Raw genomic sequence first — 144179 nt, forward strand, 5'->3', positions numbered from 1 at the left:
TATATCTAGAACAATCATAAAAAAAAACTGATGAAATATTCATGCCCTCCTCATGCCTTAACATTCACCGGACTACAGAGGTCTAAATGCACAAGCTCTGAGAGTTCTTTGGCTCTAAGACCTTTTCACGTGAAAGATCTTTTGGTCATCTTACCCTCAAGACAAGACTCATACGGTGGTATAGAGTTATCTTCTAACTGATTTAGGAGTCCCCTCTTAACCAATCTTTCAATCCTATTGAGATTTATGTGGCCAAGTCTTAAATGCCAAAGATAGGCATTAGGAGAAATTTTTCATTTTTTATTTCTGCGTTTTAGTTGTTTTAAACATCTCTATATTTAAAATAGTTTTTGCTTCAATTGGTTTTAACACATATAAGTTATTTTCTAATTTTGCAAAACATATTTTAATACCCTTTGAAAAAATGAACACTTCATTCACTTCAAAAGAAACTTTATACTTTTGTTCTAACAAACATGAGATAGATATCAAATTCCTCCTCATGGCAGAAAAATAATAAGCATTTTCAAGAAAACTGAATCTATCTTAAAAAAAATAACTTCATATCTCCCATTGCTTTAGCTGAAATAACCTTTTCTGACCCTACCTTAAAGGTTGTCTCGCCTTATGTAAGCTGCCTCCAGGAACTAGTTTCCTAAGCGAAAGCGCAAATATGATTAGCGGCACCTGCATTCAATATCCAGATTAATTTATCATTTTCCACTAAACATGTTTCAACAACTAGTAAATCATATTTACTTTGTTGTGCTTTCTCGGCTTCCTCATTTATGACATTCTTGTTTATTACTTTCAACATTTCTAGGACATGTTCATTAACAGAGGTTCTATCCTGTATGTAAAAGTTATAAACATTATCGAGAGTATTGTGCTTGACAGATTGTCTAAACAATGTTTGAATCGAATCCATGATTTCTTTGGCAGAAACTATGCTCTCGTATTTCTTAGCTAGTATATTGAATATGCTTGCTAATATATAGATTCGAGCCTTTAGATTTGTCCCAATTCATCTATCATAAGCATTTCAAACTTTTTTGTTTGTAGATGAGCTGGGAGTTAGAGGACATTCCTCTATTAAAACGAATTTTAAATCATCATTTGCTAATATTGTGTTTATTTGATTTCCTTGTTGAATATTTAATACCTTTAAACTTATTGGAAGCGAGTATTTGTTAAAAGGATTCAAGATTCTGAAAATATAAACAAATTTCTAATTAGTAAATTGCTTTTAAAGCCAATCAAATTTTAGCAAAAGTAATAATATACCCAAATTTCATTATTTATTTGTAACGATACTTTAGTGAGTTAGAATAGATTCTACCGAAGGGCAGTCAAATACTCCTTCACTGAAGCAAGACATTCTTGACTAAATACTAACTTTAGAATAACTTTTTATTCCTATAGTCATTTAGTTACCGTTTTTTATCAAGAACTTACTAACACTTAGTAACTCTTGTAAATGTAACCCTCCTCCATTTTCAGACCTCAGAGGCCAGCCCCAATAATGTTATCGAATTGGAGAGTCAAAGTTGGGAATCGACCTAAGAGACCCTATCCTTTTCTAGAGTTTGAGTTATTCTGAATCCCATGTTACAACCCTCCGAGAGGATAGTCATTGAAAAGACGACTAGCTAATGCCACCTAAAAACGATAGCATGTGCAACATAGGAATCTCACAGTCCAACCTAATGGAGGAGACCGTAGGATGTATTGACACACTTCCTTCTCCCACTTACTAGGAACTACTTCCCCTATTCACCTTGTTATTGACCCATGCAAACACCTTCTGAATGGAGCAATCACAGTAAAAGCAACACGAAGCCAAGCATGGATCTCATGGTGTGAACTCTTAGGGACGTCAGAGCTCAAAACAATATATCGTATATATTATTAAACTCCCACTAAAGTGTTATATTTGTTTTGGGTAAATCTTTTACTTAGATATATTCCGACTAATAAATACAACTTAAGTTTAGGTGTTTATCCAAGTATAACGTTTATATTTGGATTTAACCTATGATGTCTAAGTGATAAACCAATTTATTACCTCACGTCGTTCACGCATGCTCATAAAATCGGGTTAACAACGCTCAATAACCGGTTAAAATCTCTAAGTAGCAGGTGTTTCGTAAACCGTCAACTTAAGTACCTCCAGCCTTAGATAGGATTTTAGCCCAAGTGAGTTTGTAACCATAGTTTTACAAGATAACGACCTATTTTAACTATTTAAAAAAAGTTGTTATTTGTTAATCCTAGGTGACCTTGCATCTTATCTTTGTTATAGATTTTAAATGTCTAATTCATTTTATAACACTTTATAAAACTATAGACATGCTAACAATCCATAACATACATCAAACATTTCATAATTTAATATAACTAATTATATTAAACACATGAAACCCTAAATCATGCATACTATATATTATAACAAATTATAACATACTTCCAATGCATGATACATGCTTTTCTATGGTGGGATTTTAAATCTACATGGCATACATTATGCACATACAAGATTTAATTAATTATAACATACATCCAATGCATAAATAATTAAACACACATTGATATGGACCGATTTTGGCATCCTAAGCAAGCAAACAAGCTAATTATTACAAAAATGATTTAAGACAAGTCTTGAATGCTCGAACTGACACGAATCGACTCCAAAACCTCGAACCGGACCTCCAAGGCACCAAATAAGGCTAAACTGGACCTTAGGCAACTGAACCGAACCAGTTGGAGTCGAAGCGGACCAAAACCAAAACCTTCAATCCGCTGGAACCCCCTGCGCCTGTTTCTGGCCTAGCTGAAGAAATACCTTGCAACACTCTATAAGTAGCGTTGCGACGCGGTGAGAGCAGTAGCCAAAAACTGGTTTTTCTGCTGTTGGGCTTGCTTCGAATCTTCTTCAATTACAACCTAATTGCAACTCTATTGACTCTTACAAATTTATAGATATTTAATCACACATTAAGACCCATAAATAAAGAGCCAATTACAACAATTACAACATAATTGAAGAGAAATCATAGCCAAAATTATAATATATCCATATCAGCACTCATTTCATAAAACTTATGAAAAACACTCACCATGCTTAAATTAATGTAAATTGAGTGCTTAATTCATGCTTTGATACCAATTGATGGAGTCAATATTCAACAAGCATGAGCAATCAGGATCTTTAAGTGCTCTAGTTACATTAATTTGAACAAAAAATCATGCATGTACACAAAACTTACTTAGGGTTTCAAAAACTTATACCTTTGAATAATCCCTTCAAATTTCGTCAAATCCAGTTGAAATCTCCACTCCAATGCTTGAAAACCACCACAAGATCTTCTCTACTATTCTTTAGGCCCCTAGATTGGATTGTGGGATCCAAAATGAGTTTAAATTTGAGGGATTTCTAAGGAGTGTTTATTGGTTTTGTGTCTCATGAAGAAAAAACTTTCTTCTTCAGAACTTTTAGCATGCATCCTTACCTCTCAGTAAATTTGATCTTCATTTTAATCAAGTTTTCATACAATCACATACATAAAAGAGTGACACCAAACACTTCTTACGTGGTGGAATATAGGTGTTGAATTAGTGGGAGAAGTGGGAAAATCCCACTTCCCCTTAATTTTCATTTTATTTGATTTTCCATAAAAATAAAATCTAATTTGTAAACTCCAATTTTCAGTTTTTAATTTTACAAAATATTAATTCTACAATTAATATTTAAATAAAATTAATTCTAATTAATTAAATAATTTTAATTAATTAAATTAATTTAATATCAAATATTAAATCAATTAAATACCAATTCTTAACATGAATCCTTATTCATGTTTTAATATTTAATTCATATTTAAATATTTATCAACTCTCTAATTTTATTTAGTTCGATAATTAAATATTTAACTTTATCGTTTACAATTAATAATTCCTTTAAAACAAATTGGAATGTTTCAAATTTTCTCATCACACTATTCTAAGGATTAGTCCATTTATGAGCTAATAAGGTGACCTAATGGACCTACAGATCATGAACTCCAATGATCCGAGATTAATTGGCTAAACTCTTTTAACCGAATTAACCAAAGCTTTACTAACCAAATACCGAATAGAAGCAAACAAATTCCCCCAGTGAGGGACCAGTCGGTCTCACAGTCAGGCAGGCTTATACCATTATGCTCACGAGTCCATTAACTGCCGGGTCACTCTAGTAAAGCCCAATAGCTGCACTCTCCTCACTGTAGATATATTTTTGTCCATTTGATTTAACCATGATCGTATAAATCCAATTTTTCAATTTTTTTGATTTGGGTCAAAATTACCGTTTTACTTTTATAATACATCTTGCTCCTTAAGTCTCCACTGATCCACTAATGACCAATTGGTTTATGGTCTTACCAATAAACCAAGTTTCTCTCAGTCATAGAGAGGGTGGAACCCCTTGTTTAAGACTAGGATTCAGTATTTAAGGGAACAACCTATCTGCTAACCCTGTAATCAGGTAGGAGCGGATTTCATCTTACAGAACTATGTCCCCAACTATCTACCTGGTCTTACCCCTAAAAAGGGAGACTTATTGAGCAAGATGTTGAGCCATTCTTACCCATGCAAATTAAAGGATAATCCTGAATAAACAGGAGTTTATAGTTAGCTCAGGATTAAGATTGAGTTACCATAGGTCATCGATTTGAAATAGTTAGTTTTAACAATAAATGACGTTATAAAGAAAAGTAACTATTTCGTGGTTCGGTCTTATGCAAACATCTTTTGTATTGGATGCCCCCACTCACATGTCTTCATATGAATGATTTTGGGATCACATCATTTGTATCAAATATAAAGTGGGCCACATCCATAATGTCTCCAGGATAAGGTACCCAACCCTATCCTTATACTTATAGACTGTTTTGGCTATATACTTAAACTTGATCCACTTTTATGTCTCTACATAAAGTTTAAGTATTCATGCTATAGCTAGGGGTTCATTAGTTTATTGGATTTAGACTATATAAGTGCAATCTACACATTCAATAACAACTTTATTTCAAATAGAATATGTTTAAAGACTACAAATTGCGAGTTTTAGAACATATAACCCAACAATGCACATGCTATATATACAAGCTAGAACGATTTACATAAGTTATAAAATAACGGTTTCGTCTAGGGTTCTACCCTCGCCCCTAATATGTACATGATGAGTTAACATTTAGACAACAAAAGATAGACCACATAAACTTATTTTCTTCCTTCAAGACTTTAAGTATGTGGTAGACTAGCAGATCAGCTAGGCTACGGGGAGTCAACCGCTACTTGGGAAAAGTGAAAACATTTGAAAAAGGTGAGTTAAACTTCCTAGTGAGTGACTTTCCTTTAATCATACTGGTTTAGTAAACATAGCATGAAAACATAGTTATTTAATAAGGCATAAAACTTTTTATCCCACGGTTAATAAATCATCTAGCAACCAAAGAAAACATAACATTTTTGTAAGTGCTTTCAAAACCTTAGAGACCTCAAATATCATTCGACTATTTTAAAAATCATTATCCTATGGCCTTAGTTGAGGGAGAGCCATTTTGCTCAATCGCTCAACGTCGATAACCTTAGCTAATGTAAAGTAATCTCAATACAATCAGCGTCGATAATATTGTTCCTACATGCATGTGGACAAGCTCCAAAGGCTACTCATATACTCATGCCCTGGATACTGCCATCCCTTAGGTATCAGGAGACCCAGATACCTTCATCCCTTCAGTATTGGGTTTTCTCAGTAAAAACACCATAAAACATAGTTTATGTTAAAACTGGATACTCTAAGCATAAAGCATGCCATTGCAAATTCATCATAGGGCTAGAAATCATAGAACAACAGACTATCTCAAGGAATGATGGCTAAAACATGGTTTCACTCACTTAAAATTCAAGTATGCTTAATAAACCTCTTTTTAAAGTTCATCATGTTGGGGTTGATGCCCTAAATCGCATAGGGTCCTATAGTTTGTAAACACGTATATGAACAAACATTTGTGATGTAATAATATAAGATATATTCTTCATTATTGTCTATGAAATATGAGATATTTCAGTTGTATTAACCACAAACCAATAAACTAATATCTTTGGTTATCGTTGTAACTTAAGCATGTATGTGGAGACATGCAAATAGATCATGCCTTAAGTGATAACCTAAGTGGTCTGTAGTATATGGATAAATGAGAAAAACCTTATCCTTGTGACACTACGGATACGACCCGCTTTGTAGATGTTACAAGTGTTGTAAAGTGCTACAGATGGTTTGATCCTGATCATTCATGTGGAGACATGCGAGTGGGGGTTTCCTATACAAAGGAGTTTGTATAAGACCGGACCACAAAATGTTTAGTCTCGTTATACAACGACGTTCATGACAGAGACTTTCATTTCACTAGGATAACCATAGGTAATATGACCTTAATCCTAAGTGAATTGGGAACTCCTACCTATGAGGGCGATCCTTTGATTTGCATGGGTGTGAGTGGCCAGATCGCCGACTCAAACCTACCACTTTTAGGATTTATCTGATTGGGGAGCTGGGAACTTAGCTACACAAACCGAAATTCACTGCTTCCCCAAAGCATGGGTAAGTAGATAGATTGCTCCCTTAAGGGCTGATTCCAGGGCTTGAACAATGTAGCGCCATACACTTTCTCATGGCCCAAGAAGTGTTCACTCATAATAGAACTATGATGTATTATTCATTAGAGGATTCAGTGGTACTTAAGGAGTTAGATGCTACAGGGGGAAAATGGTAAATTGGCCCAACTGTACTTACGAGCAATTTGTGAAGGGTCATCGTACTGTTGATTGATTATATCCAATGGACACAGAAATATATCTGTAGTGCGAAGAGTGTAGTTGTCGGTCTTTAGTGGAATGCCCAACAGTTAATAGATGGTGGATATCGTGATTAAAGAGTTTAGTCAGTTATTCACGTACAGTTGGAGCTTTAAGCAACAGGTCCATAAGGTCCCCTTGGTAGCTCAATGGATTCAAGTTGAGAATCAGTTTTTGGGTTAGTTTGAAATGTTCAAATTAACAAGAAGGAATTTGATTATATATGATATAATTAAATTCATTCAATTATATGTGATATAATTGATTTGATGTATTAGATACATTGATTGGAGGAATTGATATAAATATGGTTTATATTAAATGTCATAAAAGAGAAAAGAACTATGGTTTAAATATTACATATGATGTGATATTAAAACTATAGGTTATCAATATAATATGATAAATTATTTATTATATTTATTTATAATAAAACAATTATGAGATAACTATTTTGGTTGGCTATTCTCTCCTTTAACCGTTGCAAGTGAGAAGTTACCATCAGTTTTGATAACTGATGGATAAAAGTGAAAAATGTTTTCATTTTTTAATAAGCACAACACATTCGATCGAGTGAAAGAAAAGCTATACGATAGCCTTTGAGAGAGTGAACGACGAGCAAGTTTATTAGACGACTGCCTCTTGTTTACTAGACGATCAAGAATCCAACTCTATATGATAGAGGTTTCTCATTCTCCCACTTACTCGATCGTTTAACTCAATCGTATACTTCCTCCTTCTCTCTACCAAATTCACACAGAGCCCACACCTCTTGGATTCTTACACGAGACTACCAAGGAAACCGAGTGGTAGTGTCGAGTGTTATTGTTCAAGGGCCAAGGATCTGATAGTCATGGAATTACACTGGTTGTTCATTGCATTTGTGCTCGTGATCGAGTTTGCTGGGACGCGTGACTGGTGTAGATCGAGAGAATACTTGAAGAAGAGTTCTTCAAAGGTATGTTACTCGATTCCCTTTATTTTTAATTGAAAAACATGTTGTAATTTACTCGATAATGCATAACTGTGGTTGTATGTTTGTAAATATTTTATTCTTTCTCAATGGGTATGGAATAATCTTGCTTCCGCTCAATGGTTCTCTTATTTAAGAGTTCCTTCACATCATGCTTAGGCTTTAAGACATGCTTTGAAAGCTAGAAAAGCATACTTAGAAATCATAGCATGACATTTATTAAAAGTTGCTTCAATTTACATTTAACTCAACCTTTTTAAAGGAAAGGGACTATGCGCCCACACATCAAACTCTTTTGATTAAGCATACGTTGGAAAATTACTTAGTGAAAATCATTCTTTGGAAATGTAAATACATTGTAAGGAAAACGTCCATGCGTTGAAACCTCATTAAAATATATGCCTTAGCTCATAGAAATCAAATCAAGATAAACTTATTAAAACTAATCACTCATTGTCTTATGCTACTCCCCAAGGGTTATAGGCTTCTCCTACTTGCATTTGCTCTGCGACAAAAATAGGTACCCTTGGTTAATGCCACTAGCTCCCTTTTGGGCTTAACATTAGCATTCAAGCATAACATCTCACTTCGAATAACCCTTACAACTCACCAACGCCTAGCCTATCTCAACACATCACCAACACTTAAGCATTTACCTTGTAACTACGTTGGTTGGTGGCAGCACATGCACATAGGTGTCAAGTGGGCACTAGGACACACTCACCTTGCGTAGGCGTCAGGCACTTGCTATTGCAACACTCAGTGCGTCCCAGTTGTTGGTCCTTTCCACCACGCAGCCTCACACCTCACCTCACGTATACACCTCGGCCAACGCTTACCTACACTCGTGCATGCCCTTGCCAACGCCTATGCCTACCAACACATGCCTTCGTCCGGCCAACTACTTGCTTACCCTTGAGTTGCAACTACCTCCTTGTTCATCCAACCAAAATTCTAAATTCAAATTCTTGCTTTAATAACTCCATTTCTAGACATTATTTCGTAAAATTTCCTTCTAAGAATTTGTTCCTAATCATCTTAACTCACTTACCTTTAAATTTGAGCTTCAAATTCCTTTTGGTGGGCTCGAGATCCCCCAATCTTTTCAGCCTGCCCGAGTAGTCCAAAAACTTGGAACACTCCCCAAATTCTTCAAGTCTCAGCTTCAAATCGTTGAAATTTCCTTTCGGCGGCCCTAGCTTATCTTCAACGCTGATTAAACTTCAGATTGACAGCAACTCTTTCCTTTTTTCATGAGAGAAACGGGAAAACCAAGTTTCTTCTTCACAATTTCCCTTTTATACCACGACGTGCATGATCAAGTGGCTTAATTGAGTGACACCTAGGCCACTAACCACTGCTTAATGCCCTTAATCACGCCACTTCGCCCACTAACCGAGTGATTAAGCTAAGTGCTTCAGATTCACTCTAGCGCAAAGGTTTGGCATCCATCCAAGCCCTTTCTCAGACAATGCCTACTCCAAGCCAATGGCCCACATCACCTTGCCTTAGACGTTCTTCTTCAGCCTTGCCGCTCATCCTCACCCCAATTAACCTCTATGGCACGTGTTAGCGCCCCTCCTAGGTGATTTCGCTCGCCCATGCCAATGCTCAGGCCCTTCGGTCAGCTACACATTCTAACCTCTAATCTTCTCGACCAACGCACACTTTGCAGCCCGCCTAGTCTCTTATTTAGCACCCCTTGTGCGCTCACCTAGGCAAGTTTGGATGCACATATGTCGTCCGCCTTGGCCATCAATAACCTCTTGTGGGGCTATTCCTTGTCAACCACGGCCAACTCCTCACTCGATAGCCAAAACTAACCTTTAACATGGGCCTTCAACACACACCTCATGCCACACTTACCCAAATTTTCCCTTTTTGAGTCCTTAGAAGCATAGTATGGCAAGACCTCACTTCTCAAGCTCTCCTTCTTCTAAGTGCCAAGACTCATCATTGCACTCGAGAGCCTCAAATGCCATACTTGGAGAATTTCTTTCACTCCTTGGCCTAACTCCACCCATAGCTTCCCTTTGCTTACATTGCTCAAAATTTCACTAAATGTGGGATACCTCTTCATACTACCTGAGAGCATCCTTGCCTAACACTTAGAGAAAATTTCTTATCTCAAGCCTTTTATGCCTTTACATCACTCGCAACCTATCATGCAACTAGGTTAACTAATATAAGCATCATATATAAACTTAAACATGATTACATAGTATAATAGATTCTAGGGTTTACAACACAACTTGTCCCCTTAGCAGAGGTGAGAACTGAACCTATGAAGCACAGACATAGATATGTCTACATGATACGGATACTATTAAATACGGTGATTAGTCAATTTCTAAAAAACTAATATACGGATACGTCTAAAGATGCGTCATTTTAATATATATATATATATATACGTTGAAGATACATTTTTTTAAAAAAAAAATCAAGGATATAGAAAATTTTAGCATATAAGTTAATAACAATAGTACAAAATAGAATACAAACATTGAAATACAATACAAAAGAAGTAACATCTAAGATGTTGAAGTACAATAGTTAATAAAATGCAATAGAAAAGTGACTCATATTGCAAAGAAGAAAAAGAAGAATATTAGAGAGAGAAGTATGAAGATAAACGAAGAACTTATTGTTGAAGATATCCAAATGATTTATATTTTTGTGAATTTTGTGGGGACTCAAATGTGAAGATGGAGATTGGATGATTCTAGTCTAGGGTTTGGTCCGTTATTTTTTTTTTTTCTTTTAGTTTTGGACTCGAGTAGTGAGTTTTTTAAATAAGTTGCCTTATTTTAGATTGGGAAAGATTAAATGAGTTATTTGTCTTTTTCTTTAAAAAAAAGTACGAAATAAATACGTCAAATCGCGTGTCAGATACGTATCTAGAAAGTATAGATACGTATCTGAGAAGTATCTAGAAATATCGGTATCTCATACATGTCTGATACTAATTTTTGCTTCACATGAAGTATCTGTGCTTCATAGAACCGAACAAACTAGAAATAAAATTACTAGTTTAATCTTAAACTTTTAAAAGTGTTTAATAAATCTTTAAAATTATAATTTTACAAATGTAATATAAATTTCAATTATATATCGATCCATTATCAATTATTTTTGTTAAAGAAATTGATTATATCACAGAAGAATTGAAAGTTTAGAGAGATGTTTTTTTCTTTCCCCTCTTATTTCATGTTTTCAAATATCGATGAGCGCTTTAGTAAAAGGTAAAATAAAATAAATAATAATAAAAATAAAAAATAGTGAAGATGGCCAAATGTCCATCGTTGGGGTTTACGAAAAACCCTAATCAGAAATCTTAGCGAGCATCGAAATGAAGAAATAAGTTGAGGAGTTCGATCAGTTCGAGCAACATCTAGTTCAATGGCTATGTTTCTGAAACGTTCCTTCTCCTACAGAAATTTCATCATTCTCCGAAATTTTGCAAATTCAAACAGTAAATTTTCGTTCATTGTCAACGATCTCTCTAACTCATCGACCTCCGAGACGCCTGCCGTATTTGCTCTTCCTCCTTCAGATTTCGTCCGAGAAAGTCGTCGGGGTTTTGCTAAAGGCCGAAAATCAAGTATTCGTCCTTCCACCCCTTATCATTCTTAATCTTCTACTCAGTATTCTACTTTTCTCTTAATCTTGTTGTATATGTTAAGCTCCGGTTTTGAATTGCTTTAATTTTTTCTATTGGGAAGATGAATCTTCTACAAGTATGGCTGAGGCATTGCCTGATATTAGACCCACTATTAAAGCAAACGCTAGCTCGCAGATGGAGGCTGCGATAGCTGCATTATCGGGAGAATTAAGCAAACTTCGAACGGGCAGGGCATCTTCTGGTACGTTTACCATTATATTGTGTATCATTTACGCTTCAAGGTTTTATTGTCTTACCCTGCCCTTGTGATTGCTTACACTATCTCATACACTGTATTTACAGGAATGCTTGACCACATTATAGTAGAAACTTCAGGCGTGAAGATGCCGTTGAATCAGATTGCGGTTGTATCGGTCCTGGATCCAAAAACATTGTCAATAAATCCCTATGATCCTAATGTAATCAGCTCACAAAACCCTGCTCTTAAGCTATTTCTTCTTTTTTTTTCTTCATCAAGATATGTGGTTAATTTCTCAGGTTCATGATTATTTGTGATAAGGAGAACGTGGGCCTGCTTGGATTGGCTTTTTAACTGCTTAAAAACATTTCTTTAATTATTTAGAAATTCAATCCAAACATGTCCTATATTGTGAAGTTCACTTAACAGAGCAAATGTTGCTATAGTTTTCAATTTTTCATCTTTTGCAATCCTTGAGATATATTATATTGAGTTAGGCTTTACTAGAGTATTGTCATTATCATAACAATATACAGCAATGACATATCTATTAGAGTTCTCAGATGAAAAGGCGTATCTGAAATGTCATACTTATAATAATTACTATTCTATGCAGACACTAAAGAATTTGGAGAGTGCTATAGTCTCATCTCCTTTAGGTTTAGCACCAAGAGTAGATGGAGAGAGGCTAATTGCAGTCATTCCTCCGTAAGCTTTCATTTTGCTCTTCCCCTGTTTATGTGGTTGTTGTTTAAATGTTAAAGCTTATCATATCTGCAAGCTTGACCTTGACACTTTGACCAATATTAATCTTGATTTTTCTTTTATACTTGCTATACCAGATTGACCAAAGAACATATCCAGGTAATCTCCAAATTATTTTTTCATCTCTCCTTGTTATTCCCTTTTTTTTTTTTCTTTCTATAATGCCTACATTGGTGGATGTTTTTCTAGGCCATATGTAAGCTGGTCACCAAGTGTTGCGAAGATTCCAGACAAAGCATACGACGGGCTCGTCAAAAGGTTAGTTTAGCTATATCTTCAATTTATAACGTTCTTTTTCAGAAATCTTTGTCAGCAATCATCTAGAGCATAAACTCCCAAGATTTCCCTAGTCAGTATTATTTTTGTGGCACTTACCTCATCTATTAAGTATTACTTTGTATCCAAACTCCAAAGCAGTAAGTTTCTTGTTAGCTAACAATATAATCCCAGCTCACTTCACCCGAATGGTCGTGAAGTAATTATGTTAATATTACAAACATGTATTTTTTGTAAAAAGGAAAGAAATGGTTGTCAAACGAAAACTTTCTTTTACCATTTAATTTATATATTTTCTTTCTTCCAAGTTCCAACTGTTTTTAAAATCAATTACCAACTGATATTGCAAATTCCCATGTTCCAAATCAATGCTGTGGTTTCATTTGTGTGTATGACAAGTTGGATTAATGTCGGTTTGGAATGACTTTTTATCTTTTAAGTGCTTGACAAAGTGTTCTTAAGTGCAAAATGAGTGTTTTTAACCAGTTAAAAAGTATTTCCAAATGCACTTTTAGTCTTCAAACAGTCCTGCGTTTTAGCAAGTGTGTCATAAAAGGATTTTATTTGACTATTCACATTATTTTACAGAATTTTGAGTTGATTGGTGGTTGATTCACAGGCCATGGATACAGTTAAAAAAATGAGCTCAAGCTACCCGAAGGATGACATGAAAAGACTGGAAAAGGAAGTGAGTTGGACAAAGTTGAACCTAATCAAATCATATTTCAAACTTGCTTTTTATTAATTAATAAATATTGTTACGTTTCTGCTTCCAGGTAGATGAATTGACTAAGAAGTTTATCAAGTCAGCCGAAGATCTCTGCAAGGCAAAGGAGAAGGAAATCACTGGAGGTTAAAAGATTGAAAAGAATTTATATTTCCCAATTTTGACAGATGAATACTCGAAGAATTTATTGTAGTTTTTTTAATTAAGCCGTCATATTGAGGGATGTAATTGTGAGGCGAGTATAAGTCACACTTCAAGTCATTTGACTCGATCCAAATGGATTCCACAAAAGATGGATGTTGAAATGGGGATTCAATATTATTTTACAACTTTAATTTTTGTAAGGTAGGAAGATATGAACTTGAAGTCTCTGTGAAATGTAATTCTCTGAAGTTGGATCCCATAGTTAACAGAATAACAATGTAATTCGTAGATTTAACAAATGAAAGATTTTACATTTTACTGTAACAAACCGTATATGTGCTTCAGTTCCCTTTGTTACTATAAAAATGGGTTGAACATCTGTTCGTTAACACTTAAAACAGCTCAGAAATCCGAACCAAGTTGTAAAAGTCACAGCTTTTAAGCGTTAAAAAAACATAATTTTTACTCCTTTGTGTGGAGGTGAGTGGAGGATGATTTTCTCTGCTTTGTGATGGTTCGGCTGTGAGGAGAGGAATTTTGAGATGTCGTTTAACTATGTTTAGAGGCCACGCAAGTGTGTTAAGTGTCCACCCCTGTTGAGGGTCCAAGTTGTGGGGTTGTTGCTTCCGTGTCCAAGAGGGTTATTGATGCTCAGGTTGCATTCTTGGATCTAATCTTGTGGTTGATCAGATGGTGACTAGGATATCGGTGTCACCTAAAAGGTATTACAGATTCTTCACTTCCTTTAGTATTATTCTCTTGGGATGATATCTCTCATTTAGTAGTTGATTGTCACTCTATGATTATGGCTAAGGAGTCTAAAATTTTTGGTGAACCTTCAAGACTCACTTGACTCGATAAAAGGACCTAGGGCTTTTTTTTTCTGTGATTTCAATTTCTTTGTTTTGCATTTATTTTGGTTGTGAGCTCTAACTCTTGTACTTTGGTTTTGTTTTGTTTGTACCTTGATCTCATGCTAGGAGATTACATTTTTGTAATATTATACAACCTTTACAAAACAAAACAAAATTTAAAAATTAATTTTGAGCCCAACTTCTTTTCTATCTATTATAATAGACGAGGAAATATTTACAACAATTGCTAACCTTGATTCAAAGAGAGAAGAAAAATATGTACTTCGAGATGAAGTACACCTTAAACAACGGATTATATACATTCACTACAAAATCTCTTTCACTCTTCAAATTTCCTTTCGCTCCCCAATTATGGCCTCTCTTGTCACTAGCCTGATGCCTCTCACCCACAACTCAGCCATTTCACATCCTCCTTCGCATACAAAATGCACTTCCTTGTTCTTCACAGTCATCACCCTGAACAATCCTGGTTCACTACCATCTCCCTTCTTAACTCTGTTCTTCACGAATCTCAAGCTTGACCCGATCTCGACCTCTCGACATACCACATTCCTGCTGCTCGACTTCCCCCACCGTAACATCCCCATGCTCCCAATCATTCTCAACTCTTTCCCATGTGGACTTCCTTTTCCTCCTCTGGTGTGTTTCTTTACATGAGCACCATGTAACACCAGCCCACGCGCTAGCTCATCTAGTATCACTTCCTCTGCTTCACTCTTCTCATTTTTCCTTGCAAGAGAGAGTGCAGTTTCGCCTCTTGTACTTCGTGTATCTGCACGGGCACCAAGAGAGATCAAAAGTTTACACATCGATCCATGGCCACCCCTTGCAGCTAACATGAGTGGAGTGTAGCCATCACTGTCTGTTGCATTAACATCGTAGCCTTTGTTTGTCAAAAACTTCACTGCGTCCAAGTCTCCATGTCTTGCAGCACAATGCAAGGCATAGAAACCGGCTGCGTTGCGGTTTCCCATGTCAAGGGCGAATTCAAGCATCACCTTCTCAAATTGGTCGTGATTTGGGTGAGATTGATACAGGGTGATTGCAGTTTCACCAGATTTATTGCTCAGCCTTACATCAGCACCAGCATAAACTAGCAACCGGAACGCTTCAGCATGACCATTCAAAGCAGCAAACATGACTGCTGTAAAACCCTGATCGTCCTGGTAATCTAGATCACATCCCCCCCAGCCAATCAAAGCTTTCAAGGCTTCAGTATCACCAGTTTGAGCTGCTAATATAAGTGGACAGAAGATAGACATATTGCTGGAAATTGGTCTTTTTCCAGTTTTTATCAAATCAATCACGGTTTCTTGAAAACCGAAGGTCCACTGATTTGAGCCAGCAATTGAACTCACGGACTGACCAGCAACATTAACCAAGCCAAAGTCAGAACCAGCTGCACCCAATACTTTTAGACATTCTTCGTACTTGTGTTTTGCACATATCATAAGTGCTGTATCCCCTGAATCTGTCCTTGAGTTTGGATCACAACCACCATTGATGAGACATTGAAGGACTGCTACATTCCCCAATCGAGCAGCCATGTGCAATGGACGAAATTCTATTTTTCCGGTCGTTTTGACAGGGAATTCAACATCAGCCCCACATTTAGAAAGGACATCAACAGCTCCTGCGTTGCCACAAAGAATAGCATGATGGATGAGAGTTCTTCCATAGTGAAGAACATTGGGAGACGTATGTCGAAGAAGCATGTGCAGGATAGCACCACTGCTTTCAAAATACTCCACTGCACACCAGGTAACATTATAAGGTTCTGCCAGTCCTGCACCTACTCGGAACTCCTCTCCAGTATCCATATCCCAAGACCATGCTCCCAACCTTACGCTAATATCAGTCTGAGCTCCAGCCTGTTTCCCATTGAAAACATCAGAACTTTGTTATGCAATGCAAAAGTGTTAAAATGAAAAAAGAAAAAAGAAAAACTTTTCCTTGCATACACCATCTTCATTTTTTTTTTTTTTTTTTGAAGTTGAGAAAATCACCTGAAGAAGAAAACGAACAATTGAGATCTTCCGACTAACTACTGCAGCGACTAGCGCTGTACAGTTGACATTTGTATGGAGAGAAGGCTTCGAGGACTGGAGTAGCACTCTATCAGTTGCATTTGCATCCACGCCACACTGACCAGAAAAATGAAGTCGAAATTACATCAGAACATAGAGTAAATAAAACCCATTTGAAATTCCATGACCAACCAATGCAGTTGCTCCGACCCACCACCAGTTTAATTTTATCAGTGAAATAAGGTGAACTACCAGCAACACAAAGCCTAGTTATCTAAAGATGGGAAAAGAACCCAATACTCAACACTCTCACAACCAAACGAAGTTGTACTAAAATGAATAATACCTTCAATAGGGTAAATAAAACCCATTTGAAATTCCATGACCAACCAATGCAGTTGCTCCGACCCACCACCAGTTTAATTTTATCAGTGAAATAAGGTGAACTACCAGCAACACAAAGCCTAGTTATCTAAAGATGGGAAAAGAACCCAATACTCAACACTCTCACAACCAAACGAAGTTGTACTAAAATGAATAATACCTTCAATAGGGTGTCCACCACATCAACGAAACCCCTGCAAGATGCAGTCACAAGAGCGTGAACTGCAATATGGGGTCGAATCAGATCTGATCCCATGAGCAGCTCTGCAGACTTTGCATGTCCGTGGCAGCTCGACTCCAAAAGAGCTTCCTCGCAAGCTGGCTGAGATGCCCCAGCCTTGAGCAAAATCTCGAGTATCTCAAGATGGCCCTCCCTCACTGCTGCTGTTGTCGCAAAGCCCCTGAACAGTTTCTGGTTCACATCAGCTCCAACGCTCTGACATTCAAATTAAACTTAGAAGTCTTAGTAGAAATCCAGTGATAAGATTCTCTGACGAGTTTGACACGGGCATTCTACAAACTTAAATGTTGAAACATGTTGTGAACATTTTAGAAACTTCCCATTTTCCCTAAAATTACAGAACACTATTGACTCTTAGCAGAAGAGATAAAAGCAAGAGAATGTGCGACGCGATAGGTTGGCTTAACGACAAGGAACTTTGGTCAAGTAATAGTTATTACATAAAAACCCAAATAAATAGCTGTATGTTAAAAAATAATTGAATGTGGCTTTTACGAACAGGTCACAATGAATATGCTTGAGTATAATACAAGTTACTTATATCAGTTAGATGTCTACTTTTATCACCACAAACGCATAAACAAACCCCTTAAAATCTTCATATTCCATAATTTTTTAGACAACGGAGAATGCAAGTATGCCATATACGGATGGTAATGCAGCAATAGTAAAATTTTAATTATATAAAAAAAAAAATCAGTGAAAAGAACTCGTCACTGTTGCAAATAAAACAGACATATATAGAAATTAGATAAGAAAGCATGAAAACGTAAGGTCAGAGGAAGTGATTGGTTCGCCAATTACTGATTGTAAATCGGCGACCACGCGCAGAGGAAACGAGTAAATATCTCAGTTCAGCGCGTAAAATCGATCTGAACACCGAAGTTCAAAACAGAAATCATCAATGCGATCATACAAAAATACTCTGGACTCGTCTCAAATTTGAAATCTCCGGATTTAAAGTCAACAAGCACTTCTCAATGAAATGCATCGAAGATTCAAATAATTGAAATCATGCCATTGAACAATGATGCAGAGAAAAATTAAACCAACTGAGAAGTACAAACAACTTACGAAAACGTGCACATATTTTTTGAAAAAACAAGTCATTAAATGCTCACGACGAGATGAAAATCCGCAGGAGCCAAAAAATCCAAATCTCATCATCGGTTGCAACAACAACACCGAAAGTAATCAACGACAGAAATACAAATTCTAAAAAAGACTCACCAGCAATTTCTTCACAAGAGCCACATTTCCTGTATGAACAGCGACGAACAAGGCCGTCACGTCAGTTTTGAACTCATCATACTCGACGCGGACTTGCGAGGCGGATTCATCACTGAACACCACCTCAGTCTTCCTGTTCTTGAGATACACAGCACCGACGAAGTTAACGTCGACGCAAGGATTGGCAATGCAGTCGAGAGCCGATTTGAGATCTCCAGAGTGAGAGGCTTCAATGAGCCTCTGAGAGACCTCCGCCTCGAAGTTTAACGGAAACACCTGTTTTCCGGAGAACACCGTCATGGTTCAAGGGACGGAATAAGAGGTCCGGCAGTCCGACAGATTTACCGGAAAGAGAGGTGGTGAGTCGGTTGAGACTGTTTGTGTGAGAGACAGTGAGTTGAGTTTTTGAAATGAAGAGAGAGAGAGAGAGAGAAAGGGAGAAGAGTGAAGAAACTTGAAAGAAGCGAGCGGCAGAGGCAGGAAACTACAGCCAGCGTGCAAATTTATTGGGATGGTTTAAATTTAACCCCATCTCTTTTTTCTTTCTTTCTTTCTTTTTTTTTTTTTTCCTCTTTTGATTAGAAAAATTAAAAATATTGTTTGACTCAGTCGCTAACGCCAATTTTTGAGATTTAAAGATGTGGGGTTGGGTCCACTTTTTACTGTTCAAATTTTGAGCCGCCGAATAGCTGAGCGGCTTGCGGCTTGCGGCTTCGGCACTTGCTTGAATCACGGCGGCCGAGCTTTACTTACTAGGTTGTATTATGCTTTTATGTATTGTGTTCTAAATTCTAATATATATTAATATAATACGCAAAAAATTGCTAGATTCCTAAGCTTGTAGTTAATTTTCAGTTTGGTATTAATTTGGATCAGTTTTTTCTTGTAGCATAATTATTAGCTATTTGTGTATATTATTTATTGAATAGATTAGGAAAGAAAAATCTATAATTATTAGTTATTTGTGTATATGTTTTGTTTTTATTCTTATGCTTAGTCTTTAAATCTACGTTTCATTAATTTTGATGTTAGTTTTAAAAAAAATAAAAAAATTTAAAAAGTCTCACAATACTTGAGATGGGTTAGGACTGGGATCTCGTCTATGTTGGATGATGTTGTGGACATGATCTTTGACTTGCATCTCCTTAAATTTGTCTTAAGTTATTTCGAGCTGAGGTGTGTAATAGATACTCATAATGGAGCGGTATTGAGCTTACTACAATATGATGACTAAGTTAATACAATTGTACTTCAACTAAACACGCAAAAAGATAAGGTCAATACTCTCATTTAGACATTATTTACTCGCTCAAAGTTGCAGAGAGCTAGGTCGGGTGCAATTCAGTTATTTTTTTTATTAGTATATATTTACCAGCTCGACTAGTCGACTCGATCCATGAGACATTTGAAATTTTTCTTTAGAGCATTTGCCTCCCATGCCTCCTCCCAATGACCTATAGGCTTGGACTTTAAACCTTCCTTTACACACCCACAACAAAATGTCATATTTACTTAAATATATACATTAATTCTCCTCAGTTCACAATCAATGTCAGCAATTATTCACCATCACACACAAATCTCTCCTCACTTTTTTAATCATTTGGCTTAGAATAAATATTTATGTTGCACGAATGAGATTAAGACTTTTTAATTAAATATTTAGTTTGATTTCAACAACTTTAGAATTTATGGAGACTAAGGTATATTAGGGAAAAAAAACTTGAATTTATCCATGTCACTAGACACTTGAGTTTATACATTATATTAATCCAATTGAATTTCATGATAAATTGGGTTCTACATGCGATCGATCAATTATGATATTTATGTATATCAATTATCCTAATCTCATATAACAATTGTTTTTTTTATCACCATATATTAGTAGTTTTTTTCTTCAAAATATAAAATCAAACCATCGATTTTTGTTCGAATGAATTAATCGTAAATTAAACTATTTGAAGTTAGATATATAAGAATAATTAGTGTTTTGTTGTGGGATATGTTAAATATTGATAGTGTGAGGAGGGACGTGGATGACAAAGGGGCCGGCGACTGTGTCAATAGGACAAATATTCTTTTGTTTTAGATGAGACATTGTGGGAGGCATATACACAAAATCATTTTCCAAGCTGTTCCTTGCAAATACATTGCATTTTTCCATTTAATCCCATAACTCTCCCCACGCCCATACCATCATAATTATTCATTCTAGACCCCTCCGTACTGGATCAGTTGAAAATTAAAATAAATTTAAGGGGGCTGAGACAAAATATGCCCGTACGAATTATACGATCCCACTGCCGGTGGGGTACGTGTACCCTATAACTTTAGGGCCTAACACTGATACGGGTATAGAGATCCCACGGTCTGTGGGGTACGTGTGTAAGTGTATAACCTTCGGGCTCCAAAACTCTTGTTTCCGATTTCAATTGTATTAACCAAGATTCGAAAGATTGAAACTCTCGATTTTATGAAAATATGAATAGAAATTTCGAAAAAAAAAACTCTGTGAAAATTGATCAAAATAGTTGTAATTAGATAATTAAATTTTGATTGTGACTTAATTGAACTATAATTTACCATTTTTAATTATTATTTATATAAAGTAAGACAATATATTAGATATATATTATAGACTTTCATGTCAATGTCGATGTAAAGCAAAAATTTTAGAAAAGAAATGAAAAAAATAATTACGAAATAATATATACTTTAAAAATCTTTTAAGGTAAAATTGTGCAAAGTGAAAGTTTTAGATGGTAAAAGAAAAAAAAAGAAAACCACATCAATTCAATTTAATTTTGAGTTTGAATAAAGTTAAAAATAAATATAGTTCTTGCACACGTGTCAAACACAATGTTTTATGTAACTGAAAATTTTAATTGTTGCCCAAGCCCAAGCCCACCTATCCAAGACAAGCAATGCAACGAGGCACATGTGGGGAAAGACCCTTTACTCCCACTCTTTCTATTTTTGCAAGTCCTTAGAAGTGGTCTCTTATATATACGCTCTAGTCACTTTTTAATTTCCAATGTGAGACAAGTGAAAAGTGCAACTCCTACATGCTTTTGTGAATTATTCCCAACGGGAAATTCACTTGACCTTCAAGTGCCTTTTGACGGTAAATTAATAATTTCATGGAAGAAGATGGTCTGCAAGACAAAAAAGGAAAACATTGTGGTGCCTACCATAAAACCTTCAATGCTTAAGTCAATGTTTAGCAAATGGGCGGAACAAGCTAGAGAGATGAAGGAGAAATTATTTTAAATGCCTATGACCCCTATTTATTGTAGGGTGGACTAATAGTTTCAAATCCAAGTGGGATGAGGGAATGTGAATTGAGGCCAGCCAAGGGGACTTAGATCGTGGCCTTTGAGAAGCAATTCTTCGAGGATGGAAAACGATTTAATTACCTCGGCCTTGGTCTCTGAGGTCGAGGTGGGCAAATTGGGCCTTTTGGTCCAACGCCTCTCATTTCCCTTGTTTTTTCATCCTTCAGCTTATTAGCTCCTTCATTCGATTGTCATTGTTTTGATTTTGCTCTTAACGACTTGTCTTTTGAACTCGTGATTCTTGATCCAAAAATGATCTATAACACTCTCACTAAACATAGAGAAGATTAATCCACTTAGGTAATTACAATCCCAACAAACAGCTTATGCTCCTGGAGGAGAAAGACTCGACAAAAGGAAAATGATCGCAACTGCACCCAAAAAAAAAATGAACACTTTTGTCCAATTAACTAGACAATTTTATGACTCTAGAAAGATTATCAATTAAGTGAGAGAGTGAAAACTAAAGAATAAAAGAAATAAAAACACACACCTGCACAAAAAAGTGACATATTTAGCATTCCCATGCCTTACAACACCTACACTGAAGGAAAACAAAACAAAATGATAAAGTTAAAACTATAGACTCCACGGACATTAGTGAGTAAAATATTCATCTCAGTAAACTTTAGGTTAAAAAAATTGTGTTATAAGTTTTTTAACTTTTCTTTTCCTTTATGGTATAGCATTCTGAAGTCAAATGCGTACACAACAAGCAAAGGAACCCAAAGAATCCCTCGGTCAAAACGCACCGTATTTTAACATTTATTCTGCTTCCTCTGCCAGTGCCATCCATTCCTCTCTTTCTTTCTCTGTGTAAAGTAAAGAGCCACGACCACGAGAGTGTTTCTGGAGAGAGAAATCAGGACCGCACATCATGGGGGCCCATCATCAGGTGCCTTAGAGCAACACAAGGTGGGGCCAGGCTTATTATTATTTTTTTTTTTAAGGTTTAAATATTAATTTGGTTACCATACTTTTGGTCCTTTCATTTTGTTTAAAATACTCTCAACTTTGATGCATTTTGATCCTTCAATTTTAAAAAAATATATATCATTTTAATCCTTAAAAAATAAAATAAAATGAAAAAAAGAAGAAACTAAGATGATCACATTTTTTAATTACAAGAATCAAAATAAACATTTTAAGAGTACATGAATAAAAATGAACCAAAGTTGGAGACCAAAATGAACCAAAATTCTAAGCACAAGGACCAAAGTAGTATTTAAACATTTTTTTAAGAAAAAAATACATTTTTACAATATAGTTATTATTTCGTTTTTAAAATGTTACATATCTAGACATTAAATTCTGATTTTGATTTCAATTTAGTCTATACATTTTAAAATTCTACAATTTCAAATTTCAGATTTAAGATTATTTTTAATTTGATCTCTAGAGTTTTACATTTTACATTTTTATTTTCATTAAATATTTATTTTTCAATGTCCTATAAATTAACTTAAAATAATTATAAAGTGAAATTTTAAATTTTATTTTAATAATGATAAAAAATAATTAAAAACGTATTTAATTTAATAATTATTATTATTTTAAATTAATCAACCTATATTAATACTAAAAATGAAAAATAAATATCGAATGAAAAAATTATAAAAATGTAAAACTTTAGACTTAAAGAATCAAATTAAAACAAAATTTATTATGAAATTTCGAAACTAAATTGAAATGAATAAAATGGTAACATTTTGATTTTTTTAAAAGAAAAATAATAACTATTTCCCCCTACCTTTTATTTATTTTATTTTGTAGTGAAAATGGAGGTACGGGATTGTGAAGATCCTGGAAAATCACCGGTTGCCCCACGGCCTGACGAGACCTTCCCTCGAAATTTTCTTTGTACGTACAGCGCCAAATCGAGCCGAGCCGATTCACAGCCGACAGTGGAGTCGGCGGCACATGTGAGATCGCACGTGGCGGAACGTGATGGATTTTGATTGACCTTAGTAGATCAATATGGGCCACTTCAGATCTCTGCCGGACTTTTCCCTATATTTTAAAATATAGCGCCGCGCCGGACGCTGCCGGCAGGTACACTCTCCTTCTCCCTTCTTAGGAAGCTTCACAGGATGTACAAGAAGAATTTACTCAGCCAATCCTTAATAGACACGTGTACTCTAGTAGGACACTATAGCGTTTTAATTATAATTAATTATAATTTTAATTTTAATCAACAATTTGACTTCAAAAGGTTTAACATCGGTTACTACTCAATAGACAAATGTTTATGTTTTGTTCTCCTTAGGATTGAAAAGTTTGTTGCATTTAGATTTTAAGCTCAACAATTTTACTTTGAAATTTATTTTTAGTAATACTCTTTAATCACGTATTTATAATTTTTATTTCGAAGTGTCAAAAAAATTAATTATAAATTTTCAATTTTGTATCTTATAGATTATTGAACATTAACCATGACTAAACTATACTTGATGTATACAATATTTTCAAACTTTTTCCCTCTAATGATTATCACGGACACAATCATCATACTTGCAATCTCTCACCAACGATGTTTTTTTCTTTTTCTGTTTTATTTCTTTATTCTTTGCTCGGTTCGATTCTTTCAATTTAAACAAAGAAATGTTGGAAAAACATCATTTGTTGTTTGATATGAAACTGTGGTTCTCCCCCTTCTTAATTTAGAAAAGCAGAGAACGAATGGTATAAAACTCCATTAATTTTTAAAGATGAAACTCATGATTTCATATTTGAAAATGAAAGATATTTTCCCTTCAAGTTCTTTAAAAAAAGCAGACAATGGAGGGGTTTTCCCCTTTCTTCTCTACCGTTTCTTTTTTATTTTTATCTTTTTACTAGATTGAAATTGAATAAATGAAGAAGGAAATAAAATGGGGAAAAATTGATCGTTGTCGGCGGCTAAAGACAATGGTAGCTATGATAGGAAGAAAGTTGAAGGAGAGAGGAAGAAACAAGAAAAAGGAGGAGATAAAAAGATATTTTATTTAATAATTAAAATTAGAAATATTTTTAAAAATAAAAAATAATTGTCGTGTTAACTATCTGTTACAAAACAAATTACCAGAAAAACTAATGGAGGGAGCGAGGGAGATAGAAAACTCAAATTCTACCTAAACCAAATCTCAATAATAAAAAGTATATATATATATATATTTCTTTTTAAAAAATAATAATAACATTACCGAGGTTAACATCAAATCACTTATCACATCATATCTTTATTTAATTACGTAATTCTATTCTCTAAAAAAAATCAAATTCATATTTGATTAATAATTATTAATATATTTCATAAAAAAGTGTCAACAGAGAAGATATTTTGTAACATTTTAATCATTGGAGAAATTTTCAACAATCATTGACGTTACTCAATCATTATAGTGTTATATTTATAAAAGAAAAAAAAAAAAAAGAAAAGAAAAGACAATTAACTTATAAATAAATTCGATAGGAATTAATGTCGCAAGTTATTATTTATTGAGTGCAATAAGCTAACCAATGTTATGAACTAAATTTAGATTATTTCACGTTGTAATATTTATATATATGTGTATATATATAATGCCAAATCTACGCTCTTTTTTTTGCTGCTTTTTTTAAATAAAGATCTTAGCTTAAATTGATCCAAATAATGAGAGTTTGATATAAATAATCATTTGATGAGAGTAAATATTTAAACTAACGAGAAATAAGAATGAAAATGATGTGAAATATTTTTCTAAGAAAAGTGTAGAATACAAAATGGAAAAAACTTGCAACTGAATTACATCCATCTTTTGTGCCGCCCAACTAACACTCAATAAAAACATGCCAAGTAACATTTTTATTTTTTTAAAAAAAGTAATTTCTTTTAATTTTTTATTAAAAGATTTTATTAAAAAAAATGTTAAATTATTTATAGAAATAGCAAAGAAAAACATTCTATGAGCATTTATCACATAATATCAATGATAGACTTTTATCCTTATCTATTATTGGAAAAAAAAACAATTTTTATGGATCTCTATAAAAAAAAAAAAAAGAGTATATTTTGTATAAATAGTTATTATTAATCTATTGTTATTATTTTCTCTTTTTTTTGGAAGATCTTATGGCGTAGGAGAATTGACTCCAATTTGACTTCCGTCGTAAACAATGTTTTGAAAACACATCGTTATTGGCTCGTTTCTTCTCAATCTCAACCATCCAATCATTTTCGCCTACTTTTCAGATTTTAATTCTATGAACGTCGACGTTTTGGCATTCCTAACCATCCAGTTTTGCCTTTTGTCATCAGTTGGCTTCAACCAATTTAAGTCCCAACAAAGCCCCACCAATGTCTTTGACTTTCACAACCGATCCCCAATTCTTTTTTATTTATTTTTAATTTGGGAATTACAATTTCAGTCCATACACATAAAACCTATTTATTTGGTTACTGAAGTTTCAAATTATTTATTTTAATTTGTAAACTCTGAAAAAGAATATCGATTTTAATGTTTTTTCTAAGCCATCTACGGTTCTTTTTGCCCTTAATAGTTTAACAAATGAAATCATGCGACAAGCGGATATTGAGTAAAAAAGAATACAATGACAGGTTAAATTAATTTAAAAATGAAATTAGTTATTTTTAAAATTTTAAATATTACACCATGAGATTTAATTTAAATTTTATTATTATTATTTTTAAATTTCATATGATTTCGTTTCTAAGTGTCAAGCGCGCAATTAGCAAAGAAAGGTATACTGCTGTTTAGAGAATTTTTTCATATACTAAAGTTGGCAATATATATATTCCCTTTATATCTTATTTGTCACATCAATATTTTTTTTTAAATGTGCATTCCATGAACATTAAAAGAATATTTAGGAAGACAAAATTATACTACGAACACAAAGAGTTTATGGTATTCTCATAATCCTAGAAAATTGATCATGACAGTCGTATAACATGCAACCATGTGTTTTTTGGATAACCTAAAATCTACTTGGATAGTAATGTATAAGTCTTTAACGAGAACAAAATTGAGTAGATGATGAATTTGATCGTGAGATATCCAATTGAATAACTAATCAAGATTTGTCATGTAAGTATTATAAGTTTAAGATTCCATTTGTTGTTGTTGTGTTTCAATTGGTTATAGGAAATGTACGTGAGACTGTGAATAGTTAAGACCGGCGATGCCAAACAAATTTAACAAAGTAGGGGATCTCGTTAATCTTTGGGAGTTTAGGTTAAGTGAGACCACTTAGGGCAAGCAATATGTGATGGAACTTTATGGGACTCTGTCAACTGTCGATCAATTTAAGACAAATTCTAGTTGAACTTGGTTGCTTGGATCGGAGGTGGTAAAGGTGCTATATGAGGAGGTCGGTGACCTAATTGAAGTTTTCTTCTTTATTAACGAGACTAACACTACGATACTAGTTTGGAAGATATTTTCTTTTTTATTTTCATCGATCTCACAATGCTTTGGTGCACTCCCTTGATAGAAAGGTATTGAAAGAGAGAGTGTCGTCTCGATTTATCTCTCTATCTTGAATGGTTTTTCTTTACTGGCAGCTGTTAACGTTATTCTTTATATATTTTGATTGTTTATCTTTTAGAAAACATGATGCCAAAATGAAGTGGGGGAAACGGAGGGAGACAAGTGAATTATGAATGAAGAATTTTTTAAAAAAGTTTTAACCCCACATTTTGTCATGCCTATTAGGTAAGTGGTAACCGCCTGTCTTCATTAGAATTCAAATTGCAAGGGGCGCCCCGACCGAAGCCTTTTATTCAACTCAACATCAAGATTGGAGCTTTTCATGTTTCAAAACTTTTGTGGTCCATTCATCATCAAACCCTTTTTTCAATCTACCATATAATTACTTCTCAATTACTTTTTTCCCCTTAATAGATAAAAATATCAAATTAAATTTCTCTCATATGTACTTTTTACACTCACTTTTTAAATATAAAATTTTTACTTATCCTATCGGAGTAAGGTTGTATCTAACCTAATCCTTCCTTTTTTAACACGATAAAAATAAAATAAAAAATCTTTTTTTTGTCATTTAACATATTTTTATTGGTGCATTGAGTTGCTAAAAAATTGGGTGCAGCCTATCAAAATTGTTTGTACTTTTTCTTTTTGCAAACCAATATTTTTAGAATGAAAAATTATGTAAAAATATTGTTTGAATTACTAATTTTAAAACCATTATGAGTATTTAATCTTTAATATAATAGCATTATAATATATTTATTTATCTTAGGTAAAAGTCTAATAGGCCTCCTTAATTTGTATTAAGTCTGTTTTTTTTTTTTTTTCTATTTGTAAGATTGATAAACCCTAATGAAATCTCCACGTTTATTATATTTTTTCTTTAACTCTTTTCAGAGTTTTTCAAAGAGGGTAGGTGAATCTTAATTTAACTAAATTTATTTTAGTCTTTCAATAAGTAATTAATTTAAATTCTATTTTGAGAGTTTGTTTAACACGATTAACCTTGTGAGTTGAATTAGACATTTGTATGGCTAGAATTTGAATCTTTTGCGACACTTCTTTTAATGTAGTTTAAAAAAGTATTAATTTTACACTTTTTTTTTGTGTTAATTTTTAAATTTGAAAGTGGGATGAAATTAAAAGCTAAGTATAACGATAACAATAAAAGTTATGCAATAATAAAATTGATATTTGAAAACTAGAGCGAGGCGACGACATTCAAACAACAAAATAAAAAATTTAAGTTTGGTTAACAGAGTAGGGCCACTCTAATAATGTCCCTATACGATAAGACAAAAGACTCCCAAGTTTTGCTTCTGTTCCAATGTCGTCAACCTCAAGCAAATAATGCCCTTTTTTTCTTTTCCCATCTTTCATCTTTCATAGGCACGTACCAATTTTTCCCCACAAATATTGGGGTAGGTTCGGAAATTAATAGTTGAAATATTGTGATTTTAAAAAGTTAAATAATAACTTTAATGTCTCTTTGATCTCTCAACTTCTTAAAATGTATAATAAATATATAAATTTTTAATTGTATATTGTTACATAATAGTTTTTTTTTTTTTATACAAATTTCTTGGAATCAATTTTGAATAATTGGATCAATTTATAGTCATCAGATCTTTCACATTGACCAAGGGCAATTGGAAGCCGTTGGATTTTTCACATTTATTAATGACAATTTGAAGTCATTAGATTTGATTAATGACAATGTTTCTTTGGGTTATAAATAGGTGGGGACCTATGATTGTTAAACATCCCAAAATCTCCAACATGTGAGTAAAGTGCGTGAGAGAAAAATAGAGAGAGTTTATTCTTATAGAAGAACTTGATATTCCTCTATACAAAATAAAGTTTGTAACTCCTAATATAATAGAATTCTTCTATCCTTATCCATGGTTTTTATCCTAATTTATATAAGAGTTTTTACGTAAAATTACTGTGTTATTCTCTCCCTTTAGTCATGATCCTTTTTTTAACGTATATTTAATGGATCAATGAAAATTTTTATTTTTTTTAAAAAAAATGAATTGATCTATTAAATATAAATTTAAAGTTTATGTATAGTTTGATCCTAAACTTTTAAATTTGTGTATGATATATCTTATACTTTTTAAAATTCAATGTTCAAGTACTAAATTTTTAATGTCTAATTTTTAGGGATGAAATAGATATAAATTATCTTTATAATATACACATTATAGACTTATAGAAAATGGAGACGGCTCACATTTTTATAAGATACTCGAGGATTTAATTAAAACAAATATGATATGTAATTGGTAAATTAAAAAAATGGAACTCCATTTATTGTCTAATAAGATATTTAGAAATATCTTCCCTACTTCTAGATACCGAGCCTAACAAAAGGTGTATTTATAAGACATAATTTATTAATATAAAACAATAATTTTCTTAATTTCTCATATACTTTATCTTTTCGTAATTATCTTCAAAGTGCCCCATTTCTTTTCTGTCTCTAAAATACATTAAGGACAAAATAAATAAATAAATAAAAACCCAACATAGCGTGGGATTGAAGGAGGGGAAGAGGCAAGAGCAAGTAACTAATGACATTCGGAAAATATAAGGTGACGGCAAAACCAAGTGACTGACGATGCTAAATAATGTTCAACAATGTATCCTAGCCAAAAATCATTGTTTCTTGTAGGACAATGAAATCTATATGATTTTCAATTTGGTTGAATGTTTCTTTTAAGTATAATAAGCCATATAGAATAATTGATCACAAGTTTTGTAGTTTGAAGATTCAGATTAGAAATTACTATCAATAATGCTTTTTAAGTCTATGAATGTGTTATAATAAATTAAAATTATTGGTGTAATTTTTTTAAATTAGCCATCGATATTGTTTTTAATATTTTTTTCAAGAGACGACCACGAGTTGTATATGGGTAATAGAATTGTATACATAGTTGATAAATTAAAACACCTAATTAAATAAGGAATTTTCTTAACAAGGTGACAAAACAGAGAAATATGTGATTTAGAAGCAAAGGTTGATTTCAAATTTTATTGATGGTCAATTGACATTACTCGTAAGGTTAATATTTGCAACCTTTTAATTTTCATACCAAACAAATTAAGGAAGAATAATTCAAGCTGATTAGGATGAGTCAAACATATTGGTAAGAAAATAAAATCTTGATTGCTTGAAATTGACTCAAAATCATACCTGGTTAACTTGCAATTATTACGATTTCTCGGGAGTTGTATTCTATGAAAATAGTTTAAGGAATATTTTTGGCAAGAACTATCTTAAGACTATAATAATCACCTTCTTGCTATAGTAAATATTATTTCAAAACTCCAAATTAGTTATGGTCCACATTATTTCACAAAATCTCATTTATTACAGTATTTTCTATTTGTTACATGTTTTACTATTTTACATTCATCAATTTTTTATTTTTTACTACTGTATTTACCATTGTTTTTTTCTCAAACTACAATAGTTTACACTCAAACGCATACTATTATAATCCAAATAAAAACAGTCACACCTCAAACACAAACTATTATAACTCATCTATAACAATCTAGGATTATAATAGTCAATATTTTGCCCCAAACGATCCATTAGGCTTTATTTTCTTTATTTCTTATTATTTTTAAGATAATTTTAATTAAACTTTCATGATTATTATATTTTGGTATTACATTATATATATTTGAATACACCTTATAAATTAATACTTAATATTCATAAATCAAATAATTATGGTGTGAAATTGTTTTAATGGTAAGTTGATATGTATTTATTAGTTTTCTTACAGGTGAAAGTTACATCCTATTTCACATTTATTAAACTATTTATTATTATTATTTAAGCACACTTTTTTTTTATTTTAAAAAAAATGATAAGTAGATGGAAGAATCGATATTAAATTTGATAATACAAGTACTACGTTAGTTGAATTAGGTTCATTTGGGCTATTATTATTATTTAAGCAAAGTTGGTAAAATAAAATAGTAAAATCGAATTATTATGGCAAAGACGAATTACATTAGTTGAATATAGCATACTCACTCTATTATGATGAGCTTAAGTGTAACTGAACTTATTATCAACCACTTGTTACTGTTCAGTTCAACTAACTAAATACTTGGAATCAACAAACACAAAACATTTTCTTTGATTTGATTTTATTAATAAACTATATTTTGTATTTTAATTTCTTAAACTAGATTTCTAAAAATATTTGTTAAATACGTATTTTTATTTTAATTTCTAAACAAATTGAAAATTTATTTGAAAAATAGATTGCCAACAAATTGTTAGTAAATACACCAATTTATTTATACCAAATAGTTTACAGAAACTCTTATTAATTAATATTGCCCATACATATGTTTTGTGTAAAGAGTTTTTTTGGGCTAAGCTTTGTATAAAGTTATATAAATAATATTTTGACATTCCTGAAAAATAATAAATAAATAAGTTTGTTGTAAATTTGAAGACCACAATAGAAACACAGATGTTAATAAAATATAATATAATATAAATATATGGAATAAATAAAAACTAAAATAAATTAAACATAATATATATAAATATATAAAATAAAAGTAAATAAAATAACAAATTATGGATTTTCCCACTTTCTCTAAACTTTTTGGAATTTGCCCAATATGTGTCTTTCAAAACTCACCAAATGTCAATAAGCAATTTGGCAAGTAAGAGATGAATTACATGGACACTAATAATGAGTATTTACAAGACACGTGGACAACACTTTGAAAAAATGGAGACATGATACATGGTCAATGGATACTAAGCATGCCCATCTAATGGGCATATATTTTCTATAATATTTATAATAAAGTTAAAATTATTTAATTGTAGTTAGGACTTGTTTGGATTGCTGAATAATTTTTTTTAATAAAAAAAAGTCATTTTTATTTAAGCTCGTTTGATAAAAGTGGTATAAATTTTATTTTTAAATGATTTATTTTCAAAACTAAACACTTAAAAGCCTATTTAGCAACCATTTCAATGTTTATTGTTGTTTTGAAAAATTAAGTCTATTTTCTCCCTATTTTTACAATGATTTGCACCTTTTTTAAGTACAATTGTTGAATTCTTAACTAAATTTTAAAAATAAAATCAAATTTTTAAAAGCTACTTTTTTTAGTTTTCAAATTTTGGTTTGACTTTTTAAACCATCGGAAAACTAGATAACAAGAGAAGAAATTTTGGAGTGAAAATAATGCTTATAAGCTTAATCTTCAAAAACAAAAAAACAAAAAATGAAATGATTATCAAATGAGACTTAAATAATTAAACAAAACACATCCTTGGAGTCTAAATAGATTAGATAAGTAAATAAAATATTGAAAATTTGTCTAACTAATATTTTTGTTTCTAAGTGACTTGGAGCGTCTAAACATGATTCATATTGGCTCTTTTTTTTTTTCTTGAGTATTGCGAGCTTTTCTCGTGGGGTAATTTTTCCGTCTTTATTTTTTATCTCTGATTGTTCATTCAGCATTGATCTCAATTTGTGAGGTCCTTGTTCATTTTTATGTTTTTTTTTAGTAATATATGGGTAGGAAAATTGAATCTCTAACATAGAGGTTAATAGTACAAACACTATGTTACTTCAACTAGGCTCACTTTGATTATTACAATTCAATACACCAAAAGAAAAAAACTAATTTTAATTATCATTAAATTAATTTAATGTTAAAAACACTTTTGGTCCTTAACATTTCATGAAAATAACAATTATAGTCCCCAAACTTTGATTTGTAACGATTTAGTCCTCGTACTTTCAATCTTGTAACGATTCAGTCCTTGAACTTTAGTATGTAATAATTTAATCATCATGCTTTCAAATTTGTAACAATTTAGTTCTCAAGGTAAAAAAGACAAAACTAGATGTCAATTTTTGTTATTTTACGATGTAGTCTTTGTATTTATGAAAATATTTTGTCTCTTGTTAGTTTATTGATTTATTTATGCAAGAAATTTTATTAAATTTTAACACTAATTTCTACAATAGGGATTAAATTGTTACGAATTTTAAGTACAATGACTAAATTGCTATAAAATAAAATATAGGAATTCAATTTTTATAAAAATAAATTTAAGGACTAAATCGTTACATATCAAAGAGTATGGGCTAAATTGTTATTTTTACAAAAGTTTTAGACTAAAATTGATTTAGATTATATTAGGATGGTGAATTTTTGAAAGGGCCTGAGAATTCGGAGTCTGTATCCATGTGTAGCCGTGTAGGCCCATTAGTATCGACGTCAATGGCCCATTAAATATAACGGCCCATTCAAAAGAAACCGGCGGCATTTCCTGTGTTCTATACAGTTTATCTTTTTCCCAAGTTTTCCATGGAGGATTCTGAAGAACTTTGACAGAGTAATTAGCTTAACCAAGGTCCAAGCTACACAGAAATGGCCTCGCCAGCCAAAGAAGACCAGCGAAGTCTCTCTCTCTCTCTAAACACATTCTCACTTTGATAGCATTGATCATCGAGAAACTAATCAACTTTTTAGTTATCGTCATTCTGTAATTGGATTGTACTATGAAGTCTTCACGATGTAACTATCAGCAACTTTCTTGCTATACGAGTCTGAAGTAGTTTTCCATTGCTCCTCGAATCATCTTTAACAAATTTTGTAAACACATTGTTAGCCGTTTCCGTAGATATGTAGATCATGCTTTTCTTTTCGAGCTAAATTTTGCTTGATATAGCTTAATTATTGGCATCTTCTTCGATTTTGTAGCCTCCAGAAAAAAGGTGGCTATTGTTGGCGCTGGTGTTAGGTATGTTGTTATCTCCCATATCCTAGAGTTTTCTAGCTTCTGCTTATACGGCGGTGTTGTTATTGTAGTGATGAGGCACAGAAATGAAGTCTATGTACTAATTTTTGAGTTGTGGTAATGAAATTCGATAATTTAATTGCATTCATGTTTGTGATGATTTAGTTTAATTTAAGTTATAATGTTGTCTACTTGTCTTTGCTTGGTTTTTTTTGGATTAGTATTTTTCATTCACAATACAGGCTTTGGTTTTTAGTTATGGTTTCAAATTCAAATTTATTCTCCTTTCCCCTGACCAGTACTTTTGTTGGCGAAAAGAAAACTGGTCTACACACGATAAATGATGCATGAATTGAGAGAAGTTATAGCACCATTGGAGACTGAGCGTCCATTAAATGGATTATCCCGCAGGGTGCCAAGTGTTGACTAGGCTACAAAGCTAAAGTCCTTTAGAATTGCGCAACTAGATGGAGAAACCCTTGATAATCTCTTCATTAGTGCTCTTTATTTTTTGCTCTTTTTGCTTGTCTCTTTGCTTACCAAAAAGTATTGATGAGTGGTTGCTTGAAGCTCTCACAGCAGGTGGTTGAAAGACAAAGCTAAGATCCTCTAGAATTGTGCAACTAGAGCTTTCCTATGACACATCTAGATTGAAACAAACCAAAGAACTTTCAGGGATAGAGAGGGCTTCGGAGGAGATAAGGATATCACTTATCAGTACTTCTAAAAACTCCTGAAAGCTCTCACGTGATTTCATTGCTGTGTTCTTTGCTAACAATATTGCCTCTTCTCTTATAAAAATATCCGTAATTTGATCATTTCTTTGACCAGCGTAAACTCAGTATCCTCCAGTGAGGCTGACTTTGCTTTTGTATGTATTATGGTTAAGTGGGCTTGCTGCAGCCTACAAATTGAAATCACATGGTTTCAATGTTACGGTGCTTGAAGCGGATCAAAGAGCTGGAGGAAAGTTAAGAAGTGTGTCATACAATGGACTTATCTGGGATGAAGGAGCCAATACAATGGCAAGCTTCCTTGACAATAATTTGACTCACATTTTTCTTCATTAGGGATTATCTTCAATTTTTTGAACCATCTCAAATATTCTGCCCCTGAATTAGCTGAACTATTTTCTTGAGCCTATGTAGACTGAAAGTGAACCTGAGGTCCAGTGCTTACTTGATGATCTTGGACTTCGAGAGAAACAACAATTTGTAATAGTTATTTCTTTCTTTATGTATGATTAAATTTAATTTTCCAGTTTGTATATGCATGGAAATCACTGAGTGGAGTGTATCTAAGTAGATATATTATTTTCCCTCATCCAGCCAATTTCTCAAAATAAACGATATATAGTGAGGAATGGTGTGCCGGTACTGGTAAGTCTTTGCTTTTGTGCTTCTAATAAATGATTTAGGTATATCATGAATTTTGTTTTACATTATTAGTCTTTCTCTTATGCTGTTTTGTTTTCACGACTGAGATTAGCTGCCTACAAATCCCATTGCATTGATCAAGAGCAACTTTCTCTCTGCAAAATCAAAGGTTTGTTGACTATCTGACATTAGAGACATATTCAGCCAAGTATTCATGTTACAGTTGTTTCTAACGAATTGATGTTTTACAAATGCATGAATACTTACACAAGTTTGGTATTTGATAGACGAGTGCGGACACCTGATTTTGAGTCTTCTGGCGTTTCTTCTTGAAAGCCATTATTCTGTGGTCTCATGGCACCTTGATCCTGTAATATTTGTATCAATTTAGAAGGATATGGGGTTGCCAGTTTGCCCTGTCTTTGTGGAACCATTGTTTGGCGTTTAGATTCTTGCTTCAAGATGGAGGAGGTTCTTTTGAATCCTTCCTTCCAGGACAAGGACATAGTCTTTTGGCATGCTTTTCCCCTTCTCATGTTGTGAGGTCAAGAGGAATAGTGGGATTTTTTGAGGGGGTTATAGATCATGGAGGAGGTTTGAAAAGTTGTTAGATTTAACACCTCTTTGTGGGGGTAAGTTTCTCAGCCCTTTTATAATTTTTGGCTTGGTTTTATTCTTTCGAATTGGAGCCTGTTTATGTAGTTAAGATTAGGACTCTTTTTGTAGGGTTTCTTTACGAGAACAAGAAAAAAGGATGAGTAATCCAGTAAAATCAAAATATTCCTCTGTTTAGTTCTCCATGTGGTCTCTATACGCTAGAAGTCTCTTGCCATTTCATCTCTCTTTCGGTTTCTCCTAAGTTTGTGTGAACTGCAAAGTAAGCATGGAGGGTAGTGATGATAAGCCCATAGAGAGTTTTACTCATGCACAAAGAAAGAAGACTGAAGAATCAGCCTAAAGGAAGTAGCCATAGCTATGGAGAATACTTTAGTACTTTTTATGCATTTAGTATTAATGAAGCGTTATGAACTTACTTGAACAAAATCTGTTCTATAGGTTGTACACCTGTGTCTTGAGTTCTATGTATTTGTAAAATGTTATGAGCTGGCAATAGGTGGGTGGATTGGTGGTTAATTTGATGGTACTGAAATGCATATGAAAGAGTCCTGGCAGGAGAGAGGGAGGCGAAGGGTGTAACTGGTATTTGATTGGCGCAGGCTGCATTGACAGGATACTCGAATTCACTAGAGTTCTCTCTGTAGGGAGTTCTTGTAATTCATAGTACAAATAATATTGCATTGGAACTCAAACACATAATTATCGAGATTTCCTCCATATTAATGATTCACTTGTCATCTGCAGTTTCAGATCATTTTGGAGCCATTTTTGTGGAAAAAGTATAATTCATCTAGAGTGTCAGATGATGGTACTGACGAAAGGTGATGACTTCATTTCTCTAGATTGCAAAACTAACTTCACCAATATTTTCACTTCTTTTGTTCTAACTTCTTGAGGAAGTGATCTTAGCACTGGTTTCTAATGTTTTTATCCACAGTGTGGGCGGGTTTTTTCAGCGCCATTTTGGAAAAGAGGTACTTTTCTGCTTTAGTTGGTTTCTTCATTTTTTTTAATAAGAATTTGGACTTTTTTTTTTCCCGTTTTCTTTTAGAGTGTTCTCATGAATGAACTGATTTTTAGAATAACTGAAGTTATTCTTTCTATGTAAATGACAACTGTCTGAGTAATTATTTCAAAGTGCACAATAACACTAACATGATCGTTAGCATTGAACCTAGTTTGAAAAGGAAATTTAAAAACTTTTTTCTTAGTAAACTGTTTGCCAAATGGGCCCTAATAATTCAATTATTTCTGACGAATATTTGTTATTGATTATTGTATATGGAATGCCTTCTTTACTCTACTTGTCCTGAATTTCAAGGTTGTTGACTATTTAATTGACCCTATTGTTGCTGGTACAAGTGCTGGAGATCCCGACTCTCTTTCTGTGAGTACTAGCATTTGGTTTTCTGTTTCTTGTTTTTAGTTATAAAACAAGGATGCTTGTATTTTTATTTTTTTAAAAAAATTGTTTTTTCTAAAATCATACAAGTCGATAAACTCAAGTTAATGTTCTACTATGTTTGCATATTTGACAAAAGTCATGCTCAGGGTTGAGTTGAGCTTTCAATTATGCGTTTAAAATGCTGCAAATTTGTCATCAATCAACTTATAAGCAGGGGCTTATCTGTTATTATCCTATTGCATCTAAACTGGTTCTGCTTGCTTTTTTCTTTATCTAATAGATGAGTCATTCATTTCCGGAGCTGTGGAATATAGAGAAAAGGTAATATTGGTACAGATCATCTTCACATTGAATTACTTTATTCCTATTATGATTTTAGAAACCTAAATAATAAGTTTAAGATGTTTCTTTATAATCCATTAAATTATTACTGCTCTAATTGAGCTTCAATCAAGCCATTCTGAGAGTTCTTCGGTAAACACGGATATGTGTATTTGCACTTAAAAGGATTGGAAGAGTATCAGGAAAATATATCTTTTTAACTCTATTTCCATATCGATGAAATCTAACATTTCTACTACTATTGTAATCAGTGAGTGTTGATGGATGGTTCCTACACGTTCTGTAATCTGGGTCTAAAGAGTTCATTTGCACTGCACCAAGCAGTTTCGTTATCTAGAAAATGAAAATTGCTAGAATTGGAATTGCTTTAGCCTTTCTAGTTGTATACGATGTCTATCTTTGGTCTGAATATTATACAAGTTTTCAAGATTTGGTTGTTATAAATTTAACTGACTGTAATTAGCAGTAGTCTCTTGCTTTATGACATTGTAATGCATTTTATACAATATGTGTTGATTTGTTTGCGGTAAGCTTTCTCTTTCCTCAGGTTTGGTTCTATTTTAGCTGGATTAGTCCTCTCAAAATTGTCTACCAAAAAGGAGAGTGGTGGAGTGAGAAATGGTACTACAAGAAAAAGGAAACCTCATCGTGGTTCATTTTCCTTCCAGAATGGAATGCAGGTACCTTCTGTGGCATTTTCTTTAATCTTCCTCTTTTATGGGATTGGTTCATTTAGTTTCACTGCTGTTGAGTTCATTTTCTGTTAACTTATCTCTTGACAGATGTCAATAACCCTTGTTTTACATGGATTATTATTGTGTCCTCTGAAACTAAATGTTTGGATTAATCTATCTTGTGGCAGACACTCACTGATACACTAAGCAAAGAGCTTGGTGAAGACGTGCTTAAGTTAAGATCAGAAGTTTTGTCATTATCTTACAATGCTGGGAAGTCCACATCACAAAATTGGTCACTCATTTATTCTAAGGACCAGAAATCAAAGGATTTAATTGCCGACGCTGTTATCATGACGGTTAGTCCCACTGAAGATTTTTGTTTTCTTTTTATCTGTATCTTAGCTTACTAATGTGTTTGATTTGCTCAATTCTCTGTATGTTAGAAGACCTTTACTGAAGGTACTGTGGTAAGTTTCCCTTAATTGAAGAGAAATGAGCAAAACGAATGTCAAATCTCATATCTTTATGACTATATAAGGGCATTTCAAGTTTAAAACTGGGTACCACTTGTTGAAAGGAAATTTAAATTTTGGATCGGGTCGACTGGGATCATCTATGGGGACAACTTTAACTATTAATTATTAATTATATTTATTTTTGTTTCAGTTACCAACTTTATCTTGTGTAGAGGCAAATATTTTAATACTATTATCAATTGATTATCAGTTACCAACTTTATCTTGAGTAGAGGCAAATATTTAAATACTATTATCAATCGATTATTATTTTCTATAGCGTCTTATTTTAAGTTTGTATTTGTTCTGCTGATTAATAATACGTTGAGGCATCTAATGACTCTTTTGGTTAATGAAGCGATAATGTAGCTGACTTGGAGCCTGTCTTATCCCAGGCTCCTGTTTGCAGTGTCAGAGAAATGAAGTTTATGAAAGGAGGAATTACGTTTCCGCTAAATTTTCTTCCCGAGGTAACAAGCACTGATTTACAAAAAGAAGATCAATATGCTATTATTAGTTCTTGGAGAACATAATTTTTCTTTGGGTTACATGGTATGCTTGTTTATAAATGTTTATACAAATAAAAATTATGACCCGCCAGATAGAGATTACAGTCTGAATAATTCTTTTATTTTCGTTTAAGTGGTGAAGCTCTTGTCCAACTTAGACTTGCTCTTCTGTTGTATATAATCTTCAGAATTTATGAAGAACTCTTCAACCACCTCTGTACTTATGTATATACTCTGAACAAATAGTTTGGATGGTTGCTTGTAACATTTAAACCAATGCATGCATAAATTCTTGCCCAAATTCTATTCTCAATGTTTCACTACAGGCAACAGTTAGATGGATGTTTATGACATCATTCTTGCGTTCTTCCTAACTGAATTCCCCCTCATTTGCATCACACTCCCATTCCCACAGAGTTTAAACACCTGAACTTCCCTCACGACTTTTCCCTTTCTTCCTTTGGTACACAAAGTACTGGGGTGTACTAAAACCACAAAGCAGTCTTAGTAAGATTTCGTCTGTCTTAGTTCTTGTACAGATGTTGGATAATCATAAAAATTGGTGAGGAAAATTGTATAATTGACATTCTTTGTTCAAGGGTAGCTGAAGTAGACTTCACTGTTTTTATTACAGGTGGCTTACATGCCTTTATCGGTCATGATAACTACCTTCAGAAAGGAGAGTGTTAAGCGACCACTGGAGGGATTTGGAGTTCTTGTACCTTCCTTAGAACAACAAAATGGTTTAAGAACCCTTGGTAATATTTATTTGTTCTTTTGGATTACTGAAAACTTACATTGTTCCTCGAAACAGATGAGTAATTCTACTCTACAGGCACACTCTTTTCCTCCATGATGTTTCCAAATCGTACATCAAATGATGAGTATCTGTATACTACTTTTATTGGAGGGAGTCGAAACAGGGAGCTTGCAAAGTCATCAACGTTAGGAGAGCTCTTCTTGGTCTTCATTATTATACAAACAAACATACAAACAAAAATTTTCTTGCTGCCATTATTTAATTCAACAGTTTGATTTTTTTGTTTTTTTTTCTTATTATTACTGTTTTATTCTTGCAAATTGCAAATAACCTTTCCTTCTCTTGCTTTCCAGAGACGAGTTGAAGCAAATTGTTACAACGGATCTGAGACAGCTGTTGGGAGTTGAAGGGGAGCCCACTTTTGTCAAGTACACGAACTTTATCAATCAATTTTCATCTTATCACTTCTAATGGTTTTGATAATAAATAGATATGTCAAGAACTTTCACGTGTGTTCACATTTTCTTCTGGCTTATTATATGTATAATGACAGCCATTTCTATTGGAGCAAAGCATTTCCCTTATATGGGCGTAACTATGATTCAGTTGTGAAGGCAATTGAAACAATGGAAAAAAATCTTCCTGGCTTCTTTTATGCAGGTAACTACAGGTCATCCAGAATCTGTAGAATTTTCTTCTTCTTCTTCTTCTTCTTCTTTTGTTTTTTGCGTTTTTAGTGTTCTGAATTAGAATTAGACTTTGAGATTGTTAAGTAACTGTTAATCCTTAAAACTTGTAAGTTAGAGTGAAATTTACTTTTTTTAAAGTTATTTTTTGTGCACCCTCTTATATTTGGATTTGATGATTAGTTTTCCTTATATAGTTTTGATTATTTTGATTTACAATGTTTAACACGGGGTGTAGTACTATTATATAAGGTGAAAATGATAATAATATGAAGATCCAATTTTGTTTCCCTTTCAATAGAAGAAGCATATGAAGATTCAAATTTAGAATCTCCTTTTTGATATTGTTTTAAATAATTACCAGTTTAAAAAATTTAAGCTAATTTTCTCTGATAAAAGCTGGTAAGTTTAAGGTTAATATAATTATTGAACTTTCTTTCTTAAATCATATTAGACCAACTTTTTGTCATTCCCCTTATCAGTTTTTACTTTTTCGTTTTTTTTTTTTTTTTAAATTTTAAAATTTTACTTACATTACAACTAACTTCCTACATATTTGGAACCTAAGCAAAATGTAAAAATCCTATGATGTGATTTGATGTGCGTATGCTTACTGTTTGTTACTTTCAATTTTCCTATCGTTAATAATATGGACGATTTCATTCTGGCAGTTGCCACGTATTTCCCTGCATATTCATTATTAGTATTATATTTTGATTCTCTCCAACAATGGTGGTATCAGTTATTTAGTAGTCCCTCCACGTTTGATAACAATTGGGACATGCACCGTTACATGCATGTGTGCACACATTAAATCTTGCATACTTCTAATGCCTTGTGAGTTATGGATTTTCAGCCTTATGAATCACGTACCTTGTAGGTAACCACAGGGATGGTTTGTCTGTTGGCAAATCTATAGCCTCCGGATGCAAAGCTGCTGATCTTGTAATTTCTTACCTGGAATCTTCTACTGACCACGACCAGTCATGCGCTGAACAACAACAAAAATCGGAAAAGTAGAAGTGCAACCTTATTACACAGTAAATGACTTTACCCTTTTCTCCTGGCACCTTACATTTTCCAAGAATCGAAGGGATGCAATCAGTTTTACTTTCCCACGGTAGCCTGTGGCCCTTTTGGGTGGGCAGGGGTAAAGTTTTAGATTTGATAGTGTCATTAATTTAAACAAATGAAAAGCCAAGGCCTAGTTTTGCTTTGTTTGTTTCTCCTTTTGGTTAAATTACAAGTCTATTCCCTAAACTTTGAGTTTTGTGTTTATTTAGTATCCAAATTTTCAAAAGTATCTAATAGTTTCTTTAACTTTCAGTTTTGTGTTTAAAAAGGCTCTAAACTTTTAATTTTGTACCTAATGGATCTCTGACTAATTCAAAATTATTAAAAATAAATTGATCTATTATATATAAATTTGAATTTTCTGTCTAATAAAATCATTCACTTTCAATTTTGTTTCTAATAGATCTATCAATTTTTAAAAAATTTGCAAGTTTAGAGACTAAATTTATAATTTAACATTTTTATTTGTTTTTAATATCCTTTTCCCCCTATGTTGGCGTGCAGGGACTCCTCTGAAACTGTTGGAAGAATCAGCATCCGTTATCTGCTTTTGCACTTATTAGTTGTATGACTCTTAACATCAACTTCCAAGTTGCAATGAAGATCCATCTATTGGAATGGTATGCTGTATTGTAATTCTTGTATTCTGCAAAGAGAGACAAAATAAATTAGTATATATTTGTCCTCCAATGTACAAATATTGAAGTTTGGAACAATAGTAACAACACGCTCTTCATCTTTTGTCGTATTTGAAGAGCATGTTCTTGAAACTACCGTCACTTGCGTGCTTAAGCAGTAGCACAACCAGCTAGCTGCTACCTTTTAAAAAAAGTACTGTGTTTTACTGTTTCAACTTGGTTTATATCAACGCTGCAGGAAACCACGTTAAAGTCTGGATCCACCCTTCTGTGGTTGGATCTTATTCACCCAACCAATCAAGTAATTGGATATTCCACTTCTGTTGTTAATTATATTGAGCTATCCCAACGCCACTTTGGGAGTGGAAATTGGACTTGCTTTTGCATTGTGCCACTTCAAAGACGTAAGCCTGACTACTTGTACTTGTGTCTACTTTTGGATGTCATGTAGGGCAAGTGTTTAAAGCTTATTGTCACGTGGTTAGTTGTTGTGCTAACCGAATGTGTGCCACTTGAGTGCTCTTGAGCTTTGGTCTATCAAAGACACTAGAGAGCTCGGGAGGTTGAAGAGTGAGTGGGCAAGTAGAACTAAAAATTTGAGTGAATGAGAGCTTTGTTGGATTTGTTCAAGATTGCTTTACAAATAAGCCCTCTTGGGCTATTTATGGGCAAGCCCCATCGACCTTAGGGGCCTTAAACTGACCTTAGAGGGTTGGTTATGACTCCTTTAGAGGCTTTTCAATTCCTCTCAGTACATTCAAGCATTACATGGAACATTCTAGACCTATCTAGACCACCTTAGCCCTCTCTAGTACATTCTAGTACATGATCTGACATAGTAGGGTCTTGGCCTTGTCATGAATAGTCTAGCACGTTCTAGGGCCTTCTAGAGGCTTCCAGAAGCGCGTGGGGCATTCCAGACGTGTCTAGGCCTTTTCCCACACACTCTAGCACTATCTAGTGCCTTCTAGGGCTGTCTAGAGCTGTTTAGACTGTGGGCTAGTAGTCTGGCCTTGTCTCGAGTCTTCTAGAAGCTTTTGGAGCTGTTTAGGATGGTCGCGTGTCTTGCAGCACCTTTTCGAGGGGTCTGGATCGTGGGTGTGCGTGTAGAGACTCGCTCGTGCCTTAGCGTGTGCCTAAGGGGTGCACGCGTGCTCGGGCATGTGCGTTTGCCTGGGCCTTCGTTGCCTTGTACTGGCTGCCTTTGGGGTGTGTGCGCACGCTTGGCCACCTGCAGGCAGTGTGCTTGGTCTTGCGCATGTCTGTGCGGATGGCTGCGTGCATGGATGCTCGATAGGCCGCTGGCGTGGGCATCTGCCTTGGCATGCCCTCACATGCCTCTGCCAGGACATGCGGACGTCTTAGGCATCCGTGACGGGCGTGCGCCTGGGACATGGGCGCACGAGTCTGTCGTGCATGGCGACTTGGGGATGCCATTTGATGGATTTTGACTTCTCCTTGATTGTGTTAAAGGAGTTGGGTTGTTTATTAGCACGATTTGAAGAGCCATTTTTGTGGGGGTGTGACACCCTCCCTCATTGGATTTCTCAACGCCTTCATTGTGCTTTTTCTCTTGTGGTGCCTTCTCTTTGTCACAGATCCCTTCATCACTTGCATGGCGGTCATCACACGTGGCTCGTTTTTCTCCATGCTTTTTAGGGGGATCATATGAATATTGTGATTTTTTAGCACCATCAGGGTACTTCAAAATGGTACTATAAAGGCATCGACTTTCCTAAACAAGGCTAAACCAAGTACTGTCTTGAAATCATTTGTAGGCACAATGGTGAAGTCTACCTTGCCATTCACTAATTCTGGTTCTTACTCTCCAAGCTATTCCTTTAGCGGGCTTGGCTCCCAAGTTAACGACTTTGATCACGGTCTCGTCCTTCGTGTATCTTAGGCCAAGTCTTTGAGCTTCTTGCACATCCATAAAGTTGTGCGTTGCTCTCGAGTCTAGCATTAAGGTTGCCTCTTTCCCATTTATTGTAGCGTCCGCATAAAGGAGGCACTTGTTTCCAACCTTCTCGGTAGGTCGGGCCTCAAAGATGGCCGTTATGTGTTGCAATGAACCCATGTATGCTCTGGACTCATCAACTTTCTCCTCTTCATCCCGTTGTTGTGTCACGAGCGAACTTAGAGCCTTTTTACTTGGACAATCCCTCATCCAATATGGCCCATCGCAAATAAAACATGGCTTAGGTTTCTAGTGTTTGAGAGACCCATTTTCACTTGTGAACAAACCTCTCCTCTTTTTGCCATTCGAAGTTTTTGAGTTCTCGGCATCCTTCCTAGTGAAATCTTTCTTTGACTTGGGTCTTTCCTCATCTTGGCTTCAAGGAATGGACTTCTTTCCCTTTTGGGTAGAGTAATATGTGAGTAACCCGATAGCAGCAATGACATCATTCAGCATCTTGACATTGCGCTTGTCGAGCTCTATCTTTTGCTCAATCCTTAAAGTCCATCCTTGAATTAGAAAAGGGCATCCTTATCCGAATGAGAGTCATGAACTCCTTGATATACTCGGGGATGGTCCCGGTTTGTCGCAATCGTCTAAGCTTATCTCGAATCTCCATCTCGGCATTATGAGGGACAAAGTGTCTACGAAGCTTGGCCTTAAATTGCTCCCAAGTGTTGATGCACAGAGGTCTCACTCCCATTTAGCGTGTTTTCTTTGCCACCAAAGCTGAGCTGCATCTCATAAGAATGTTGGAGCATGGTTGATGCAGGCGTCATCATTGAACATGCCTGAGGCCTTAAAATATTGTTTAAAGCCAAATAAGAAGTTTTCCACCATCGTGACATTTCTTGTGCCAAACATATCCAGCTTCGGGACTTTAATGCTCGTGGTAGAGTACGTAGCGGATGGAGTACTAGTAGAGGCGGGGGTGCTAGTTGTCACGGTCATGCTTGTCCAGGGCCTGTTGCCCATGGCCGCATGCCCGATCCAACCCCCTTCTAACATACTTTCATATCTTGTATTGTATTAGCTTAGTTAGCTTGCTTTCTTTACATTTTCATTGTAAGTGACCACTCGCCCTTTTGCATATGCAAGGGAGCCAGTTGGCTTTTTGTTCAGAATGCACTATATGGGGATAAGACTAACCATCACTTCCTCATACCCGGAGTAGTACTCTATAAAGCTGTTGTTGTTGCTTATTGCTTTCTAGTCTACTACAATCTTTCTTTCTTTATTCACACTCACAAAAACTTCTTACGAAAACCTTTTCTCCAAACCCGTTTTCTAAAACTGTTTTCCCTAAAACGGGGGTGGAGGTTGCGAGAGGCACTCGGTGTGCCACCGACAGTCCGTATTTGAGTTGGCTGACTTGTTCGTGAGCGGGAACAAGTGCCGCACAATCGCTAAGAGAAGCTTCCGAAAGAGCGATTGTGACATTAGTGCTACGATGAGCTCGAGATTTTTCTCAAACATCATCTATTTCTTTACGAAGCTCGTGGATCTTCCTTTCCACAAACTTACATAGATTAGTTACTTCAGTGGAGAGTAGACTTACCTCCGATCTGAATTCTTGTCCGAGAGTCTTGACCATCTCTTTGACAACTAGGTTATCTCAGCGTTCTCTTAGACTAGTTCGTCATAGTTGTCATTCAACCGGCCAACCATGAGCTTCACATCCTCTAAGTTGCGCTTAAGGCTAGCAAGACGAGTGTCAATGTGATTTCTCGTTGCTGGGCCTTTAGACTTTGAGCATTGGGATGTGGTGCGTTTCTCACTTCTTCCCAGGTGATTGACCCCTCCACTTGTTACTCGGTTGGGGAGTAGTGTCCTTCCTCTGTCATGGGGTTAGAGTTTTTGCGCACGCGACATTTCCTATGCGGCACCTCGGTTGCCCTAGGTCGAGATAAGCTTTCTATATTACCCTCGAGATGGACTGGTTTCGCCCTCCTATGGGCTCATTAGGGGAGCGAGAATAGATCCCAACCGGTGTGATGCTAAGGCAATATGCCCATCCATCATAGTCACTCTAGAATAGACATATGCCTATGACACGTACTCCGCTTGTTCACTATCCTGCTTGCCCCAATGAGCATATCTTGGGACTAGTCAGCCCACTCATGTCTCGCCATGCATGTCATGATCTTTGATCTATGACACTCTCTCCCACTCGATTTCATAACGTCCTCGTTGCGTGGAGGAGTGTGAACTCGCCCCTAGGATCGTCATGTGGTGCAACTGCTCCCTACATACTCCAACAAAGGTCTTTTTCTCCAGGGAAGATCCATACTCGACAAACACCCATCTCCCAAGGTGAGAGCAGCGTGCGTTGCCCAAGTGCACTTCCTCATCTGCATAACCATTCATAGACTCCCCTACAAGATGGAGCGCTTGGCGAGCATTATGTGTGTGACCACATGCCGGCTCTGATACCACTCTATCACGGGGTTAGAGTTCTTGCGCATGCAACATTTCCCGTACAACACCTTGGTAGCCCCAGGCCGAGGTAAGCCTTCTATATTACCCTCGAGATGGATTGGTTTTGCCCTCCCATGGGCTCATCAAGGAAGTGGGAATAACTCCCGACCAATGTGGTGCTAAGGCATTATGCCCATCCATCATAGTCACTCTGGAATATTATGGCATATACTCTGCTTGTTCGCTATCCCACATGCCCCAGTGAACGTATCTTGGGACTAGCCAGTCCACTCATGTCTCACCACGCATGTCACAATCTTTGATCCGTGACACTATAATCTCTCCAAACTCATGATTTGGAAGTAAGAGGTACATTTTCATCTTCAAGTAGAATAAGTTTCTTCTTCTAAAGAAATATAATTTCTATTTGTATGGGTTACACAAAAGATTGGTATAGCTAGTATTTTTTTTTCTTCCTTTTATTATCTTTTTAATCTTTTTTGGCACAATGCGCACAATATTCGGCCATATGCTTTCTTAATTTGAAAGCATTTCATAGGGATTTGTTTAAAATAAGTGAAAATGTATGAACGAGCTAAAGAGTATCGCAATTCTCCTTGGTATAGCTCAAAGTGGAAGAAGGGAGGAAAAAAAGAAGCTAATTTAACTGCGAGGTAGCTTAAAACGAATATAGTTCAAATGATCAAGTGGTTAAATATTAATGTCTCCTTTTATAGATGATAAGTTTAAATGTCTTTCGTTCCATATAATGCTCAAGAAACTTGAGTTATCGTTAATCTAAACACAATTTCGTGGACAAGACAATGAAATTCAATTCATAGAGTAGTCGTTGGATAAACAAATTGAGATATTTATTATCTTTGGTATATGGTGATGCTTATTTATAGCCATGTTCGGACCTAGTCCAGTAACCTAGGCTCAGAAGGAACAAAATTTTTAAAAATGGGTAGTAATAGAAGAGAAGCTTTGTTAATTATTTGAAGGCATTTAACTCATCCACAATGTAAGCTACGCATAGGCAATCTAACCATACGTAGCTGAATAGGTCTTCTATCTGATTCGATGGTGGTCACAGTCAAAGAGATCATAAGTTTGGTAGATTTTTGCGTTTAATTATTGAATTTCGATTCTGACAATTACTTATTCTATCATCAATGTCTATTGAAAGCTCTCTCTTTTAATTTTAGGTTAAATTATATCAAATGTATGAAATTTTTTTAATATGTTCATTTACGCTTTCAAGATTTTGAAACTTTTCATTTTAACCTTAAATTTCGAGATAATTCCCTAAAACTGCCAGATAATTTTCTATTAAAACGTTGAAAGACAATGGACATGTTTGTTGACAGCTTGGGTATGTTGAGTTAAAAAGGCTTATTATTGAGGTATAAAAATCATGAAAAATTATTTTAAATGGTAAAATTGTTTAAAATATTTACAAATAATAGCAAAATAGTCTTTTTGCAAAAGATTGCAATAGACTACTATTTTGTATTATATTTATAAATATTTTGGTTCATTTTTCTATATTTGAAAATAATCCTAAAATCGTACTTTTTTTTTTTTTTAGTACACATAAAATCAAATTCAATCACTATTCTAAGACTAATATGCATGTAACATTGGATTAAAAAAAAATATTGTTATCTATGAGTTAGTGTTTCATTTCTCACAATTTTTTTTTTTTTTTTTTTAAAACTTAGTGTCTTTTTTCTAAATATATATATATATATATATATATTTGAGAAAATTGTATAAATAATCCCTGAACTATCGATTGGTTATAACTACATCCTTCAACTTTGAATTTGAACAATGATACACTTCTAGTTGGTTAATGGTTGAAATTAGCCCATTATTTTTAAATTAATAATTATGATAAGATATTTTAAAATAAAAAAATAAAGATAAAGATTCTCTCACATCTCACATCTCACATCCCTTCCTCTCTCCTCTCTCTTCTCACTCCACCTTTCTCCTCTATCTTCATCTTCATCTTTCTCTGCCCTTCTCTAGAAAACAAATAGACTAATTTTGAGTTGAAATTCAAAAGTTTTGGCCTATGTGTCTTGGAAATCCTCTCTCTCCCTTAGCATAAGAGTAAAATAGTTAAAGAAAAGGGAGGCAAAGAACTGAACTTGCTATGGACCTAGAGTCTAAGACATCCATTACCATTTTAAAATAGATAGTCTGATAGGTTTGTTGTTGTTGAGTTTCACTGTAAGCACCTGAGTCACCAAAATTCTTCACCAAAATCCTATTTCTCTACAAATGTCATTACCCTCTCAAAATCTCTTCAGATATTCCAACCGTTTGAAGTTTTGTTGTTAAACCAACTCCCTTTCCAGAAACAACAATCTCTTCTCTCCCCCAATTTAAGTTACTGACAACCTACAACAACTCAACCTTCCGTCACTAGAGTTATTGTCATTACGACATTGGAGTTTACGAATCCGATGGACAAAGAAGAAGATGAAGATGGAGAGGGAAGGTGGGGGAAGAAGAGAGGATTTCCAAGAGACAAATGTCAAAACTTGTGAATTTCAACTCAAATTTAGTCTAATTGTTTTCTACAGCAGTACGAGAGAAAAGATGAAGAGGAAGATGGAGGGAAAATTTCACAAAATGACCGAACTCTAAAAAAAACTTTTCTATAAACGACTTTTTCCTAAAAAATTATTTTTGATTGACCTTTTGATCATGTGAAATACCAGTTGTACCCCCAATTTTAAAAAACTCTTCAAACCGCAGCACATTTCTTCTTCCTTTAACGATTTTTTCAACTTTTCATTCAATATGTATTCAATGCAACATTAACATTCTCTCAACGCATTTATTTTCAACTAATATTCTACCAATAACATTAAATAACATTGATATCAAGAATGGAAGGTCACTCTTAGTTGTTCATTTTTCTTCGAACTCACTACAAAGTTCTCTCATTGTTCTCTTAGAATTTCAGTACAACATCCTCATTGTTGATTGCTTTCATCTTTCTTCATTTCATTGTGTCTTTGGGTATAGATCAAGATTCGTTCATTAGATCTAGAAACGGAGAGAATGTAAGTGCAAAATGGTTTACAATTGAATGTGTGCTTGTTGCTTATGCAAAATTGATTTTTCCTATTGGATATAGACAAGAATGGAATCGAAGATAAGACTTTGAAGACTTTGAACTTCTAAAACCACAAAAGGTACCAAGTGTGGGTCGACGTCAAATCGTTAGGATACCTTCTGTTGGAGAGAAGCCACGACAAATCCACATGTGTACACGATGTGGTTAGAGAGGGTATAACAAGAAAACCTACATACGTATATTAATAACACCTGACATTGGCCCATCTAGGCTCGATGATATGTAATTTATGGGCGATCATTTACTTGTGTTTATGCGATTGTGTACTTGTTTCTGTGCGATCTTTTACTTTTTTATGAACATTCGTTTAGTTACATGTGAATGATCGTTTAGTTATATATATGCGATGATTTAGTTAGTTATAACCGACCATTTAGTATTATATGAATGATCGTTTAGTTATTTATAGACGATCGTTTAGTTATTTCTGTACGATCGTGTACTTATTTTTTGTTCTTCATTGTGTTTTTTTTTAATATTATTCGGTTCAACACACACACACACACACACATATACAATGCAAATTCAATTCAAGAAACTCAAGTATAGATTACCATATATATTGATTAGCTCACAACTGGGCAATGTATTGTTTCCTAAACAATTCCATATTGTTCTGATTTAAGCTACCCCTATCCGCACACGTAACAATGTATTCTACAAACTTAGCACGAAAAATGTCACAGTTAAGAGACTTGCTCTGTTGGAGAGTTGTCTTCGATCTCTTCACTTCCCATGGCTCGTATTGAATTTTCTATGTCTCTTGTCATATCCGACGGATCACCAGCTGAAGATAACCATCAAGTATATCACTACCTATGTAGTTAGGCATGAAGTCAAATACATAGACAATGTTGGTTTCAATTCCACTGTAGGTACCGGGACCAAGGGGTTGGGATTGATAACACCAGTGACTGGTTTCAATTCCACTACAGGTGCTTATGGCTGAGACTCAATTACATGTGGTTAAGCCTCTTGGTAAGATTTTGAAGGTGATTGTGTTGGGATTGGTGTCCTAATTCTCCTGGAGTCTCGTTGTTTTGTAAAGATACACATTGTTTGATGAATAAAATAATTGTTATTTAATTATGGCATTTACTCATATCCAATAAACAAAAATTTTTGGTTATCTTATATGAACTTAAGCATGTATATGTGATATACAAATGGATCATGCCTTAAGTGATAACTTAAATAGGTTTGTAGTATAAGGATTGAGTAGGTGGTTATTGGTGGTTCATGGTAATCGTGAAATAAAAGAAAAATTGTTTTCCTAATTTTAGTAAGTTTTTTGGGAAAAATGTTTTAAGATTTCTCTCTCGGAAAAAGAATCTCATGGAAGCTTGTCAAGTAAATACAGATTTACTAAGAGACAACTTGGGCGAAGTAAACGATCGTGTAGTGTTTTGTAGGCGACAGACACTGAGCTAAACGATTGAGCATCGACCTATGCGATAGGTTTCTGTCTTCTCCCACTTACCAATCGTGTACACGATTGTTCATTCCTCCTTTTTCTGCCTCATTTCAAGTCCACACAGAGCCCACCCTTTGGATTCTCACATCGAGAATACCAAGGTAACCTTCTTGGTGGTGTCATACTCAACTCGACGCCGTCGAGGTTCTGTGGAGATCGTTCGTGTTGCTGGGGTGTTCATGACCGAGGTGATTGCGGAGTTCTAGTGCGTGGTGTTCGTGCTGCAGAGCGGTCATGTTGTTTGAGCATTCGAGGTTGCTGTGTTCGAGCGTTCGTGCGCAAGGAGTGTGGAGACAAGTTGACAAACGTTTGTAGAATTCTCCTTGTTTATTTGATTGTTCATGCTGTAATTTCTGTATTGATTGCATAACTGTATGTTTTGTTTACGACTGTAATTTGTAATGTTCATTCATGATTATAATTTGAAATGATCTTTTTTCTGCTGCTCATGGAAATCTCAAGTTCGATTTTCTTCAGATTGAGGGTGTGGATCACATGAATGTGGTTGAGGATCACTTGAAAGAGATTGTTGATGATCACTTGAAGGATGAGGATCATTTGAAGGGGTTGAGCTTCTCCCTTTTTATTACCAATCATATGTGACTTTTTCTCCCTTTTTACATCCTCAGGTGAAAAGTTGGTTGGTTTCTTTCTTTTTCGACCCTTGGAGAGGTCTTTTTTCTCCTACATTTAAATTGTAAATCGGTCAGATAATAATGGTTTTATGTTGATTTCAATGTTAAGATAATTAGTTCATATAACAACCTTACCTTGATTTCAATGACTTCCTTTTGATTTGCATTCTCTATAACATTGGTTGGATTCAAACCGAAGTGGCTCCTAAGATTGAACGATTGTATGAGGAGTTCAATTCTTTTATCAATTATTGCTTCTATCGTCTTGTGTTCAACAACCACGCGTTGATCACTGATAAATTTGGACTGCTCATCATGGGGGATTCCTTCATTATTATTCGTATTATTACCATCATCATGAGTCTCTTCATTATTACCATCATCATCATTACCATCATTATTATTACCGTCATGAGTCCCTTCATTGTTATCCTGTACAAATCACACAAAATATACAATTAAATAAGTAATCATACATGATCATTTAAGATTTTCTACACATTTGTATAATATTTTTTTACATGATCATTTAAGATTTTCTACACGATCGTTTAGAAATATCCACATGATCGTTTAAGATTTTCTAAATGATCGTTTATAAATATCCACATGATCCTTTAAGATTTTCTAAATTATCGTTTGGATTTCCAAACAATCGTTCAGAATCATCTGAATGATCTTTCAGGATTTTCCAAACGATCAATTAGGATTTTATACATACATACCCTATATAGACGCTGGACTAGCAACTTTATTTTATTCAGCTGTTGGCTCATCAGATGATGCTAGACAATAAAGGTATCACCCATCTGACGGACCATGGTAGTCAAGTTCACCAAATCTTTACGAACTTCTTTAGTTTCCTCCTTAAGAACTTTGTACGATTTGGAATGATGATGTTTAGAGGACTTATGTTACATATTTGGCAGTTTATCCTGTCCCTTCTTACCCTTCTCCTGGTTTAGTCTAAACTGGCCTACGTGATTTGGGCTCTATGGCACGATGCTTATTTACATGCTGATCTTGCTCACCAATATGGGGTTCACCAGATAGAAGGTGTTCTTGCTCCCCAATATGCTAGTCGAACCCATCGTGCCCTCCAAAGGACTCATGGGTATCAATAAAGTGATCATGCCCTTCAACCTCCTCAATCATTCTTCTTTCAACATCGAGTCCTTCCAACTGGCGTTGTACCTTATCTCCTCTTCACCCGGTACAAATCTCGTCTACACATAAGCGAATGAGTAAGTTAGAATGCATGGAACTATGAAATATGCCAATAATTACTAAGTGATCGGTTACTTATTTTTTTTAGGCTGAAGCACATTCTTACTCAATGATTTATAAGATGGAGCATGAGAACAAGTCCATCTAAAAATTCTAGGAATTACAACCTTGTTGACTTTGGTGGCCATGAACTTACTTGACGTGGATAAAATTTTGTAAGCCCAAATTTATAATATAGGAGCTTTGTTACACATACATAATACACAAATTAAAGTGAAATGGAAATAAAAGTACATAGTTGGAATGCAAGTACAAATCCATTTATACAGTAATATGAGGCATGATGAGCATTTTCTGCTTTCTTAGTCTCACGTGCCTCCTTCTTCCCGCGCATAGTAGTTTTATGTTGTTCAATGTACATTGAAAATGACCGATGACCAATCATACTGTCTAAAGACTTCAGGGTCATCGACAATTTCAAATGTCCTCACATCAAATTGGGTTTTTTTTTGTTTTTTTTCCAATCATCACCGGTTCGATGAATGATGCCAGTGCAACCTTAATGACATCTTCATCATTTGTAAAAGTGAACTTCTCGAACACATTCTCCACGTCCTTGCAAGAATTATCCTTATCATTCGAGTCTTTCGATCCAAGAATGAGTTGTCGCAGACTTTGACTTGTTTCTCTCTCTACTATTTCCTTGGTCGGTCATATCCCAGTTATCAAATTAAAATCGTCTTGGGAGAATATTACCTTCTTCCCCAGTATGTCGAATGATATAACGTCTGAGTTCACATCCGTGACCTCCCTCAATAGAAAATGGTGAAAAAGTTACCCATTAAATACAAGATCTACGTAAATAAGTGGACCAAAGACCGTTGTTCTAAATATTCTCATCTGTTCTTTTGTCAACTTATTCTTAATAATAGACGCAGTTTTGTGGACTTGGAAAGAAACTATAGTAGGAAAATATTTCTCAGTAGGGATGGCCATTTTAGCAACCTGTAACAAATGTATACATTACCACAATAAGTAAATGATTGTCTAAAATAACTAAAAGACGCATAATAAAAACTAAACGATCGCATAATAAAAACTAAATGATTGCATAACAAATAATTAAACGACCCCGTAATAGAAAATTAAACGATCAGATAACAAACAACTAAACGATCACATAACAAATAAAAAATGATCACATTACAAATACCTAAACGATTGCGTAACAAACAACTAAACGATCGGATTATAAAGAACTAAACGATTGCATAAACAAAACTAAAGGATCACACATCTTTATCTAAATAATCGTTTACGTTTCTCTAACCAATCGTTTAAAGAATACTAAATGTTGGCCTAAGATTATCTAAATGATCTCTTAAGAACGAATACACGATCATTTAACAAAAGTTGAGAGATCGTTTAAAAAAAGGTAGGCGTGAACCTTTGCGAACCCTAAATGATCAACGAGAACCCTAAACAAGTATCAACTTTCAGAAATCAATGACAATGGAAAATGTGTACAAATGACCGACGAGAAGGTGGCCAAATGCTTGGCTGAAGATGGGAGACGATGAGAGAAAATGAAAAAAAAATGAGAGAAAACGAGAGCCAAAATCGTACAGAGATGTAAGTGAAAAGGTGGGGTGAAGATCCTTCGTAAAGCGATTTAAAGAGTATTTTAAATTAAGGGTAAAATTGGTATTTCACATGGACAAAAGGTCAGTCATAGATAAGTTTTTAGGAATAGGTCATTCGTAGAAAAGTTTTTGAGATTTAGGTCATTTTGTGAAATTTTCCAAGATGGAGGGAAAAGGTGGAGGGAGAAAAGAGAGGAGAGAGGAAGAGATGTGATATGAGAGAGAATCTTTATCTTTTTATTTTATTTTTTAAAAATACCCAATCATAATTAAAAATAATGGGCTAATTGTAACCATTAATAAACTAAAAGGGTATAATTGCTTAAATTCAAAGTTGAAGGGTGTAATTATATCCAACTCCATAGTTCAGGGATGGTTTATGCAATTTTTCCATTTTTCTAAAAATATTGTCAATCAAATATTCATCTCACCCTTAGCTTCTACATGAGTTTAGAAACACACTCAACTTAATAATTAAAATAGAAGAAATTATTATAAAACAAAAGAATGAGAAAGTAGAGAATGAATGTATTCTTTATTCAATTGTATATCTCAAAGGTCCCAAATGACTACTATTTATAGAGTTTACAAGATATAAAAATGATAAATATATGGATAAGATAATGGGGAAGATGTTTGAAAATAATATATGGGGATATATAATCTATGGACATCTATATCTAATTGAAATAATTATAACACTTCCCCTTAGATGTCCATAGTGTATAGAATATGCCTCGTTAAAATATTACTAAGAAAAACCCAATAAGATAAAAACCTAGTGAAAAAAAGAGTACATCATTTATATACTTTAATAAATGTCTCATAAAAAACCTTGCTAGAAAAATCCAGTGAACAAAACCATAGTCAAGGGAAAAAGAGTGCAACACATTTACTTCCCCTCATGAAAGCATCATTTGATACCCTTGATTGTCACATAAAAATGTTGTGTGTAAACTCTTCAAAAGTTGTTGCAGGTAACACCTTCGTAAATAAATCTCTCAAGTTTTTTTTTGAAGAAATTCGTTAAATAGTGATGTTGGCACTTTATGATTTATCATCTTCATATAAGAACACTATTGATTAGCCTCATACATCATCAAGATTTTAACATGATTTAAAGTAGTTGTTATGATATGCTTCATAAGCTGTTATGATATAAAAGTTAATTTATATGTATTAAGTAATTTGTTTAAGATCTAGCTCTTATGGGTTAGATAAGTAACATGCATTTTCACAATCAACTAGATCACAATTAGATTTATGAGAATAAAATAAATCCATGTAAACTAGTTCTCAAATAAAAACATAACGTATGTTTAGCTCTATTCCAATATCTTTCTTTGGAGGATTATTATATTTATGGTACGATAGGTAGCGTATAAATTAGTAAAGATATAAGTACACATATTTTCTAAAAATTATGGTTTTTTGGGATCTAAAGTTCTTTATAATCTTTCAGATGATATAAATTTTCACACCAAGTAAATGAACCATCATAAGAATCTTCAATGGTGGAACTAGCTCATATAAGATCTTATATGCATAAATGACGCAACTCTATCTGCTTTATGCTTTATTTGCAAGCTAAGACAAAACTTATCATCTCAATTTTTTTTTTTTTAAGAAACTCTATTTACCTTTGAAATCTCTTCAAGATTTATGCTCAAATTATCTATTGGGATTGATGCCCTAAATATCGTGGGTCTTGTAATTTGTAATTGTAATGTATAAACATCTTATTTATTTAATAAAATATGAGATATTTTATTTGACGTTTAGTAGCATTGACCTACAAACCAATAAACTAACATCCAAGTTTATCTTCTATAACTTAAACATATATGTAGAGACATACAGGTGGATTATGTTTAAGTGATAACTTAAATGGTATGTAGTAGATGGACAGGGTTGAGTACCTTATCTTGGTGACACTACAAATAGGACCTGCTTTGTAGATGTTACGATTATTGTAAAGTACCACAAATGATCTGATCCTGATCATTCATGTGGAGACATGTGAGTGGGGGTATTCTATACAAAGGAGTTTGTATAAGACCGGACCACAAAATGACTAGTCTTATTACATAACACCGTTAACAATAGAGACTTACACTTCACCAGGATGACCATAGGTGACATGACCTAAATTCTGAGTGAGTTGTGAACTCCTACCTATGAAGGCGATCCTTTGATTTGTATGGGTGAAAGTGGCTAGATCGCCGACTCAATAAGCTTACCATTTTGGGGATTCGTCTAATTGAGGAGTTGGGAACACAGCTACACAAGCTGGAACTCATTCCTTCCCCATTATCGGGATAAGTAGATAAATTGCTCCTTTAAGGGTTGATTCTGAGGCTCAAACAATGTGGCTCTACACCCTCTCTTGGCCCAAGAGAGGTTTGATCATAGTGAGACTATGACTTATTGTTTCTTAGAGGGATTAGTGGTACTTAAAGAGTTAGATGTAATTATAGGGGCAAAACGGTAATTTTGGCCCAGTTGTACTTACGAGAAATTTGTGAAGGGTTATCGCACTGTTGACTGGTTATATCCAATAGACACAGAAGTATATTTGTAGTCTGAAGACTGAAGAGTGCAGCTGTCGGTCTTTAGTGGAGTGACCGACAGTTAATGAATGTTGGATAATTTAATTAAATGAGTTTAATTAATTATTCAAGTACTATTGGAACTTCAATCTAAAGGTCTATAAGGTCTCCTTTGTAGCTCAATAGGGGTTATTGAGAATTAATTTTGGATTAATTTGAATTGTTTAAATTAATTATATGTGATATAATTAATTTAACTTAATTATATATGATATAATTAATATAATATATTTGATACATTATAATATAAGTTTATTTTGAGAGGAAATAAGTATTTGAATATGATTCAAATCCTAATTATATGGATGAAATTCACATAATTAAATTTAGTACAAATGTGATTTATATTATTGAGAGAAATAAAACTATAGGTTATATTGTATTTGATACAATATTAAAACTATAAGTTATGTGTTATATTTGATATAACATATAGTTTAATATATTATATGATAAGGTAGTTATCATATATATATATAGTTAAATTATTTTATTAAATTAATTTTTGGGAGGGAGTTGTAGCTCCCTCTCCCTATTTTCTCTCTAAGTAATACGTGGGTATGTGGGGTGGTTTTTTCTAGGAGATCTATCGTCTTCTTCATAGAAGATTTCCCTCCAACACTCACTGAGAAGAAAAATTTCCCTTTCAAAACTCCTTCCCTCTCCCAAAACTCAGAGCTCTCGAGAATTCTTTTCTCTATAGAAAATACCGAGGAAGTTTTTGTGGTGGTGGCCATTTTGGATCCTGATTGTTCATGATCATTTTAACTGGACAAGAGGCTTTTGTGAAAAACTGAAATTCAAGGGTAAGTCTTGGTTCTAACCCTTTTCCCTTTCTTTTCTACGCATGCTGTAAATTAATTTATGTTGTGATGCATAATTTTGGTTTTGTAAAATTTGCTATTCTGTGAAAATATTTTTAGGACCGACCGATCCCCGCTTTCGCAGTGGACTTTAAGGTTCCTTCATTATCAACATATATATAAATAATATATAGTAAATCCCAGGTTGTGATTTCTTTATAAAAAACATATGGACGAATAAAGGTTATTTTTATACCCTCGTATCAACAAATATTTAATAAAATGATCATATCACATTCATTAGGAGTGTTTTATAAGAATATGTATGATATATATATACATACATATATATATATATATATATACATATATATATATACATACATACATACATATATAATTCTTTAATATTGAATTATATGAATTTGGTACCTTTAATCCATCAAGGATATAATTATTAAAAGATTCATATAAATATATAATAACTACATCCAAAGCATATTTGTTAAGCTTTTCATACACAACTAGATAAATTAGATATCTCATGGTATTGTATCCACCATAGGAGAATATGTCTCATTATAATCAATACTATTTCTTTGCGAGAATTATTGTGGAACTTGTCTCATGTTATATAATATGACGTCATCTATTTTTTTTTCTTACAAATATTCTCCCGTATTCCATGTGTTTGACATTCTCTAATGTTTGAACTGCTAGTTCTCACAATTTGAAAAATAAGTTTTTCTATTAAATCGTTTCTTTCCACATAAGTCAATCATTTCTATGTCACGACATTATTTTCAATATATCTGAGTATATAATACTCATTTTCATAAATAATATTGTGAGCAATATTGTATGTAAAAATGTTGTCAACTTATTTAAGTATAGTTCCATCTTTTTTCTTGTCATGACATATAATTTATCGAGATCTCTTCATTATCCTCTTTTACTTTAGGATTCGTATGAGTATTCATATTTAGGATTTCTTATGAAATATTCATATTCTTAACTAAGTCATTTTGATTATCGACTACTTTTTTTAAGGATTTTTATCTTTGGAACCTATGTGTCTATCACGCTTCAGGCGTGTTACAGATTCATTAATATTAACAACTTGTTGCATTGGGATATCAATTTTAGATGGTGTATTTGCAACCATTTTCTTATAACTTGGACACTTTCTTGTAATAGTAAATGTTCTCTAACTGCATCTAGCATTTGATTTGCAATATTTTGCAAATGAATTATATTTTTAACTTTCAGTTCAAATTGATCTTTATGATGATCAAAATAAGACAATATTTATACATTTCATTCAACTTAGTTTTCCAAATTCATCTTAATTTCTTCTCCTAATGTTGAAAAATTTGTCTCATTAATAATAGATAACAAATCTGAACATATACAATAAGCCTATAGGACATTGACTTAGAGCATATACAATAACATGATCTCATCTAGATTTAGAAGTTTTGCTATTTAAACATAAACTACAAGATATTCAACACTTATCCTAATCAATTATCAAATGTTTGGATGCAAACTTCACTGATCCCTCTAATGAACAATAAAACCTCTCTTAGGTCAAAAGAGAGTGTGACACCACATTGTTCAAGCCAAAACAAAATAATAAGTATGCATGTGACCCTCAATTGGATGCGCCAACAAAAATCATAAAGTATTAAATAGTTCACTTGGTGGATTAATAAATCTAGATATACAACCATGAATCCATTTCAAAAATAGGAGAGATTCAATTTCAATTTTAACTAGTGAGATTTTGATAATTAATCTCTTAAGAATAAGATACCCTGACAATTAACTATATGGAAGAATCTTCTAGTTCTTCAATGGATGCCAATATATATTTCCAATATCATTTTCTATTGACAAAAAATGACTCATCATGTCAAAGAAAAATATATTTAGATAAATGAAATTTAGGTTCATTGTTGCATTTATTTCAACTACACAAATATGTGTATGAATACAATTTAAAAAGAAAAACATAACTTTTTATATGCATTTCCCATAGAAGACAATAAATATAGTATGTAAATACCATATATGATTCTTATTATCAGTCTTTCTAGATAATATCTATTACAATGTTTACCTTTTAAATTTATTGAACTTCTCTTTGATTTATAAGAGAATAAAGTATATCAATTGACAATTTTACTTCTCTAGCAAAATATTATTTTCTTTTCTAAAATCTTTAATCAAGTCTATAGGAAAATGTATTGTCTACTATTAAGTATCATATGCATAGATGTACGGTATGCAAAACATAAATATTAATTATTCTTATTCTCTTCAAGAGATTCAAAAGAAATTCAAATATCTTACATAAAAGTGGGTAAAAAAGAACAATCATCTCTTTAGGAGATTCAAAGAAACTTGTAACATCCAAATAATATCATCATATTTAAGGGTTAAAATGATAAGTTATGATCTTTTCAAGAAATTCAAATAAATTTTCAAAGTTTGCTTCCACACATTGTTCTCTTTTTCATTACTAAGGGTTTTAATTTTTCAAAGGGATTTGTATAACACGTATAAGATTATTGTCCCTTTTGTATCACATTTGAAAAATGAAATTTTCGTTCAAAACATCATATATGTGTGTGGTTTTAATAAAATAATTACTTATTCCTTTATTAACATGATTTCAACCTCAATGATTAAATATTGGAACATTTATTTTAGGAAATGATATCATATTATTTTGTCAAAATTCATTATTTTTCAATCTCAAAAGATATAGATAAATATTCATTGTAATATTTCAAACTTTCTTTCTCAAACTACTAATACAAGAGCATAGCATGTTTAATATATGCGTATTAGTTTATAAGCATTTATTAATTCAAAATATGTGCAACTAAAGGTGCAAAATAAAAACAATCATAATTAACTTTAGGAAGTGTAATGAGCTATTATCCATAACTTTTTGACTTTGCCATAAGGAATTCAATGAATTATACAGACAGACATATATATATATATATATAAAAGAATTATTTAAATATTCAACAATCAAATAAATTTCACTTCTAGTCTAACAAATAAAAATGGCCTAATTCAACTGTCAAGTTAGTTTTAAATAGAGGGTTCCCCTTTGTCAATTTAAATACCTCAATCTAGTCAGAATAGTCCTTAGATAGAGTCTTTTATAGTCAATTTTTATTTCTAATTCATTAACCTTTTAATTAAAAGTTAATTAATAGATTAATGAATCTAAGTGAATTATTAATCTTATTAAAACAAATCCACCTTAAAGAAGTAATCTTCAATGTTTTAAATCTTAAACCTTTCCAAATAAAATTAAAGATAAACTTAGATATTTATTCCCATATTTGAAAGATAGAATATAATATTCATCAGACGATAATGTTAACAAATAAAAGATAATATTAATAGGAGAGAATCTTATCTTTATTTAAAAGAAACTCAAATCTTATGGAGAAGTATGCAAAATAAATACTCTCATTTAATTTTCCATATAGAACAATTATATTCAAAGATATGAAAATATAAACTAATTAAGGAAATATCTCAATCAAATCTTTCCATACAAGAATTATATATAAAACAAAATAAGATGCATGATTGGTAATGTATGATAGAGTTAATCTAAATATGCAACAATTAAAACATACATCTAAAACTTAATAGTATATTTGATATATCCATAAAACTAAACTTGAAATTTAAATTAAGGCGTATGTTGATTTTCATTAATATTGCAAATCAAGGCTTAAAAAACTCACAAAGTACAATCTCGGGTGGGAATTTTTATTTTAATGCTCACTTAACACTTATGCCGGTTAACAATTTGATTTTATCGAATGAAAACTTATAGGCTATATGAAAAATTTAAAAATACCCACCATCTTTGATCTTTAAATTATAAACATCTCGAACAATATGAATAAAATTTTGATGGATTTTTAGCGTTCTTGATATTCCAATGAATCGTATTGCAAAACAAGACAATAAAGAACAAAGTAGGGAGAAAAGAAAATAGAGAATGAATGTATTCTTATTTAATCGTATATTTCAAAGGTTCCAATGACCACTATTTATAGAGTTTATAAGATATGAAAAAGGTAAATATATGGAGAAGATACTGGAGAAGATATATATTTAATATGATAATTGAAATATTTGTAACACTCTACCTTAGATATCCATAGTGTATAGAATATGTCTCAAAACCCAATGAGATATACAACACATTTACTCTTCCTCATAAAACAACACTTGATACTCTTGATTATCACATACAAATGTTGTGTGTTAACTTCTCAAATGTCATTGCAGGTAACACCTTCATCAATAAGTCTCCCAAGCCGCCTTTTGAAGATATTTGTTAAATAGTGATGTCGGTACTTTATGCTTTATCATCTTCATATAAGAACACTATTGACTAGCCTTGTACATCATCAAGATTTTAACATGATTTAAAGTAATTATTATGTTCTGCTTTATAAGCTTAGATAATTACAATTTTCAAAACATTATTTTGAAATAACGATTTATACTTTTGAAAACAGTATGAAGAAAAAGAGTGGTTTGTGCATAGCTCAAGTAACATAATATTTGTACTATCAATTTGAAAGTTAGAAGGGAGAGGGGAGTTGCAATATCACAACTTACTTTATTCTTATTATTATTCTTTGGCTTTTAGTTCACCAAAATAAATTAATGGTAAAATAACAATTCTAAGATAAAGAAATGGATAAGGGTGAAGATATGTAAATAGCTAAAAAGGAATGAAAGGAATATAACATGCCAAACTAAAATAAGAGAATAAGAAATAGCTTAAATTGTATAAAGTATCTTTGAATTTTAGTGTAGGTTTAAATTATACAATTATGCTCTTAAACTTTAAAATTTTCATTTTAATTCTTGAATTTTGAAATTATTCTAAAAATATCTTCGAATTTTTCTTTATTAATATAATAAATGAAACATTCAATCAGCGACTCATACATGACATCATTTATAATATTAACATAATATTGTTAATGTAAATTTTGTTTGTTATTTTAAAATTTTTATAATTAGCAATTTCAAAAGTGCTAACATGAAGATTTTCTAAGGTTAGGATTATAACTAAAATCTATGAGAAAGTTGAAGGATAGATATTTAACTTAAAAAATAGAAATATTATTGGCAAAGATGGTCCCATTTACAGCTTTGTTGTTCCTTCATTGAATGTTTGGTGTTAAAAAAGTGTGGAGATTACAAGTTTGGCTCTGTTATCCATAAAATCAAATCAGTGCAAGAAGATGCCTCTTTTTTTTCCCTTGAATATTTGTTGAAATGTATGGTTTTTATCATCAAAATGAGAGCCCACTTTTTTTTTTTTTTTTTTTTTTTTTTTTTTTTTTAATTATTATTATTTTAACACTTTCTTTTTGTCCACAAATTGAGTTCAAGGAATCTTGCTGCTTGACTGATTTACTAATCTCAGTTTCTTCTCATCATTGTTTCACTTAATTTGGGTACATGATAATAATAATTACATAATCATCTTAAATTTGATTCAAGTTAGATGTGATTCGTCATTGGATTCTGTGAAAGTGTTTCTATTCTTTCTTTACTGATTTAGTACAATTGAGTAGAGGAGATTCAAACTACAGACTTCATGATTTATAATATGTTTATATGTCAATTGAGTTATATTCAGTTTGATTTTCTTTTCTAATTTGAATTTGGTCATTTTCATGCCAAATTATTTACTGAATTTAGGTCTACATTTACATTAGGGAAAACATTTTTTCTTAGTACAAATTGGTGAAGGTGGTCCTTAGTACATTTAGGTATTAGTTGAGCTTAGCTTTTGTTGACAATTAGTCTGTTGTTGTTTACATGTATTTCACGATCGTAATGAAATGTGGGGCCCGCTCTAAAGTCTGTAATCCAATTCGATTGCTTTTCAAAATTACGTGAGACTTACTAGTCCATATTGTTACTGTTACTGTTACCGTATGAGAAGTATGAATCTGTTACATTTACTGTTACTGTTATCGTTTGACCTTAAATGACAATGATAATAGTAAATGTGGCAGATTCATAGTTCTCAGTAAATGTGATAAAAAGCAATCTAATTATGTTTGTTACTGTAGCCTATTACGATCAACCTATCAATGAAATCTCATTACGATTACACCAATTTTCATTATAAATTGGTAAGCGTGGTCTTATTTCTAGACTTTTTTAGCTTCGAGAACTCAATTATTTAGTCTTTGAAGTCCTTTTAAATATGACTATATTTTTTTTTAAATTTATTAATCATTTAACAAAAACTTCGTTTAAAAATCCCAACGTTACGTGTGACATGCATTTCTAAACACTTATTTATTTTGAGATTTATTGAAATCAAGTATACAAATAAAGATTTACTTATATAGAGTTTGATTCGTTTTAGAAATTAATTTTGTCTAATATGATTTATCATACTAAGTTTAGAAGAAGAAGGACCATATAAGTAATAAGAAACGGTTCGGAAGTAGTCAAAAAGTTGAAAAGGCAATTCTTGTATGTGAATGAATTCCTTTTACTTGGAAATGAAATTGCCTTCCACAACAGAAATATTTTACATGGGGGTTTGAAAATTTGTGAAAATAGAAAATAATGTTAATTGAGAAGAAAATGAGATCTCAAACAGAATCGAGCTCAATCGACATTCTATTGTACTAGAAACTATCAATGATAAAACCACTAAAAAAAAGTAAGCTCATGAATTGCAAAAATCGTGGTAGTTATAATTATACTTATTCAAACTTTTACTAGTGTTAAAATTGGACTCTCAAAGTTTTGATAGTTGTAAAAATTGGATCTCCGAATGACAAAATTTGTTCCTCCAAATTTATACAATTGTTACAATTTTTACATTTATTTAAGATTGAGAGTCTAATTTTAATACTTTAGAAATTTGAGGGTGTAATTGCAATTACCACCATACGTTGGGATGGTTTTTGCAACTACCGCCACACTCGATTTTACTATTTTTTCTAATTTAAATAAATCTATACTTTAATAAAAATGACCTTTTTCTTTGAAAAAAAATAATAAAAGAATATTGACCAGTTAGACATAGCATTAAACACAAAGTATAGTTAAAGCATAAGTGAGTGTGACATGTGAAGCATAAGTGAGGTGATATTAAATTGGGCTCACAGGTAGTTTCACATTATTTTTCTGGCGGTTTGCTTTTTTTTTTTTTTTTTTTTTTCATTTTCATTTCCTCTTCTCATTTTAAAACTTAAATTTTATATTTTATCGGTCTCAACGAACATAAATTTGTATTATTAATTCTAAATTTAGAAGTTCAACTGCTCGATTTAACTTCTCGTCTCATAATTTATAAAAAAAAACCACATTTTATCATTAAACTCTCATTTGGTGACCATTTTTATTTTTAAAAATTAAGTTTTTGGACATTACTTCTATCTCTAAATTTATTAAAATCAAACCGAATTTTGAGTACTAAAAAAGTAGCTTTCAAAAAATTGTATTTGTTTTTGGAATTTGGTTAATAATTCAACTATTATACTTAAAAGATGCATATCATTGTAAAAAATGTGGATGAAATTGGTTTAATTTTCCAAAAAAAAAAAAAGAAATAGTTACCAAATGAGGCTAAATTTTTAAGTTTATTCTATTTTAAATATGAACTTTTAAACTATCTATTCATCTCTAAATTTTGTTAGTTTGTTTTCTTAGATTCTTAAATTTACCGGAACTTAGTTTTTACTATATATCCACTTTGTCTAATTCACATCTACTTTTTATTATTTAGTATTGAAGTTTCAAAACCATACGTATGAAAGATTAAACTTTTAATTTTGTATCTAATAAATTCTCGTTTAAAAAATATTTAATAGATCTATGAACTTTCATATTCATATCTAATGGATATATACTTAACATTGTAAATAATTTCAAAACAATTATCTTATCTATTAGAAATAAATTTGAATTTTATGTATAATAGAATCCGTAACTTTGAATTTTTGTATATAGTAGATCCATGAATTTAAAAAAATATCGAATAGGTCAAAGATTTATTAGACACACAGGAGCCTATTATTGGATACAAAATAAAAAATTTAAAGATCCATATTAAAGACCTATTTGACACAAAGTTGAATATATTTATTTAAAGCTGCATAATTGATTTCTTAGAAGATGAAAGATTCAATGTAAGCAATTTAAAAATTCAAGAACCAAAATATATATATGGTAAAATTTTAGGATGAATCCAAGATGAAATTTAGGCCTAAAATTTAATTCAATTTTAAATTGTGAGATTCTTTTATGTATCAACATAATTTAATTTTGATATAAAATATTTGTGTTTGCATTTGGAAGAAGCTGGCTGTCCAAACTATTTGGTCCCCACATGATTTGATTGTTATTTATGGAATGTATCCTCATTAACTTTCCTACCAAAATTCATGAACCATATGAGTCTATGACCCTAATTGTTTCCCATTTATTTCCAATTCCACATTTGTCCCTAATCTCTCACCCATTCCTAACTACTTTCATCAAATATCACAGTTCTACCTCTTATCTTTTCACAATCTCACAGTCTACTATTTCAAATCAAACAAAGTCTACATTACCATTTTTTTTTAATATATATAGTAGAACAAATAGAGTGTATATTAACTTTCTTTGACCTCGAAAAATATAGTATATACTAATGGTTGTTGAGCTATATGTTGGACTATTTTTCAATTTGTGGAGAAAGTCCACATCGCTTAAATTGGTCATTAGGATTTTTGGCTTAAAAACCTCGACAAATGGCAAATGATTAACATGCAGATCTAGAGAATAAAATTAAAAAAAAAAAAAAGAAGCTAGTTTATATTGTGACTCATTTCATCGTTTTGGAGGTTGATTGTAGCCCAATCGTGTTGAAGTTTTGACATCTTGCTGTTGACACAAGATCTTCAATCTAAATGGTGAAGATTTGATCTTTTGAAGTTGCCTAAAGTCGAATTAGATGGGTAGTTAGTTGTCACTTCGAGTGAGATCTTTCTAATTTATTCTCTTCTATTGTTGTCGTTTGTTGCCAGGATTAATTATAAGTCTTGAGATATCTATTGTGCATGTCTCTAGTTTTGACTAAGAAAATCTCAAATCATTATCAATTATAATAGAAATTTTGATTTTGGTCCATAGTTTTCTACTTTTCGTCTTGATGAGGTTTTTTCACGTTAAAATTACTTATGTCTTGTGTGTTAAAGTGTTGATATAATGTTAAATTTACCTTCATCCACCAACTTAAGCATTTAGTCGATCGATGATTTAACATTGTGCTTGGTTATTATTATTGTTCCTAGTTGATTGATTTAGACTTTGTTTCAATCTAGTTGATATACTTCTACCTTCCTCATCCCTTACCTTGAACAATGAAGACCAAATTATTGAAACCTTTACCATTATAGTCACTAAGTTAATTAGTAGTGATTGATGAAAGATATGTTGGGAATGCGATCAAAATTTCACGTTGATTAAATAAGGAGATGATCATGCGTTTATAAGAGAGGATGACTATCTTCAATGGTATGAGGTATTTTAGGGTGAAACAAGCTTAAATGGACAATATCATACAATTGTGAAGATAGTTTGAGGATTGCTTTCCTAAAACAAATGGTATCAAAATCATGGACTTTACTATGCCAATTTAAAGTCATAGAAAAAGAGAAACAAGTGACTGTTAGATAAATCTAAATCTACTAACAAAATCAATGATGGCTTAAAATTGAACAAAAAAAAAAAAAAAAACAATCCACTATCAAATATTACACCAAAGAAATTATTTTAAATGATAAAATTATTGAAAATATTTACAAATAATAGTAAAATATTATTGTTTATCTACGATAGACTGTAATAGACATAAGTTTTATTATACTTGTCAATATTTTAGTTCATTTTTCTATATTTGAAAATCGTAAAAAGAAAAAACTGTATAATAAAATAAAATAATAATAATAAGAAACCTTCTTTGTTCTTTTCGTTAAATATATATACATATATATATATAAAATGCGTGCGGGAAAGAAATCGTGATTCGTGACTGCGGCGGTTCATAACGGTAACATCTCAGCTTAGTCAAAATAATAAAAACGGGTAACTAAAAAAGAAACCACGTGATGGCAACATCGTAAATACTTTGAAATTTGTAGGATAGTTATGACAACATGACAGAAGAAAAAAATATTTAAAAGTCGAAAAGAAAAAAAAAAATAAAAAAACAGAGTAGCAAGAAAGAAGCAAACAACGCAACAGACTAGCATGGCGTTCATATTTAGCAGCGCCACAGAGCTCGCCAGCGCACTTCACTTTCTTTCTTCTTCATTCTCATTCATTTGGGCTCACATCCATCGCCATTTTATGCATCCCCACTTGGTTTATTTGCTCCAAAGAATAATGTTGTTGACCTCTACCATGTCAGAGAAGACCACCTTGTAGCTGTAGTTAATGCTCTTTCGGTCTTGGTTCTTGTTTTTACAGGACACTTTCAACTACCTCCACCAATTATCTCTTATCCTCCTTAATTTCCCTTCTTCTTCTTCGTCTTGCTCTTTATTTTTTTATGGAAGAGCATTGCTAGTGCTTTCTTGCTCTACTTTATCAATTTGTCTCTATTTCCCTCATCCCCTTTTTGTTTTTTGTTTGTTTTCTTCTCTGTTTTTTAGGATTTTATCTTACCAATACATTGTTTGTAATCGTCACTTGAAGTTTTGTATCTTGTCTCTTCGAATTCTATTGCAGCCTTTTCATCCTTGAGCATTTGTTATCTGTGGGAATTGTACCCTGTTTAGAAGATTCTCTTCTTTACTCTGTTTTCTCTCTGTTTTTTTTTTTTTTTTTGCTTTGCTTTCCCTTTTCTTTCTCACCTTTTGGTCGGAGCTTCTGAGGCTTGGCTCGGCTCTCTGTTTTTGAGGGTTTTAACACCATTATTTTTGTATTTTCTTCTCTAGTGGAGAATAATTCCCGACTGGGGGAATTTCCCCAGACAGTTCGCTTTTCTGATATCAGTCAAAAGATTTCCAGATTCATACCATGTGGCTGATCAGAGTCAGACTAAGAATTCTTTCTTTAGTTCTTCGTTTTCGATCATCTTGTTGATTTAACCGGCTAGTTTCAGAAGCTTCTCAAATGGGTTCTCTCCGATTTTTCCTTATTGTCAGTCTTTCATGGATTTTATTCCTTCCCTGTACTCATCAGCTACAAACTTCTCAGACCCAAATCCTGTTGCAGATTAGGAAGCATTTGGAGTTCCCTTCTTCTTTGGAAGTTATGAACACTTTCGATGGCGACCTCTGTAATGTTTCTCCATCTCGAAATATGACCATTGCGTGCCAGGACAATGTAGTGACTGAACTCATAATTAAAGGGGATAAGCCTGCCAATTTTAGAGGGTTTAATGGGTTTCCAATTCCAAATCAAACTCTATCTGAGAGGTTTTCAATGGATTCTTTCGTTACTACATTGTCAAGGTTAAGTAGCTTGCGGGTCCTCGGCTTAATATCTCTGGGCATTTGGGGGCCACTTCCTGATAAGATTCATCGTCTCTCCTCTCTTGAGTACTTGGATTTGAGCTCGAATTTCATATATGGTCAAATCCCACCTAAGATTTCAACCATGGTTCAACTCTATTCATTGGTTCTTGATGGTAATTTCTTCAATGATACAGTCCCTGATTGGATTGACTCTCTAACGAACCTTACCTTTCTGAGCTTGAAAAGCAATCGACTGAAGGGTCAATTTCCCTCTTCATTATGCAAAATTACAACACTAGCTGATATTTATCTGTCTCACAATGCAATCTCTGGGGAATTGCCTGATTTGAGTGCTTTAGCCAATTTGCATGTACTGGATATTAGAGAAAATAAGTTAAATTCTGTGCTTCCTGCCATGCCAAAAGGATTGGTTACACTTCTACTTAGCAAGAATGCTTTATCTGGTGAAATTCCTAAGCACTTTGGTCAGATGGATCAGCTTCAACATCTTGATTTATCATCCAATCGACTGACGGGGTCGCCACCTCCTTTCCTGTTTAATTTGCCAAACATTACATACCTGAATTTATCTTCAAATATGATGAGTGGAACTCTTCAAAATCCTCTAACTTGCAGTACAAAACTTGGGGATGTTGATATTTCCGACAACAAGTTAATTGGCACACTTCCCTCTTGTTTGGGAAGTTCTTCAGACAAGAGAATGGTTAAATTTGGTGGGAATTGTTTTGATACTGATTTTCAACACCAACATGAAGCATCATTTTGTGCAGAATCCCTTGCAGGAACAGGAAAGTCTAGAAGAAAAGAAAAACTGTTGATTGTTGCCTTCATCAGTGGAGCTGTAATTGTTATTGTGCTTTTAGCTTTGGGAGTTTTCTTTTTGTACCGAAGGCTCTGCAAAAGAACGGTACAAGAGCAGCTGGTACCGCCGAAAGATGTACAAGAAAATTCACCTGCTGCAGTTCCATCCGAACTACTAGCAAATGCCAGTAAGTTGTGTCTATTTGTCTCTAGGCAGTAGGCTACATTTCATGTCTTAATAAGATTTTGATATTTTCCTGAATGGACAAATGATATGGTGTGTGAAGTATTTTTAAGGTGGGTTCTATCATCATTGAAAGCTTAGAGGAATTGTTATTTTGCAGGGTTTATTTCTCAAGCTATGAAGCTAGGTGCTCAGACTGTTCCAGTATGTCGGTCATTTTCTTTTCAAGAGCTAAGGGAAGCTACAAAAGACTTTGATAAATCATTGCTCTTGGGTGAAGGTTCTATAGGAAAGGTATTCCCAAAGACTTCAACCCATGAGATAGAGTTTCTGATAGAATACTTTCAAAGTAGTGCTTTATTTCTGTTCATATTTTAAGTTTTTCATATACTTAATCTTGATTAGCTTTTCTTACCTTAATCTTTCGTCTACTTAAATTAGATGTTGCAAGTGATATTTCATATAAATCATTAAGGGATTTCAATTTTTCACCTGAACTCTTCTTTGATTAATCTTTGGTATACAAACTTGATTTCCAGTAACGTTCATGCAAGGGATGTTAAAAATTCCTCCAGGATGCTTAGATCAACTTTTAAATATCTTATTGTGAAGCTGTTTTTGAGGATGTATTTAGTTCTCAACATTTAAGGTTTTCACCACACATTTGGAACTTATTTAATTTTCTTCTACAGCTCTATAGAGGAAAATTGGAGAATGGGACCATTGTTGCGATAAGGTGTTTGGCTTTATCAAAGAAACATTCAGCACAAAACCTTAAAGTTCGGCTAGATGTTCTTTCGAAGCTTCACCATCCCCATTTAGTTGGCCTTTTTGGTCACTGTATGGAGGGAGACGGACATGACAACTCAAATGTCAACCAGGTTCTTCTTGTATATGAGTACGTGGCAAACGGGAATTACCGTACCCTTTTGTCAGGTTAGTCCACCATCAAAACAGTAGAAAGTAAAATTTTGAAACATTGTTTTCTCTGTTTATTGCAAGATAATCTTTGTTAAACAACAGTTTTAGTGTAAAACTTGTAGACACTGTCACTTTGTTTTTATTCCTGAAACAAATGCAGCCTTTGAGCATGTTATAGGCTCTCTTTAGCTTTCAATTTATTGATGGAATGCTCACATTACCTCACTTAATTTATCTGCTTTCCAAATGTAGAAACTTATCCAGAGAAGATCCTGAAGTGGTCAGATAGGTTGACAATTTTAATTGGAATTGCCAAGGCCATTCACTTTCTACATACAGGCGTTATTCCTGGTTCATTCAACAATGGACTGAAAACGAACAATATATTGCTTGATGAACACCGAATTCCAAAGCTTAGCGACTATGGCACGTCGATTATCACTGAAGAAACTGAAAAACATGAGGTTGGTTAGCTTGACTCTGGATTTTGGTTCAGCATTTTCAGTGATATTTTGACATTTCTTCTGGCTTCTTTTATTAAGTGAACTTATACCATATCCTATCTTTTTGTAGACAAAGGGAGAAGGCACAAAATCAAGGTAAGAAAACAATTGAGTGTAGCGCAATTATTATGTCATGTCATGTTTACTATTAGTCAAATGAATAATCTTAGGAAAGCAAAATCAAAGAATCTCAAAACCTGGACCAAAAAAATTAATGTTCCAGTTATTCTTTTCATTTTATAATAAGATGATCCCCTATAATCTCAGGTAGTGGTGAATAACTTTCATGGTCTTTGGTTGCAGCAACAGGAAAAACTTGGTGGAGAATGATGTTTACAATTTTGGATATATATTGCTTGAATCACTTGTTGGGCCAATTGTAACTGGAAAAGAAGAAACATTTCTTCTAAATGACATGGTATTTTAGATTTTTTTCTTTCTTCATCAACTAAATGGCTGAGAAATTCAATGTAAAGTGTCTCTTTACATTCAAGTTCATCAACTAAAAGAGAGCAGAAAATTTTGGTAAACGTATTTGAGTTTGTTCTGTTCTTTGTGCTGTCTGAATCCTTATGTATGAAACAACAACAGGCATCCTTTGGCAGCACGGATGGCCGGAGACGAATTGTGGATCCAGTTGTTTTGACCACTAGCTCCCAAGAGTCATTATCAAGAGTTATATCCATCACAAAGAAGTGCATATCTACCGACGCAGTGTCTCGACCCTCATTTGAGGATGTGCTGTGGAACTTGCAGTATGCTGCTCAAGTCCAGGCCTCTGCTGATGCTGAGCAAAAGTCTGATTCCACATCTTAGTTGTAAATATTACAAGTTGTTCAAAACTCGACTTGAGTCTTCCTACAGTCGCAACGAGGCAAAAACGAGATTCATGAAGATGATGAGCTGTAGGCACAAGCACAAGGAAAACAGGTAGGCAATATTTTGAGCTGCCATTTCTTTAATTTCATGTTCACAGCTGATGTAAAAATGTAAATGTCTAGAGGGAAAACTACAGTATCTTAGAGTTTGTTTGAACAGTGGAAGAGAAACAGTAGAGTTTTGCAGTGATGATTGAGATGAGTGAAGTTTAGTTAAAACAAAATATTCAGTGAAAATGTTTGCTATCAAAAATGAAAATTGGTTTCTTCCACTCAGAATCTATACCACTTGCTAAATGTTCTGTCAACTTTAGATGTCATACATACATTACTATGCGGTTAAATTTGCGTTTTAGTTCATATGTTCGGTACCTATTTAGGGATAAGCTGGTTCGCACATTCGCAGATACTAAATGAAAATCCTCATTCGCACATTCACGGATACTAAAAGAAAATCCTCGATGTATCCACCCTACTAACAATGGGAGTATATACATTAAGGAATCTGATTAATACTAAACATTTATCACTTTTATCTTTTTCTATAATGTCCAAAGAAAACGTCACTTGTCAGGTAAGAAAATTGTTTAAATCTTGTAATTACATAAACAATTTAGGATATTTTGGACCCAACCATAGAGATTAAATCGAAAAAAATTAAGTTTAAAAGAGCCAAAACTGATATAAGCTCAAACTATAACTAAAATAACTCGTATATTTACAAATGCTCATTAGTCTTTAAGTCAAAATAATAACCCAATTAACTTTCTTTTTAGTTCAATTGAGAGGATTTGAATTTCTAACTTTGTGATGGAGAGTGTTTTTAACTTATTAAAATATGTTCATGTCCCTATTCCCACGTCTACTCAGTTTAGAATTTTATTTTATTTTATTTTATTTATTATTATCATTATTATTTTTTTAACGAGTTATTTGAGAACAAACTTTTATTTGAGATTTTTGTATAGATGATTTAACTCTACTTGCGCTAATGCAGAATGACCCAAATCTTGAAAGCAAGGAAAACTAACCTATTATTTAGGTCACGTACCACCAAACAATGTGGAATTATCCCTCAGAGTTGTGGATTCTCAACTTGATATGAACCACCTATAGCTCCATATTATTATCAATATTTTCTTTATTAATTTAAGTCTAGTTTTATTGTTTCCAATTTTATCCTTTTTAAACATGTTAAATAAAGGTAATTTTGTCATTTTATTAGTGATGTACATTAGGATTTTGGGAGGCTATATAAGATCTGGCCATTAGGTTGTACGGAACTGGATTTGGAATTTGGAATGATAATTTTCCTATATTGATGATGGAGATTTATCACCAACTTTGCAATTCTTGATCTAGGGTTGCATGTTTGAGCATTCAGCTAAGTTTGTTCATCTTGTTTGTGGAGTGTTCAAACCTTGAGAAGAGGATTAACTCTCCTTATATATTGGTCGAGGTAATCCAATTCTAGTTTTTCCCTTTAAATTGACATCATTTGACTTCAGGGTTTTAGAGTTTGATATTAGGGTCCAATAATTAGGTTCCTAATTTTCAATTCCTAGGATTTCCATATCATTTGGTATTAGATCCCAGGCTGAAAGAATTGTTTGGAAAAAAAAATTGGATTGAAGACCACAACAAAATCGAAAACGCAACGAATTTTAAAAAAGATTGGGAATCGGTGAAAAAAAATCAAGAAAAAAATGAGAATTGGAAAAAAAAAACTTACATCTGTTGTGAACTTGAGGAACACAATAGGAACATGAATACCAATAAAATATAATATTAAAATAAATTTAATACAATATAATAATTAAAAAATTAAATATTAAAATAAGTTAAACATAATATATAAATAAAATAAAATAACAACATATGAAACAAGAAATTTCTTTAAAATCTCCATTTTTTTCCAATTTTCATGGATTTGTCTAGTGTGTCTTTCAAAACCCACAAAATGCCACTATTTATAGGTAATTTGGCAAGTAAGAGATGGATTACATGGACATTAAGAATGACTATTTACAAGACACATGACTATATATATATGGAGTGTAGAGGTAGTGACATTTGACTTTTTGATACTAAGAATGGGTATCTATTATACACATAATTTGTGATATTTATAATATTCCCCCTTAGATACCCATTATATATATAAATGAAATATGCCTTGTTAAAACCTTACTAGGAAAAAGCTCATTGGGAAAAAAATCATAGTGAAGGAAAAAGAGTACATATTTCATATACTCTAATACTCTTAAAAAGAATACAGTATTTTTACTCCCCTCATGGAAACATCACTTGAGTTCTCTTAGTCGCCGCATTCCAATAATATGTACCAATTTCTCAAAGGTTGCAGTCAGTAATGATTTTTTAAATAAGTCTACTAGGTTATCCTTTGAACAAATTTGTTGTATAATGATATCACCATTTTCTTCAAGATCATGAGTGTAGAAAAGCTTTGGTGAAATATGCTTTGTTTTATCACCTTTAATATATCCTCCTTCCATGAATCACAGACATAGATACAGATACGAGATATGGATACGATAGGACACGACGATACGTCAATTTCTAAAAAGCTAGGATACTGATACGTTGAAAATACGTTTTCTTTTTCTTAAAAAAATCTACGATATAGATAAATTTAGCATATAAGTTAATGACAATAATACAAAATACAATACAAAAAGCAACATCTAAGATGTTGAAGTACAATAGTCAATAAAATACAATAGAAAAGTGTTCTCATATTGATCAGAGAAGAAGAAAAAGATTAGATGGAGAAGTATGAAGATAAACGAAGAACTTCTTCGTTGAATTACTGAAGATATTCAAGTGGGTTATATTTCAGTGGACTTTGTGAAGACTCAAATGTGAAGATGAAGATTAGATGATTCTAGGATTTAGTCTTTTATTTATTTATTTTTCTTTTAGTTTTGGACTCGAGTAGAAAGCTTTTTAAATAGGCTACTTAGTTTTATATTGGGAAAGATTAGATGAGTTGCTTATCTTTTTTTCTTTGAAAAAAGGTAAGCGTAATAATAGATACGTCAAATCACGTGTTAAATATGTATATGAAAATTATCTGGAAGTATTAGTATCTGATACGTATCTGATATGGATTCTTTACCTCACATGAAGTATATGTGCTTCATAGTTCTCCTTTGATTTGGGATATGCATGTTGTGTTGTTTTCGTAGAATATCATTAGAAGATTTTTACTAGAAGACAAACCACATGTTCTACGAATGTGCCGAGTCATTGATCTTAGCCATACACATTCTCAACTAGCCTCTTGAATTGCAAGAATTTCAACATGATTTGATGAAGTAGCCATTATGATCTATTTCACTAACCACCACGATACAACAGTTCCTCCACATATGAATAGATAACCTGTTTAAGATCTATCTTTATGTGGATCAAATAAATATCCAAAATCTGTATAACAAACCAGATAAAAATTTGATTTATTTGAATAAAACAAACTCATATCAATCTTTCCTTGGAGATAACGGAGTATATGCTTAATTCTGTTCCAATGTCTTTTTGTTGGAGGAGAACTATATCTTGCTAATAAATTTACTGAAAATGCAATATTTGGTCTTGTATTATTAGCAAGATACTAAGTGTCCAATTGCACTAAGATATGGTACTTTAGGACCAATAAGTTCTTCATTATCATCTCAAGATCGAAATATATCTTTATTCATATCTAGTGACGAACTTCCATTGGAATGTTCAATGGATGTACTTTGTCCATATAGAATCTTTTCAAAATTTTTCCTGTATAAGTTGACTGATGAACAAATATCTCATCTGCTAAATGCTCAATTTACAAGCCAAGGTGAAAGTTTGTTCTTCCGAGATCTTTAATCTCAAATTCTTTCTTAAGATATTCTATTGCCTTTGAAAGGTCTTCAAGAGTCTCAATTATATTTAAGTCATAAACATATACAGTTATAACAAAAATTCTGACTGTGATTTCTTTATAAAAATACATGGACATATTGGATTGTTTTGATATCCTTCTTTTAACAAATATCCACTCAGGCGATTGTACCACATTCGTCCTAATTGTTTCAATCCATATAATGATCTTTATAACTTTATTAAATACAATTCCCGGGAATTTGATTTATATGTTTCAGGTACCTTAAATCCTTTTGGGATTATCATATAAATATAATTATCAAGAGAACCATATAAATATGTTGTGATTACATCCATTAGATGTATGTCTAGATTTTCATACACAATCAGACCAATTAAATATCTTAATGTAATTGCATCTACCACCGGAGAATACGTCTCCTCATAATCAATAACAGATCTTTGTGAAAAATCTTATCCAACTAGTCTTGCTTTATATCTTGTGAGCACATCATTTTCATTTCTTTTCCTCTAAAACACCCATTTGTATCCCAAAGGTTTGACACCTTCTGGTGTTCGAACTACTGGTTCAAAAACCTGACATTTTGAAAGTGAGTTTGATTTTTCCTTGATTGCTTCTTTCCGCTGAAGCCAATCTTTTCTATGTTGACATTCTTCAACAGATTTTGGTTTAGGATCCGCACTTTCAGATATAATATCAAGAGCAACATTATATGCAAAAATGTTGTCAATAACTATATTAGTTCAGTTCTATCTTTTTCCTATCATGACATAGTTTATTGAAATCTCATTTTATCTTTAGGTATTTCACCTTTCTCACTAGTTATGCCAAGTATTTCTTCATGGGTATTTACATCCTCAACCAAGTTTTTTTTACTATTAATTATTTCTTTTGAGGATTTTTATCTTTAGAGCCCACTAGTTTGTTGGGATTAGTGTTCTAATTCTCCAGAAGTCTCGTAGTTTGTAATATATATACATTGTTATGAATAAAATAAGAGTTATTTTTTTCTGATATTTACTCATATCCAATAAACAAAGCTCCGTGGTTATCGTATGTAAACTTAAGCATGTATATGAGATATACAAGTGTATCATGTCTTAAGTGATAACCTAAATAGCTCTGTAGTATAAGCATTAAGAAGGGATACCTGATCCTGGTGACACTACGGATACGACCCGCTTTGTAGAGGTTTGCAAGTGTTGTGAACTACTATAGATGATAGATCCTGACCATTCATGTGGAAACATGCGAGCGGGGGTATCCTATACAAATAGTTTGTATAAGACTAGACCACGAGATGATTAGACTCTGTATATAACGTCGTTGATACTGGAGACTTACATCTCACCTAAACGACCGTAGGTGACATGACTTCAATCCTGAGTGTTTTGGAAACTCCTGCCTTTGAGGGCGGTCCTTTGATTAGTATGGGCGAGAGTGGTCAGACTGCCAACTCAACATGCCTACCTTTTTTGGGGACTTGTCTGATTTGAGAGCTGGGAACTCAGTTACACAAGATGAAATTCACTCATTTCCCCAAGTAGGGGTAAGTAGATAGATTACTCCCTTAAGGGCTAATTTCGGGGCTTGAACATAGTGGCCACAACTTCTCTTTGGAAGAGAGGACTCAGTCATAGTAGAACTATGACTTATGTTCATTAAGGGGATCAGTGATACTTAAGGAGTTAGATATAACTACAGGGATATAACGGTTATTGGTCGAGCTATATTTACGAGCGATCTATGAAGGATTATCGCATTGTTGATTGGTTAAGATGGACACACAATATATCTATAGTAAGGAAATCTCAGCTGTCGGTCTTTAGTAGAGTGCCTGACAGTTAACGGATGGTGGATCCCTTGACTAAAGAGTTTAGTCAGTTATTCACGTACCATTAAAGCTTCGAGCTACAGGTCCATAAGGTCCCCTTGGTAGCTCAATGGATTCAAGTTGAGGATTAGTTCTTGGTGTTGATTTGAAATGTTTAAATTGACAAGAGGTAATTCAATTATATTTGATATGATTGGTATGATGGTGTTGATTTGAAATGTTCAAATTGACAAGAGGTAATTCAATTATATTGATATGATTGGTATGATGTATGAGATACATCTAATGGAGGATTAATGTAAATAAGATTTACATTAAATAAGATTGATATGATGTATGAGATACATCTAATGTAGGAATAGAAAAAGAGCTATGGTTTATATGTTTCATGAGATGAAATATTAAAACTATAGGTTATAAATATAGTATGGTAAGTTGGTTATCATTTATATTTATAACAATATTAATTATTGGATAATTATCTATTTTTCTCTAATAACCAATTGAGTGTGAGATTATTGGTGGTTTCATGGTAATCGAGAGATAAAAAGGAAAAATGTTTTCCTAATTTTAAAGTTGTTGATTTGAGATTTCCACTCTCGAAAATTACTCATGGAAAGGTTGTCAAGTAAATACGATTTGCTAAATGACAGCTTGGAGAGACTAGACGATCATGGAGTGCTTCTATACGATAGACACTCAGCTGGCCAATGAGCTAAACGATCGTGCAACTTTTGCTAAACGATCGCGTAGCTTTTGTTAAACAATTGGGCATCGTCTATACGATAGATACTGTCATCTCCCACTTGCTCAATTGTTTACACGATTTTTCTCCTCCGGTCTCTTCCTCTAACCAAGTCCACACAGAGCTCACACTTCTGGATTCTCATACCGAGAATACCAAGGTAGCCATTATGGTGGTGTCATACTTAACTCGACACTGGTCGAGATTTTTTGGACGCCGTTCATGGTTTTCTTGTGGAGTTCGTTATGTTCAAGATCTTGGAGATTGCGGTGTTCGAGTTCTTTGTTGATCGTGCTGTGTTGCAATCGTGGTGGACGAGCATTCAAATGTTGCAGTCTTGTGGGTTGTTCGAGCGTTCGTGATCAAGGGTGTTGAAGATGAGTCTTCAAAGATATGTGAATTCTTCCCTTGATCTTTAGAAAAGCATGGGGTAATTTCTATTTTCTGCATAGCCTGTTGTTTTCGTTTGTGTATTTAATTGTTTATGTTCAAATATGATTGAAATTTGGAACGATTCTTCCGCTGCTCATAGAAATCCTCATGTTCGATTTTCTCCAATTGGTATCAGAACCAGGTTGTTCTGATATTCCAAATTTCATTTCTGTTTTGAACTTCTTTTACAGTCGTTGTGGGTTTTCTGCATTGTGTTTAATTGTTAAATGCGTTTGTGGATGGCGTTGATGAATGTTTACGGGTTAATTGCCTCTGTTTAAAGTTTTCTTTAAAATTACAAAGTGTTAATTTGTAAGGGCACCTGTGTTTTTGGGCATAATAAACATACAATCGAGTCTGTAATTCAAAATGTTTGAGTTATTCGAGTCGTTCATGATAAAGTTTCGAAGAATGGAGATGCGGTTCTTAGCGAAGAAGAAGACCAAGAGTTGGTTGTGTCATGTAGCCTCAGGTAAATGATCATTGGGATTTAACTAAACGACCGTGTAGATTTTTCAATACGATCGTGTAGTATATGCTAAACGATGGGGTAAATCGTTTACTCTATCGCATAGCGTTGGTTGCCCGATCGCGTAAATGCTGGAGGTAGCCGATCGTAGTGGGAGCATTGGATGCTCATCGTTTAGAAAAAGACGCGTGCTAAACGATCGTGTAGTTAGCATGCCTCATCGCATAGTTACTGACTACACAATCACGCGGTATATGATATGAAGGCGCTCGCTCAGCGATCGTTTAAACGATGGTGCTTCACTGCATCGTAGTCGTTTAGACGATCGTATAAGGCTTGCGTTATGTGAAGCGCGCTACATGATCGCATACCTTGTGCTTCATCACATAGTAAAAGGTACACGATCGTTTAGCTATAGAAGCGTAGGTAAACGGTGGAGCAAAGTGTTTGTTCTTTCTTGTAGACGATCATGGGGAGTTTGTTACACAATCAGTTGAGACGCGTTGCTTCGCCCGGACGGTTCAAGACCCGATTTGCCCGTTTGAACCGGAGACTCTTTGATTTTGTAATAGTTAGCTTGTATTTTTTAGGATTTTGAGGCAATTTTCTCAGTTCAATCAACATTTGTTTTATTATACATGAGATGTATGTGGTTTATATGGCAAAGTGTTTAACATATAGATTTAGAATCCCACCTTAGATTGTGCAACTATTCATGCATCATGTATTATAAGTGTTATAACATGAAGAAATTACATGAAAGCATGCACATGCATCATGAAATATAAGAGTTATATTTAGTGCATGCAGTGAGCATTATCATGCATCATCTTTATATTATAAGCGTTATAGTATAAGGGTGTATGGAAGCATATTTTTCTTGGTTCATTATTGTTTTGTATAAGTGTTATATAAAAGAAGTAGCAATGAATGAACAATGCATTGAGCATGACACTTAGGCTGTTTATAAAAGTTATGAATGCCTAGTATGTGTCTACTTTACGTTGTGGTCGTTTTTGGTTGTTTTCGTTATAAGTGTTATATAGGAAATTAGAACTAAAATCGATAAGATAAAGTTGCATGCAGATTTAAGGTGAACTCATGTTTTTAAAAGGGTTTTAAAATTAGATTGAGATAGACCTAAGTTCAAAGGTTTTAATGAGATTAGTAACCTAGTTTAATCTTTTTAAATCGATTTAATAGGATTAAATTGATTGACATAAAAGATTAAAATTGTATTAAATCTATCTATAAGGGACCTTTTGTCTAAGGCGGGTTCTGTCTAGGCAGGAGTTCTTAAGCTGACGGAAACCGAACACCCCTACCTGGGAACCTACCTAGAAATATGAATTAGATAGATTTTCTGCAAGCATGCGATAGTTGGTCAAAGACTCTGTTACAGAGTTTAATGGATGATGATCAAAAGTTGTTTCAACTATCCAAGGTAAAAGTTACTCTTGGGAAAACCTAAAAAGTCACTTAGTTAAAATCCTTAGCCGTGTTTTTTCTAAGTAAACTAAACCCTAGGTTATAAAATACTCAGTGGGAGGAAGAGATGTATCTGATATGTCAATGATTCCACTCACGTTTCTCCCTGAATGTTCACACCGTGAGATTCATGCTTGGTCTCGTGGTGCCCTGGGAGCATCCCCCTTCGGATGGTGTTTGCATGAGTCTATATCAAGGTGGACAGAGAGAGTGTTTATAGTAAATGGGTGAAAGTGTGTGTCAACACGTCCCACAGTCTCTATAATTGACTCACACGGTGAGATCATTTTGTACTCCCTCGTGGCACCTTGGGAGCATCCCTTTTCGGATGGGTTTTGTGCAGTTGGTCAAGATCAAGGTGAACTCCAGAAATGGATAGGGTTGCTTTAGGTATTGCCCCAATCGAATTTTTCCCTTCAGATTGACTACTTGGGGCGGATCTCTAGGGCCTAAAATGGTGGATCACACTTACGGAAGATTGTTAAGTAAGTTAAAGATCTCTTGATCAAATCAATGATGGCTAGTCGTTATAGGAGCAGAGTTGTTCTGGTATTAATGACTGGTTGAGAATTTTTCAATCTAGAGGAGGGATAATTGACCTCCCTTTGGCGGCTTTTATTCTAAACCTTTGAAGCGTCATTGCGAAATTAGATGTCACACAGGGTTCATGTTAGTTTTGCTAAACCTTATTGGATGTTATATGTTTTTCAACGGGTATTTTCTTAAAACCTAATGTAGGTCAACGTGTTTTTGTTTTCAACAACTTGTTAATATTTCCGTTTAATGCCTCAAATTTGACCAATTACATACAGTGGAAAGAGTCTTGTAAAACGTATTTCGTGGTAAACGACTTTGAATTTATCATGGTTGAGGAATGTCCTCAAATCCCGACCCTTAATGCACCGCGAAGTGTTCGCAATGCATATAAGGTGTAGATGAAGGCTAATTCTTTGGCCCGACTTCACATATTGACTAGCATACATGATATTTTGGCCAAAAGGGTTGAGAACGTGGTCATTGCACACGAGATCATGGACTCGTTGCAAAAATTGTTTGAACGTCAGTTCTTACTTTTCGTGTACAAAGGGATGAATGAAAAAACTAGTAGTGTCAGTTCTTAAGTTAACCTCCAGGAAGAGGAAGCAATTGTTGCTGACTCTGTTAAGGTTCATGGAAGAGAAGTGTTCTCTGACATGCAACTTGGAGCTTACTTAGGTTTTGATATAGATCCCACTACTCTTCAAAAAAGGAGAATGTCTAAAGACAGTAAATGTGATTTATTGGTCTTGGAGACGTATTTGGTAGAGAATAATGATTCTGCCTGGATCCTTGATTCAGGTGCTACTAATCTTGCCAGCTCCTCTTACCAAAGATTCAGTTCCTAGTAAACATTGCCACAGGGAGAGATGACTCTTAGAGTCGGTACTGGTGAGGTTGTTTCAATTGTTGCTATAGGCAGGCTGAAGTTATTTTTGGACAAGAAACGTTATTTGTTACTGGATAATGTTTTCATAGTTCCTCATATTAAGAAGAACTTAATCTCGGTTTCTTGTCTCATTGAACAAGGGTATACCGTCTCTTTTTCTTAGAATAAAGTATTTATTTTCAAGAATGGAATGAAAATTGGTTTTGGTTCAATGGAAAATAACTTATATGTACTAAGGTGGTTAGTCATAAAAGTCTTGTTTAACACTGAAATGTACGACAACAACAACTAAAAGACGAAAGGTTTCGCCTAAGGAAAACTTCCATCTTTAGCATCTAAGATTAGGTCATATCAACCTCAATAGGATTGAGTAGTTGATGAAAAGTGGACTTTTAAAGAGTTTAAGAAAACTCCTTGACGGTGTGTGAATCATACCTCGAAGGCAAGACTCGCCTGCATGAAGCCGGAATCGCTAGTAATCGCCGGTCAGCCAAATCGATTACGATAAATTGGACCGGATTTTGCAATTTTTTCTTCCTTTTACTGGAAAAGGTTACAGAGCCAAGGAAGCCTTGAAGCTTGTACATTCAGACCTCTGTGGTCTGATGAGTGTTAAGGCTCGAGGTGGGCATGAATATTTCATCTCTTTTATAGATGATTATTCAAGGTACGGGAATCTCTACCTAATGCAATGCAAGTCTGAAGCCCTTGATAAGTTCAAGGAGTATAAGGCTGAAGTTGAAAACTTATTAGGTAAGAAGATGAAAACACTACAATCTGATCGTGGTGGAGAGTATATGGACCTCAAATTCCAGAACTATATGGTAGAACATGGGATTGCATCCCAACTCTCGGCCTCACGTACATTTCAGCAGAATGGTGTATCGGAAAGGAGAAACAAAACCTTGTTGGACATGGTTTGGTCTATGATGAGTTATGCTCATCTTTCAGACTCGTTTTGTGGTTTTGCAGTGGAGACTGCTTGCTATATCCTAAACAACGTTCCCTCAAAAAGTGTTTCTGAAATAGCTTTTGAGTTGTGGAGAGGTCGTAAAGGTAGTTTATGCCACTTCAGGATTTGAGGGTGTTCGACAGATGTGCTTGTGACTAACCCGAAGAAGTTGGAACCATGTTCAAAATTTTTCCTATTTGTAGTCTACCCCAGGGAAACGAGGGGTGGATACTTCTATGATTCGAGTGAGAAAAAAAATGTTTGTTTCTACAAATACTATCTTCTTGGAAGAAGACCACATGAGGGATCATAAGCTACGAAGTAAGCTTGTTTTACGTGAGATTTCTAGTGAGACTGAGACTACTGAGGGTTTAACAAGAGTTGTTGAACAGGCTGACAGATCAACAAAAGTTGTTGAGGTCAGTGCATCTAGTCAACCAACTCAAAAGTTGAGACTACCTCGACATAGTGGGTGGGTTCATCGGATCGCTACATGGGTTTGACTGAAGCCCAAAACGTCATTTCTAATGATGGGTTCGAAGATCCATTGTCTTTTAAGAAAGCAATGAAGGATGTTGATAAGGATGAATGGATTAAAGCCATGAACCAGGAGATAGAGTCTATGTACTTCAATAACGTCTGGGAGCTTGTGGATCCGCCTGATGGGGTAAGACCTATAGGGTGTAAGTGGATCTATAAGCGAAAAAGAGGTGTAGATGGAAATGTGCAAATCTTTAAGGTTAGACTCGTGGCAAAGGGTTATACCTAGGTCGAGAGAGTTGACTATGAGAAAACTTTCTCACCTATTGTCATGCTTAAGTCTATCAGGATACTCCTGTCTATAGCCACATTTTATGATTATGAGATATGGCAAATGGACGTCAAGACTGTTTTTCTTAATGGTAATCTTGAGGAGATCATCTATATGACTCAACCAGAGGGGTTCGTAGTTCCAGATCAAAAGAAAATAGTTTGCAAGTTTAATAAGTCCGTTTATGGGCTGAGACAAGCATCTAGATCATGGAACATTAGATTTGACACTGCGGTCAAGTTATTTGGCTTTGATCAAAACGTTGACGAGCCTTGTGTTTACAAGATGATCATCAACAACTCACTAGCTTTCCTGGTACTGTATGTGGATGATATCCTACTCATTGGGAATGATGTAGGGTTTCTGACTGACATTAAAAAGTGGCTAGCTGCCCAGTTCCAAATGAAAGATTTGGGTGAGGTACAGTATGTTCGAGGGATCCAGATCATTCGAAATTGTAAGAACAAAAGGTTAGCCCTTTCTCAAGAATTGTACATCGATCAAATGTTGATCAGGTACAAGATGCAGGATTCCGAAAGTGGTTTGTTACCCTTAGGGCATGGAATCGTATTGTCAAAGGATCAGTGTCCTAAGACACCTCAAGAAGTTGAGGAGATGAGACAGATTCCTATGCTTCTATTTTAGAAAGCTTAATGTATGCAATGTTGTGTACCAGACCCGAAATTTGATATGCAATAGGGATTGTCAGTCGATATTAGTCCAATCCAGGATTTGATCACTGGACGGCAATCAAGATGATCCTCAAGTATCTTCGGAGAATGAGGGACTACATGCTCGTGTATAGAGGAGATAAGGATTTGATCCTCACAGGATACATAGACTCTGACTTTCAGACCGATAGAGATTCTCGTAAATCGACATCGGGGTCAGTTTTCATTCTGAATGGAGGGGTTGTAGTATGGCGAAGCATCAAGCAAGGATGCATCGCAGACTCCACTATGGAAGCCGAATATGTAGCCGCTTTGAAGCAACTTAGGAGGCTGTTTGGCTGAGGAAAATCCTTACAGATTTGGAAATTGTTCCAAATATAGATTTGCCTATCACTCTTTATTGTTATAACAGCGGGGTTGTGGCAAATTCGAAGGAGCCTTAGAGTCATCGTCGGGGCAAGCATATAGAGCGAAAATACCACTTGATCAGGGAGATTGTGCATCGCGGTGATGTGATAGTCATGAAGATCGCGTCGGAGCACAATGTTGCTGATCCCTTTACAAAGGCTCTCATAGCTAAAGTGTTCGAGGGTCACTTAAAGAGTGTGGGTCTACGGGACATGCGACATCTTGACTAGGGCAAGTGGGAGATGACACAGGGGTATGCCCTAGTTTGTTGTATATTGTACATGTTTTTTTTATCTTGTAATGTACATTAGTCTCTTGAGGCATTAGGATAAGTGGGAGATTGTTAGGATTGGTGTCTTAATTCTCCCAGAGTTTCATAGTTTGTAATATATATACATTGTTATGAATAAAATAAGAGTTATTTCTTTCTGGCATTTACTCATATCCAATAAACAAAGCTCCGTGGTTATCATATGTAAACTTAAACATGTATATGAGATATACAAGTGGATTATGTCTTAAGTGATAACCTAAATAGGTCTGTAGTATAAGGATTAAGGAGGGATACCTGATCCTGGTGACACTACGGATACAATCCACTTTGTAGAGGTTTGCAAGTGTTGTGTGTTGGGGTTTGTGCCCTAAAGTCTCGTGTCCTATAGTTTGTAAACAACTTTGTAAGAATACTTGCGATGTATAATATATATGATATTTACTTCACTTGTTGACTTTGCACATTTAGATGCTTTTTATTTTACCACAAACTAATAAACTTAATATCCCTGGTTGTCTTTATGTAACTTAAGCATGTATGTAGTGACATACAAGTGGATCATGCCTTAAGTGACAACCAAAATAATCTGTAGTATATGGATATAGAAGGGAAACCTTATCCTAGTAACACTACGGACGCAGCCCGCTTTGTAGAATTGTTACAAATGTTGTGACTTGTCACAGATAGTCTGATCCTAATCATTCGTATAGTGGACATGCGAGCGGGGTCCTATACAAAGAGTTTGTATAAGACCTGACCTCGAAGTGTTAATGTCTTGTCATATAACTCCATTCATAACTGAGACTTCACTTCACTAGAATGACCATAGGTAACATGACCTCAATCCTGAGTGAGTTAGGAACTCCTGCCATTGAGGGTGGTTCTTTGATTTGCATGAGTACGAGTGGCTAGAGCGCCGACTCAAACCTACCATTTTAGGGATTCGTCTGATTTGGGAGCTGGGAACTCAGCTTCACAAGATGGAGTTCACTCCTTCCCCAAAGTAGGGGTAAGTAGATAGATTGCTCTCTGAAGTACTGATTCTGGGGCTTGAACAATGTGGTGCCACACACTTTCTCATGGCCCGAGAGGTGATCACACATAGTAGAACTATATTATATTGTTCATTAGAGGGATCAGTGGTACTTAAGAAGGAAGATGTAATTACAGAAGCAAAACGGTAAATTGGCCTGCTGTAATTACGAGCATCTGTGAGGGTCATCGTACTAATGATTGGTTATATCCAATGGATATAGAAATATATCTATGGCAAGAAGAGTTCAACTGTCGATCTTTAGTGGAATGTCTGGCAGTAACGGATGGTGGATATCGTGACTAAAGAGTTTAGTCAGCTATTCACGTAACGTTGGAGTTTCGAGCCTTAGGTCCATAAGGTCCCCTTGATAGCTTGGATACAAGTTGAGAGTCAATTTTTGGGTCAGTTTTAGATGTTCAAATTGACAAGAGGGAGTTCGATTATATATGATATAATTGAACTAGTTAATTATATATGATATAATTAATTTTGTGTATGAGATATATTAATTTGGAGAAAATTAGATATAATTATGATTTGTATCTAGTGGAGGAAAAATACTATAATTAATATATTATATTAGTCTATGTGTTATGAATATGATGAGATCACATTCATTGGACGGTTAAAAGAGAAATGGGACGGCGTCTCTTCTGTTCTAATAATAGATGAGTGTGTTGAAAAATCACTTTGAGATGCATAAATAGCTGACGGTATGTTAAGCATGAGACGCGCGGACATCGTGTTAAAGATTGTGTCATCGCTTAGAAAATCAGTGCCTTTACGATAGTGCCTGCACGACGTTTACCTATACGATATTGCTAAGCGATCGCTTACCGATTACACCTTTGCGCGCTATTTGCTAAATGATCATTTACCTTTTCCTAAGCGATCGTTTAGCTCCTGATATTTACAAAACAATCGTATAGGCGACGCTTAGTTTTTCCTACACAATTGTTTAGACGATCGCTTACTTTTTCCTACACGATCGTATACTTCACCTAAACGATCAAGCATCTTGTCTATGCAATTGACGGGTTCATCTCTCACTTACTTGATCGTTGTATATGGTCTCTCTTCCTTCTCTCCTCTACCAAATCTAAAAAAAGCCTATACTTCGGATTCTCACTCCAAGAATATTGAGGGCTCTGAGTGGTGGTGTCATCTTCGTTTCCTTCTGTTCGAGTGGTGATTGTTCGAGGTAGACAGTTTGGTTTTAGACTCGCTGTGAAGAAGAAATCTTCAACTGGTATGATCTCTTGATCTCTTTAGCATTATGAATGTATATGTGGTAATTTTGTCACAATGAATTGGAAAGATCTGCTTCCGCTCGTAGGTACTCTTGAATAAGAGTTTCTTCATTGTGAGCTACTATAGATGGTAGATCCTGACTATTCATGTGGAGACATGCGAGCGGGGGTGTCCTATACAAAGAGTTTGTATAAGACCGGATCATGAGATGATTAGACTCTGTATATAACGTCGTTGATACTGGAGACTTACATCTCACCTAAACAACCATAGGTGACATGACCTCGATCCTAAGTGTTTTGGGAACTTCTACCTTTGAGGGCGACCCTTGATTAGTATGGGTGAGAGTGGCCAAATTGCCAACTCAACATGCCTACCTTTTTTGGGGACTTGTCTGATTTGGGAGCTGGGAACTCAGTTACACAAGATGGAATTCACTCATTCCTCGAAGCAGGGGTAAGTAGATAGATTGCTCCCTTAAGGACTGATTCTGGGGCTTGAACATAGTGGCCACAACTTCTCTTTGGAAGAGAGGACTCAGTCATAGTAGGACTATGACTTATATTCATTAGAGAGATCGGTGGTACTTAAGGAGTTAGATGTAACTACAGGGGCATAACGATTATTGGCCGAGCTGTACTTACGAGCGATCTATGAAGAGTTATCGCACTGTTGATTGGTTAAGATGGACACACAATATATCTATAGTAAAGAGAGTTCAGCTATCGATCTTTAGTGGGGTGTTTGGCAGTTAACGGATGGTGGATCCCTTGACTAAAGAGTTTAGTCAGTTATTCACGTATCGTTAGAGATTCGAGCTACAGGTTCATAAGGCCCCCTTGGTAGCTCAATGGATTCAAATTGAGGATCAGTTCTTGGTGTTGATTTGAAATGTTCAAATTAACAAGAGGTAATTCGATTATATATGATATGATTGGTATGATGTATGAGATACATCTAGTGGAGGATTAATGTATATGAGATTTATATTAAGGGCCATGGAATAGAAAAAGAGCTATGGTTTATATGTTTCATGAGATGAAATATTAAAACTATAGGTTATAAATATAGTATGGTAGGTTGGTTATCATTTATATTTATAATAATATTAATTATTGGATAATTATCTCTTTTTCCCTAATAACCAATTGAGTGAGAGGTTATTGGTGGTTTTATGGTAACCGTGAGATAAAAAGGAAAAATATTTTCCTAATTTTAAAGTTGTTGATTAGAGATTTCCACTCTCGAAAATTACTCACGAAAAGTTTGTCAAGTAAATACAATTTGCTAAACGACAACTTGGAGAGACTAGGCGATCGTGGAGTGTATCTATATGATAGACACTCAACTGGCCAATAAGCTAAACGACCGTGTAGCTTTTATTAAATGATTGGGCATCGTCTATATGATAGACACTGTCATCTCCCACTTGCTCAATCGTTTACACGATTGTTCTCCTCCGATCTCTTCCTCTAACCAAGTCTACACAGAGCCCACACTTCTAGATTCTCACACCGAGAATACCAAAGTAGCCATTGTGGTAGTGTCATACTCAACTCGACACTAGTCAAGATTTTTTAGAGGCCGTTCGTGGTGTTCGTGTGGAGTTCGCTGTGTTCGTGATCTTGAAGATTGCGGTGTTTGAGTTCTTTATTGATCATGTCGTGTTGCGGTCGTGGTGGATGAGCATTCGAGTGTTGTAGTCTTGCAGGTTGTTCGAACGTTCGTGATTAAGTGTGTTGAAGATGAGTCTTCAAAGGTATGTGAATTCTTCCCTTGATCTTTAGAAAAGCATGCAGTAATTTCTGTTTTGCGCATAGCCTGTTGTTTCTGTTTGTGTACTGTAATTGTTTATGTTCAAATACGATTGAAATTTGGCATGATCCTTCCGTTGCTCATGGAAATCCTCATGTTCGATTTTCTTCATGGCTTACCACGCTTCTGGCGTGTTCAAAACTTATTAGTGACAACTTGTTATGTTGAGATATCAATTTTCATAAAACATTTGCAGCTGATATATGTGATTTATTACTTTCTTTGCATTTATAAATGCATTTGGTAACTGATTTGCTATATTTTTCAAGTGAATTATCTTTTGAACTTCAAGTTCACATTGATCTGTACGGGGATCTAAATGAGACTATAACGATGTGTTCCATGTAATTTCTTTTTCCAAATTCTTAATTTCTCTCCCAAATGTTGGAAAATTTGTCTCACTAAAATGATAATCAAAAAATCGTGCAGTAAATACATCATCCGTCAGGGGTTCAAGAAATTTAATAATAGATGAGGAATCATATTCAATATATATTCCTAACCTCTTTTGAGGACTCATCTTAGTACGTTATGGTGGAACAATTTTAACATATATTGCACATCCAAAAATTCTTAGATGGGAATATTTGGCTCATGACCATAAGCTAATTGTAATAATGAGTATGATAAGATATTGGCCTAATGCGTACAAGTGACACTGCATACAAACTAGCATGTCCCCATATAGATGTAGGAAGCTTAGCTCTCATAAGTAATGGTCTAGCAATTAACTACAAATTTTTTATGAATGATTATGCTAAACCATTTTGTGTATGAACATGGGTTATAGGATGTTTAACACTTATCTTAATTGACATACAATAATTAGCAAAAGCTTAGGATGTAAATTCACCAACATTATTAAGACGAATGGTCTTAATTGTATAATCAGGAAATTGTGCTCTTAACTAATTATTTGAGCAAGTAATCTTGTAAATGTAAGATTTCGACTTGATAATAAGCACACATGTGACCATCTGCTGGATACGTCTATTAAGACCATAATATATCTAAATGGTTCATTTAATGGATTAATAGGCCTACATATATCACCATTCATCCGTTCTATAAATGTAGGTGGTTCAGTTCTCATTTTGACTGGTGATGGTATAATGATTAATTTACTTTAAGAGCAAGCATTACATGATAATTCATTAGATTGAAGAATCTTCTGGCTTTTTAATGGATGTCCATTTGAATTCTCAATAATTCTTCTCATCATTATAGATCCTGGATGACCTAATTTGTCATACCAAATTGTAAATATGCCTGGATTCATGAATTTTAAGTTCAGTGTTGCATATGTTTCAATTACTCGTATATGAGTATAATATAATCAAGAAGATAAAGCAAATAACTCTTCTAATATACGTTTTTCATATGAGACAGTAGATACAATATAAAGATACTCCATATTATTCTTTCTATCAATTTCAATATGATAACTATTGCAACGTATATCTTTAAAACTAAGTAGATTTCTCTTTGATTGGCTAGAGAACAATGCATTGTCAATTATAAATTTTGTTTCTCTAGTCAAAATAATATTTGCTTTTCCAAAGTCTTCAACAAGATTTGCAGAACCTGATATTGTATTGACTTTAGCTTCCAGCATTGTTAGTTTGGAAAAATATTTTATGCTTGTAAGTATTGTATGTATAATTTGTATTGTCTGCCAGACATAGATCTTCTTTACTCATTTTTTAGTCACCCAACATATGAAAATGGTCTAGGTTTTTTCATTAAAAGAAAATAATTACAACAAGAAAAACAACATTTGGAATATACAAAGGTTAACATCTACTAAGAGAAGAAAAAAACGTGAAGATAAAAAAAAACATTAAATCTAGATATTTTCAAAGTCAAAGGAAACACTTGATGTTCCATCAATTCCATTGATTTTTCTTCGGGAGATTCAAAGAAGTCCGCCACATCCAAATCTGTCATATGAGATGAGTCAAATATGACATTATCCCGGTATACAAAATTTGCTTTTACAATTTTTTTTTTCTTTTTCCTTCAGAGAGGCTTGATAGAGATCAACTAAATGTTTTGACGTACAACAAGTATGTGACCAATACCCAGTCATTCCGCATCTGAAGCATTTATTTTCAACACTTTTTGAACTCTTATCTTGTAGAGCTTTTCCTTTGTAATCATCATTCTGTGTGGTTCTTTTGAAATTTGAATAATTAGAACGACCACCACAAAAATAATAATTATTTTTTCATCTGCCACGGCCACGACCTCAACCACGATTATTATTAAAATTCATAGTGTTCACTTTAGGGAATAGTATCATTCTAGTTGGTCGAGATTTATGATTTTTTATTAATAACTCATTATTTTGTTCGGCCACGAGAAGACATGAAATTAGTTCAGAATATTGTTTAAAACCTTTCTCTCTATATTGCTATTACAGGAGCATATTCGAGACATGAAAAGTAGAAAATGTCTTCTCTAACATATCAGCATCATTAATTTTCTCCTTGTGTAACAACAACTTCGAATTAATTTTAAATAATGCAAAGTTTTAATCACTCACTGATTTGAAATCTTATAGCCTCAAGTGCATCTAGTCCTAAAAAGCTTTAGAAAGAATAACTATTTTTTAATGATCATATCTCTCTTAAAAAAATTTCACAAGATATGGGGATCTTTTATTGTAAAATACTCCCTTTTCAACCCCTCGTGGAGATGACGAAGAAAAATCATAGCTTTTGCTTTGTCTTGACCGGATATCGTATTTCCTTCTTTAATAGTCTCTCCAAGATTCATAGCATCTAGGTAGATTTCGGCTTCGAGCACCCATGATAAATAATTATTGCCATTAATATTAAGGGTGACAGATTCTAATTTTGTGAGATTTGTCATGGCAACTCTATCATAAAATATTGTATTTATATTAAAAATTTAATAGATATTAAATATGCAAAATAATATTAACTTTATTAATTATAATGAAGAGGGAAAAACCAATATACCTTTAGGATCTACCCTTAGCGGGAAAACAATAGCAGCTCATGCTGATAACGTGTTGTGAACTTGAGGAGCACAACAGAACACAGATACCAATATAATATAATATAATATAATAATAAAATAAATAAATATTAAAATAAATTAATAAAATATGAAATAAGAAGTTTATCTGAAATCACCACTTTCTCTAATTTTCATGGATGTTGCCCAATGTGCGTCTTTCAAAACCTACCAAATGCCACTATTTATCGACAATTTGGCAAGTAAGAGGTGGATTACATAGATACTAAGATTTACAAGACACGTTGTTATATATATGTGGAATATAGAGGAAGTGATATTTGACTTTTTGATACCAAGAATGAATATCTATTTTACACATAATATTTATAATAGCATCAAAATTTTAGTTTTAATTGATCACTAAAATTTGAGTTGTAAGAAAGGAGAAAAAAAAAAAAAAAGAAAAAAAAGAAAGGATCAGGCTGCTGCAGTTTTGGATGCTGCGTGTTCGATAGGCGGACGTTAATCGGAAAGGAAGAAAAAAAATTGAAATCCTGTTGAATGTGAAAGTCAAAGAAAGAAATGAAGGAAAAAAAAAGAAGCAAGTACATCAAGCACGCACGTTGAACAGGCATGCCAATTAAGTAGCCCGATTTTCATAAGTTTTAAGCGGCTGAAATTTATAAGTTTGTCTCAAAAGTGCATTTTACTTGTTAAGATTAAATTACGGTTTTGATAAAATGAGTGTCTTTAATTTTTATTCTTAATTCTTTGTTTCTTTTTTTTTTCTTTTTTTTTTTTATCACTGATTTGTCTTAAATTATTGATTCTAAATATCTTGTTTTTATTGCTTTCTTGTCTAGTTTGTTGAATCTTGAATATTAGGGTCGTGATTTTTAGTTTTTTTATTTTTGTGGAATTCTACGGGTTCTTTACTTGAGTTTGACACCTTACAATCATTCTTGCTTAGTTTGTTTGACTTGTTTCTCCAATCTGGATTGCAAAATCTTGACTCACAACCCTATTGAGAGAGTTCATCTTTGGGAGAGAGTGCCTACATTAAAGAGTAAAAACACGAGTGAACTGTCTTATCAAGTGAAGCATATGAGGAAGTGAATTGTGAGCTCCACTTTTCTTTTGCTTGTTTTTATTGTACAGTCATGTTCTATCAAAGAAGAAAGCACGTTGAACTTCATGGTAGAGATGCAAAGCTTAAAGAGGCTATACTGGAAGATTTCACAAAACTATGTAGTTCTATAAGAAAATATGTTACCGAATTAATCCAATTAAAATGGAGTTTGATGTGCCAAGTCTCTAGAGAACAAACATACAAACTAGAACGCGATCAACTACCCAAAGAAGAAGAAGATGTAATTGTTCCAAGAGCACAAGAAGAAGAATTAGATCAAGAGACTTACGACAAGGAAGAAAGAAGAGCCGTTGAGAGTAAAAAGATAAACAGTCTATACACAAGAAAGCTTGTTATCACCATGGTGTGGAGTTAATCTTAGAGTATTATCTAGTTCTACTTATTTTGATTTTTTGCAGGATGTTAAAGCACTAGTGAAGAAGCAATGTTGCCCACATGCGAGATACAAAACAATGGCATTACTTAGAAAATATTTATCCAAACTTGTTTATGAACTCATCAAAGGTCGAAAGTTAAAAAATGATCAAAAGAGAGTCAAATCCATTAACATCTCATGACTGCGAATTTGCTCTACAAGGTGACAATTTAGGTTTGAGGACGAATCCTTTCAGAGGAGAGGATGATATGAACTGCCTAAGGCTCCAAGTTATTATCAATATTTTCTTTATTAATTTAAGTCTAGTTTTATTGTTTCTAATTTTATCTTTTTTAAACATGTTAAATAAGGGCAATTTTGTCGATTTATTAGTGGCACACATTAGGGTTTTGGGAGGCTATATAAGGCCTAGCCATTAGGTTGTAAAGAACACTTTTTGGATTTGGAATTTGAAATGATAATTTTCCCATGTTGATGATGGAGATTCATCACCAACTTTGCAGTTCTTGATCTAGGGTTGCATTTTTAAGCATTCACTGATCATCTTGCTTGTGAAATATTCAAACCTTGAATAGAAGATTAACTCTCCTTATCTATTAGTTTTCAATCAAAAGGTAATCCAACTCTAGTTTTCCCCATTAAATTGACATCAATTAACGAGAGATTTAGAATTTGATATTAGGAGTCCAATAGTTTAATTTCTAATTTTCAATTCCTAGGGTTTTTATATCATCTCTAATAGGAACTCAATTATTGAACTCCTAATATCAAATTCTAAAACCCTTAAGTCAGGTTTAGCTACTTATGAATTTGCAAATTTTGAATTCTTGTTAGGCATGACGATGTTGCTTTAGATCACTTGAAAGGTTTAGTTTTATTTTTAGAAAAATATAGAGAAAATGGATTCACAAATGTTATGATTTCAGTTAAGGAAACTGCATATGATATGGAAATACAACCAATATTTTGTGAAAAAAAAAATGATTCAAAGAATAAAAACAATTTGATGAGAATGTTGACATTTAAGAAACATGATCACCTGAAAATTCTTTTAAAATTGTTTATTTTTACTATATTATAGATCAAACAATTTCTTCACTTAAAAATAGATTTAAACAATTTCAAGTATGTGAAAATATCATTAACTTCTTATTTGATATGAAAATTTTAAAATCATTAGATGATGATAATTTGAAAAGATATTGTATTAATCTTGAAAATACATTAAGACATGATACATTTTCTGATATTAATGATTTAAATTTATTTTTTGAATTAAAAATATTAAGAAAAGTCTTGTAAATAAAATTGATTGTCCTATTAAAATATTAAATTATATATATATATAAGGTAAACGGTTTTCCAAATGCATATATTACTAACAATACCAATAATAGTTAATTATGCTTAAAGAAGCTTTTTATTGAATGAAAATTAACTAAATCTTATTTAAGTCAACTATGTCGCAAGAAAAAATAAATGGATTGGTCATATTATTATCCATTGAAAATGATATATTAATGAACTTAGATTATCAAAATGTAATACATAATTTTACATTTAAAAAAACAAGAAAAATAAATTTTAGAAAATATGTTTTATATGAAGGTCTCTCTATTAAAATTTTGTCTAAAATCTCATATGATCTAAAATGACGTTGGAGATCACTAACACAATTTTACAAGAGAAACAACAAATTTTAAAGTTTCATTTGAAAAAATGGTAAAAAAAGTTTCAAAATTATAAAAATAGCAAAACAAATTTATATAATAAAAAATACTAATTAGTAAATGACAAAACTACCCTAAAACAACAAAATTAAGTACAAAGATACACTGTTACCACAAATACACGTTGATTTTACCAGTAAAGTTATGAAGGAATTGCAATTTCATGACGATATGATCATTGGAAGTATGATTGCGTTTGACACCAAACCAGTTGTAGGGATTCTTATCATCAATCCCATAATGTCACTGTTAAAAATGATGTTCAAAGTAGAAACAAAACCAGAAAACATAGTCGGCAACCGGGTGAAGGTGGTCGTTAAAAGCACTAAGATGATGGACTTCAAGAAAGAGTTGTTGAACCAACGATCGAAGACATGAGATTGTGGCTAAGTGAAGAAGATGAAAAAGATGGGTGTTGAATGAGAAACTTTGGACCAATCACAAGTCACCACGTCGTTTGCTAAATTAATGACGAATTTCTAAATCATTGACTTTGGGTCCAATTAGAAGTTGACACATGTCCCAAATTGAATTGAAGACAAGTTTTGATGACGTCACACGGATGAATCGGATGAGATTAAATTGGTCCAATTTGATATTACTATTTGGACTTAAAGTCCAAACTACAAAAAAAGTTGAATTGGACGCAAATTCCAAATCAGGCCCAAAACCAACTAATTGGGATCAAGGGTCAGGCCCATGGACCAACCAAGCCCACCTGAGAACTCTATAAATAGAGAAGTTCTCTTCATTTGTAAAGGCAGCATTTTCTACACTCAGAAGACCCAGAGAGAATTCACTAACAAGCAGAGGACTCCTAAGACTCCTGAAGCTGCACTCCTATAAGGCAGAAGACCTTTGAAGATACAAATACTCTTCCAAGACTTCTACTTCAAGCTTCCAAGACTCTTGAAGCTGCACTCCTATAAGGCAGAAGACCTTTAAAGACACAAATACTCTTCCAAGACTCCTACTTCAAGCTTCCAAGACTCCTGAAGCTGCACTCCTATAAGGCAGAAGGTCTATGAAGACACAAATACTCTTCCAAGACTTCTACTCCAAGCTTCTAAGACTCTTGAAGCTGCACTTCTATAAGGCAGAAGACCTTTGAAGGCACAAATACTCTTCCAAGACTTCTACTTCAAGCTTCCAAGACTCCTAAAGCTGCACTCTTATAAGGCAGAAGACCTTTGAAGACACAAATACTCTTCCAAGACTTCTACTCCAAGCTTCCAAGACTTCTACTTCAAGAACGTTCGGTGCTTTCCTTCTCCAAGTCAAGCATATTCACCCAACTGAGAGAGAATCAGAGGATCAAGTATTAGAGAACGAACCACATCGCATCAAATCAACTTCAACATCAACACCAACTTAAGTTCAATTCCACGAAAAAAGTTTCTCCTGAAGCCTCGTGCGAACACTAATCCTCCAAGAAGATCAACAAGCCCGAAGGCCGATCATCCAAGAAGATCAACAAGTCCAAAGACCGATCATCCAAGAAGATCAACAAGTCCAAAGACCGATCATCCAAGAAGACCAACAAGCCTAAAGATCGATCATCCAAGAAGATCATAAAGCCCAAAGGCCGATCATCCAAGAAGATCAACAAGCCCAAAGGCCGATCACCCAAGAAGATCAACAAGCCCAAAGGCCAATCACCCAAGAAGATCAACAACCCAAAGGCCAATCACCTAAGAAAATCAACAAGCCCAAAGACCGATCGTTCAAGAAGATCAACTAGCTTAAAGTTTATAGTTTATTTTGAAAACATCAAAATACTGTGTATTAGAGATTGTACTCACTTTCCACAAAATTAATACAAATACAAAGTTCAAGTTCTATGAAACAAGTTTCTCTTGAAATCTCGTGCGAACAAATTGGCACGCTCAGTGGGACCTCTCTACCTCTCATCTCTCTCTCGTCATCCGAGTCAAGAAATCTACAGATGGCACCAAAGAAAGTTGCATCCAAAGCTACCATCGCAAGTAACACTTACATAAGCTCTGTCATCACGGAGGAAATCTGGGGCCAGCTTATGGAATTTTCTAAAGGCGGGATCGTCATCAGAGAAAATCCCTTATTTGAAAACTATGCTTCTGTTACCGATCTATCAGAGAAAGAATCACATTTTGATGTAGTGTCTGTCATGATGACTGATGTAACGATAGAGTCGATCATGGCAGAGATGGAGTAAAAATAAATCTCCTAATGAAGGCTATAGAGGAGCGAGATCATGAAATCGTTGCTTTAAGAGATCGGATACAGGCTCGAAATACTGCTGAATCAAGTCAATCCCCAGCTACAAAAGCCAATGACAAAGGAAAGACTGTCTTGCAAGAAAATCAGCCACCACAATCCACCTCTGCTGCCTCCTTGTCAGTTCAATAGCTCCAGGATATGATCACAAACTCCATAAGAGCTCAATACGAAGGGCCGTTGCAAACCTCCTTTATGTACTCCAAGCCATACACCAAGAGAATCGACAACCGGAGAATGCTAGCTGGGTATCAACCTCCAAAGTTCCAGCAGTTCGATGGAAAGAACAATCCAAAACAACATGTTGCACACTTCATTGAAACCTTGAAAATGCAGGAACCAGAGAAGACTAGCTAGTCAAGCAGTTCGTCCGTACCTTGAAAGGAAATGCTTTCAATTGGTATACTGATTTGGAGCCAGAAGTGATTGACAGTTGGGAACAACTAGAAAGGGAGTTCCTGAATTGCTTCTACAGTACAAGGCGTATTGTTAGCATGATGAAGCTGACAAACACCAAACAGTGGAAGGGAAAGACAGTCATCGATTACATTAACCGATGGAGAGCTTTAAGTCTGGATTGCAAAGATAGACTTACTGAATTATCTGCAATGGAGATGTGCACTCAAGGCATGCACTGGGAGCTTCTCTACATCCTACAAGGGATAAAACCTCGTACGTTTGAGGAGCTGGCAACACGCGCTCATGATATGGAGTTGAGCATTGCCAATAGGGGAACTAAAGATTTCCTAGTCTCTGAAGGGAGAAAATACAAAAATGATGCCAAGGGCACTGAAAAGATCGTGGATAATGCCACAAAATAATCTATGGTCGTTTATGTGACCCCGCTGAAATTTTCCTCCAAAGGAAAACAAACAAAATTTGAAAGAAGGCACAATGAGAGCGAGAAGCGTCGTCCAACTCTTAAAGAACGACAAGAGAAGATTTATCCATTCCCTGACTCTGATGTGGTAGATATGTTGGAGCAACTACTAGAGAAGCAACTTATTCAGCTACGGGAATGCAAGCGGCCGGAACAAGAAAGAAAAATAGATGATCCTAACTACTGCAAGTATCATCGGGTCATTAGTCACCCAGTTGAAAGGTGCTTCGTGTTGAAGGAACGAATTATGAAGTTGGCTCGTGAAAAGAAGATTGAGCTAGATTTGGATGAAGTAGCTCAGAAAAATCACGCTACCGTAGTGGTGACTTCAAATGTTCTAATACTGTCTGTGTCCCATGCTCAAAGACAAAGTACGATCCAGTTTGGAGAATTCGAGCCTATAGTTGTTCGGTTCCAACAAGAGATTCAAACAGCAAATTTCGGAAAGAAAGATGAGCTTGTTGAAGGTGACAACGAAGGGTGGATAGTAGTGACTCATCAAAAGAGAAGACAACCAAATTCCACCCAAAAAAAGTCGCGTTCCTATCGAAGCTATAGAAAAAGAAACAAGACTCATAAAAAGAAAGGCAAAAAGATGACATGGAAGCCTAAGCCTGCTAAGAAAGAAGACAAAGACTTCCCTCAATTCTGACGGCCGGCAACTTCGGCAGAATTTCTCCCAAGAAGCTTTCTCAATAATCATCCAGATAGAGTATCAAAAGTTATTGCATGTCACACTATCGGCATAGTGAAAGTCGACAACAATCATGTGACTACTGAAGAAGTCAAAGACTCAAAAGAAATGAAGCAATGAACTTCTGTCTTCGATCGTATTAAGCCTTCAAGTGCTCGATCTTCAGTCTTTCAAAGATTGAGTATGGCCACGGTAGGAGAAGAAGACCAATGTCCAACGATTACTTCTGCTCAAACTTCATCCTTCAAAAGGCTAAGTATATCCACATCAAAGAAAGATCAACCTCCAGCATATGCTTTTGATCGTCTTAAGAAAACAAGCGATCAACGTAAAAGAAGGATGAAAATCTTGAAGCCAACGTCATTCCATGAAGAAAACAACGACGAAAAGATTCGCAGTCGTATCCCTTCACGCATGAAGAGGAAATTTTCTGTTGACATAAGTACAGAAGGTTCCTTGATAGTGAAGCCAAAACTCATCATATTGACGAATCCTACAAATGAAGAGGATAATCAAAACCATGATGAAATAAGAGCTTCTGAAGTTTAAATGAAGAAGCTCCTCAACGCAGAAGCCTAAACTGCATGATGCACTTAACCCGCATGAGCTTAAAATGTGAACGGTCCAAAAAAAAAATTTGTACGAACTACGTTACGACTTGATCCCTGTCATTATAAAGAGACGTAGGCAGCTTGAAAGAAATTTCAAGTTCAGTCCAGTTAAAAAAAAAAACTTCAACTACATCATGATTTGATCCCTTTCTTTAAAGGCACGAAGAAAACTTAAAGAAATTTAAGTTTAGTCCATCAGAAAATGTACCACAACCACCTAAGTATGACACTACAAGATTGATGTTGATCATCCCCGTTAAAGAATGACACTCTAGATTGAAGATGTTCATCCCTATTGGGGGCAACAAAATGGATTGAAGATGTTCATCGCTCGTAAGGAGCCAGCACGATAAATAAAAGGCACACACGTGGAATGCGCTTCGCTTCCTCTTTAAAATCAAACTTAGATACTCCTCCATCTACAAGTTCAGAGGCTTCGCCGATGCTCTTTAATCTTCAAGTTCAGAGGCTTTATCGATGTTTCTCCATCTTCAAGTATAAAGGCTTCATTAATGCTTCATCTTCATGCTCAAGTCTGGAGGTTTTGCAATGCCATTCTCATGCTCAACATCACAAAGTCGAGCTCAATGTGAAGATTCATCGATGCTTCGTCAAACTCAAGTGTGGAGGATTCACCGATGCTTCAAGCTCAAATGCGGAGGATTCACCGATTCTTCAAAGCTCAAGTACAAAGGATTCGCTGATACTTCGTCAAACTCAAATGTTGAGGATTTTTCGACGCTTTGTCAAACTCAAACGTGAAGATCTCATCGATGCTTCTCCATCCTCAAGTTCAGAAACTCCATCGAAGTTGTTCCATTTTCAAGTTCAAGATTGGCGTGCATGGCCCCACTTCCATCTTCAAGTTTAAGGTCGGTGTGCATGATTCCGCTCCGTCTTCAAGCTCAAAGGTCAGTATTGATGGCTCCACTTGATCTTCAAGTTCATGGTCGGTGTGCATGGCTCGACTCCATCTTCAATGACTCGGTCTACAAAATCATGAAGCAGCTTCGCTTCATCTTTAAAGTCTGGCATGGCTCGCTTCATCTCCAAAGATGGCACGACTTCGTTTCATCTCCAAACTGATAGTGTGGCTTCGCTTCATCTCTAAAATGTTGGCGCAGTTTCATTTTATCTCCAAAGTCTGGCGTGGTTCGCTTCATCTCCAAAGTCGTGGCGTGGTTTCGTTTCATCTCCGAACTGATGGCGCGGTTTCACTTCATCTCCAAACTGATGACGCGACTTCAGTCCATCTTCAAAGTCGTGGTGCTGTTTTTTTTCCTCTCCAAAATATTGGTACAACTTCACCTATTCTCCAAAATTGGTGTAGCTTCGCTTTCTCTCCAAAAATGTGGGTGTGGTTCCATCTCATATGCGAGATCAAGTTTGGTTTGCCTAGCTCTACCTCATATGCGAGGACGACTCTAGTCCATCCGGCTCCTCATATGCGAGGACAACTCCGGTCTGTCTGGCTCTGCCTTGTACGCGAGATCGACTCTAGCCAACCTGACTCCATTCAAAATCTTGATGGTGCATTCTTCTCATCTTCAAGGTTTGATGGCATATCCGCCTCATCTTCAATACTCAATGGCATATTTTCCTTATCTTCAAATTTTGATCAAGGAGTAACATAACAAGGTAGACCTTATCAGGATCCTTCCTAGGGTGAAAGCATGGGAGAGTTGTAAGCCTTGTAGGGCCCCTCCCATGACGATCAGGAGATGCGAACGGTGCTACAAGGTAGACCTTATCGAGATCCTCCCTAGGGTGAAAGCATGAGAGAGTTGTAAGCCTTGTAGGGCCTCTCCCATAATGATCAATACACGAACGACGCTATAAAGCAGACTTTTGAATCCTCCCTAGGGTGATCGAATGGGAGAGTTATAAACCTTTGTGGGGCCCCTCCCATAACGATCAAGATACATGAGTGGCGCTACAAGGTAGACCTTTCCGAGATCCTCCCTAGGGTGATCGAATGGGAGAGTTGTAAGCCTTTGCAGGGCCCCTTCCATGATGATTAGGATGTTCGAACAGTGCTACAAAGTAGACCTTTTCGGGATCCACCTAGGGTGATCGAATGGGAGAGTTGTAAGCCTTTGCGGGGCCCCTCCCATGACGATCAGGATACATGAGCGCACCAAAGATGGGTCGATGAGATTTAAAAAAAAAATTGTTTTGTTGTGCTCCTTTGGTTGCTCTATAACTCCTACAAAAAAAATAGTAGCGGGATAAGTTAGTAAAAAAATAAATAAATAATAATAATATAAATAAATAAGAGGGAAGCCCTAATTCCCATCCTTCCTTCTTTCTCCCTTCTCCTCACTTACAGCTTCCTATTGTAACCCAAATTTGATTGACAAAGAATGGAAAGGACGTAAGAACAAAGGAGATCACACTACAAAATGAAGAAGAGCATGCGTCCTGCCAGTATTTATATAGCTAAGTTCGATGGGATTTTTTTCTACTAATCAATTGAAATCTGATAAAATCACGGGTTACTCGAACTGAATACTGTTTATTTTGTTGTGGAACTCCGATTCTTGCTGAAATTATTTAAGAGTCAACAAAAAAGATCATGCTCAATTAGAGGTTGAATTAGGGGTCAAGGTGGAGTTTTGGATCCCTAGATTCAACGGCGAGGAGTTTTGAGCTTAAGACTTGAGAGAATCTGGCATAAGCCAATAGTATGGAGAAGGAAATCTCACTAAGGCTGGTATCGCTAGCCATAAAGCAGACGGCTGCCTGAAAAAAAAAAGAAAAAAATTATTATTAATAAAATAATAATAATAATAATAATAATAAGAGAGAATCTCGCTCGAAATCCTCTCGCTGGTGTCGCTCTCTCCCACAATCTCGCTCTCTCCAGTGTCGCTCTCTCCCAAAATCTCACTCTCTCCCACAATCTCGCTTTCTCCAGTGTCGCTCTCTCCTAAAATCTCGCTCTCTCCCACTTTCTCGCTCTCTCCAACAAACTTCACGTGCTAATTGCAAGCACTGCAAACAGAAGATTATGAAAGGAGAGGAACTTGTGAACTTAGTCACCACCTTGGTGCCTTCAGAGACAACATGTTTGGCCAATTCTCGAAGATATCGTTGATGAAGCTGTTCATGATACCCATTGCCTTGCTGGAAATACCGATGTCTGGATGAACTTGCTTCAGCACCTTGAAGATGTAGATCTTCTACGTTTCTACACTCTTCTTCGTCCTCTTATTCTTCTTGTCTCCAACAGCAGAGTATCATTCCTTCTTCAGCTGTTAAACGAATCGAATTCGATTCTCAAATTAAGTTCCTGGTGAAGTTGGTAGGGTATCACCATGAAGTTGGTAGGGTATTGCTGGTGATGGCTTGGTATCGCTGGTAATGGCCTGGTATCGCTAGTAATGGCTTGGTATCGCTGGTAATGGCCTGATCTCGCTGGTAATGGTTTGGTATCGCTGGTAATGGCCTGATCTCACTGGTAATGGTTTGGTATTGTTGGTAATGGCCTGATCTCGCTAGTAACGGCTTGGTATCGCTGGTAATGGCCTGATCTCGCTAGTAATGGCTTGGTATCGCTGGTAATGGCCTGATCTCGCTGGAAATGATTTGGTATCTCTGGTAATGGCCTGATCTTGCTGATAATGGCTTGGTATCGCTGGTAATGGTCCAATCTCGCTAGTAAGGCTATCTTCCAATACGTTGGCTCTCCAAAATCTCTTCCATTTAAGTTCAAATTCATATTCCATTCAAATTGGAATTAAAATCAACTTTTATTCCAAATCTCAGTCTAAAACCTCTAATCCAAATTTTTATTCTAAATTCAAGCCAGCCAAATCGAGTAAGATAAATGTCAAATCCGTCCCAAATTAAAATTTGGCCATATCCCAAATTTTATCAATATTCGAATGGTTAACCTTGATATTGAGTTATGAATAAAATGCAAGTCAAAATTTGGCTATATTCCAAAATTTATCTCAAATTTAAATCAACCTTAGTTTCTATACTCATTTCCAAGTAAAATTGAGCATATCCCAAATTTTTATCTCAAACCAAAATTGATCAAGATTCAATTTCACCCCAAATTATATTCCGAATTCGTATTAAGTTAAATTAAATTTGCAATTAAAGTGGAACATAAATCATACTTTAGTTCAAATTAAAGTTTACTTAGCGAAAGTGTGTCAAACAAACAAGATTTCAAATCAAAATTTTGAGCTAAATTCTCATATTTTGATCATAATGATGCACCAAATTAAAAGAGTCAAAAATCATACTTTGATCTCAAATTACATTTTTTTCGAGATTCATCCACCCATATAATGCGCATAAATCTTGAAAAATGGGCATTTGTTGAATGAGAAATTTTAGACCAATCACAAGTCATCACGTCGTTTCCTAAATTAACGACGAATTTCTAAATCATTGACTTTGGGTCCAATTAGAAGTTGACACATGTCCCGAATTGAATTGAAGACAAGTTTTGATGACGTCACGCGGATGAGATTAAATTGGTCCAATTTGATATTACTATTTGGGCTTAAAGTCCAAACTACAAAAAAAGTTGAATTTGACCCAAATTCCAGATCAGGCCCAAAACCAACTAATTGGGCCCAAGGGTCAGGCCCATAGACTAACCAAGTCCACGAAGCCCACCTGAGAACTCTATAAATAGAGAAGTTCTCTTTATTTGTAAAGGCAGCATTTTTTACACTCAGAATACCTAGAGAGAATTCACTAACAAGCAGAGGACTCCCAAGACTCCTGAAACTGCACTCCTATAAGGTAGAAGACCTTTGAAGACACAAATACTCTTCCAAGACTTCTACTTCAAGCTTCCAAGACTCCGAAGCAAGGCAGAAGACCTATGAAGACACAAATACTCTTCCAAGACTTCTACTCCAAGCTTCCAAGACTCTTGAAGCTGCACTCCTATAAGGCAGAAGACCTTTGAAGACACAAATACTCTTCCAAGACTTCTACTTCAAGAACGTTCGGTGTTTTCCTTCTCCAAGTCAAGCATATTCACCCAACTGAGAGAGAATCAGAGGATCAAGTATTAGAGATCGAACCACATCGCATAAAATCAACTTCAACATCAACACCAACTTAAGTTCAATTCCACGAAACAAGTTTCTCCGGAAGCCTCATGCGAACATTAATCCTCCAAGAAAATCAACAAGTCTAAAGACACGATCCTCTAAGAAGATCAACAAGCCTAAAGGTCGATCATCCAAGAACGATCACCCAAGAAGATCAACAAGCCCAAAGACCGATCACCCAAAAGATCAACAAGCCCAAAGACCGATCACCCAAGAAGATCAACAAGCCCAAAGGCCAATCACCCAAGAAGATCAACAAGTCCAAAAGGCCGATCGTTCAAGAAGATCAACAAGCCCAAACGGCATGTTCAAGAAGATCAACTAGCTTAAAGTTTATAGTTTATTTTGAAAGCATCAAAATATGGTGTATTAGAGATTGTACTCACTTTCCATAAAATTAATACAAATACAAAGTTCAAGTTCCACGAAATAAGTTTCTCTTGAAATCTCGTGCGAACAATGGGATTTAGGATTTTTTTTTGTTATCTTCTTTTAATAAATAATAATAATTATGATAATAATAAGAATAACAATAACAATAACAATAGTAATAATAATATTATTATATTAATAATAATAATAATAAACTGAAAAATATATATATACACAATCATGTGTTTCAAATATTTAAAATTTAATTCCCATTTATATGTTTCATTTTAGGTTCAACAAGCCATTTTTACATATTTTTATATGAAAAATTGAAAACATTGAAAATATAGAGGAAAAAATCAAATTAATTTGATAACAATATGTATAAAATAATAAAAAATATTTAGATACAATTGATTTGTAACAAACATATAAACAAATGAAGGGAGGAAGTTTGTTTATTTACAATTACACTGTATTCATAATTCCATTTTCATAAGCTTCAACAATTACAATGTATTTATAACTTCATCAACCACAAAACCTATGAAAGAAGTCTAACTCGTTGTAGATACATAGCAAAAACAACAAGATTGCAAAAGTGAATACTTATTTGTTTGTTAAAAAGACAATTTAATGATATAATAATATAAAAAGATGATAATGAATAAAAGATAAGGATCAAATTTAAATGAAATATACAATTTATTAGATGACAATATGTATAAAATATTCCGTAAAATCCTAGTTAAAATAAAAAAAATTTAATCCAAATTTAGAATAATAAAAAATGAATAAAATAATATAAAATCTAAAGATTATTATAAATTAAAATCCAAATGGTGATAAATAAATAAAATATTGATTAATTCTGAATATTTTCGAAAAGTGGTTAAATCAAATCAAAACCAATAGCTAATTTGAATCAAATAGGGGAGAAAATGAGGAAGAGATTGGTTTATTTTAAATCAATTCGTGAAGTAGACGGAATGACAATCATTTTCAGTTTTGAAATTGAATATGTTAGATTATAATATGATTAATTTGATTATTAATCAAGCCCTCCAATTACATTGTATTTATATACCGATTATTAATCAAGCTCTCCACTTACACTGTATTTATATCTTAATTATTAATAAAGCTCTACACTTACCTTGTATTTAATATTTTGGACATACGAACCAACTAAGGGCAAGTCAAGTATTATCAAAATAACAGCTAATATAGTGACTAAATATGAACTAATATGTACAATTGAATCTAATAACATATACAAAACAATTTAGAACTTTAAAAAATATAGAAAAATATCTGATTAATTTATTAGAAATATGTATAAAATAATAAAAAAAACAATTCAAATATTTGAATAGATTTAAAATTTTATTAGATAAATGAAATTTGATGATACATGGATATTTAAAATATAAATTTGGTAGAAAAAATTGCATATTAATTCAACTGACATTAATATGAAAAGTGGTTAAACAAAATTTAAATTAATAATAAAATCAAACCTTAACTACGTGAAGAAAATTATGGAGGGTGGTTATTTTGAGGTAGGCGTTTATTTTTAATTTTTCAAATGAATCGATTAGAGGGAAAATGGAGAATTAAGACATCAGCAGTTACTCTGTATATAGAACTCGTCGTTGTTTATGATTCTACACTTACCATGTATTTGTAGTTTCATCAATAACAGAAGCTACGAATTAGACAAGGGTAAAATATGGACTTGATTGAAAATTCGTGGACATGTGTCTTTCATGTTAATTGTCATAAATCTTATTGTTCGTTGATTTTACCATTTTCAAAATCAAATTCTAAAATTTGACATACGCTCCAATTCTTCTTTATTAAAAATCTGGTGCCCAATCATCCTGAAATTTTAAGGAAGCCCGATGGCGAAGGAAAAAATATTGTAAGTTATTATTTTTTAAGGAATAAATCAAAAGAACTTTTCCCACTTTATTATTTAATGTTAAGGTAAGAGCAAGCTGCCATTTGCAAACCGTTTAAGACAGAGAAATGAGAACAAAAATTTTTGTTCGCAGAATTGGGGCTTTTTCCACGTTTTCTACACTTTCTCTTTCATTAATTAAATCCCACCATGCTCAACATTACTACGAACACAAATACATTTGACCAAATTTAACTGTTACTAAAAATTACTTGAAATCTCCTTAAAAGTTTTTTTTTTTTTTTTTTTAAAAAAAAATGAACTTTAAGAAAAATGTTAAAGTATAAGATAAATTATTTTAAATAACAAAAATACTAAAAATATTTATAAATAATAACAAAATATCACAATTTATTTGTGATAGACTGCGAAATAGACACAAATAATAGTCTATCGCGGTTTATCACAGATAGATTGTGATATTTTGCTATTATTTATAAATATTTTGGTTCATTTTTCTATATTTGAAAACAATCTTAACTATAACCTTTCTCCCTCCTAACGATTTTTTTAACAATTATAAAAGTTTAGGGTCCAATTCATAATTGAAAGTTTGAGGGTATAATTACAACTATTATCATACCTATGGGGTGATTTTTGCAATTTACCATAATTTCTTTTAAAAAATGAATTAGGTTGTACTAAGGATGAAAAAATCGCAATATATCAACGAAATATCATCAAAATCGAGGTACCAATAGAGAAATTAAGGGATAACATCGTTTTTACCTAAAATCGACAAAATGTCGGCGTTATATTGAAAATACTGGCGATAATTTTTTTAAAAAAAAAAAAAATTAGTGCTTGTTAAACATGTATATAATTTTAATTTCTTATAGTTGTCACTATAGAGTTGCTGCCCCATTAGTAGGTGGTCTTGCCATTATGCTTAAACGCCCGTGCTTACACAAATTTTGAATCTTATAACTTCTAATATATTTTTTTATCGAACATGGTTTGATTCAAGTTATCTTCCTATTAGGAACATTGTGGTTGACGGATACTTGTAAATGCAAAGATGAAAATATCATTGTTGATGTAAATATTGATTTACAAATATACATATTTCCAATTATGTAAAAAATTTTGAACATATAATGACTTGGGAACAAGACTATCATTATCAAATAAATTATGCTAATACCTCATAGATCATTTTTTTAGTATTGAATCTTGTATTGACATTCTATTTGTATGACGTAGACTTTATTAATAAAATATTCTGTTCATATTATTTTTTGTTGTTGATTATTATCTATATTCCATTGCATTTATTGATTTATATACTTAAAAGTTATTATTTATTACTTAAGTAAGTTTATTCTAAAATTCTACTAAAAAATCTACATCATTTTTATAAATTTCCATAATATTCGATTATTTTTTTTTATAGAAATATTAGTTAATATATCCATAAATCTGAATTAATCAATAACTATATATATATATATGCTGGGCTTTACCCAAAATTTTCAGATAAAAAATTGTCAATTTCTAAAAAAGAATGCGACTTTTTGAAAGGAATAAATCAAAAGAAGTTGTCCCAGTATATCATTTATTATGTTTTCGTAAGAACAAGTCGTTGCCATATGTTTTCAGGTTTTACATGATTCTTCTTCTTCTTCTTCTTCGCAGAATTAGGACTTTTTCCACGTTTTCTAGACTCTTTCATTGATTAATTAATCCCACCAACAATTGTTTATTCAACAATCGACTTCATTGAATCGGTGAAGAAAAAAGTAATGGTCGACCATCCACTCCACCAGTTGACGGCGACTACAATTTTCATTTACCAACTCCGTCCCCATATCCGGCGGCCAAACCACGGTACGCGCATTCCCTTTCATATAATTGCAGATTCGTCTTGCCCTAGTCCCCAATTCTTCAACCTCATTTCTCTCTTCCTTCACTCCGATTCAGAACCATCATGGACAAAATCGCATTGTACGAGAAGGTATTCAAGCAGGTGGATGGGGACGGCGATGGGAAGCTGTCTCCGCCGGAGCTGCAGCGGTGCATGGCGGGCGTGGGAGGGGTTTTGACGATCGAGGAGGCGGAGACGGTGGTTGAGAATTTGGATTCGGACGGCGATGGATTGCTGGGATGGGATGAATTTGTTGAATTTGTGGAAGGAGTGGGAGAGGAAGAGAAAGTGAGTGATTTGAAGGAAGCGTTTAGAATGTATGAAATGGATGGTTGTGGATTCATAACCACGAAGAGTTTGAAGAGAATGTTGAGTAAACTTGGGGAATCAAGAAGCATTGACGACTGCAAGAAAATGATTGCTAAATTTGATCTTGATTCCGATGGTGTTCTTAACTTTGATGAGTTCAAGTTCATGATGTCCTGACTTTCTTCCTTTTATTTCTTTTTTTGTGGCTTATGAACTTTGTTGTATTATGATGATTACTCCCTTTTTCTTTTCTTGTGATTTAATGGTTTGCATTCTCTTTCTTTCTCTCCACATCTCCTTGATCTCCTTCTCTTTCACCATTAATTTTTTTTATGGGTTAAATTTGGACAAATAATATTTGCATCCTCAAGTCTCAATTACAAAAAATAAAAAAGGAAAAGGAATGGAATAATTATTGTAAAGTAAATCCAACAAGTTAGATACCAACATGAATATAGCTCAATTGACCACGGGAATCTCCTATTCAATATATTATTGAACTCAAGAAATAAAAATCGTAGAGGAAGAAATTATTCCTTGTTGAATAAATTAACATAGAGGGGAAGAGACTTCCTTAGAAGTACAAAATTCTATACTAAGCAAGTTTTTGTTCGATAACCAAGCAATGACTATGTGTAATCTAAGCTGCACCTAATCACATACTCCCTTTTCATTCACACAAAAAAATATATATATAATTTTTTTAAAAAAAATTGACACATGCCAAATTTTTTATTGGGTAGTTACACACGAGTTAGAGATGGGTACAACTCAAGCCACTCCTAAATATTTTTCTTTGGAAAAATAGACTCACTCCTAATTCTCACTCACTTTTTCTTACGGAAAATACTTCGGGCCCTAGTAAAGAGCCTTTTGTATGAAAGAATTGATAAGTTTAATGGAACACAAAAGGAAAGGAAGAGACCTACTTAGAAAAAGAGAGCTTTATTATGAAATTACAAAGAATAAGATAAACACTTTTGCAAGGTTACTGTCTTAGTCTCTTGATCTCACTCTCTTCTCATTTTTATTGCTTTGCTCACTAGTCTAGCTCATCTTTTTTTTACCATCTAGTCTCATCTAAACGAATTCTCTAGAATTTCTCGAAACTTAAAGAAAGGATAAGATATTTCAAGAGCCTTTCTCTTGAGATGTTTATTTACCATATTTAAAATGGAGAGAAGTAATACATAGATTTAAGTCATCCACATAAATACTTCAATCATTTGACTTAAGATAGAAATTTTTTCCATGGAAATTAGTAATACAAGTTTTTTTCTTTGCTAAGATGGAGAAGACTAAAAGAGCTATCTACATTTTTTTCATAGCTAAGTCTGACTTTTCTCCTAGGACATCTCTTCTCTTCATACAAATAATAGAGTATTCAGATTCTTCCAATATATTTGCTCCAATAAAAATGAACCACATTGGAAAAGCTTCTATTTTCTTGTTTTTAGCCAATATTTTTTTAGTAGAATGGTAGAGACTCTTTCCATTAATGATGCAAGTGAAATAAAAACTAAAGTACAAAACTAACCCATTGTATTAATTCACTAAGAGAGAAGGAAACTGAAGCCAAAAATGAACACTCATTAGCTTACTTAAATTACATGACAGCAAGGCTTGAAATAGGAACTGAAAGTGAAGGCTCTGTTTGTTCAATGAAGTTGTTTATGGATTTGTTTCAGAAGCCTGTAGTCCCTTCACAAGAGGCTTCGTAGAGCTTTCGCAGCTGACACTCTGATCTCCTTCGGGCAATTCTTCGACTAATCTCGATAACTTATCGAAAACTTCTGCCGCACTTGGACGCAATGAATGATCTTCCTCGACACAAGCTCTTGCAAGTTTAGCCAATTTGACTGCTGCATGAAATGGATAGTTATCTCCCAATGCACTGTCCATCCATTCCCTCAATTCTTCTGCACTATCTGATTCCATGATGGCCTTGATTTTCTCTGTTAGCCAAACACTTCCTTCACCATTGGCATTTGGCTTTGTTATTGGTGTTTTCCCAGACAAAACCTCTAACAAAATCACCCCATAAGCAAATATGTCAATGGATGGGGAAATTATACCTTGGTGGATGTACTCAGGAGCCAAATAACCCAAGCTCCAAGAGGCTGGATTGGATGAACAGAAATTTGGGTCTTCAATGTCATTTTGAGCACATCTTGCCATTCCAAAATTCCCAATCCTTGCATTGAAATCCTCATCTAAGAAAACGTTTCTGCTCTTGATGTTCCGATGAACGTAAACTGGTTTCATAATGTGGTGCATATGCTGTAACCCGGCAGCGACGTTGAGACAGATATGCAGCCTTTGACTCCATGTTAAGAAACAATAGCAAGAGATGATGAATTGGTTTTTCATTGCCAAACCACCATGTAGCCAGTCCCTTAAGGATCCATTTTTCGCATATTCGAAAACCAGAAAGGAATCAGGATCCTCAGTTAAACATATTCCCGAAAGCCTCAATATGCTTGGATGTTTGATTTCATGTAAAAGGTTAAACTCAATCTTGGAGATAGTTTCATTCTCTGTCCTCTTTATTGCCATGTTCTTCCCATTGAGACGTCCTTGATACATAGAACCTTCTATCTGATTTGTCGGATTAAAATTCTCCGTCGCCCTCCGAATCTCCTCAACCGTGTACATCGAAATGAGCATCTTGCTTGCATTCGATTCGAGGAGGTGACTGTCAAAAGTGTCTTGGGATCCCTCAAAAGAGAATTTCTTATCACTTGCTGTTCTAATACTGAGACTAAGCTGTTGTAGCTCCATCTCACCTCTTTCTTCATATGATTTCTGTGTCTTCTTCTGCTTGTCTTTTTTCAGCTTGATTACAAAGAAGCATGCTATTGCAGCAAAGCACACTCCAAGTATAGTTACACCAAGTGCAATGTAAACCCCAAAATGCACCATTTTCGCTTTATTCTTGTGCGATTTGACCGCGGGGAGGCTGGTGGAAGGAAGATGTAAATTTGGTTGATTCGGTTTTGCCAAAGAACTGAGGATTGGTTCACCATTCACCGGAATCAGTAGAGTTGAAAATGGTACAAGGCTTTGTGGTTTGAAGGTAGCTAAGGATCTGCTGTTAGCAGATATAATAGATTCAGGAGTTGTATTGAAGTTTGTGGCTAAATTGAAAATTGTGTCACCTTGTCTCACAGGGTAGGAGATCAAGAGCCTTGGTTTTGGGCCACCAGCATAGGAAGATGGACAGCCACATCTCATCGGTATCAGTAACCGAATCGAGTCTCCGAGTCCCCACGGCGACACCCCGGGATTCTTCTCCATCATTGCTTTGCAAGTTGTTAAGCCCTCCAATGATTCAGCAATGCTGTAAAAGCTCTCTCCTTTGTTGGCAGTTTTTGTCAACTCAGCTAGGAAGAAACTTCCATTGCATTTACACTCAATTGGTATCAGTAAAGGTTGGTTTTTAGGAAGAAACTCTGTGTCAGCAGAGAAACCATTGATTTCAGCAATGGCAAATTGGTTGATCCCCAAGTAAAAGCTAAGGTTAAAGAGAGATGAAAACTCTGAATTAGCGAAAAGAACTGCAAATGTTCCACACTGCACCAGAGTCTCATTTACATTGCAACGGAAGCCGAAAGCATCAGGCGACGTCGAATCGCAGCTCAACAAGCTCTCTCCAAATGAAGAGGAGACCAACCAAATGAACAAAACAAGAGTTCTCAAGAACAGCACATTGATAACAATGGCCATTTCCCAAGGAATCACCAAAATTTCTACAAAAGCACAAAGCAGTTAAAAAAATTATGGAGATGTGTCCCTCTTGGATCCAGAAGCTGGCATTTGAAAAGATAAGAAATTTTGGGGGACAAGATTTTTTGGGGGACACAAACAAGAATTGCTTATACATTTAACCATTCAACTTCGATTTGATTTGATTTGATACGATAAGGTATGATGGTTATGAATCCAAGTTCTTTGAATTCATTGTTCATTGGTTGTGATCTTCATAGCTTTATAGGTAGCTGCTATATTTTTACAGACAACATTGGATTTTTCGTTGTTAGTTATTATATATACCATTGTTTTTTTAAGATTGCGGTCCTGTCTGGAAACAACCACCACATGTTTAAAACTCTTTATTCAGATGTCTATATCCCATATGATTGAAGAAGAATTTGGACAAACTAAAGACCTTGCTTTTGAATTCAAATGTTATTGTTTTGTTTGAAAGTTATCAAAATATTTAGAAACTTTTTGTGCAGAAGCTGCTTAATAATTGGAGCTTCTTCACCTGTTGGGAAATAGGCATTTTAAAGGGGCATTCTTGGGAGGTGGCAATTTAAGAAGTAAATTTTATCAACATGGTTTAAAAAATAAAATAATTAAAAAAAAATAGTCAATACTCTAGTCTATATCTGGCCATCTGGGTTGAGTAAATTGGTCATTAATATTGGTAATCCATTGATTATTCCAAGTAAAAATTTGTTTGTCGATTGTGAAGCAATTGTTAATAAATTATTGCGAGTGGTAATTGCAATATCTCTCGATATAAATATTTTTTTTTTTATACTACACTAGGGAGTGGGGATTCAAACTAGAGACCTTTCGGTAACGAACACATACTAGAGTATAAAATTTGAATGATAAAGATTGACTCTAATGTGTGACAAAGTGACGTTGATGCAAAATAGATACCAAATTTATGGCTATAACTTCAAGGTGAGACTACATTTTCAATTTAATAATGGATCCAAAAGAAAATGTTAATAATGGATCCAAAAGAATTGTGAAGAACATCACAAAAAGGTTGTCAGCACTAACTAGGTAGGCATTTAACTTGATTCCAGCCTTTTTTTCTCTACAAAGCTATGATGCTTTGCTATATGTTAGGGGTTGCCTAATTTTTCGTTCTTATTCAATCTCTATAATAATGAGGTATGATGTAAGGCTATTTCCATTCAATAATCTTCCCTCCATATGTATATATCCAATCATTATCTTTACTGCTGGGAAATGACCCATGAGTTTACTCCTAGAAAACTTACTTTTTAATTCATTGTTTTGATGATTCTCATGGGTTATTCAACTTTATTATCAATACTTTTTAGTTATATGGTATGAGAATTCAAATCTCTTACTTTTAAAACAAATATAGAATGTTTTTAGGTTCATGGTGGCGTCTAATTTCAATTCCTCACCTTCTACTTAACTACACATAATTTTTTTTTAAATAAAATTATATATATGTTTCAAGATATCATGATCCAACTCTATTCATTATCTATATGTCAAATCTAGATTACTATTTGAACAATAGAGGCAAAAACTCGACTTCAATACAAGTTGAGAATTAAAATGGAAGAGTTTAAGTTGAAAAACTAAATTCAATTACTAAATAAACTTTTGTCATATGTTGCCATGACATACACTAAGTGTTGTAGTCAAGTTAGGCATATTTGGCCAAAGGGTCAAATAATCAGGTTCAGTTAACGTTAAAAAAAATTGTTTAGTTATCTATAATCATATTTGCTATATCACATCAACTAAGTCACAATTTATCTAATAGATATATTATATCAGTGTTTTGTCAATAATTTTAGCAATCATGATTGAGTAGAGACAAAGTAGTTTAGCTTAGCGGTAATAGGCATGACCTTCTACTCTAGATGTTGAAAGTTCAATCCTCCATACCTGCAATTGTTGACTAAAAAGTTCATGGTTAAGTAAAGCATAATTAAAAATTATATGACATAATTAAAGCTCACAAATTAGATACAATGTTCAAAATATATAGATAAATTTCTAATTTAACATAATAACAAATAGCAGGTTTTGGCTAAACCAAGTTTGAGAGAAATAAGATGATACGATATAAGTACACATTTTAACCAGCCAGAATGTGGAATGAAATTTAGAATAGAGAATGAACAGAGAAAAGAAAGATAAAGAAAACTTGAAAAGGCATTTGTTTCATGCATGCTAAAGCTGAGGCATGGAATATTGAACATGGCTTTTAGGTCAAATTTCTCATCAATACTTTAAGTTGACAAGCTGCACCAATGTCCAATACCACATAATTTATAAAAATAATTATTGGCATATAGAACCTAGTAATCTCCCCCATTTCAGCCCTATTCCATTCCCCACATTAACATGCCGCTCTAGCAAACAGCTTGGGTGAGATGAAGACAAACTATAAATAAGTTCATATCTTATTTTGATCTTAAACTCTCATGAATAGAAGAGAATGGGTAATATCCACAATACATCTGAATAAAATCATTATTGACATAACTATATATTATACATGGTTGTAACTCTTAACTTATGAGATAATGAAACTGGTGATGTTGACATAGCTTCACTGATAAAAAGGTGGAAGATGGAAACTGTAAAAGAAATTAATAATAAACAAAATGTTGTGTCTCCATGAAGTGTTAGGAAGAGGATGTTAAGGTATTGGGGTGCATGAATTGAATTGGATTCCCATCAAACCAAACCAACTGGGACAGGATTCACATTTCCAAGTATACTTCAATTTTTGTTTCTAGAGCACTTCATCCAAATTATATATATATATAAGAATTGTGTCAGTGTTCTATTATTAATTATTGAGAAAGATCAAGATAACTCAAATCTATAATCTAACATAAAAGAAAATTGGAAAACAAAGAATATCATCAAAACCAAGTTGAAAGATGGAAGCAGATGGCATGTGAGAGCACATGCCTAATCTCTCTGGATGTTAAATCTTGGAAAACAAAAACAAGAATATCAATATCTGGGAATTGGTTTCAGAGACATACCTTTAGCCGAGGAATGAAAGGGGCTCCTCCCTTGGTCAAGAAACACAAAACATTTTTCTTCTTTACTTCCTTCTCTTTCACGTGCTCATTCCTTACTTTTTGAGCTGGTCAACGCCCACTCCAATGTCTTTTTATGTTCCTTGAAGAAACACCATGAATTTCTCAAATATATATACAATCACCCTTGAAAGCAAATGAAACATATTAAATGACAGAATATGGTAGCTGCAAATTCAAACTTTGTATGCATTTCTTATTTCTTATCAATAGTTAATATCAGGACCTAATTCAGATTCATGAATCTAAAGTGGATATACAAGGGAGGGCACAAGGCTCTAACCACATTGGAGAGAAGAAAGCATAGAACATGTGCCATTGAGCAGTTGACAATGCTAGTCTCGTGTATCTGATATAAATTTCATATAACCAACAAAAACTTCATAGACAACCACATTCGGGTCTATTTGGAAGGACCTTTTAAAACATTTAGAAAGTCATTCCAAACAAGCCTTGAATCGTTAAGACCAACTAGTCAATATAAAAGTTGAGCTCTCTTTTTTAACTCTTTGTACTTCATATGAAAATCATCTTATTACATAGAAAGCATACATAAAGTTTTCCACTAGAAGCAAAAACAAATACAAAATATAAATCAACGTGTTCACCCTCTCTGCTTCTACTAGCGATTTATTGTGGACTCACAAACCATATGGTAGTTTGGATTATACCGACACCATTTGATTCAAATCAACTTCTGTCAATCTAAAATATCCCATATGGTTTGAAAAAAAAGTGAAACAAGATCTGATGGCGGATTCTTGAAGCTTGTTAAAGGATCAAGAGTTCTGCTGGGCATCCTCAACACTTTTCCTCAGAATGGATATAACTTTTGAAGGCTCCGGAGCTCCAAACACCGAACTTCCTGCAACGATGCAGTTTGCCCCAGCTGAAGCCGCTACATCTATGGTTGAAGGTCCTAACCCGCCATCCACCTGCCCACCAAAGCAAAAATGACCAATCAGAAACCATCCCTCATACGGCCATCTGTACATCGAGAACTGCAATGAGTACGCTGCGGCTGCATAGAGTTTGCACAATCCTGGTAACATACAAAGATTGCATCCAAAGTCTACTAGCTAGATTGCTTTGATCTTTTGAACACATCATTTTATCATGGGAAAATTTTACGAGGGCTTAAAAGACCGGTGACTGGAACCATGTTTGTATCAGAAAAGAGTGATTTCTTATATCAAATACTTAACCCGAGAAAGGATACAGCCAAAGTTAAAATTAATGTGAATAAATTCTAACACTAACTGGGAGTGACTTTTTTAATCTCCACTTCAGCAAACGCAGAGTTTTGATAGCTTTAGGATACTTTCTGAGGTACCCAAGAATCTCAAGAAAAATTCATTAAGGTTGCAGAAAACTGAAAGGTATTAATATGGAGAGAGAGAGAGAGAGACCTCAATGTCAAGAGATGGGTACCTCTGCCTTAAATTCCGTACCTGAATAAGTTAAAATCAGTAGCGAGATCCAAGAAGAAAAGCCAATCAAACAATGCTCAAGAAATATTGAGAATGTCGAAGTAATGGAACCTTATCCATCGTTTCTGGCATGAACTTTTGGCCACCAAAACCAGGTTCGACTGTCATAACAAGGACCATTTCCACAGGATTTTCACTTTCTACCTGAAATTGAAGAAAGAACAAGCACTAAATAACAATTATAAAATTTTGATGCAGCAGCATTTGCATAAAACCATAAGCACTTTGCAGGCTATATTAGATGAATAGGATATTATACAATATCGATGAAATATAACATTCTCGTAAATGAAGGATATGAAATTGGGGGAGAAGATGAAAAGATCAATTGCATACCAAAGGATAAACTTCTTCAATGGGTGTTCCAGGTTTTAGCGCCACCCCTGATTTCATGCCCTTTGACTTAATTTCATGGATTAGTTGCTGCCAATTGTCTACAAGAGAAGGGGGAAAGGAAACTTAAACAACTTTGATGCAACAAAAGTAGAACAAATCTGAAGCCCAAACACAATGTACCTTTGGATACTTCAACATGAAATGTAAAGCCCGAGGCACCAGCTTTTGCCAAGGGTTCAATGTAATCAAGAGGATTTGTAACCATGAGGTGGCAATCAAGATATGCCCTGCAAGACAAGAAATTAATTCCTCATTAAGTCAAGGTAATGTCATGAAGATCAAACAATTGGCCATTACAACACATGGGGGGGGTGGGGGGTGGACGAAAAAGAAAAGTGGTTAGTGCTACGTTACTTCGTATGTTTCCTTAAACTTTCGATGACTGGAGCACCAATTGTCAGATTTGGGACAAAGTGCCTGTGGTGAATGCATAAACAAAAAAAATATATCACTTTACCAGCTAGGCACAAGAAATAAACCAATTCAAAACTTGGAGAATTAGAAAAGCAAGCCAAATTGTGTAAACCAGATGATGCACAAATCACACCACCGAGAAATGATGCATAAACCTGTTACAAGGTGAATTCAACCAAATGACAATGGATAGATTTTCATGGGGCCACCATGTCGATTTATTTTTAAAATGTTTGTGATTTTCTAAATAATTAGAAGTTTTCACAGGTCGTTAATTTTAAACTGAAGAATGTAGAAAGGTCAAGAAATGACTGGGTAAAAACTAAAACAGTTTCAGGAAAAAAAAAATGCAGACCCATCTTCTGATTATTATTAGCTTAGCAGTTCCTTAACACACCAAGAAAATGATAGGATTCCAATTAGGCGATTACATTACAGATTGAAATAGATAACCAAAGCCAACATATATGGTATGACATGGAAACTTTAAGGTAAACTTATACACACACACACACACCTAGAGACACTCATAAAAATGAAAATGTCAAATACATGTTCTTCCAAGAAGTAGAGGTCGAGAATATGGATAGGAAACTTGGTGGAGTGACTTCGGAGCGCAATGGACACTGGCTGGGCTTTCCTTGAATCTTTCAGTGTTTCAAGGGAATTCTGATTAGGTGGGACAAAAATGGAGGATCTTAGTCTACAAAAAGATCCAACTATATATTGGTCAAATTGAATGGTCAACTGAGGAACAATCCTATCCATTCTCTATGGGATGAGTTTTTGAGGACTTGCAATACCTGTGAAAGTTTCAAAACGCATGGGAATCAAGGAAAGAACTACATTGGACCATTTACCAATTAAATCACAAATAGGTGATTCTGGGTAGGGGCCAAGACTTTTTTAGTTTCCAACCCCAAATTTCTTTCCATTTAAAAAAGATAGCAGCAGAGAGAATGTGGTGAATGTTGAACAATTAACATAAAAAGGCAAATAATGAAATCATAAGTCAAACCCTAAAATAGAACGATTATCGGGGATCTAAACATTAGAAAGGATGAAATTGATAAGAATCGAAGGATAAATCGACAGAGGTGAAACGTTGGGATGAGAAATGGTGCAAACATAAAACTAAAATGCCAAGCTATTTGAATCGAGATTCAGGAGCAAGAACGTAAGAAGGACCTTATAACTGAATTGTTGAAAAAGTATGATATGAACTTGGTCCAGTAGAAGGTAAACAAGAACAATGTTTTATTTAACCAGAATACTAACATGCAATAACCTTCTTGGGCTTAAGCACAAGATGCAAGAAAACCAAAAAATTTAATACGGTGAAGAGCATGATAATTAAAAGATGTATACATACAAATATTGATAGATATAATAAGAAAAATAAATATGAAAAAACGAAATAAAGAAGCTAAAGGATTTAGTATTTAAGACAAACCAAGTTCCTAGTAACATGAGTCTTTCAACAACAAAAGGACCACAAAAATCATGAAAATAAGCTAATGCAGGCACCTAAAAATTAAAAGCCATTCTTACTAAATAAATTTTCATCATCATTTTCCCCATCCCCATTGCTAGACTAGTAACGCTAAATATCTTCCGCTTGGTTCCATTTCCAAGTTCCTCCAAATGTTTTGGAGGGAAAAAAAGAGAGCTTCAAATGAAAAGGCCAAATGAAGGAGACGGCAGTGATTTTTATTTTATTTACTTTAAAAATAATAAAATCAACAAATAAAACTACATATTTCATAGGTTACTTTAGCAATTATTTTCAGATAAGCAGGCATTTGGCAAGGAAGTAGATGCTACAAGCAATCAACACCACACAGGTCAACGTCAAGTTATTTTGAGGAAAATTCAATCCTATATTTAACAAGTGACCAGGTGTAAAATTAACCACAATATCAAACCCATTGACATGAAGCACATTGCAGTTCAACAGGAGCGTGATATCAGCAAAGAATGAACCTACCCATCCTGCAAATAAAGCAACAAGAGATATCAGATGTGATGCCAGGCAAATTTGTCAGCAAGTGTGCAAAGAAATTGCAGTTTATACAACCTCATCAACTCTAGCACATCTCAAAATTTGCAAGCATGTCAAGATAATATCACTAATTGAATTATACATCACCATGCGCCTTTCTCTATGCTCTCACAAACCAATTAGCAAGAAAGTAAGACACGTTCTTTAAACAGGATTATAACAATTTTACTATTCATTTCAAAAGATGTTAAATTGGAAAAGATATTAACAGCAAAGATAACTCATTAGTTAAGGTAAAACAATCCCACTAGTACTATAGAGTACTATAATAGCATAGATAAAATTTCATTAAAACTCAGAAAGTATAGATGAACCATATGATTCAAACAAGTAAAGTGAAATAGATTATGAACCAATTAAACTAGATGAGAGGTAAATGGTGGGAAATCAAGACTAAGAAAAGGCAAAAACTAGGATCAAATTATTGGGTTATGAAACTAAACTAAATGGGTGCAAGAATCAAAAGGTATTACCCAATTGACAATTCAACAAAATCAGAAATATAGGGCGTGTAGGTACCATAATATCCATGTGAAGCCAATCCGCACCAAATTTAAGCATTCGTTCAGCCTCCGAAGCTAAATTAGCAAAATCAGAGGATAGCATTGAGGGTGCGATTTTCGCAGCTACTCCCATTTTCGTCTACCTCTTACTCGCTTAGCCGATCAAAAAATGGAGCGATTCAACTGCGAGGAATTTGCAGACACAGATTTATTTCTCGAGAATTCTAAAACAAATGAACTCCAATTCCCAAATCAGACGGCTTTACGACAAAGGCGTGTTTTTAAAGATTATCTTACCAACTCCTGGCGGCTGGATTGATGAAGAATAAGATCAACTTTCGTGGGCTCTTTTAAGACTATCATCCCTCCTTTTCCACCATCTTCACAAGGTTCTTCACTTCTTCCCATCCTTTCCCAACTCGACTTTTGTTAATTTTTTTTCCTAGAATGGGACAATTTGATTTCACAATGATATTCCATTTTGACGTTTTTTCTTTTTCTTCTTTTTTTTTTTTTTTTTTTTTTTTGCACAATTCGAGAATTTTTTTTAAAATAAAATTATTTTAATATATATTGACAAAAATATGATTGATTGAAAGTATTTTTAAAAATAAGTGTTTGTCGAAACTATTAACAAAATTAGGGATGTGAAATCGTATACGGGGTACACAATTGCCATGTGGCAAACTCGTGTACGGGGATATAGTTTAATCCAGTCACCACCACATTGGTTGACTGGTTGACCGGTCGCATGGAAACTCGTGGACCCGGTCCACGATTTGTTTTTCTTTTTTCTTTTTTTTTTTAAAAAAAGTGTGTTAACTAATTATTATTTTTTTAATTAGAGATGTACAACAATATTAAGACTTTAAGAACGGGTCCACATTTTCCTTCATTATTAAACTTACTTATATATTTAATTTACAATGAAAATATAATTATCTTGCACTCGTATTAAAAAAAAAGTCATGATATTAAAGAAAATTTACAATTAGTCCTTTAATTTACAATTTGAAAATGAAAGTTTACATAAAATTTAAAAACGATCCCCCTGGCCCTTACCCCTCATGGGGTTATCTTCGTGTCCCTCTAAATTAGGTTCACCCTATTGTCGTCATCTACGATGAATACGTCTTCGATCGGTGTCAGCAATATTGAGTCGTTTTGTTTGTTGAATAATACCTTCTATGTTAACCAATATTTGCTGACACATTGAACCCAAGTCTGATAAGTTGTTCTGCACTGAATATTGTTGTACATCTCCGATAAAATTATTCTGTACAATCAAAAAAATAAATATTAAACAATATTCATATCATATTTATGGAAAATGTCTGATTTTAAATCTCTTATCATGCAATAATAATAAGCGTCGTCAGGTATGATAAATCATCTCATGATTGAATTGTACCAAGAAAAGTAGTTATCTGATATAGCTGGCCCATTTGTTAATTCTCCATGTGCACAACGATCATGTCGTCCATGCCAGTAGGATATATATTCCGCATGGATTTGACGCCAGTCTTGGTCGTGCTTACTTCTCAAATCGATCTGGTGTAATGCTGGAAGTGTATAGGACAACGAAGGTATGTTTGTTGCAGACCGAACTGTCTCAACACACGATCTGGATGATACCACTCTACTATATGGAAGCATATAACAGTCAACCAGATGTCTTTATCATCACGACAATAATCAGGTAAGGATGACCAAATTTGTTATGTGTATGGCGTCCAAATAATCTGACAAAAAAAAAAATAAGTATACATCTAAAATGTTTTAAATATTCATTTATATATACATTTGCTACCTGATTGTGCATCAGTCTGTCAAATATTTTTCAGTACACGAGCAACATATTTGCTGACTGTTCAGAGACAGCTAATATACCACTCCATCTAAAATTATAAAAAATACAATTAATTTATATTCTTACATAAAATGGTAACGAAATAAATATATAAATGAAATAATACCTAGCACTAAGTGGACGATGATCTGGGGCCTGTAACTGGACTTTTGGTTCTATAATTGGAAATCTGTCATAAGCCCATACTTGTAGTAGTATCAGTGGCCCCGCTATTTCCAAACGTTTGTGCATTGGTAGCCTGATAAAGTTCTCCATACAACCATGCAAGACATGCACCACCCTACGAGTACGTACTAGCGTACTCGAAATCAAACAGTAGTGGGAGGAACATGAGATGCACTAGAGTATTTGACTTATCAGCGAACAAAAACCCTCCAATAAGCTGCATGATGTATGCTCGTGCATACCTATGTTTTTTAAAACATATCCAAGCCTAAATTCAAAACATTCAAATATCAAACATACACGAACATATTTTCAAACATATTCAAGTCTAAAATTCAAAACATTCAAATATCAAACATACACAGACATATTTTTCAAACATATTATTTACTAATTTCAAGCATACTTTTCAAAAATATCAAACGGCCAAACAGGAGAATGAAAGGAAATTTTTACTGACACTGGCTTGAACTTTGAAGTCTTGAAAGTTGAACGGATAGATCTCGCCTCTCGGAATAGCACAAAGTCTGTTTTTTTCAAAAGAAAAACAACACAAAACTGTCAAAATATATATAAAAAAAGACTCATGATTTAAACAAAGTTCAAGCCGGAAGTGTCTTCACCTGAAAGTGGCAGACAGACGCAGAGCAGATCTGTCTTCAGTCTTCAATGGTGCCAGACGGACGGACGCGGACTCGCGGAGGCTAGAGACTTCAACTATCGACATGGACTGGGCGGACGCGGAGGCTAGAGACTCCAACTGTCTTCAATGGCTGTCTTCACTGTCTTCAATGGCTGAAGACTCTTCACGGCTTCACCTGGAGCAGAAGACGGAGTTGGATTTGACAGTAGGCTACGATCGTTTTAGGGATGTAGTTTTAGAAATTTAGTATTTTTCGCAAAAAGGAAGGAAGAGAGGAGAAGATTTTGGGCTTTTTTTTTTTTAATTTTGGGCTTTTGGGCTTTTTACTTTTTCATTTTGGGTCTTTTTATAAACATATTACATATATACAAATTAATAAGTTTATAGAATTTCTAAATATATATATATTTTTATAAATATATATATATAAATTCGGGGTCGGGGATTAATCAGGGTCGGGGCGGGGATACTGTCTCTGTCCCCGCCCCGTCCCCAGACGGGGACTAGAATAAATTCCCCAATTTGACCCCATCCCCGGTCAAACCGGGGAATCCCCGATCCGAACGGGGCGGGTCCCTGTGGGTTTTTTTGTCAACCCTAATGTACGCTGATGTCATCGGCATCGGGAGGTAATTCTGGAAACTGGGATGCCAACTAGGGGATACTCAATCTTGATCCTTTTAGATCATCTGGTAGAACGCCTAAGAACTCTTCACAAACGTTCTTCCAGTCATATTATAGTGAACCTGTCAATGGTTGCCCATACACTCGTATCCCAAATTGTATAGAAACATCCTGCAGCGTGATCGTACATTTCCCATAAGGCAGGTGAAATGTGTAGGTTTCTGGTCTCCAACGCTCAACTAGAGCAATAATAAGGTGTCAATCAAGCTAAATAATACCGATTTGTGCAACCCTAAGAAAACCTGTCTGCTCAACATAGGGAATAATGCGGTGATCAAATGGGATAATATGTTGTGCAGATGCCTCCCTTCTCTGACAACTCAACACTATTGTGGAAGAACTATCCCATACTGATTGTGAACGATGCGTATTTTGTTGGTATAATTGTACAGGATTAGATAGACCAGGCTCCATTACCTAAGAAGTTCAAATTACATTACATATTAAAATCCATCACATAAAAGATACATAAAAAGATACAATTACATAAAATAAATTCATTACATAAAAAGTACAATTACATAAAATGAAACAATTACATAAAAAGTATAAGTATATAAAAGATACAATTACATGAAAAATATAAGTACATAAAAGATACAATTACATAAAAAATACAATTACATAAAAAATACAAGTACATAAAATATACAATTACATAAAAAATACAAGTAAAAAAAGATACACCTAATGACCCGAAGACGAAGCACCCAATGTACGTTGTGGACAAGTATGTTTGTTATGTTCTTCTCTCTTGCAAATTGTACATCGCACTTTTTGGCTTGTCTCTCTCTAATCCATTTCATTATGAATGCGCATGGTTTTTGGCCAACCCTGTTCTCTTAGTAAGTCCGCATTTGAACGAACTTCTGTAAATGATAATTCTGGCCAATAATCTGGGTGTTCTATTGGATGGAAGCGACTTTCATAACATCGCTTGAAATTAGACAATTTGTAGCATCCATCAATAAGTGGTATGTATGTCATACGCATGTAATTACAAACTGCAATTACATAAGAGCATGGAATCTTGAATGACTGCCAGTTATTGCAAGAACACGTTCCTTCTTTCAAACTCAAAACTTGGGTGTGTTGTCCTTTATATGGAGAAATCATACTTATGTCAGTTTGTACTTCAAAAGTTTGACTTTCCCTGTCAATAGATGTCACCATATGCACAGATGCTCATTTTTCCTACCTCTTAAGTTTTTTTAGGGCATATTCTGTATATATGTCCCCACGATCGAGTGCTTCACTGATTTTTTGTCTCCGACGTTTAAAATACAGTATTATGCGATAGAATGTTAGCCTAACCAAAGAAGTAATTGGTAACATTCTAACACCTTTGAAAACATCATTCATGCATTCAGCTGTGTTGCTTGTCATCCACCCATAGCAGTACCCACCGTCGTGTGATTGAGTCCATTTTTCCAAGTCAATATCTGAAAAATATTCAAGACATTCAGGGTGCAATTGTTTCAATTCTTTCATGCATCGAATGAACTTGCGCCTCTGGTGTTGATTTCTTGCCTTAAACACCAAATTTTTTAGTTGCTTTGATTTATATTTCGTATTGAAATTACTGGCAACATGGCGAAGACAATATCAATGGTACGCTCTAGGTTCACTTCAATCAATTTCCTCATTATTAGTTGCAGCAAGAATGCCCTTATGTCTATCAGAATCAAGCAAATACCCTCTCTTTAGGTAACATATTCACGCAATGCCCACAAAAATCATGACCATCTGGACGAATTTTCATCTTCAACAATAGCAAAAGCAAGAGGAAATATATATATGTTTGCATCAATAGATAAGGCGGTCAATAATTTCCCCTTATACTTTCCGTAGAGATGAGTTCCATCGATCTGGATTAATGACCTACAATGTTTGAACCCTTCTCTTGCAGGACCAAAGGACCAAAAAACTCTACCAAAAATATTCTGGCACATCAGAGAGAAGGAAAAACCAATCTGTTTGTGTTCATGGATTGTAATGAACAAGAGCACTCAATCAATACGGAAGCTCTGAATATGATTTCTCTCGATCACCAAACACAGCAATCAACACTTTTCTCTTAGCTTGCCACACCCTTCTATAATTAACATTATATCCATATTATTTTTTAATTGCTTCTTGGAGTAGGGCCATAGGTACCCCAGGATAAGCTCTAACCAAATTTTAGATTTCGATACTCATAAAATTTGAATCAAGCTGTGAATGATCCTGTGTAAATTTTGAAAACAAACATGAGTGTTCCCCTTGAAGTTTGGTGATTTCGAACATCCCATGAGTTTTACGCCGACATGCCCGTAACCTCCAAGCACAACCATCACTCCATGATTTACATTTGATATACCAAAGATCTTGATTTGATTCCACTACAACAATTTCGTAGTGTTCTATCACACAATATTTGTTTACAGGAAGCTGTAAATCTTCTTTGGTATTAAACAACATTCTTTTCTGTATTAAACTACAATTATCTACACCTATATTTCTTTCCTCCAAAGTAGACCCTAGTTCACATGTTGAATTTGTAATTTTCCAATCTATTTGGGTGAACATATCCAACGGTACCTACTCAAGATCATGTTCCCCACTATTGTCGTTTCAAAATAATTCATCAACTTCAACGTCAATGTCACTATCTCCATCATTTCCAGGTTCAAGAATAACTAAATCTTCAGGACGCATCGACATATTTAATATGATTTTTTTCAATTGTTGTAGTTGACAAAATATGTTAATATGTCAACCCAATAAAATCCAATTTATAAGTTCAACATATAAGATCTAAATATTATACATTTAAATCAGCCCAAATCTAAGATTCATAAACTATACATTTAAATCAACCCAAATACTATATATTTAAATCAACCCAAATAAAAACAAAATAATATATCCATGAATCATACATTTAATTTAGCCTAAATGCAAACAAAATAATATATATATGAACCAATCTTCATTTTTAAATTCATAAACATAATCTAATTTCTAAGTTCATAAACTACATTAGAACTACACATTAAGTTCATAAACAACATTAGAAAAAATCAGAAAAGTAGCCCAACAAAATCAGTCCAACCAAAATCTAATTTCTAAGTTCATAAACTACAATAGATAAAATCAGCCCAACAAATAGACAAATATATACATATATTTCTAGATTTAACCCAACAAATAAATCATGGATTCATAAACTACACATTAAGTTCAGCCCAAATGCAAACAATATAAGTACTTATATATATATATATATGAAGATTATATATTCAAAAACAACGTAGGAAATTTTTTTTACCACAATCAAAGAGAGGAGAATCTTTCGAACGAACGGTTAAATGGAGGCACACGACTTAAGGTAGGAGATTTTCGGATAATTTGTTCGGATGGACGAATGAAGGAGATTTTCGGACGGTGAAGACAGAAGAAAAGATGAGGCATAAGGCTTTCGAATGGAGGAAGTAGAACGGCTACGGTGGTTTAATGGAGAAGGGAGTCGCGTACCCGATACACGACTTAAGGTAATCATGTACCCGATACATGATTACCTCAGTCAACGCTCCATGACTGCCACGACAGATTGTGCATGCCAGATCAACAGGCACTCGTGTACCAGATACACGATTTAGAAACCTATTTTTGACAATACTTTCAATCGTACCCTACTTTTGTCAATATATATTAAAATATTATTTTAAAAAAATCGAAATTCAAACCACAGAATTAAATTATGCTCATTCTGAAAAAATATATATATAAATAATAATAAATTTCTCAATTTTCACACCTGAACGTTTAGGAGACTCTTTAGGATTAGAACCATTCTAAAAGTATAATAACCACCTCTTGCTACAATAAATATTATTTTGTAGTTCCCAATTAACTATACTATTTCAAAACTCTCATTGACTACTAGAGATATCCACGAGACGAGTAGGGGAAGCCTTTCCGGCCCCCTATTTCAATCCCCTATGGGAAAAAATTCTCAATTTATTTATTTTTTTTAACAAATTTTAAATTATTTATGCTCAACCTTAATGAAAATAATTTGAGGAATAGTCAGCAGTTGAGAAAATGAAAAGAATTCATTATGCATCGGCATTCGAGAGCTTGATGTACGCTATGTTATGTACACGTCCCAACATATGCTTTGCAGTCAGAATAGTCAGTAGGTTTCAGTCTAATCCTGGGTATAGTCATTGGGCTGCAGTTAAGAACATCCTCAAGTATCTTCAAAGAATGAGAAACTATATGCTCATATATGGTCCTAAGGATTTGATCATTATAAGATACACTAATTATGATGATTTTCAGACTGATATAGATTCTAAGAAATCTACTTCAAGATCAATATTCACTCTAAACGGAGGAACTATAGTGTGGAGAAGCATCAAATATAGTTGTATTGCTGACTCCAATATGAAAGCTGAATATGTAGCTGTATGAGAAGTAGCTAAAGCGGTTGTATGGTTTATAAAATTTCTGACGGATTTGGAAGTGGTTTCAAACATTCATCTACCGATCAGCTTGTATTGCAATAACAGTGGAGCAGTTGCCAATTCAAAGGAACTTAAGAGCCCCAAATGCGGAAAACACATCAAGTGAAAGTACTATCTCATCAGGGAGATAGTACACAGAGGAGATGTGATAGTCACGAAAATAGCCTCTAAGGATAATCTTGTCGATCCATTTACGAAGGCCCTCCCGGCTAAAGTGTTTGAGGGTCACCGGTAGAACTGGGACTAAGAGCTTCATAAATCTAGGGCAAGTGGGAGAATTTCAAGGGTATATAGATGCCTTAGTTTATTGTATTTTCTCTCTTTTTCTTAACATTATATATTTGTATATATTTGTAACCCATTAATAGACACTGATAGACTTCTATCAGCCTCTATCAATGATAAATTGAAGGAAAAATAGAAGAAGAATGAGATATAATTGTTGTAAAAGATGAAAAATGATATCAGTATTATATATACTATCTAAAAGGATTAGTTAAGATCATAATAATAACTATATATATATATATATAAACAAAAAGTAAACATGTGTTCATGATCAACAACCAAAAGAAAAATGAAAATAAACAATGTATCTTTAAAGTGAAAATGTTGAGATAGTTTAAAGAGATTTTTACCTTCAAAATGGAAATGTGGAACAGAGTTTTGAGAGATTTTTAGAGAATTCATGAGAAATTTAAGAGAGTTTGGGAGAGTTTATGAAAAAATTAAGAGAGTTTTGGGGAAATTTGGAAGAGTTTTGGAGAGGGAGAGTTTGGAAGAATTTATGATATCAGTATTAGATCAGAGTGTTTTTATCTTTTTACCTAACAAGCTTTCAACCTCAGTCTTATACTCCTTGAACTTTTCAAGGGCTTCAGACTTGTGTTGCATTAGGTAAAGATACTCATATCTCGAATAGTCATCTATGAAAGAGATTAAATATTCATACCCTCATCTTGTTTTTACATTTATTAGACCACAGAAATCTGGATGTATAAGCTCCAAGGTCTCTTTGACTCTATAACTTTTTCCAGTAAAAGGTCGTTTTGTCATTTTGCCTTCAAAGCATGACTCACATACAGGTAGAGAATTTTCTTCTAAACCATTTAGAAATTCACTTTTCTCCAATCTCTCAATCTTATTGAGATTAAGGTGACCTAACCTTATATGCTAAAAGTGAGCATTTTCTTTAGGAGAAATTCTTGGTCTTGTGGTAGTTTTTGTCGTTCTGAACATTTTAGTATTTAGGACTACCTTTGTAACTAACGACCTTAGTACATATAAGTTACCTTCCACTGAAGCAGAGCCTATCTCCATTCCATTCTTGAAAATAGACACATTATTTTCTGAAAAGGAAAGATAATACTTTTATTCAATCAAGCAAGAAACAGATATTAAATTCCTCTTGATATTAGCAACAACATATACGCCATCTAATAACATATATTGTTTCTTCTTCAAAATTAGCTTGAGCCTGCCTACGACAACAACTGAAACGGCCTGTCCAATACCGACTCAAAGAATCATCTCTCGAGCTTCCAATTGCCCCCAGGTATTGAAACCCTGAGTGGAATAACAAACATGGTTAGTGGTCCCTTAATCAATTATCCAGACAGAGTCATCATTTTTCACTAAGCACGCTTCCAAGACAAGCAAATCAGATTTATTGTCAATGGATTTCTTCCTTTTAAGGAGAGCAACGGGGCCAACTTCAAACCTCTTATTATAAACTCCAAGTTTTACCTCAGATGTCGAACCTTTTTGATAAATTTTATTTAAGTTGAAAACATTTGCTTCCCCTTTTAGTCCTTTGACATTCAATGTGGACTGGAGTTCATATAGGGAGCTGACATGATTGGTTTCGTCAAAATCAACCCCATTAAGCTTGAATTGCAAGGACTCTCGCCCAAACAATTCTTGCATTGATTGCATCATTTGAAGTGCAGTGACCATGCTCTTAAATCTTTTAGCTGATGCATCAGGTATGCTTGTCAAAATGTAAACTTGAGTCTTATCATGTGCCTTTGTCCACTTTTCATATGCATCATGAACACTTTGTGTTGCATCAGGGGTTCAGACTGGAGGACATTCCTCAATCAAGATGAAATTGAAGTTGTCAACCACAAAAATAGTTTTAAGTGAATCTTTCCAAGTTGTATAATTCGTTTTGGTCAAATTTAAATAGGTTAACAATGAAATAACTAAACTTGACATATTGCTGAGAAAAAAAAATTGATCTACATTAGATTTTAGCGCAACTCTTATATCCAATCAATTTAGCAAAATTTTAATGAGCTCTATTTAACATCCAAATTTTGCAGTGATGCTTGAATTAGGATAAAAGCCACCGAAGGGTGGTCAGTCACCCCTTCACTGAATTGAGATAATCTCAACCAATTATTACCCCAGAATAACACTTATTCTTATAATAATTAACCACCATTAGTTTGGTCAATAAATCATTAACTTGCTTAATAATTTCTTGTTGGGAATGTCCTAAAATTCAGAGTTCATAATATATGAAACATATTGTGTCTTTCAATAAAATTATTATTGAAATTACACTCAATTATAAAATCCAATAAACGAACTCATGGCTATTGACACGCCCGAAACTTACGTCGTTAATAAGCTTCAAACTTGATCAAAAGAAAATTTGTATACACCGAACTACTCTTATTACTACTAGTGTAGCAACAGTGATAAGTGTGGGGTCAAACCACAGAGATGTGTTGAATTAATTTCTTTTAACTTAAAATTTACCTTAGAAAAACAATAAAAACGGGGTCTTGGTTTTTTGTTGAAATTTGAATAAAATGCAAAAAAAAAAAAAAAAAAATTGCTAGGGATAAATGTAAGTCGTAATTGGTTCATCTAGTTCTCAAATCAAGTAAACATTCAATGTAATTTCAATCATCGTTTTCTACCAATTGATTGTGTTATCGAATTATGCGTGCATAGCTACTCAATTGATGTGATTTAACTAATCTCTACAAAGGCCGACAATTAATTAAATCGAAATCAATCAAACGTCCTAATTAATAATTACAATTGGAAAGACCGTGCCCTAACTAGTCTACATGCTCCTAGATTTAATTCGGTTCTTAGTGGCCATAAAGAACTAGAAACACATGCATTAAGATTTAGGATTCAGCTATGTCAATTAACTGTCAGGAAAAGTCATGTTCAATTAACCAAGTACTCTTCAAATCTAAATTAAACATGCATATAAAGATTCAAGATCAGCCTGTAAACCTAAACATACATGTTTAATTGTTGCTACATGAGTAAATTCAAGCATACACGAACTACTAGGAAATGTGCAAACGTGAAATTAACTAGCAGAGAATTGCAATCATGATAGGGGCGTCAATCCAACACACAAATACAAGTCTAATTCAATTGAGATTTAAAGAAAACATAATTATGAATTATAAACATCAAATTGAGCAGAAAACTGAAGAGTTACATCGAATCCTAAATCCAAGAACTAGATAGAAAATTACCTCATTGACTCATAGATATACCCATGAGGAACGATCCAATCCGTGCTTATAATCCAAAATTAAACTAAAAACTAGCCTAACGAAACTAAAAACATAAAGAGGGAAGAAGAAAGTTCGGCCTCTCCTCGGCCTCCATTCAAATACAGCCTCCTTTAACCTAAAATCGAAGGAGAATATTTATAGAAAACAGGATAGCATCACAATGCTAGAACTAGCGTTGCAACTCTGAGGCAGCTAGTCAAGAGCATTAGGGTGAAGAAGTCCAACACTACCCTGATGCTCACTCGCGCGCGCACGATGCTCCTTGTCCGTCAAAGCATGTAGCATTGCAATGCTACCCATTCTTTCTTACACTAATGGGCGAGCATTAGACTAAGCCATCCATGAGCGTTGCAACGCTAAGGCAGGGGTATTTTGATCTTTTTGACTCCTTTGAAGCCCAGATGCTCAAATCACCTCCAAATTACCTCAAATTAACCCCGATCAGCTCCAAATTGCCGATTTTACCCCTTGGTTGCTCAATACCTAAAAAATAGAGAAATAAACACGTTAAATCCAATAACAAGCTCGAATTAAGCTAGAAATAATATCTCTTTTTGAGAGCTATCAAACACCTCCAACTTAATTCTTGCTCGTCCCGAGCAAGGTAAAAATATATAAAATAGAATATAAATCAATTAAAGATATGCTAGCTTAATTCGTAATGTTGTTACTCCAGTCTCAATAATCAAACTGAACGAAATTTGAAATCAAGAATGAAATCCAGTTATGATCAATGAATGAAGCACAAGTTTAAGAATGGTTCTTAATCTATTCATGCATGAGTGAGCCTAGAGTTTTGCTAGTTAAGCTTGCACAACCCAAAAAAATTTTAAGTCCTATTTTCCCCTACTTTCGTTCGATTATCGACCTCGGACATACCACACTTGTAAAAAAGAGGGCAACACTAAGACAAGGGCGCCTAAACACACACACAAAACATAAAGGGCATTTATTTTACCTAGAGGGCTAGCTTTCACACCTTACCGCCGGAAACCTAACACTCTTTTCTCGCAGGCCCTAACTAGTCACAGCGGAGGCAACTCTTTTCACCTTTATCCATGCACACACACACTATTTATTTTTAATTATTTTTTTTTTTGCATACACGTGGACAAATGCCTCCTTTTTTATATGCATATTTTTATATTTTATATTTTTTATATATTTTTTTTCAGAATTACAACTAGTTTGCTTTTCTTTCTTTGTTTTTTTCTCTCTTTCTTTTTTTTTTTTTTTCACATAGGCCATATTTTATCCACTTTATCTAGTTTTGCTCTAAAACAAGCATGGTTACTCTTAAGTCAAAGGTGGACCTTTCGGGGTGACAACAAAAATACAAACCAGATAACCCAATTCTAAGTACGCAAGACTTTAATTTCACAAAATAATGACTTAAAGATGCATGAGAAACAACAAAAATTTTTAGAATTGGGCTAAAATCATGATCGTGCTTTCCTAATGTTACTTCATGCAAATTTCATTACAGGGAGAATGGATCATAAACTATCATGATAACAACAAAGCAAACGAGCTAACAAGGGAATCTCATCACACAAGCATAGTCCGAGCACAACACTCAAGGACCCCAAGCTAAAATAAAAACTACCAAACAGGTACCCCCAACTTAAAATGATACATTTTCCCCAATGTATCTCAAGTAAGCTAAAACAGAATAAAAGCAAGGGAACATAAAACCTCCCCTGATAACAATGTCGCGCACGAGATGGTGTGGTCGGGCATCTTCTCCTCACTCGATTAGGCTCTGGAGAGGCCTACAAAAAAAGAAAAATAAAAGAAAAACTGCAAAAATAAAATGTAACCTAAATAAAAGAAAAGGAAAGAAAAAAAAATTAAAAAAATCTAACCTAAAGAGAATAAAATAAAATAAAGAATAAAAATAAGAAAGAAAAGAAGCAAAAAAATTTTAAAACCTAGTTGCCTCCAGGAAGCGCAAATTTTAACATCGGTTGTTCGACGCAACCCATCTCCTATCAAGGCACAAAGAAATTCTTGTATTTCCTGGATCATTTCTAGCCTGGTAAGGCCATAAGGGTTCTCATCTTTTGAAAGAACCAGACAGGTCGAATTTGGGATTTTTGAATTTTATAAAAGGAAATAAAATAAAAGACTTTGGGACTGGCTCAACTGAAAATAAAGACTCTGACTCGATTGACTCGCAAGGGAAGATGAGAAAAATTCAAATATTAAAGAAATACCAAGACAAAGAACAGATTGAGACTCCTCGAATTAAAGCTTAGACTCATACTTAACCTCACCAACTTGTTCTTGGCATGGCAGGGGATAAACATCATCATCTGAATCAGTCCATGCATATTCCCTCACAAGGTCGGCCTCAGTGCCGCAGACGCGGGAAGGCTCTTGGTCAGAAATTCGAGGAACCAATTGTTTGGTGGACTCATCGATATAGGTATCTCCACTGCACAACTCAGCATCTTTAGAAGATGATTGTTCCCAAGACTCACAAAGTCTTCTAACCGATTCAGTGATCTGATCAATGCGGTCACTCAGACTCTGAAGCCCAGCTCTAACTTCGTGTCCAAAATAGAAGTTTCTCAAGGATTCTTGATAACTGTAGGGGCACTCTCGCACATAGTCACTAGAGCGATTAGAAAGTTCCCTAACTATAGCCTCTAAAGAAATACCTGGGCTAGCAGACAGGTACGACATCGACAACGGCGTTTGGCCAGCCAACTCCTAAAGAGAATAGTATTCGCATTTAGGGCCACACAAATTTGAACAATAGAGGTTAGTTCATATATTTGATTTCTAAGCTCAACAATCTCACTTACCTCTTGTGTTTCTATTGTGCCGCATAACTCGCTTGAAGCGCATTAATGTTCAAATCTTCTACCATAGCAAAACAAGTAGACACAAAAAAAAAAAGAAAAATATTTTTTATTTTTAAAGTTTACAATCAATTTTAACTAAAACATATTAATTAGCGTGCATCCCCCCTCCCCCGACGACGCCCTTTTTGATACGCCCGAAACATACGTCGTTAATAAGCTTCAAACTTGATCAAAAGAAAACTTGTATACACCGAACTACTCCTATTACTACTAAAGCATAGAAACAGTGGTAAGTGTGGGGTCGAACCACAGAGATGCATTGAATTAATTTCATTTAAATTAAAATTGACCTTAGAAAAACAATAAAAACAGGGTTTTGGTTTTTGGTTGAAATTTGATTAAAATGCAAAAAAAAAAACGATGGAGGATAAATATAAGCCGTAATTGGTTCATCTAGTTCTCAGATCAAGTAAACATTCAACGTAATTTCAATCATCGTTTTTTTCCAATTGAATATGTTATCGAATTATGCGTGCATAGCTACTCAATTGTAGTGATTTAACTAATCTCTACAAAGGCCGAAAATCTTAAATCGAAATCAATCAAGCGTCCTAATTAATAATTTATAAACCCCGAACTTAGGTTCCTTAGATAAGCATGTTTAGCCAAAAGGGGTGCTATATTACATTTTTTTTTAAAAAAAAAAAAAGTAGATAAATATGTTGTTTATAGGGATTATGAAGAAAGGGAAGGAAATATCTTAAATAAAGAAACTCAATCATTGTCTGGCTGGAGGCACCAAGAGAGGCTGACGTGGCAACTTATTCCTTGAATTCAGAAAGCGGTAGAGAGATTAAAAAGGAAGAGAAACTTCAAAGGCATGGTTTCGACAATTGGCAAGAGGAAATCTAGTAAATTCGGTGCCATTTGAAAGCTGGGGGAAATCTAGTTTTCGAGGTGGTCCTGTTGGAGAATGATTGCAAGAGGAGAAGAACAAAGGAGGGGAATTTTCAAGAGAGACAGAACCACGGATTAATCCGAACCTATGATGAAATTTGGAAGTTCCAAGCCAAACTACATAGAAGTTTGGGCTGAAATTTTAAGGTAAGAAAGCTAACTCAAATCTAAACAAGTTTGTAGAAGGAAGTTTCTTGCAAAAAGCTCTAGATTTTGAGTTATGAATTTTTGAAATTGTACCAAGGAATTGGGCATAAACAAACAGTTGCTTGTGAAGAACAAGCAAGCAGTTAAACGTGGAGAATTACAGCGAGACTTTGTAAGGAGGGTATCGCTCTCGGAGGAAATCTCACTGGAATTGAGGTGAGTATTGCTAAGAATTTCACAGAAAAAGCTTGGTATCGCTCTCGTGGGTATCGCTGGTATTGCTCTAGAGGGTATCGCTGGTGTTGCTCCAAAGGGTATCGCTCTAGAGGATCTCGCTAGTGTCGCTTGTGGGGATCTCGCTAGTGTCACTGGTGGGGACCTCACTAGTGTCGCTTGAAGGGATCTCGCTAGTGTCGCTTGAGGGGATCTCGCCAGCATCGCTTGGAGGAATCTCGCCAACATCGCTTAGGGGGATCTCGCCAGTGAAGCTGTCTGTGTTGGTGGAAGTTCTTTTAATAAATAAATTATTTGAGATAAGCTACGAATTCTAAGTAGTTTTAATCAGGAGTTATATCTTTTTAGGCCAAGAGGAACTAGGGGAAGTGTACAAACCAGTAGGAGCCTAACGAACTGTGAGTGGCTAAGTAAACTCTAAGTTTTAATGTTGTGGTTGTATGCGTATGTTTATAAAGTTTTGTAGAATCCCTATGGGAGGTTTTTTGTATGTGTAGATTATTAGTGTTTGTAACAGGTTGGTATTTAGATTAAAAGACTTGGTGGTGGTTGCGGGCAGTAGAGGCTAGCAACTACCACGGTCATATCCTTTTTCTGAATAAAAGAGTATTTTGGGAGGGGGTGTGACATAATTAAAGCTGGAAGGACCATCCCTTAACTAATCTACATGCTCCTAGATTCAATTAGGTTCTTAGCAGCCATAAAGAACTAGAAACACATGCATTAAGATTTAGGATTCAACTATGTCGATTAACTGTCAGGAAAAGCCATGTTCAATTCACCAAGTACTCTTGAAATCTAAATTAAACATGCATATAAAGATTCAAGGTCCGCCTGTAAACCTAAACATATACGTTGAATTGTTGCTATAGGGGTAAATTCAAGCATAGACGAACTACTAGGAAACGTGCGAAACTTGAAATTAATTAGCAGAGAATTGCAATCATGATAGGGGCGTCAATCCAACACATAAATGCAAGTCTAATTCAATTGAGATTTAAAGAAAACATAATTATTATTTATAGACATCAAATTGAGTAGAAAACTGAAGAGTTACATCGAATCCTAAATCCAAGAACAAGTTAGAAAATTACCTTATTGACTCATAGACAAACCCATGAGGTTCGATCCAATCCGTGCTTACAATCCAAGATTAAACTAAAAAACTAGCCTAACGAAACTGAAAACATAAAGAGGGAAGAAGAAAGTCCGGACTCTTCTCGGCCTCCATTCAAATTCAGCCTCCTCTAACCTAAAATCGAAGGAGAATATTTATAGAAAATAGGACAACGTCACAATGCTAATGTTGCGAAATCGACAATTAATGAACACAAAAAAAAAGAACGTACAGATAGAGAAGATCGACACATAGATATACGTGGTTCACTAACAGTGTGTTAGCTACATCCACGGGCAGAGGGAGAACAATATTATTTAAGAGAATGTTTTCAAAATCACATCAGAATGACGCCTCTAGGGTTAAAGAGTTTATATAGCGCACTACTCTAAACCCTATGGTCAAAATCGTAAATGACTGCAAATAAATAAATATGATGAATACAAAATCTGAATAGGTACGATCAGCTAGACCCCCGTACTAGGTTGTTTGAAGTGCCAACAAACATATTCAAGGCATTTCAACAGCTAGAACTAGCGTTGCAACATTGAGACGGCTGGTCAAGAGCATCAAGGTGAAGAAGTCCAACACTGCCCTGACGCTCACTCGCGCACGCACGATGCTTCTTGTCCGTCAAAGCACGGAACATTGCAACGCTACCCATTCTGTCTTACACTAATGGGTGAGCGTTAGGCTAAGCCAATACACGAGCGTTGCGATGCTGAGGCAGGGCATTTTGATCTTTTTTACTCTTTTGAAGCCCGGATGCACAAATCACCTCCAAATTACCTCAAATTAACCCCGATCAACTCCAAATTGTCGATTTTACCCCTTGGTTGCTCAGTACCTACAAAATAGGAAAATAAAGACGTGAAATCTGATAACAAGCTCGAATTAAACTAGAAATAATAGCTCTTTTTTAGAACTATCAGCTATAGTATGAATGCTTTAACTTTATGTAGAGACATAAAAGAGAATCAAGTTATAGTATATAGCCTAAAAAGTCTATAAATATATGGATGAGATTTGGTACCTCATCTTGGGGACACTATGAATGCGACCCACTTTGTATACTGATACAAACGATGTGATCCCGAAATCGTTTATGTAGAGACATGTGATTGGGGGCATCCTATGCAAAAGACGTTTACATAAGACCAGACCACGAAATAGTCACTTTTCTTTATAACGACCATTTACTATTAAAACGAGCGATTTCAATTCGATGACCTAGGGTAACTTGATCTTAATCCTGAGTTAACTATAAACTCTTGTTTATTCCGGATTATCCTTTGGTCTGCATAGGTGAGAATAGTTCAACAACACTACTCAATAAGCCTCCCATTTTAGGGATAAAACCAGATAGATAGCTGGAGACATAGTCCTACAAGATGAAATGGACTCCTACCCAATTTAGGGTTAGCAGATAGGTTGTTCTCTTAAGTATTGATTCTTGGTCTTGAACAAAGGGATCCTGCCCTCTCATGATAAAGAGGGACATGGTTTATTAGTTCGACATAAACCAATTATTCAATAGAGGATCAGTGGTGACTTAAGGAGTAAGATGTATTTATAGGTATAAAAAGATTATTTTGACCCAGTTGTAAATATGAACGACCTGTGAAGGATAAACTTACTAATTATGTTAAATCAAGTGGACAAAAATATATTTACAGTGAGGAGAGTGTAACCATGGAGCTATAGTGGTATGTCTTGATGGTTAACGAATATTGATTGACTTAGGTTAAAGAGAGCTCATGATTTGTAAGTTCATAAAGTCCTTCTACTAGCTCGTAAAACATTAACACCTTGAATTAGAAAAATTAGGCAAGTTTTGAAGTGTTCATAATTCGAAATTAGGGTTTTTGAATTTGAAATGTTCAAACTCAATTTTAGGGTTTAGATAATTATATTCAATATAATTAAACATTTTAATTTGTTGAAATTAAAAGTAAATTGGAGAGTTTAAAATATTTACATATTGATTTAAATATTGATTACATGAATGGGATTCATGTTTAAATTAGGTGTTTTTATTAATTTAATATTTGATATTAAATTATTGTTATTTATTTAATTAATTAAGTTTGTTTAATTAATTATTAAAATAAAATATTTTACAAATTTAATTCAATTTTAGAAATTGAATTTATTATTTAAAATTAATTTTGATTAATTTAAATAAAAATTTAATTTTAAACATGATAGTGGGAAAATCCCATATTTTGAGTTTTAATGGGATTTTCCATTTCTTGACACCTAGACCACTCACTTAGTGCATTTTGGGGTGTCACTTTGTTGAATGAGTGAGTGCTTGCATGATTAAGCTTAATAAAAGCTTGGTTATCTGTTTATTTTCATTTCATGCAACAGATTTCGAGTGGAATTTTCTAAAATTTCATTTCACTTTCAACTTTCCTTCAAACCTTTTCAATCCTAACTTTATTGAGAGTTTCCACCACTCAATCCAAGGTTGAAAATAGTAGAGAAAACTCTCTTGGTAGTCTACTAATAATTTGAAGATCAAATTTGTGGGATTCAACAAGGATTTGAAGAGTTTCAACAAAGGTATACTTCTTTTGAAACCCTCCTTTTGAGAATCTATCTTTGCATGCTTTTAAACTCAAATTAAATGTAATTAGAGTGCTTATTGATCCTGTTAGCTTCCACTTTTTGCATATTTAATCCATCACCTAGCTCTGATATCAATTAAAGGGAATCAATTTCCCGCAGAGGAAACGAATGATCGCTCGTGTCTTTGAATTCGTTTTACAGAACTTAAATAACAGATAAACAACGAAAACTACAAGATAAATTGTACACTCTTAAGCTTGCTTCTATAGAATAAAGAAAAAAGTGACAAAGTAAAACATATCCTTAACGATCCAATCTTCAAATTTCCTCTCCGGTTTGATCACGAATGTGAATTCGCTCCTCTCGAACCTAAACAAAAACACGAATACATCAGCAAACTTTTTGCTCATTTGGACACCACCACGAACGAATCTTCCTTGTTATCCTCAATGAGAGAATCGAAGGTGGAGTTGTGTGATCTTACCTTTTGGCAAGGGAATTGAGAGAGCCTTTTTGGTAGAGGGAAAAACTACAGAGTAGAAGAAGAGGAAGATAAAGTTCCCTATCTTCTGCCAAAATCACACCTCCACTTCTCTATAATTGGTTATTTGATCTATGAGAGAGAGACGGGGGGGGAATAACTCCCAATTTTGTGAAAATAACTCCCAAGAGTTATTTAATTTGAATTTTAAATTCAAATTTAATTATATTAACTATTAATATAATTAGTTGAAACTATGTATTATATCCTATATAATACATAACATATAGTTTATTATATCGCATAATATAACTCATAGATTATTTTCTCTCACATAAGCTATAGTATTAATATAAATCATATCCATATTAATTTTAACCTATAGTTTCTATATGAGTCATATTCATATAGATTAATACTTGAATCATATTCAAATAACAACTTCTCTCATCCAACTATATAGTTTTAATATGAATCATATTCATATTAATTTTAACCTATAGTTTTTATATGATTCATATTTAAATATTTAATTCTCTCAATAAAACTTTATATTATAATGTATCATATACATTATATTTTATAATATTGTATCAACATACATTATATTAATTGTATCTCATACAAATAATTCCCTTTAATTAATCTGAACAATTCAATTTAAACCAAAATTAATTTGATTCTTCACTAATCCTTATTGAACTAATAAAATGACCTTATGGACCTATAGATTGAAGCTCCAATGATACGGGATTAATGGATTAAACTCTTTAATCAAATTAATCAATATTCATTAACTGTCGGTCACTCCACTAAAGACCGACAGTTGCACTCTTCACATTGTAGATATTTTTGTATCAATTGGATATAACCATTCAACAATATATTGACCCTTCACAAATTGCTCATAAGTATAGTTTGGTCAAAATTATCGTTTTACCCATGTAGTTACATCCAACTTCTTAAGTATCACTGATCCCTCTAATGAACAATTAGTCATAGTCCAACTATAACTAGATCCTTCTCTGGCAGTGAGAGGGTGAGAACCCTCATTATTCAAGACCCAAAATCAGCTCTTAAGGGAGCAATTCATCTACTTACCCTAACAAAAGGAAATGAGTGAGTTTCATCTTGTGTAGTTCAGTTCCCAGCTCCTCACTCAGATGAATCCCCAAAATGGTAAGCTTATTGAGTCAGCGAATCTGACCACTCTCACCCATACAAATCAAAGGACCGCTCTCATAGGCAAGAGTTTGCAACTCACTTAGGATTAAGGTCAAGTTACCTATGGTCATGCTAGTGCGATGTAAGTCTCTTCTAGCACAACGCTATAAAGAGAGACTAATCATTTCATGGTCCAAATTTATACAAACTCTTTGTATAGATTACCCCCGCTTACATGTCTTCACATGAATGATTAAGATTAGATCATTTGTAACACTTTACAACAATAGTATCACCAAGATAAAGTACCTAACATTATCCTTCTACTACAAACCATTTAAGTTATTACTTAAACATGATCCACCTGTATGTCTCCACATACATGTTTAA

General features: G+C 34.1%; 7 protein-coding genes across 13 annotated transcripts; 4 read left to right on the forward strand and 3 right to left on the reverse strand.

Annotated features, from left to right (window-relative positions):
* Positions 1-11120: 11120 nt before the first annotated feature.
* LOC120075897 (uncharacterized) lies at positions 11121-13976 on the forward strand. 2 transcript variants are annotated; one of them, XM_039029636.2, is made up of 8 exons: positions 11121-11477; positions 11599-11739; positions 11841-11956; positions 12353-12444; positions 12579-12600; positions 12691-12759; positions 13397-13465; positions 13554-13976. In XM_039029636.2, the coding sequence occupies exons 1-8, from the start codon at positions 11276-11278 to the stop codon at positions 13632-13634; spliced, it is 792 nt and encodes a 263-aa protein (XP_038885564.1). In that variant the 5' UTR covers positions 11121-11275; the 3' UTR covers positions 13635-13976. The 2 variants fall into 2 exon arrangements, 1 of the variants encoding a protein (XP_038885564.1); XR_016529283.1 differs by having other exon boundaries at positions 11161-11477; positions 13366-13465.
* A 713-nt stretch (positions 13977-14689) lies between these two features.
* LOC150036901 (uncharacterized) lies at positions 14690-19010 on the reverse strand. The gene is made up of 4 exons (XM_090313059.1): positions 18406-19010; positions 17095-17370; positions 16530-16667; positions 14690-16394 (listed from the first exon to the last, which is right to left on the reverse strand). Exons 1-4 carry the CDS (start codon positions 18703-18705, stop codon positions 14850-14852), a joined length of 2259 nt encoding a protein of 752 aa, XP_090169185.1. The 5' UTR covers positions 18706-19010; the 3' UTR covers positions 14690-14849.
* A 14527-nt stretch (positions 19011-33537) lies between these two features.
* On the forward strand, positions 33538-42751 carry HEMG2 (Flavin containing amine oxidoreductase family). 3 transcript variants are annotated; one of them, XM_039028204.2, is made up of 19 exons: positions 33538-33680; positions 33983-34022; positions 34909-35044; positions 35168-35233; positions 35348-35398; positions 35508-35564; positions 36758-36834; positions 36951-36987; positions 37335-37400; positions 37699-37739; positions 38308-38440; positions 38623-38793; positions 39348-39422; positions 40096-40219; positions 40297-40405; positions 40575-40649; positions 40775-40881; positions 41788-41947; positions 42486-42751. In XM_039028204.2, the coding sequence occupies exons 1-18, from the start codon at positions 33650-33652 to the stop codon at positions 41925-41927; spliced, it is 1536 nt and encodes a 511-aa protein (XP_038884132.1). In that variant the 5' UTR covers positions 33538-33649; the 3' UTR covers positions 41928-41947; positions 42486-42751. The 3 variants fall into 3 exon arrangements, with proteins under 3 accessions (XP_038884132.1, XP_038884134.1, XP_038884133.1); XM_039028206.2 differs by having other exon boundaries at positions 33567-33680; positions 34319-35044; XM_039028205.2 differs by having other exon boundaries at positions 33602-33796.
* Positions 42752-68827: 26076 nt separating this feature from the next.
* On the forward strand, positions 68828-73662 carry LOC120075427 (Leucine-rich repeat protein kinase family protein). Of its 2 annotated transcripts, none has more exons than XM_039028807.2 (7): positions 68828-71092; positions 71249-71382; positions 71781-72024; positions 72262-72473; positions 72583-72608; positions 72816-72930; positions 73104-73662. In XM_039028807.2, the coding sequence occupies exons 1-7, from the start codon at positions 69739-69741 to the stop codon at positions 73326-73328; spliced, it is 2310 nt and encodes a 769-aa protein (XP_038884735.1). In that variant the 5' UTR covers positions 68828-69738; the 3' UTR covers positions 73329-73662. The 2 variants fall into 2 exon arrangements, with proteins under 2 accessions (XP_038884735.1, XP_038884736.1); XM_039028808.2 differs by having other exon boundaries at positions 68833-71092; positions 72822-72930.
* Positions 73663-110691: 37029 nt separating this feature from the next.
* LOC120076454 (uncharacterized) lies at positions 110692-111462 on the forward strand. Its single transcript, XM_039030289.2, has 2 exons — positions 110692-110831; positions 110925-111462. The coding sequence occupies exon 2, from the start codon at positions 110932-110934 to the stop codon at positions 111352-111354; it is 423 nt and encodes a 140-aa protein (XP_038886217.1). The 5' UTR covers positions 110692-110831; positions 110925-110931; the 3' UTR covers positions 111355-111462.
* Positions 111463-112690: 1228 nt separating this feature from the next.
* LYK2 (Protein kinase superfamily protein) lies at positions 112691-115048 on the reverse strand. Its single transcript, XM_039028835.2, has one exon. It carries the CDS (start codon positions 114901-114903, stop codon positions 112849-112851), a length of 2055 nt encoding a protein of 684 aa, XP_038884763.1. The 5' UTR covers positions 114904-115048; the 3' UTR covers positions 112691-112848.
* A 3443-nt stretch (positions 115049-118491) lies between these two features.
* On the reverse strand, positions 118492-123335 carry LOC120075441 (Aldolase-type TIM barrel family protein). 3 transcript variants are annotated; one of them, XM_090312661.1, is made up of 9 exons: positions 123179-123335; positions 122898-123064; positions 122229-122308; positions 120257-120319; positions 120023-120129; positions 119843-119940; positions 119558-119650; positions 119426-119467; positions 118492-118951 (listed from the first exon to the last, which is right to left on the reverse strand). In XM_090312661.1, exons 3-9 carry the CDS (start codon positions 122258-122260, stop codon positions 118796-118798), a joined length of 591 nt encoding a protein of 196 aa, XP_090168787.1. In that variant the 5' UTR covers positions 122261-122308; positions 122898-123064; positions 123179-123335; the 3' UTR covers positions 118492-118795. The 3 variants fall into 3 exon arrangements, with proteins under 3 accessions (XP_090168787.1, XP_090168788.1, XP_090168789.1); XM_090312662.1 differs by lacking the exon at positions 119426-119467; XM_090312663.1 differs by lacking the exon at positions 123179-123335 and having other exon boundaries at positions 122242-122308.
* Positions 123336-144179: the final 20844 nt, after the last annotated feature.

Source organism: Benincasa hispida, chromosome 4 (assembly GCF_027475165.1).
Source record: "Benincasa hispida cultivar pf3 chromosome 4, pf3_genome.v1.1, whole genome shotgun sequence".
In the NCBI taxonomy this organism is placed as follows: domain Eukaryota; kingdom Viridiplantae; phylum Streptophyta; class Magnoliopsida; order Cucurbitales; family Cucurbitaceae; genus Benincasa; species Benincasa hispida.

Bases quoted from the DNA above. Each gene is read 5' to 3' on its own strand.
- LOC120075897 (XM_039029636.2), top strand. From the start codon at position 11,276: ATGGCTATGTTTCTGAAACGTTCCTTCTCCTACAGAAATTTCATCATT. The intron at 12,601-12,690 runs GTAATCTCCAAA...ATGTTTTTCTAG, and splicing joins TGACCAAAGAACATATCCAG to GCCATATGTAAGCTGGTCAC. The intron at 12,760-13,396 runs GTTAGTTTAGCT...GTTGATTCACAG, and splicing joins TACGACGGGCTCGTCAAAAG to GCCATGGATACAGTTAAAAA.
- LOC150036901 (XM_090313059.1), bottom strand. From the start codon at position 18,705: ATGACGGTGTTCTCCGGAAAACAGGTGTTTCCGTTAAACTTCGAGGCG. The intron at 17,371-18,405 runs GTGAGTCTTTTT...TTTGAATGTCAG, and splicing joins CTCTTGTGAAGAAATTGCTG to AGCGTTGGAGCTGATGTGAA. The intron at 16,395-16,529 runs GTGATTTTCTCA...AATGGGAAACAG, and splicing joins TTGTTCGTTTTCTTCTTCAG to GCTGGAGCTCAGACTGATAT.
- HEMG2 (XM_039028204.2), top strand. From the start codon at position 33,650: ATGGCCTCGCCAGCCAAAGAAGACCAGCGAA. The intron at 36,988-37,334 runs GTACTTTTCTGC...CTGAATTTCAAG, and splicing joins AGCGCCATTTTGGAAAAGAG to GTTGTTGACTATTTAATTGA. The intron at 40,882-41,787 runs GTAACTACAGGT...CGTACCTTGTAG, and splicing joins TCCTGGCTTCTTTTATGCAG to GTAACCACAGGGATGGTTTG.
- LOC120075427 (XM_039028807.2), top strand. From the start codon at position 69,739: ATGGGTTCTCTCCGATTTTTCCTTATTGTCAGTCTTTCATGGATTTTA. The intron at 71,383-71,780 runs GTATTCCCAAAG...TTTCTTCTACAG, and splicing joins GTGAAGGTTCTATAGGAAAG to CTCTATAGAGGAAAATTGGA. The intron at 72,025-72,261 runs GTTAGTCCACCA...TTCCAAATGTAG, and splicing joins TTACCGTACCCTTTTGTCAG to AAACTTATCCAGAGAAGATC.
- LOC120076454 (XM_039030289.2), top strand. From the start codon at position 110,932: ATGGACAAAATCGCATTGTACGAGAAGGTATTCAAGCAGGTGGATGGG.
- LYK2 (XM_039028835.2), bottom strand. From the start codon at position 114,903: ATGGCCATTGTTATCAATGTGCTGTTCTTGAGAACTCTTGTTTTGTTC.
- LOC120075441 (XM_090312661.1), bottom strand. From the start codon at position 122,260: ATGTGCTTCATGTCAATGGGTTTGATATTGTG. The intron at 120,130-120,256 runs GTAACGTAGCAC...CTTGTCTTGCAG, and splicing joins AGTTTAAGGAAACATACGAA to GGCATATCTTGATTGCCACC. The intron at 118,952-119,425 runs GTCTCTCTCTCT...TTTGGTGGGCAG, and splicing joins ACCCATCTCTTGACATTGAG to GTGGATGGCGGGTTAGGACC.